This window comes from Platichthys flesus, chromosome 5 (genome assembly GCF_949316205.1).
Source record: "Platichthys flesus chromosome 5, fPlaFle2.1, whole genome shotgun sequence".
NCBI lineage: Eukaryota > Metazoa > Chordata > Actinopteri > Pleuronectiformes > Pleuronectidae > Platichthys > Platichthys flesus.
The window spans coordinates 14,223,365-14,367,543 of record NC_084949.1 but is presented as its reverse complement, the minus strand read 5'-3'; the positions used below and the strand labels follow the sequence as shown (position 1 = coordinate 14,367,543).

The 144,179-nt window shown below is 41.9% G+C and overlaps 7 protein-coding genes across 13 annotated transcripts; 2 read left to right on the top strand and 5 right to left on the bottom strand.

Annotated features, from left to right (window-relative positions):
* Window positions 1–1,292: 1,292 nt before the first annotated feature.
* dand5 (DAN domain family, member 5) lies at window positions 1,293–3,101 on the bottom strand. The gene is made up of 2 exons (XM_062387194.1): window positions 2,133–3,101; window positions 1,293–1,915 (listed from the first exon to the last, which is right to left on the bottom strand). Exons 1-2 carry the CDS (start codon window positions 2,607–2,609, stop codon window positions 1,616–1,618), a joined length of 777 nt encoding a protein of 258 aa, XP_062243178.1. The 5' UTR covers window positions 2,610–3,101; the 3' UTR covers window positions 1,293–1,615.
* Window positions 3,102–6,890: 3,789 nt separating this feature from the next.
* Window positions 6,891–13,473, bottom strand: tspan34a (tetraspanin 34a). The gene is made up of 8 exons (XM_062387195.1): window positions 13,348–13,473; window positions 11,877–11,967; window positions 10,202–10,417; window positions 9,083–9,157; window positions 8,880–8,987; window positions 8,311–8,442; window positions 8,120–8,212; window positions 6,891–7,379 (listed from the first exon to the last, which is right to left on the bottom strand). The coding sequence occupies exons 2-8, from the start codon at window positions 11,931–11,933 to the stop codon at window positions 7,323–7,325; spliced, it is 738 nt and encodes a 245-aa protein (XP_062243179.1). The 5' UTR covers window positions 11,934–11,967; window positions 13,348–13,473; the 3' UTR covers window positions 6,891–7,322.
* A 400-nt stretch (window positions 13,474–13,873) lies between these two features.
* rab3da (RAB3D, member RAS oncogene family, a) lies at window positions 13,874–23,524 on the bottom strand. The gene is made up of 5 exons (XM_062387197.1): window positions 23,371–23,524; window positions 19,243–19,476; window positions 16,091–16,209; window positions 15,430–15,554; window positions 13,874–15,222 (listed from the first exon to the last, which is right to left on the bottom strand). The coding sequence occupies exons 2-5, from the start codon at window positions 19,474–19,476 to the stop codon at window positions 15,035–15,037; spliced, it is 666 nt and encodes a 221-aa protein (XP_062243181.1). The 5' UTR covers window positions 23,371–23,524; the 3' UTR covers window positions 13,874–15,034.
* Window positions 23,525–24,928: 1,404 nt separating this feature from the next.
* On the bottom strand, window positions 24,929–34,584 carry pld6 (phospholipase D family, member 6). Its single transcript, XM_062387198.1, has 4 exons — window positions 34,445–34,584; window positions 31,165–31,337; window positions 29,673–29,902; window positions 24,929–25,761 (listed from the first exon to the last, which is right to left on the bottom strand). Exons 2-4 carry the CDS (start codon window positions 31,329–31,331, stop codon window positions 25,493–25,495), a joined length of 666 nt encoding a protein of 221 aa, XP_062243182.1. The 5' UTR covers window positions 31,332–31,337; window positions 34,445–34,584; the 3' UTR covers window positions 24,929–25,492.
* On the top strand, window positions 34,562–37,799 carry LOC133953331 (transcription elongation factor 1 homolog). The gene is made up of 4 exons (XM_062387209.1): window positions 34,562–34,657; window positions 34,946–35,084; window positions 35,190–35,260; window positions 36,605–37,799. Exons 2-4 carry the CDS (start codon window positions 34,969–34,971, stop codon window positions 36,667–36,669), a joined length of 252 nt encoding a protein of 83 aa, XP_062243193.1. The 5' UTR covers window positions 34,562–34,657; window positions 34,946–34,968; the 3' UTR covers window positions 36,670–37,799.
* A 12,282-nt stretch (window positions 37,800–50,081) lies between these two features.
* On the bottom strand, window positions 50,082–99,366 carry plppr2b (phospholipid phosphatase related 2b). 4 transcript variants are annotated; one of them, XM_062387173.1, is made up of 9 exons: window positions 99,262–99,329; window positions 97,854–97,961; window positions 89,465–89,581; window positions 72,358–72,546; window positions 56,320–56,440; window positions 55,746–55,996; window positions 54,060–54,236; window positions 53,116–53,265; window positions 50,082–52,500 (listed from the first exon to the last, which is right to left on the bottom strand). In XM_062387173.1, exons 1-9 carry the CDS (start codon window positions 99,277–99,279, stop codon window positions 52,468–52,470), a joined length of 1,164 nt encoding a protein of 387 aa, XP_062243157.1. In that variant the 5' UTR covers window positions 99,280–99,329; the 3' UTR covers window positions 50,082–52,467. The 4 variants fall into 4 exon arrangements, with proteins under 4 accessions (XP_062243157.1, XP_062243156.1, XP_062243158.1 ...); XM_062387172.1 differs by having other exon boundaries at window positions 53,132–53,265; XM_062387174.1 differs by lacking the exon at window positions 97,854–97,961 and having other exon boundaries at window positions 53,132–53,265; window positions 99,262–99,366.
* Window positions 99,367–99,372: 6 nt separating this feature from the next.
* Window positions 99,373–134,532, top strand: palm3 (paralemmin 3). Of its 4 annotated transcripts, XM_062387168.1 has the most exons (9): window positions 99,390–99,512; window positions 114,931–115,030; window positions 117,674–117,726; window positions 119,179–119,259; window positions 122,810–122,937; window positions 123,437–123,503; window positions 124,864–124,897; window positions 125,469–125,522; window positions 126,511–134,532. In XM_062387168.1, exons 3-9 carry the CDS (start codon window positions 117,682–117,684, stop codon window positions 127,422–127,424), a joined length of 1,323 nt encoding a protein of 440 aa, XP_062243152.1. In that variant the 5' UTR covers window positions 99,390–99,512; window positions 114,931–115,030; window positions 117,674–117,681; the 3' UTR covers window positions 127,425–134,532. The 4 variants fall into 4 exon arrangements, with proteins under 4 accessions (XP_062243154.1, XP_062243151.1, XP_062243152.1 ...); XM_062387170.1 differs by lacking the exon at window positions 114,931–115,030 and having other exon boundaries at window positions 99,373–99,512; window positions 124,867–124,897; XM_062387167.1 differs by lacking the exon at window positions 114,931–115,030 and having other exon boundaries at window positions 99,373–99,512.
* The last annotated feature ends 9,647 nt before the right edge of the window (window positions 134,533–144,179 follow it).

The following is a 144,179-nucleotide window of genomic DNA, read 5'->3' as shown; positions in this document are numbered from 1 at the left end:
CAAAGGGGGCTGACATCTGTCTTGCTAAGTGGCGCACTCTCTTGTGCACCTTGTTTGTTCAATCAACAACTGCTCCCTCCTCCCATCCCTCCCCCCACTGTGCCCACTTTCTTCTTTCTTTTTTTTTATCTCTCTCATTCTTTTTTATTTTCAAGAAGAAAGGGCAAAAAGATGGGAGAAGAAGAAGAAGACGAAGAAGAGGTGGTGCAAAGTTCGAAAAGACCACGACTGTTCACGCTCCACCAGGGCAGTGGGTGGATTCACATAGAGATCAAACGCACCGATGCCTAATGACGGATGCCTAAACAAGATGGTTCGGTTATTAATTGATAGGATTCTGCAGATTATGAGGAACCTTCATCTCTACTGGTGGAGCTGAACGAGCAGATAAGTGTTAGCACAGCTGGACGAGGCCGCAGCACCCTCTCCACTTTTTGCATTTTTAGAGAAAACAAGTGCCTGATTAAAAGTGGCCCTTGATTCCACATAGTTAAGACACGGGCAAATATTTGTCCCATCAATCTTGGAAAATATAGCCATCACACCAAGATGTTAATCACATGCTAATGGAATCCGAGGGACTCAATGCACCCCCCGTAGTGCAATGAACGCTTTCACTATTTCCAAAAGATCGAGTGAATGCAAATGGCTGTCTAAACAGTCATTTTGACAACATGCCAAGGCAACGTAAAGAGCCCCCTTCTTTATGCTCCTCTGGGAATGTATGTAAGGATGTGTGGGATGAGTTCACTTTACCAGGCCCAGGTGCCAGGCTATAAATGAATAATAGGTTTTATGGGCCCTAACTGAAAAAAAAAAGCACATGCACACATAATCACACATGCCCCGCTCCCTCAAGTGCATCTGTAGTGAATGATGCTCAAATTCCCACAACTACTCTGAAAAGAGATTGGGCATGAGAATAGGTGGGTCCTATACATAATTCAGGGGTCCATGCTGAAACAATTATGTTTGCTTACCGCTAAGTACCCGCGCTCAATAGCTCGTTTGCTCTCTAGTTTGGTGCTTTCAGATGTAAGTGGTATGTGCTAAAAGTCGGCGGGAACACAGCTTTTTAATAAAATATAGGAGCTGACACTCGAGCGCCTGAATACGAGAGTGGGTGGAAAAAAAAACAACAAATGCTCCTCGTGTTTTTTACTTGAGCTTTGCATGCAAACTAAATTGCACTTGTAAATCTAACAGTGTTGGCAGGAGACCAGCGAGGCAGGCAGGCGAAAAAGGGATTTGAACAAATGGGACAGTTTTAATGAAAGTGTCACACGTCACAATATTTCAGTTTAGAAGAATCTAAACACGGTTTGATGCATTTACACACGTCCAGTATGGACAGCTTCATCTGTTGCAACAGAAAACTGCATGACCAGAAGAAAGCGGTCATTTTGTCAACAATCAAGAGGTGGAAATCGCCACCAGGTTATTATACTCTGAAAATCACATTCAGACTCATATAAACAAATAAAGTACACTTACAGTTACAGATACAGAGCGATTTGACAGAGAATTTAAAGATGTCAATTCAAGTGAAAAGTTCATGTCTCCTTGTTCCTGTGAATAATCACAGCCGTCACGTCATGTGGTTTTGTACCCACAGCTACAGCTGCATGGACGCTGTGGCCTCTGCACTTCTCTCCTCGATGCCCGTCTCACACTTGCACTCCTCCACCACCATCACTCGCTTCTCCCGGACCTCTCTCCGACAGCGCAGGGGCACAGTCACTGTTTGGGCTTTGGAGGGGGCGCAGCGCGAGCAGGGGCCCCGACGGGGAACGGCCCCCGCCCCGGTGCCCACCCCGGCAAACTCACCTTCGGACGGCACAAACAGAGAGCTGCACTGACCGAAACACAGCTTGTTGTGCACAATCACTGTCTCGCATCCGTCTGCGGTCACACGCTGTGAGGAGACGGCAGAGGAGGAGAAGATTAGATGTTGATTTATCTCTTACCACGTAAAAAAACTACATTAAATCTAATGAACAATCGACAATTCCTCTATTTCTATTTTACTGTTTAAACAATCCGTCAGCTCTATTCACTTGTTAATTGGTGTCACTGTGTGTGCGCAGAAATCCATTTAGCAGATTGATCAAATTAAAATCTTTGCCTCTTACCTGAGTGAAAGGCACCGCAGTGCACGTCTGTTTCATGTCCTTCAGGTTGACCGGCAGGGACAACTTGCCTCCTTTATCCATGGCTCTTTGCCACATCTGCAGCCCCTGTTTCTTCTTCAGGTCCCTTTCGGTGGGGCCTTTAGGGTGCAGGTGGTGCAGGGGACTCACTGGAGCCTTGAAGGCCGGGCCCGGACCTGGTCTCCCCTGAGACAAGAAGGAAGGGAAGGGCAACCTCTTGCGGATCGAGGGGGCTGTCCTGGGGCTCATTCCCTTTCTGAAGAACCCTGACTGGGCCAGATCGCGCTGATCCAGCTGAACCACCCGGACTACTCCTCGGACAGGCTCCTCAGGTCCGCTGCCGGAGGATTCAAAATCCACCCGTGACCTTTTCAACATGGTCTCAAACGTGTTAGGAGGAAAAGTAAAAGCCAGAGTCGTCCAACTTGACAAAATGATGAAAGTGACAAGGGAAGTCATAGTTTGACAAACAGAGAGATGCTGACTCAAGACTAATGGATGATTAAAGAAATTAAATCTCTGCAATTAATTAAAAAACTGACGAAAACAAGAAAAAGTTAAACAAGAAGTTGTCTGGTTTTGTGGTTCAAGGTTCCAAATGGCAACCTTGCTGTCAGGACTTTGTCAGTGTGATGGAGGGAGTCTTTTATATAGGCAGCTGCCAGTTCTCGCCTGGGTCTCAATGCATGGAAGGTGTCACAATTCCCACACCAGACCAGACATCACACCAAGCTTAAAGCTCCAGGTCGTGGATGGTTGCCAGCCGGAGAGGATTTCAGTTTCAAGGTGAACGTTAAAGCCATGGTCATAAAAAACATCAAGTCTGAAGGGATCTCTGTGATCTTTGAGTTTGAAAAAAGTGGAGGTTGATTCCAGACAATCTTCTACTTAACAAGTTTAACCATTGAGATTTAATTTAGTGAAATTGTCTTTGGATGAAAAATCATAGTAAAAACAACCACGAGCCACCAGAACATTTCACTTGAGTCTTTAAGAACCTGAATCTTAGCATAAACAGAGAAATGGGAACGAAGGGAGCACCAATCAAATATATACCAAATGAGCTGAAATCATATCTGGAAGTTGCATTTGACTCTGGCCTTTGTTTTGTGGATCAAATAAATAAATGTGTCTAATCCTGTTTTTGTTTCTAAATCAGTCTTATTTCAAAGATTAAATCCTTCTTAAAATTTGAGGATTTGAACTTTTTCAGCTAGATTCTGTAACACCCTCTACACAGGTTTAACTCAGGTCTCCTTGCATGGCCGTATTATTCCTGGTCCAAGAAAATATGACGACACAACAGCGTCCTCTTTGTTTTTGCTCTGATATTAAGATTTGATTGATGACATCTTAGGCTTTACATAACCAAGACCATCAAGGATTTTTTGCCTCTGAATGAGCCTGCCCAGCATCTGAGATCAGCTGATAGTGGTGTTCTTCAGTTACCTGGTGATGTTTTGTGCTTTTGCAGTAAACTCTGCAGTGACTCACAAGCTGAGATCCGAAATTCTACATCTGCTTCTGCTTTGGGTGAATTTGAATTTATTTTATTCGCTTTAATTTGCATTTTTCAACTTTAATCTGTATTTAAGCTTATTGTTTCTCTTGTGAAGCACTTTGTGACTTGGTTATGAAATGTGCTTTTCACGGTCAATGTGGTTATTGTTATTATCATAGCGGTAGGTAGGAACTCAATTCTTCCAACAGATATTTGCTCATTTTCCTTTATTTATTCACTATGTTATTTTCAGTTATTTTGATGACTGCGGTGGTAAGTGCTGCCAAACACGTCCGTCCAGAACCTCCTGTGGATGCTCAATTGGTTGAGATCTGGTTTCAGCCACAGGACTTTTTATATCCATATAATTTAAAATGGCACTCAAACAGTTATCCTCTCTTATATTTATGTATAACCACATCAATACAAATCATTATTTCTATAATCTATTGTCTATTATTTATCTTTTGTTACATTTGTCATCCTAGGATATGGAGATTATTAGAAACTACTTTTCAGCACCGTCATAGATTCACTATTTGCAATTCAGACCAAACTTCAGCAGGAAAACCACGTCCCACTTAGGAAACACTTTCCTGGATCCCACAGTTAAAGGATGTCTGCTGTGGTTAAAAACACAGCAATAAATCCTGTCCTTCTTTAAGTAGGTGTCTCTGTGTAACCTTTGGCTGTAAAGCAATAATGGGTTTATGAAGCAGCTCGTCAGTCTCTCCCTGGACATCCCATCATAACACCATTAGACTTCACTGCGCTCCGTCACCCGTGACCTGATCAAACACTTGCTGCTGAAGGCCTGACTGTGTGATCATGTGCTGTAGCAGAAAGGCTGTTTGACTTCCTCACAGAGACATTGGTATTGAGGAACTTTGCTCTATTTGCAATTGTATACGTCTTGTTTCCCATCCACCACTAAGCAGGGTCCACAGATGAAAGTGTGAGCAGAGTAAATGACCCACGGAGGTTTAGCCTGGAGACTTTCTCACCTACACTAACCTGGGACATTCACGCAGTAGGGGGGAGCTCTGCAGTGCCATTTTCACTGAGCTTTTGAAATATGAGTGTGTTATGTCGACTGTGTGTTCAGTATTATAATGGCAAAATCCCATTCTACAGCTGCAGAATAAGCTTTGTCCACCAGGGGGCACAGTTTACAAAGCACTGTCTGCAAACACCACTGTTCTCTCATTATTTACAGTAAGGAGGCCTGTTAGAATTTAATATCTGTATTTTTGCATTTCCACTTTGTTTCTTCTACACACACATGCGGTGCAGGACAGGTACGCTGTAGTTAAGTGATTCTTTGTATTTTTAATTAATTGCAAATCCTAAGTGATTGGTATAAACTGCTGCAGCTCCTCAGTGGGGTGAAACAGAGTTTAATGTGGCAGTTGTCGAGGCTTTCAAAAGGATGATGAATCCAATTTGCCGACATGAGAAACTCAATTAAGAAACCGTTTATTCCGTCATGTCTCCTGCAATGGGCTGAAACAGGTGGGAAGCCTTTTTATCCCAGCTGGTGACTTTATTTCACTTCCTGCTTTTGCTGGCGATGTAGCCAAGACAAACTGTGTCAATAAAACCATATAAAAGGACGTTTGACTGCACATAGCGTTCCCTGACCAGTTACTCACTGGTTATGAGTAGCTGGTCAGGGAACAATATGGGCAGATTCTGGATCGTCTCAGGAAAGTGACCCATGAAGGTGGAACTTAAAAAAAAGGGACCTGTCTCATCGACTGTGTTCTGCCACAGTCGATGAGACAGCTCTAGTGAGTAACATACTAGGATGTATGAATTAATGCCACGGGTTCATTTGTGAATTATAATAAATAAACTAAACACATGCTGTATAAGTAAGGGTTTCATATTGGCGTCATACTTTCAGTGTTTATTATGGTCTGCGGTGGTTCAGGAGATAGACAGGGTCTTCCCTGGGCAAGACACTCAACCTCATATTGTGTAGGAATATTGTGAAAGAAGTGCTGCGTATAGAAGTGCTGTGAAGTTGTGTGTGTGAATAGGCGGTTGACACACACACTCGCACACATACACTATAATCAACCCTGTGTAAAATACACGGTTCACCTGTTGAATTGACATGTACTCTCACTAAAGTAAAGCATTTATGACCATAAAGATTAATCATTAGAACTTTCTGTTCCCCAGGCAGTAACTAAATAGGTGTTCACTGATAGTATTTATAAGTACGCTCCATTATATGACGCACATGCAGAACTCGATGCAAATACAACGAAATACCCCCAAAACACACAGGCCCTGAGACTCAGAGTCTGTCTGTGATCACGTGTTGAATGGTATGAATGTGTGAATGGCAAAAATAACTTGTATTGTAAAGTGCTTCGAGTGGTCATCAAGACTAGAAAAGCTCTATACCATTACAGAGCATTTACCATGTATGAGTGACTCTTTCTCCTTCCCCCTTTAAACCGGTGTTGAATTAGCTTTCTGACGGAAATAAGCTGCAACTCTGACGAATAAACACATTTACTATTTATAGCAGTTCATTGCATTCATTTGATGAAGGCAGTGGCTTCAAATTAAGATACAATTCCGCCAATTTATTTCAGGCGGATGTGCTTGTCAATGAACCAGATTCAATATGGTTAAAGCGACATGATTTAATATATCTGATATTTCGTGTAGAAATTACATCTACACACATTTACATGTTCCTGAGCGTTTTATGACCCTGAGGAAAGAAGATGTATCCTGTTGAAGATTAACTTTGACTTTTTCCTATTCACTTAACGCTCAGCATTTTCCAAAGCTGTCGGTTGTTGAATGTTTGACCATCCAGTCATTATCAGTAAAGAATATGAGCTAATATGACACTAATACATCTGGTGATAGAGACAGTGTCAGGGCCACGCTTGTTGAGGTCTTGTACATTTTCCACTGGTGTGATAACAATGTCTTATCCTGTTCTTATCTTAAGTAATAATATTAACACAAACCCTTTTCCTCCGTGTTCTCAGAAAAACTGCAGCAAACTGCACTGACGAAAAATGTTTTATGTATTTAATCGGAATTAACTTTTTGTTGAAGGATCAATTTGTCGTACATTTCATCAATTTGCAGTCCGACCGTTTATTTAAATTCTCATATTCAGTGCTTGAGTGTTTTGAATGTCTTGTTAAGGATACAATGAATTTTATGTGGATAATAAAACAACAAAGATCAACTTGTTAATAATCCTCAAAGGTCAAGATTGCGATATTTATTATCTATATATGATCAAACATAAAAAAATAAATTCATTGTTTCATTGCAATGAATATGTGGTACAGAAACAACTGACACAGCCTGTGCAGATCATTCTCCGCACTGTGCATCATTACATATCACCAGATGTATGTTTCAGCACATGCCACATCACTTGAACAGCCCTTTCTTTATATATAAATAAATCACAGTATACATGTGCTCAGTATAGATGAAGAAGACAGTAGTTCAACCGACTGCCTCTCCATCTCTGGTTCTAATGCCCTAAACGCCAATAATGCCTGCACGCCTTAGTTTATCTGACTGTGATGATTGTTTTTAAAAAAGAAGAGGAAAAACTTTATACAAACAAAACAAATTTTCTCCAACCAATTACAAAGTCAGCATCTCATCCCGAACGGGACACATCACGCCTTGCTGCCGATGTCCTTGTAGAGAACCATGGAGACCACCATCGCAGCGATCTGTAAACACAGCAGCGCTTCAGTATTTGGCAAAACACAGTGTAAAGCAGCTGAGATGCAGATTATAGACTGAAGACAAGTAGATCAAAAAATCTGTGGAATTATACACCCGTTGAAAAACACATGCACTGTCAAAACTGAGGTGGTTTAATGAAAAACACAGGTTCAGATTACAAAATCCATTAAATTAAATAAATATAAACCTACTTGATCAAATTTTCCTGTATTTGTGGCAACAGGGTGGATTAGGGTTATTAAATGACTTCACCGACTAGAGTTTTATTCCTGCCACATAAATCCATGAATTGAAAACTTGAAAGACAACTTCACAGAAGAAGAATCTGAAGACTACGAGGAAGTACAATAACTCAAGCTTCTCTGGTGAAGCATCATCAACGCTGTGGAATCAAAATTAGCTTCCTTAGGATCTTTACCTTCTATGATTCAAATATATTCACTTGAATTACATTTGATAGATTCTGCTCCATAAAAAAAAGAAATTTGTTTTCCAAAACAAGTCTTAACTCATACGTGTCCACACATATGGTGACACTTTCTGGTGTGACAGTACACTATTGGCTTTGTGGACAACGGAGGAAGGATCTTCTGGATTAGATTTGATTTAGGGTCATTAATGAGCATGTCTATTTATTCAGATAAAATAGGTGAGTGGGAATAATAGACCCTGCGGCACAGAGCTGCTGGGGAAGGATGTGAATAACGTGTGGACTTTTCTGTACCTCGATGGCGACGATTCCTAGAGCCACACCTGCGATGACCACAGCGTTATTCTCTATCAGCGCCAGCAGCTTATCATAGCAGCCTTCCACCGCCTGCAGGGAGAGAGAGCACAGGTTGGAACAGAGGCACCTCATCGCTGCTAGTAATGGTGATGTGTGAAGTCAAACCGCCGGTTAGCTTGGTCACGTACCGACATATGCGCTTGGCTTTCAGTGCATGTTTCCATGGTTGCATTGCAACATGTGACTGGGTACATATTTGCAAGTTGGTTAAAAGGGGAGCCGGAGAAGTCTGTGTAGTTGTTGAATCCGCAGCACGTGAACTGGAAGGAAACCACAGAGTTTTAACGTCACGTCACAACAAAAACAATTCAGTCGTCTCGCTCTGCGCAGCCATGATGCTACAGGGTGTGGAAATGTAAAACCAAATTAAATCTAGTGATTTATAAACCTGGATCACAGCAGTAGAACATTATTCGCTTCACAACAACGTTTGAGTTTCCCACCCTGAGTGTAATGTGGAGGAAAGTGGTCTATTCCTGAGACGTATGGTAGAAGAAGACATTCTGGTGATAATCACACCAACAATCACACAGAGGTGAGTGAGTTGACTGCAGATCCAAAGGAATTGTGTTCAAGAAATCTAAGAATTGCTTGTTGTACTCACAGAGCCACTACTTTCATCTAAAACGTTGGGTCACATGGGATCAGAGAGCCGTCTGTATCTAAAAACTCAAACTCCAAGTGAAAAACACCGTACCTCCGTCATGGTATCTTCCCAAATCGAGGTCAAAGGTCCCTCGTTTCCGTAGTTTCCTGCAATGCTTTTTTGAACTTCGTCCCCAACACTCTGGAGAAGCTCCTCAGCCTGAGAAGGACAATAAGCCATTGTGATATTTGTGATGATAAATGGGTCCACTGGAAGCTTCAGCAAAGATGGATCTTTTTCAAGGGGCCACTCACCACATCCTTGAAGACAAGCAGCACCACAGCTCCTGCGACCTCGATGATGAAGATGATCAGCACAATGATGAAGAACTACGGGGAGAGGAAATGATAAATAATCACTTTCACGGTAAAATAATTGATTGGGAGTTGCACTGTATTGCTGTAAAATCAAGTATCACTAACAGAGTCAGAAACAGGCTGTAAATGTAAAAAGACAGTCAACACCGCTGGGATCAAAGTCAAACCATGGACTGTATAGAAAAGATCAAACCCAAAGCTAAGTGATTAAAACAGCTTCTCATCAGGACGTCATTAAAAAGTGGAACATTTACTAACATCTCATCTAAACTCTTAGATTTAAAGTTTCACTTTACTTAAAAACCTAAATCAGATGACTTTAATAGATTTGACCCTGGGCTTTAGAGGGAGGTTATTTTTCCTTTTCTAACATTGTGAAATTACATGTTTTAATAGATTTTTCATAATTTTGTGCTGATCTACTTTTAAATCTGGATCTAGTGGATTTGAATGTGATTTCATAGTGGGGGGGGGGGGGGGGGGGCGACTTTTTCAGAGCTAGAAACAATGCTACATCACCCTGAGACTTAGCGGACGTAAGTTCGTTGGTTGGTTTGTTTGTCAGCAGGATCACACAGAAAAACTAATCAACGAATTTCTGCAAAACTTGCTGGAAGGACCAGACATGGGCCAAGAAATTACCTATTACATTTTGGCGTTTATCCACATCCAGGATTCTTTTTTTTTTCTTTTTACATTGTGAGATAAAGTGACTTTTTTTGACTTTTTAACCAATTTCCCAGGGAATAATTGATGGATCTTGATGAAAGGAAACAGGCATATTTAGGGGACTGATATCTATAAGCATTTGCAATTTGGAGCAGCTTGATTGAATTTAAGATGCGGTACGTGCTCCACTGAATCCATTTCCAAGAAATGTTTTCATCCTACTACAATGGTGCGACATTGTGGCACCCTTTCAAACACACATAAGTTACTGTTCGAAAAGAATAATCATTATAACAGAGCCAACTCTTCGGAAGAATGAAAGCCTTTTTTTTTCGTCTTTTACTTAAACTCAGTCTCTACTCCATAGACTGATCAAACATGGCTCACCGTCAGCAGCATGCACCTGCTCTCCTTCATGGCTCCGCAGCAGCCCAGGAAGCCAATGACCAGCAGCACAGCCCCCACGGCTATGAGCAGGTAGCTGACATTGGCCAGCTGCGATAACCCAGCTGGTGCATCAGGCACGTTGTCCAGTATACCCAGCAGAGAGCTGCTGTCCACCTTCACCCAGATTCCCACACCCATGATGGCTGCACCTGCTAACTGCATGACGGGAAGGACAAGAAAAGAGAGCAGCGATTTAACAGTATTGAGAAGATAGAGAATAGAGAGGAGTGACATTAGAAATATCAGAATATTAATGGAAGAATAGCCTGAGAGAAGAGGAAGGTCCACTCTGGAGTTGAAGAGTCATGGTCTGTTCTGACACGTTACAAGTGAACTCTCCAACAAACAAAAAGCTTTTATACGAGAGATTACAGCTAGAAAGTTAGGAAAAATACTTGAGAAGAGAGTCTGTAAATCTAAATGAAGTAAGGTTTTCATTTTTCCTATGGCAGGAGCTGCAGTGGACATCAGTTTGTCCTAGAATATGGACACTTACCCTCAGAAACATTATATTATTTTTTATTTTTGATACAGACTAAGGAAATAAATGTTAAAATGAGGGATTGCATAGTGTTATGGAATCTAATGGAAAAACTCTAACATCTTCATGAAGCTCGAAGCTCTTCTCTCCCACTCTCCCCGCCTTCTCTAGTCAAAGGGTTTATGGCAATCCAATCCAATTTTCTGCCATGAACTCGATCAGCCAATCAAGTTGACCCTGCCAAACTTTAAACCTGTTTTCCTCAGCTATCATGTCAGTGATTCTCTGTGACCCTCTTCCTCCTCCTCCCCAGTGGCCTCCACTCATCTCATCCAGGTCCTCAACATCGTCCACATCCCTTCAACCACCACAGAACCATCCAAGGTAGATTTACCACAAGCTACGAGATTGTGAAATGTCTAAACTGCGTTTAAAAGAACAAACTACCCACAATCCTCAGGTGTAATAGTGAGTCCAAATGGGGGGGGGGTCACTACAACAAGGTTAAGCGCAACAGGAAGCGTGATGAAGGTCGGGTCATTGTCAATGGTTTATGGGATAAGTAGTTCATTGCCTCTTGATTTGGTTATGAACACAGTCTCTATCCATTTACGTTTTTTTCCCCCACTTTTCAATACTATTGTCCTTGGAGAAAATGAATAAGAAATTGACTTGCAGAACAAGAGTTGTTCTAAAAGTGGGTGGTCACTGTGACACTGTGATTTAAACAGGTGTTTATCTCTGAATATATTCACTGTGTGGGTGAGGTGACTTCCTGGTGTCTCGTTGCCATGGTGAGTTTGACAGTTTTCCAGCAAAGGCTCCATTAGTGCTTTGTTGTCTTCAGGATAGAGCTGAGCTAACACTTCCCTCTGTTACCAGTCTCTATGCTAAGCTAAGCTAAGTAAAGTCTCCTTGCTCTAGTGTTATGTTGAACTTACACATATGAGAGTGATGATAAATCCTCTCATCGAGCTCTCGACACGTGTATTTTCCCAAAATGTCAAACTATTCCTTTAAGCCATCACTAAATATAGGTCACATCTGTAACATGTTCCACATTTATCTGTAATGTAAGAAGATTAGACTCTGCTCTCCGAAACAGGAAAGTCAGAATCTTTTTTTTTAACTTACGAAGATGCCGCCATTGAAGATGAACATCATCATTTTGAGAAAGCCGGAGCAACACATCTTGGCGTTTCTTTTTTTTTTTTTTCTCTTCACACTGTTGGAAAAAGATCAGAAAAGTGTGTGTTAGTGTAACTGAAAACTGATAAAGAACTATAATTAATCACACTCCCTCTTTTATTGTTAAGGACTTTTGGATGGACAACATTTCACAGAGAGGTAAAAGCAGATGCGTGCGTCTGATTCCAACAATCATGCTCCAACAAGGGTCAACCAGTATTGGCTCTGGTTAAATATTAACCACAGTAGATGGCAGGGAGGTAGAAGAGGGCTGGATCCTCTCCAAATGTTTGTCATACTGACGTAACCTGAGGTTTCGGTTGAAGAATGTTGTGCGTCTCATTTGTGTCCTCTCTTTAGTTTCAAACTAAACTTTCTATTTCAAGGATCATGAAGTATTGTTTGTTCTCTTCGTTGTCAAAGTGCAGAATCAGGTTAATCATACTGTGGAAGTCCTTATCAATGTTGCCTTATGGGTTATAACCCACATGTGTGTCAGCAGAGACTAAAAGTAATTCCCCGACTGCTCCAGAGTTCACACGCCTTTACCTGGTCTATAAAATCTATGAAATACAGGTTTAATGAGTCTGGTACTAACTCCGCTGATGAGTTTCATCATTTGTGGTAAAGCCACAGTGTCATGAGCTCAGAGCCATAAAACACACCCAAACACCAAGGTCTCTGTGTTCCGCACAGTGAGATCAGCTTTACAGTTATTGACTTTTTTTTTCTTCCTTATTGCAGCTTTGATGATAACGGAAATTAGGAAGCTACTTGGCAGCAGTCACGTTGTTTCCAGGAGGCAATAACATTTCAAGGCGTTATCACATGTTGCTTATCTGAATAAACTGGACGACTGGCTTGAGGCAGCCAAACAGGACAAATAACAATGTTTAATGCGCCTTTAAAAAGAGTCAGCGAGAACGTTCAGGGCCGAACTCAGTCCCCAGCTGCTTGTCTTCTCTGCTTTGTAGAGTGAGAGTGTTTTATTTTGTATATATACTATTAAAGAGAAGTGAGAAATGAGCAATACTTTACTTAACAATACTTTACTCAGTCTGTTAGTGGAGATTCTATAACAAGTGAGAGGTTATCTATGACAACCACTGATACAAACAATATATAATCAATGGTAACTTTAACTTCCCTTTGAAAGATAAATATCTGACTGCAAAAGGGTAAGAATATTATTAAGTAATCTATTCTCTACTTTTTTTAATCTATTTTCATATTTTTACAACACAGATTAATTTTGGAATAAAAACATCCTGAATGTTAATCTGCGGCAATTAGACTTTAATTTGTTTAGATAAAAAATAAATGAATAATAATAAAACAGATAGTCTATAGTTTTTGAACATATAGATATTTGGATGTGTACATTTTTAAAAAGTATGAGAAAACCCGAAACCCCTACCTGTACTGCAGGGACCTCTGGCCGAGGTCTGATCGATGAGGAGTGTGCTCAACGAGGCTCTCACATGCCCCTTTATCTTCCCACAGGTCTCTCCCTCTCTCTCACACGCGCACATGCACACACACACACACACACATATGGAAAAGAGAGTTCATACTCTGCACGTCACTGACTCCGCTTCCAGGGTAAGCCTTTCCCAGTGTCCAAAGTCCCTTCAAAAATCGGACCTTTTATGACCTGAAACTTTGCAACCATCTTATGGTCAGGATAAAATATTGATGTTCATTAATGATTTCTCATATCAAACCCACAACTCAGAATATGGCACTTTAGTGGAGCCGATCGGTGGAATTAAATTATCAATACATTATTAATACCTAATGAATCTTTTGCTTTCTAATAAATGGAAAAGTAAAACTAAATTTTATACTGAGAGGAAAATTCTGGGAACTTTTCCTAAAATCCATATTTTACAATGTTTAGAAAAATGAATTACTTCACACACACCAAACCCCGAACAGTGATATCGTATTCATATCTTTTAATCTCAACTTTTAGAACAACAGAATAAACCTGGCAAATGAAATATTGGACTGGCATTAACCATAACAAGTACAATAAGAAAAGTATAAATTAAAATAAAATCCCTACAAATCAGTTATAACAAGACTGACGGAATGAGACGCATAAACCTGGAATGACACAGCATCTTCCAGGTGTGTTTGACCTATAAAGATAGTGTGTTCATGTGCTGATGGAATAAATCGGTAACATTTGAACTGCTGCTGGGAAGATTTACATCACCGCCATCTCAACATGGAAAAAAAAAGTCTGACGTCATCGGCTATAACCGAAAAACATAATGTTACACTCTGCCTCAAATATAAGCTTTTGATGTGAACTTGTCAACAGTTGAACTTTCGAAACTTGCAAACTCTATGTTTATCTCTTACAAGCACCTGACACCAGATTTCTTTTAGCCAATAAAGATGTTTTTCTGATTAACGTGCATATTTCATATTATTTATATGCCACACCTGGTTATTTTTTCTTTGCTCTTTCTTATCATGTTAATATTGGAAAGAGGATTCGAGGTGTTGTTTAAACCCTTTAAACATAAATTCAACATTTCGTCCATGTTTTTTCCACATTCCTACTTCAAAGCACATGACCACATCGAAGTGAGGGTAACGACCTCTCAATTTGGCAAATGGTACTTTCCAAGGTGCACGTGAATCCACAGTGACAAACAGGATATACTGTGGGGCAGGGAGGCACAGCGATGCAATTTCACAAGATACCCACTAGGGGGTAGCATAAGACAAGTAAGTTACCCACCAAGCCATGCTGATTTGGTTCTTGCCTTTTGTTCACATCCTCACCTGCAACAGGTGCTACTCACCCATTCAACAAGAAATCACACAGGCAGGCAGAAGGCACAGCTGCTCTAGCACACACAGCGCTTTGGCATCAGTCACATTCAAATCATGAGGAAGCGCCGGCGACGCCGTCAAGTTGAGAACAAGAAATAAAGAAGGGAGCCAAGCATCCATGATAGTATTGCAGTAATGTATCATAGGGTACATTCACAATGGTAGATTTTTGGCATTTTTTTTTCTCTGTGTGTGTTTCTAAGTGTGTGTGTGAGGCCATGAAACCGCAATCAACGAATTCCCACTGTCAGCTATCAGCATGAGCAGCCCCCCTGGCTGCTCTGGGTAGTATTCTTCAGGCCGTCTCCCTGGGAGCCGCCCGCCGGACTGGCATCGCCGTTCACGCTCTCGTTCATCTTCTCACAGATGACGTCCACCAGCTTCTCGAAGACCTGCTTCACGTTGACATTGTCTTTGGCGCTCGCTTCGAAGAACTCAAAGCCTGGAGGGAGAGGGAGAAGGAGAGAGAGAGAGAGAGAGAGAGAGAGAGAGAGAGAGAGAGAGAGAGAGAGAGAGAGAGAGAGAGAGAGAGAGAGAAAACACAGTATGACTTATGAGTAATAATGCTGGTTTGTTTGTTCTTGCAGAACATGTGATAATAGAATGTGTGTGTGTGTGTGTGTGTGTGTGTTTGTGTTTGCCTGCTGACCGAGCTCTGAAGACAGTCTGTGGGCGTCCTCAGTTTGAACCTGCCTCTCTTCCTCCAGGTCCAGCTTGTTTCCCACCAGCACGACCTGAGCGTTGTCCCACGAGTACGTCTTGATCTGCGTTGCCCTGGGAAACACCAACCACACATTATTACAGCAGTCTGTGCTGCACTGACCATGTGTCTCTTCACAATATCAATTATTTATACTGAATATACATTTAAATAAATACAATGCACCAGTGTCGTACGTATTTCTGACATTGGTGCATTGAGCAGTGTTTAGAGACAGTCGTAGAAACCAACAAAGTACATTTACTAACGTTTTAAATACATTTTAAAATACATGTAATTGAGTTATTCAATTGTATTCTTCTTTCTGCTCCACTCTATTTAACATAGCGAAAACTATTTTCTATTCCACTCCATTAATCTGAAAGGTTACATTGGAAATTACAACTTTACACACAAAACATAGCTTCAACTTATTAAACATTTGTATAATGTTTTTTGTAATAACGCATACTTTTACTGTACAACTTTTGCTGATAATATTTTCATGATTTAATATCAAATTTAAGGTTGATGGTACTATTGCAACTTTGATATACACAGAAGATTTAACAGTGTAACACTATAGATTTATATATGTCGCTCTACCCACCAGTCCTGAACAGCGCAGAATGAGTCCTCGCTCGTGATGTCATACATGAGCAGAAATCCCATGGCTCCTCTGTAATAGGCTGTGGTGATGGTCCGGTAGCGCTCCTGTCCCGCTGTGTCCTGTAAACAAACACACACACACACACACTCACACAGCGTCTGACACAATCTGGATTCAGACTTTTCAGGACTCAGTTACTTTTACTCTTTACAACACAAGAACCTAAAATGAAATCGGGAATTCACAGTAGCCACATTATGAGTGGGTCAAAAGGAAAACACTTTTTTTTTTTTTATTATTGCTGGCAAATGATCTGAAATTAAAGTCCAACAAACATAGTAAAATCCTTCAAATGAATATTACAGACAAACACTTTAAATCACATTAGTGCTGAGATGAGAAAAGAAAGAGTTAACTAGGCGGCACTGAGAAAGGAGGGTGAATCATCCAATGTCTTCATGTCTCATGTCTTGTCTTGATGCTGCCACACCCTGTAAATACTCCAGGATGTGCCTCTGCTTTTTGTGAAGCCTCGAGGGACAGGAATAAGTTCTTTAATAATTATTCCTCTTTTCTCTTATTATGAAATCTGCTTAGGGATAATGATGAAACTGCATAAATAGACAAACCGGATTAAACGTCACCTGCTGACATGTAGCCTATTATATTAACCTCAGGTTGGAGATCCAGGTCTTGTCAGTAGATTATAGCGGAGATGTTACCACTGTCTCAAACCTCCGTATTAGCTGGTTTGGTGCAGGGCTTTATAAAACGAGTGGAATTTGTTTTAACGCCCTCGTGAAACCCATTCTGCTAAGCAGCCAGTATTTTACTTGGCACCTTCCTCCTGTAAAATTAAGCCACTGTATCATTGTTTAGGTGCGCACAGAAACCACACTATGCTGAATACATTAAACTAAAAGAACATCAGTGTATTACATCCCTCTAATAATAATCTGTGGGTGAGTCCTCGCCTTCCACTAACATTCAGTGATAGATCTGTCCTGGTGTCAGTCTGCGCAGTAAGCACATTCAGCCCCGGCAGCTCCGGCCCATGCATCTTTCATGAACCCTGCCGTCTGGGGACGATGTTAAACATCAGCTGTCATTAACTCCGGAGTGTGAGAAATCAGTTTACGCCACATCCCTGACAGGCAGCAGCATGTAAGAGGGCAATCTGGGGAGCGGGGTGTGGGGGGGGGGGGGATGAGGACAAACAGTGTGCGTTGTGCAACAGTGCTTTCAAAAGCACCACTCGACTCTGGCTCCAGTTAAAGCCGGGGTTTAGAAGCCGTCCACCTCAGATAAATGCCTTTAATTATCTCCAGTAGATTAGAGTACATTAAAGAGACTGCACCATTCTGCTGATGTACTGTCTGTCAGGCCCGTTTGCTCTTTACTGTACAACTATAAAGAATTGAATCTGTCATTAGGGTGGAATAAGACTCTTGAGCGGTCTATCAGAGATAATTAGGAGCATTTCAGACCTCAGTGAGTCACAGCTCGTTCTAATATGTCACCTTTGACTAACAAGCTATCGAGACTATTAATCCTGGGAAGCTAACTTAGGAGAGGTTTCACTCGTCTCAGTCAGGATTCTGGACAGATATCCAGCACAATGATTTTTGGTATGGTTTCCCTGATCTTGGTTGAATCGAATGATAGTATATGCATCAGTGTGTTTGGTTTGATAACCCTTTCATTTCAAGAAAACTTGAGTAAGTTGAAAGTCATTCGGTGGAGAACATATCTCAACCAGGGCCCAACAGTTCCCTTACATTTAACCAAGCAGTAGAAGATCCATGAATTATTCTCAGAGAAATAAAAAAAAAATTAAAAACAGGGCCTCATGCAAAATAGTGAAAAGGATGTCCCTTGATTCTGACCAAATGAAATGAGTTCTTCCTTCGGACCAACGGGACGCCAGCTTACCCACCATATTAATTTTGGTAAATTGAATACAGTGTCTATAATGGCTTCTATGTGTGCTGCAAAAATATTAGTGTATAAATAATCTAAAGCCATCAGGATTGCTGTAGGCTATTATTATATGACTTAATTATGGCTATGGTCAAACAGTATCGGCACTGTGCCACTGGTGATGAATTAAGGTGTAACACGGGCACACGTGTCAACGAGCAACAGGTTTGACTCCTGATCATTTACTGCAGGTTATTCTCCTCCACCCTTCCTGTCTCTCTCTACTGTCACACACTGGAAAAGAAAACACACAACTCCTACTATACAGACATCAGGTTTTCATAAACAGCCCTCTAAATAATTGCGCGGCAGATTAATTTGAATTAAATCGGGTCAGACAGGGACATGGTTTGTTTTTCTTGTCTGGCTTTCAGCCATCGACTTCTGCACTGATCAAACATCTTTTCTTAAGTCAAGAGGAGTCGCGGTGCGCCCTGATCCTTATCTGCCAGGCGGCCACACGTTCTTCCTGCTGTAGACAGGAGTCCAGACTGTGTGTCTAAGATGATAAGCAGCGTCAAAGCAGGGAGGTCAAGGAAAATAAAGGACTGTTTTAAGATTATTTTCATGATGTTGGATTTTGTAAAATTACATTGGCCCAACCGAAAACAAGAGTCACTGCTTTTTTCCTTTTTGCTGAATTAAAACTTCTCCATGAAAAGAAAACCAAGGTTACATGCCTCCGCCAACCAGTGCAGTTTCTACATTATGTTTTTTTTTTTCATATTGACTGAAGGTCACTGGGAACTTTGACCAGAAAAAAATCACTTCATCTTTGCGTCCAAGGGACAAATGTTTGAAAGTTGAAGAAATCCGCTCCAGGCCGTCGAGAGATATCACAAGTCAAGTGGCCAAAAATCAGCTAATCAGTGAGTGCAAGTGAACATGTGTGCCAAATCTGAAACCAAAGCCCAGCTCGGTATAATCAGGTCATCTATGAGCTCATGTGAGTTGTGCCAGATGTAATGAGCGGATAGACGTGCAAACAACCGGAAAACATAGAGGGTTACCCAGAGGCATAAAGACACACTCATCACTGATAGTCTGACCGTGTGAGACAGAGAGACCCATTTTATTAGATTTGATCCATATTAAGTCATCTACACATATGATTAACCTTCCTTCAGTGTTTGAATTCAATTCAGCACGTGCAGGTTATTTTTCCTTCTTACCCAGATCTGCAGTTTGACCCTCTTATCGTTCCTGTAGATGGTCTTGACCTTGAAATCGATGCCCACTGTGCTGACAAAGGCTGAAGTGAAGGAGTCGTCTGCGTAGCGGAACAGGAAGGAGGTCTTTCCCACGCTGCTGTTTCCGATTATCAGCAGCTTGAACATGTAGTCAAAGTTTTGGTCGGCTGCATCTTTTTGCTCCGGGCTTGCCCCATGATCTCTGGCTGACGCCATCTATCAAAGAGAGGAAAAGTCGATGAACACACTGTGAGACTCAATCATAACTTATCCGGAAAATGCCAAAGACTATTTGATTCCAGCTTCTCCATCATTTGGTGATTGTCCGTATTTCATACAATATTAAACTATTTTGGTTTTGTACTGTTGGTCAGATTATTTTCTGATCCTACATAGAGTAACTAATTAGTAAGTTCATTGACAATGACAAAATAAGTAAGACACTGATAAAAAGGAAAATAAAAGTTTCAGTTCTCAAGTGAACAAACTAGTAAAACTGTCCTACAGTTGTATGCCTCTGCCTCCCACGGCAGTTTCATTCAGACTCATATGAGGTTACCAAGACCTTTTGAGCTTCCAGCCCAGGTGACAACTGGTCAAAATTTGAAGAAATTTCCTAAAGGCAGAGATATCATGATCAAGAGGCCCAAACCTAGGCTGCAGTGGACTCAGGCCATGAAGTAGAAACGTATCCTTGTCCTATGAATCTGGATGTATTTCTGATGGTAGCTTGATTCAACAGCCTGCATCCATTGACCCAGTTCAGGCAGCTGGTGGTGTGTGGTGGTGTGGTGGTGTTGGGGATGTTTTTTTGACAAAATCTGGGCCCTTTAATATCAGTCAATCATGGTTTGAATGCTGCAGCCTCCCTGGTGTTTCTGATCATGTTCACCCTTTAAGGCTCAGAGCACCATCTTCTAATGGCTACTTGCATTTTACTGCAGTACATCACAAAGCAGAAGTCTTCTCACGCCGACTTCTGGAACAAAATGAGTTCAGTGCACTTCAGTGACCTCCCCAGTCCCCACGGCTGAATCCAGTGTTAACACCACTGGGATGTGGTACAACTAGAGTCACAGCATGAATGTGCAGCTGAAATTATGTGATGTAATCACAGCGTTCCCCCGAGGCCTACAATGATTTATCTGAGGCCGCCTGCCACAATATCAACATTAACCGCCACATATTGATTTTCTTCTTTTTACTATTTCAAATGGGTCAAATCTTATTGCAATGTGGAGCTGCAGGCAGCGTGGCGAGAAGGGATGGAAAAAAAAATGCAATTTACTCTCCTGCTGAGAACAGTACTCTATCATGCATAGGACAAGAGGACTAATCTCACAAAGGACCGGGTTACATCTACAGAGAACCAGTTTATCATAGAGCTATTAAACGCAACAAGTCTGTCGACTATTTGTTAAGCTGATGATTCATCAATGCTACTGAGAACATGCAACAAAAGACGACAAGAGTACATATAGATGAAGTATACACACATACCCAGTGGGGTTGAAAAGTCTGAGAACAGTAACAACTACTCAGAGAGCTGACCTCTGCCAAGGCCCAACAGCGCCGAGCAAACCGCAATCAAATTCTCTAGGTCCGGATTTTTAGGAAATGTTGAAAAACGCCATATCTATATGGAAATAAAAACCATGGATTCACCCCAGAGTTGAATGGGATCTCCCCTGACCAACACCTCAGCCCTCCACCGAGTTTCGTGGTAATGATAACGTAAACCTCCTTAGATGCTTTTTGCATATAGTCCCTGCGCCTGTTTGTTTTTCAAAGACATGCAGCCTAACTTAATTAGAAACTCTAAATTCCTTGTGGTGTGAATGGCTGTTTGTCTCTGTGCGTCAGCCCCTGTGATGGACTGGCGAGCTGAGGGTGCACCCCTGCCTCTCGCCCAATGCCAACTGGGACTGGGACCCACCTCCGCCCATGACAGATATGGGATGGATGGACGGTATATCATGGAAATAGCATTTTCTACAAGTAATGAGTTATTTCGTTTGAAACTGGGTTGATACTTGGATGTCTTCAGTAGAAATGCAAGGCTGAACCTGTGTGTTTGAAGACAGTGCTGTGGTTTACTGGTATTTAAAGAAAGAATGACAACGGCAGATTTACTATCACTGTTTTTCATCTTGAAAAATGTCTCTAAAACTTTTGTTGGAACAAGTGCAAACGAGCACAGAGCTTAATCCAATGCCAAAGAAATGTTAATGCATTACACAAATGAAATGATGTTGCGTCACACAACAGACGGAGAGATCAGCTCAAGTTTGTAGTGTTTCACTCATCGGGGCAGGCAGGGGATCTGCCGACATTTAGGATTCTGCTACCTACTGACAGCATTTAACCCACATAACTGCATACATACGTATCACCACTGCCTTGTGTAAATGGGAAAAAATACAGAAAATAATTATTAGCAAAACAAATTAATAATCCATAATTAACTAGATAAACAATAATTAAATCAAAAAGCCTAAAACTAGATAATATGTGTGCAGGTTTTCTACTAAAGTGGTTTTCTACTAAAGAGTCACTGAGCACATCCCGAGCTCCACAGAGGAAGTCTGCACTTTATGAATTCAACTACAGATCTTTCCATGAGAGGAACATCCCTAAAATGATGAAGCCTTTCTATAATTGATGGAGGCTCAGAGGGAGAACCTTGAGTGAATAATAGTTTTCTTGGCAGCGGTCAAACTTCGGATAAGATTTTCCTGAGTGCTACTAACCTGGTGTTCCCTCTGAGGGCGCGGCCAAAAGATGCATGGATCCACATCAAAATGTACTGGGTTCTTCCCTGACCCGTAACATATCCTTCCATCAAGTTGAAAACATAAACTCCTTGGCAGAGGTAATGAAAAGAGAGAGGAACAAGAGAGGGAACCTGGTCGCTGAATGGACCCAGGACTCAATCCCCCCACAAGAGTTTTGGCATTTTTAGCTTCTGGAATGAAAGTAGTAAGAAAGCTACGGATTTCCGCAGAAGCTCAATCTAGCAATGAAAGTACACATGTTTTTTTTCCCCCAATTGTAAATATATGGTCCCAGAGTTTCATATTTCTACAACTAATTTGCAAGTAACTGGTGCAAAAATCTGCCGAGCAGCTTTTAATGTTGCTCTATACTATTCTTTTTAAACTATTGTATCCTTCCTCCCTCTCATCTCTAGACTCTATGAACCAGACCAAGGTGTGTGTGCTCTCTCTCTCTCTCTCTCTCTCTCTCTCTCTCTCTCTCTCTCTCTCTCTCTCTCTCTCTCTCTCTCTCTCTCTCTCTCTCTCTCTCTCCACATTTGTCACATGGACTCTCGTTGTTAAACTTATGGGATCACTGTACGCTGAGCAGTGGGCAAGGGGCAATAGATTCTTCTCCCCCTCATATTCATCCATCTATGCATACCCACCTGCCATCCATCCATATCTCAACCATCTCCTCCTCCCCCCTCCTCCTCCTCCTCCTCCTCCTCTCTCTTTCTCTCTGCATCATCAAATGGCTGAGCCATCCATTTATCCACACATCACCCCCCCACACGCCCTCTTCTAGAGAGGGAGATGCTGAGCTGGGTGACTGGTGAGCATTGCACTTCCATGACCATTAAGGGGGGGGGGGGGGGGGGGGGCATGCTGCTGTACACACTCATCAAAACACTCATTCACACGCATGCGCCTGAAAATTAGAGATGAAAACACCCTCCAAATAACATGAGTGGATGGATTGACTCTTGCAGAGGAAACCCCATGTTCCCATAGACTGTATACATAAAGCATGTTGCAAATAAGACACAGCCCATGACTCAAATTATGACTAAAGAGCAGATGTTGACATCTGGTTTTACAGTTCTAAAGTAAAGGGATATTAAACTCCAGTTACTTACTAAAGACTAAGGGTGTACTTCATATGTCTGTTTACTTAGGGACACGTGTTCTGGTGACGTTGTAATAGTTGTTCAATCCAGCTGTAAAGTGACAGTTTGAACAGTTCAGCCGTATTTGCTCAGCGCACCGCCCCACCACACGACAAACCACCTAACCTGGTAAGAGTTAAACAAGCGCTCTGCTCTACAGTGAACTTGTGTCTGTGTCTTCTTACCCTGACAGTGTCTCTGTCCCTGGTCCGCGTCCCCCCCGCGGTCTGTCCCCTGGACCTCGGAGCCGATGGCTATGCGCTGCGCTCAGGACGCTCCTCTTCCCGGATCTCCAGGTCGGGCATGTGCCGGTCACTGAGAGATCCACCGTGGAGCCAGTCACTTTACACAGCGTGCGCACAGAACACATCCGGCAGGGACTTTCAAAATAAAGTCGAAGGCTTGTGAAGCCAGAATTGTTTTACTCTTGCTCGTTGTCCTTCCTCTTCTCAAGGTCCTCTTTGGTAATAAAGTAATGTCACCATTGTATATAACAGTACTGTACATGCATCACCCCGTCTTTTGCATCTAGATCCATTTGTCATTCTCAATGAAAATGTTGAAAAACACTTATCTTGCAGAGTTGAGGAGAATGAAAAAAGATCCCTGGATTTAACCCTTGATTCTAATCCGCACCAAAATTCCCTGACCCCAAAGTCTGACACTCAGTGTAATGCATCCCTCTTGCAAGGCCCAACATTTCCTTTGTGAAAGTACATTTAAATTAACTAGATCCAGATTTTTATTTGGATCTACACAAAAGGAGGACACACTCATAAATATCAATTCACTAGACATGCCAGATTTTTTTTAATCAAGATCCATGAATTATTATCTGACAAAAAAATTAAAAATCGAGGAGAAATGCTGAAAATGCTTTATACTATACACAGAATTTGCATCCTTCTACCAGGTTTTGTGAAATTCGCAGAGTTAAACAATGCGGATGGAAGCGTTATTTGCTAAATTGGAATTGTAAATTGATTTCACCGCTTGTCCCCGCAGGGCAGGTCATTCGGTTCAACCCAAGCTTATTCACCAACTGTGCTAAAATTCTTTCGAAGTAAAAATAACCACGTTTCTAATAATTTCCTCTTCATCGCTGGCTGCTTGACACAATTCCAGTAGTAAACTTCAACTGGGCTTACTGTTATTTGTTGTTGGTGCAGGATTTACGCACCATCACGCACATGCACAAACTCATGACCTCTCAGTTAAATTGATCACTTATGTACCGTGGATAAAGTATAGCAGCTGATTTGTGAAGTCTAAAATCCCCATTTAGTACACTTTACTTCCAGATTCAAACTGCAGAAATATTACAAGTCTGAAGTTAGATAAACCAGTATTTATTGACAAGCATCGGCCTGACTGGGAGTATTGCAGTCATGCACCCAGGCACATTCATCATGTCCAGACCAGATCAACTCCACAGGCAAACCACAAAGGCTGGTATTGTTAAACACTGAGAATACCAGCAAGTATTTTTGCTGTGAGGCCTCTCAGTGAATATGAAACTAAGTGAATCATGTTGGAGCAGGAGAAAAACTGCTGCTGTGGGGCATTGATGCAACAGACCTGCCAAAACTGCAGTGTGAAAGAAGTTGGTCTTTGGCATATATATCTGACACAGCAGTATAGCACATCCTGGGTTTGTACAGCCTGTGTGGTCTAGAGCTACTGTAAACAAACTGAATTGTGGACCGATTTAAAAAAAATGATTAAAACTCAACATCTGACAAGTCTGTGTATATAAAATAATAGATTATTGATCATGTATTGGCTACGAAGGAACAAGATCAATGTAGTCACCAGTGAAAATCAAACAAAATAAGCTGTTTTGGCTGTTATAACATGTTTCCAATCTGTGACACAGTATGTACAAATATAAACAAGGTTTTGAAACTTAAGAAATGTTCTAAACTAACCGTAACAGGGGATTACATTTTTTTTAAACAGGCCAAATTATATATGAGATAATATCCTCATCTTAAGTCTGTGGCAAGCGGACGATTACACCACTTCAACAGTAGTGTTTTTGTACACAGTGATGTACAATTTATAAAGAAATAAACCAGATTCTGCCTGATAGATGTCAAAATCAGGCCTATCTTCTTATATACATATTAAAGGCTTTCAACTCCTGTCATCTTCCACAGCAACATCTTCGATTGAACAAATCTTCAAGAACTTAAAGTAACGAGTCTATAACGAGACAATATAGATTCTGGAGGTAAGCTGACTGCAAGTTTTTTACATACAGACCTTCAACCTCACTTCCTCTGATTAAACACCCATCACAGCTTATTAGTCACGGGTTCTAGAGACAACGTGAGCAGGTTTTTGGTCGACTGCGTGATGCTTTCGAGCCGGATCGTTCAACGCCCATAACCTGCTGAACTCTGCGATGAAGGGTCGCACCAGCTCGGGCTCGTCCGTGATGAGGACGTTCTCCATGTTGCTCTGCACTGCTGACAGCGTCCAGTTGAGGGAGCCAGTGATGAGCAGCCGTCCGTCCACCACTACAAATTTGTGGTGCATGTACACAGGGGTCCCGTCACAGCGCACACAGATCCCTGGAGAGCAGAGGGTAGACGGAGTGAGGAAAGAGGGGAAATTCTGCAATACCTCGTACATAGAGGTAGTACCTACCAACAAGTTTTAGAGCCTAGACCTACTTTTCCTGGAGGTTCTAAGACATAGGTCAAGTGCTGCAGATATGAGGTTACTCACACTTCCCCATGATGGAAGATAAGGTGACATAACCTGGAAGAGACTTACCTTCGGAACGCCATGTTATCTCACAAACTACAGGCAGAATCTCATTTAAAAGTGCGATGGTGCTAGAGTTAAATGAATGTTAAGAGAGTTAAGAACTAGTATGTATTATCTTAACGCATATAAGACTTTTATTTTAGATTATTACATTTTAGACTTTTTTAGACCCCAACCAGAATTTCCAAATGGACAATACAGGTCCTGATGAGTTGAAATCAGAAGGATGAAAATGTAGAACAGACGTAAACTTCACACTTTACAGCACATAAACGTTAACATAAACATAAAATGTTTTTGAATAACATTCCTCAAACCACTTTAGACAGAAGAATTTGCTAGAGTGTCTGATTTGAGTTTCCAGTAGTTCTTCTATACACAACTACAGACTGATCTCAGACAGATATAAGACGTACAAGTTCTCTCTTGTAAAGTGAAGGTGCCTGTCTGTATAAAAGAAACAATAAACAATCACGAGAAGGGTGTTTCTAAGAATATATTTTCTGAGTATTTCTCTTCTAAGGCTCATGACCCCACTGGGCCCTGAGGGGCTGAGGTGGAGAGAGTGGCTGGGAGTGGGGGCAGAGAGTGAGGCTGTCCTGGGTCCACCTTGGGAGGAACCTGCCTGAATAAACAGGCGATTTTGTTGCTTGAATGTTTTGAAGACAGTTTGTTTGTGTCTTGACTGCAGCAAAAAATTAAAAGTCAGATCAGTGTGTTCTGCAGAGCATAGATGAGCTTGCACACTGTGAGGGGTCCTCGTCTTATATAGCAATCAACACGAGCGGGGGGGCCCTGTTGCTTTTTTGGACTGTCGGTGTTGCTACCCCCTTGATAGTGCCCCCGCTGCTCCAAGTTGATTTGGCTGTTGGTGTTCAGCCAGATTCTCTGCTGCATCTCGATTTCTCTCGCTGTTTTTTGTAACCATTAACATGAAAGAAAGAAAAGGTCCAGATCAGAGAGTTTCTGACCACTCTTTAAAAAGAGGTGATGTGACATCAGCTCTCCTCCTCTGGGCATGTGTGTGTGTGTGCGTCATTGATAGAACGTGACTTCTTTGAAGTGAAGTCTGTAATGTGACAGATCACTGTTGCGTCTGTGTTCACTAAAATAGGGGAAAGAACAAGCTGGGCAATAAAAGTGTAGAGAGCAAGAGCACAGGAAGAATCTGGTGGCCTCTCATCCGATCCCAAGCTCCTTCTGAACTCAGCTCTTCATGTGTAGTGAGTGACCTGCTGTGAGCTCTACTGGCCGAGCGACGACAAGCGAGGAGCATGCAGCTGCCTGCCTGTGGTCAACCTGCAGCGGGACACCGTGATGATGGCAGTGAGGATGAGATAAAGGAAAACACAGCTGCAGTTATTATGGGATTTGAAAATGATGATAGTGTTGGTGATGACCGTGATGATCATGATGGTTGGCCATCGTGTTGAGAGCACAGGCATCTTCCTTTTCCTCCAATTACTGCCCTGATCAATGAGCCTCGGCCTCAGGCAGAGCTGCAGGTGGGCAACCGACCTTTATCTATCTCTAACTTAATACTGAAGAGCATTATCCAGTGGAGGCTTTCTTTTTCCAAAGAAAAACCCCTCACACCTGAGCAAAGCAGAGCACTAATGGCGTATGCCAGCTTGCAATGAAAGACAGCAAGCTCGGATATGATGAGGATAAGAGACGCTTGGCAAGCACGCTATAGGACCTGCAATCACTCTAATGGGCTCCACCTAACACAGAGTTTTAAAGTTAAGATGTTTTTAGCATGACAGTGGTTGGCATTTTGGTGGTAGGGTGCCCCCTCCTCAACCAAGGGAAATAGCTTGAAGCTGCTGGTCCAGTATGATTCTCTTCTCCATGAACACATGAGAAACCAGGTGGGCTGGGCCGCCTACCTGAGCCTTGCATCTCAGAATGAGTCAATTTCTGCCCAAACCTGCGAGACAGTTTCAGTCTCAGTCATTTTTGACTCCGTCATTGACTTTACTGTCACTACAGTCATCAAATGCTTTCATGTTTCAGTGCAATGATATACTTGGAAATGCAGTCAATGCATTAGGTCTGGATGTTAAACTGATCTGGGCTCAGGCATATGATGAAGCAGAAACAAAGTCTGCTCATTAATCAAGGCTGAAGGCAGGACTGGCCCCAATGCAGCTGCTTGGGATGTGGTCAGCCAGGCAGTAAAACACGGTGCATCATTCTGCTTGTATCCTGTGTGTCACCAGGTGCTTCATCCTGTGTGTTGTGTTCCTTCCTTGCCATGGAAATGTTTTCAAACATTTGCTGCACATTCCAGTGTCAGCATCCTCTCAGGTGAAGTACAGTCACACTGACAAACTGTTTAGCTTTAGGCCTTTTGTTGTTGTGTTGACTCAAGTAAGGCAGCTACTAGCCAACTGTAGGCTAACGATAAGAGCTGCCAGAGTCATGCAGAGAGTTAAGCTCAATTCATGCTTCTGTGTGGAAGCTACGCCATAGGTACGCACGTGGCCAACGCACAGGGCCGAGCATTCCTAGTTGTGCGTAGGTGTGCATGACTCGCGCTGCAATTACACCGCCGAATCGCTAGTGGCGGTAGAGATTCTATGCTGTTGTTGAGTGTCTTCCGATTTTCCGGTCTGACTATTTACAAATTCTCTGGCGACTCCGTTTACTTCAGAACAATGGCGAGTGTAACTAAGTGGATTGTTTTGGAGTTAAAGCTGATAGATGCAAATATTTTTTCTTAAAGAACTGCAACGAAGCAAAGTAAGACGTTGTCCATGTTCGTTCCTTCAACTCAATTCAAAAATGCCGTCAGGTCAGGTGTGATGCTACCAAGCGGACCAATCACAGCTCTTGCGGTCTGTGGCGCCAGGATACTGCGTAGCTCCGATGTAGAAGCATGAATTGGGCTTTAAGAGTCTCATGTAGTGATGTTTATGTTGCCTGTAAACAGAGAGTGAAGGGAACAACTGAAAACAAAACTCAGGAATGAACAAACTGTTGACCAACCAGCCCAATCACTTTCAGCTGCCTCATTACAAAATGTTTTTGCAGAACAAAGACTAAATACCCAAACACAAAAGATTCTGTAGGAAAAGAGGAGGGCGACTGTCCCTTGAATCAAAGAGGCACTCAACTTGCAACACACACACACGCACACACGCACGCACAACGAAACACTTTGCCTAATGAAATTGGTTGTCTGGTTGCCAAGTTCTTACTTACTTAATTCTTACTTAACGATATGCTCCGACAGTAATATATTAAATGCAGAGGGGGCCGAGAGAGAAAGTGAGACAGTGTGAGTCAGACATATGACACAAAATCTTTCCGAGCTTTCAGAGAATGATTACTTTGACTCACAGGAGAGCTTGTAGTGGCAACCTCCCTTCACCCAGACAGTTCCTATCCTCTTTCTTTTCACTCTGACAGACTTAATGACAGTGACATCCGGCAGTGTTGAGAAACACAGAGTGAGCACCTTTTATTGAGAACCTCCTGAGTCATCCTGCCCGGATTTCAGGTGGTATTGTCTATGATAATTCCATTTCGGTTGGTGTGTCGTTTAAAAAAAACACTATATGAGCTAAATATGACTCTCTGGGTCTATATTTGTGAAATTTCTTGACAGAAAGATGCTTTGTCACACCGAAGGCTTGAGTCACATTGCATGACTTCATATACCTCGCAAAGATAAAAACAAATAAATCATCAGATCTGTTTCCCTTACCGGCCTCGCGGAGGACCCCTATCTGGGATCCAGGGATGGCAGCGTAGTCCTTGTCAGTGAGGACTCGGATGGTTACGCCCTTGATCTGCAGCGCTAACAAAACCCTGCATAGATCCATGTTAGAAAAGCAAAAAATGCACACGTCCAAAGAAGACTTGGCAGAGAGGATGCGGCAGAGAAGACGGGAGAAAGAGGTCTCAACGCCATGAGGCAATGGGCACAAACAGGAACTAGAGGAGCAGAAAACAGACAGAAAACAGATTTGGGTTATGTCTTTCATGTGTTGAACTTATTATTCCTCCTGCATTCATTTTTTACTTTGCCAAGGATGTTATGTTTATCTGTGAGCAGATGAATTCAAAATCTACTGAACCAATTTTATCGACACTTGTTGAAAGGGTGAATCACGGGCCAAGGTTGAACCCATCAAATTTTGGCGCAGGTTCAATAAACAAAGAACCACTAAGAGTTTTGTCACTTTCCTTAATGTAGTAAGATAGGTTGTTAGCCTCCAACAAAACTTGATGGAGGTTATGAGGCCTGGGCCATTTAATTCCGATGTGTATTAAGGGGCAGATCTAGGGATTTATTTTGCTTGCTTTACCATTGCAAAACAATTCTACATATTCTGTATTTCTTCATTTCTTTTGAAATCCTATCAAAAAGAACTGCACAATAAAGCATTTTAATTTGGCCTATTCGGAGATATGTACTCTACCAACAGTCATTCAAGTTATGAATAACATGTGTAACAAAGCCTCCAAGGCCGTGGCTGAGGGGGTAGATCATCTGATACTGAACCCTGAATAACCCCTCATGGCAGTGGTCTAGTGGCAGAAACTTGGACTATGGGCAGAGAAGGTCTCTGGTTCATCTCTGGTTCGACTCCACGGAGAGACAACAAAAGACGAACCTGGATTGATCTGTCCAAAAATCCGAGAGTCTCCCTACCCTATCTAGTGCCCCTGAGCAAGGCACCTTACTCCCCCAACATCTGCTCCCCGAGCGCCGTACATGGTCGCTCACTGCTCTGTGTGTGCTGCACCAGATGGGTCAAAAGCAGAGGTTACATTTCCCTACCTGCATGAGTGTGCCTTTGCATGTGTGTGCATGTGTTTGGGACTAATAAATACATCATCTTAATCATAGCAAAAGTGCTGCACATAGATGCACTATATGAATGTGTGTGGGAATGGGAGAATGGAAATACACTGCACTGTAAAGCGCTTTGAGTGGCCATCAAGACTAGAAAGGCGCAATAAGAAGATGATCTCGTTACTGCTTTAATTCTATCACAGTTTGGTTGTAGGATAAATTTCATCTGGTGAAATTACTTCAGTGCAGTGCAGTATATTCATGCTGAGTAAGCAGTGGGGATTAATAATAACAAATGCACTGATTAAATCCACTTATAAGTGAATTTTGCATTAGTGGCCGTACAACAAGAAAATGTACAGTGATACTGAGAAAATATAACATAGCTTCTGTTTACTCTGAGGGAACGAAGATGTGCTGCACACAGGCCATCTCTGAGGGGAAGAAGAGGACCTCATGGAGGGTTCGTCCCGGCTTGAGGCGCCGGCGGAGCCAAGCAAACAGCTCCAAGCTCAGAGAGAGGGCCACCACCCCGAGGCCAACTGCCTTCACTGTCCACATCATCGATATCTATCACATGAGAAATGAGTGCTGAAGAACCAAATTTAGAACAATGTGAACTTACTTATCTTTATGTGTGAACAGGAAATGCTTTTGATTGATTTTGTCTCACATGATTAAGTCCAATTTCACGGCAGTCTCATGCAAAATTATGATCTTTTTGGCTGAGTGGTCTCTAGTGCTCAATGAAATCTGTTAATTAATTTAGTCGTCAATTTGGGAGCTTACATGCAAGTCTGTCTCACAAAAAATAACTAAATGTAAAAAACAATTAGCAGATCACTGTAATGTACCTGTACAGCATCTGTAATGAAATTCCAGTCCACGAATACAATAATTCTACTTGTCTGAAGTTTGTAATGATCAGTATTTGATAAAAAAATTATGATAATACTTTATTAATATAGAACATTTCAAAACAGCTCCCACACAGTGCTTGTACGATCAAAGTTAACAAATGGTATTATGCAAAGTCCAATAGAGTTTTGCTTGAATTCAACACCATGACTCTGCTCCTGAGTGAAGGTTGTGGTTATTAACCTATGTATATTTTTGCATCTCTATCTGTGGAGCTAAAACAATGTCCAAACAGTTTTAAATAAAGGACAAATATGTGTTGTTCAAGAGTCACAGGGAAGAAGAGGGGATTTGACAATCACACCGTGTTTCTTTATTTGGTTACTTATTGTTTCTTAGTTTATATTCCTCTCTTTTTGCTATAAATAAGAATGCATATTTGTTTATATAAAATGTTGGGTATGTATATGTATGATATATATCCTAATATGACTGCATTTTCATTTCATATATTGTTCATACATAATATATAATATAGAGCAACGTACATACGTATAGATACGTAGGAAGTTGGTTAAGTATAAGATAATTGGGTCGATGACTTAAAAGGATTTTCAACAGGCCAATTTTAAAATACAAAAAAAAAAGAATATCTATCATAATTATTCAAACATTAGGAATATCGTGTACACTTAAAATCATATTCAAATTTCGAATTATTTGATTTTAGTGTTTTTCTCATCTAGATAACTTGGCCGTGGCCTTAAAAAATGTCATGCAGTGCGACTGTAATATCTCTTAAGATTAATGAATTTCCTTAATGTGTCTCCATTTATTTTTTTACAAATTCTCAATAATATAGAGTCATTAGTAACAAAGTAGTTGTATTTCTTTTGAGTTTTTGTAAATAATGATCTCATATTTTTGTTCTATAATGTCACCGTTCCCTTATTAATGTAGTTAACAGACTTATTTTTCAGGTAAGGTTCATAAAATTGATAAATTTAAAAAAATACCATTCATTTAAGCATACTGTGTCAGTGATTCATATTTCAGCCACAGAAATGCTATATTTTACTTTAAATTTAATACAGATCTTGGTATTATTGGTCGCACCACATGATGAGTGGTCGCTCCAAATGATATGAAAACCTCCTATTGTTTAAAAAGATCAATAAACAATAAATTCCATCAAATACTTGACTTAAACCAGATTTTATTAAAATTTCATAGAATTTTCATGAACACAAACATTTCATGAACATTTTTTTTATAAAAATCTCATCATGAACTTTTAAGTGCAGCACACATTGTTGTGAACAAACATTTGCATGTTCTGGCTGCTCTGGTCCTACATCAACCAGAACTGGTGGAATGTTCTCCATATGGTGGTGTAAGGTCTAACACAGCGTTTGCCATATTTTACTTTCAATGTAAGCTCTTGATGCAGCCCTCCATTTCTCTCTGTTTCATTTTCTCTCTATCTCTGTCAGCTCATTTGCATAAGGAATCTCTCCCTGCTGTTTATTCTCCCGTAGCTGAAAAAGATATGTAATGTCACGCCATATTTTGGACTAATGATAGATGAAAATGAAAACGATAAATTACTAACAAATTAATAATAACCGAGATAAAATTACAATTTTTTTTACATGAACTGTTGTTTCTGAAATATAAGAAAAAAATACTATAATGGCATAGAAATATTTTTCAAATAATACTAAAATAAAGTACTTTATGTATATAAATCACCTAAAAGCCCCCAAACTCCCAATCTAGGACATAAATCTATCATGTAAAACTTTCTGAAGTGGTCGCACCACATTTGGTCGCACCACATAATATTTTTCTAGTTCAGTCAAAATTTACAGCCACAGAATTGGCCACCTAAAGAAAACAAACTAGGTCAGCACAAAAGGTCAGTGTGAAAGTTATAATCAAAGTATGTATTTTCAGAAATAACTTAAAATTCATAGTTTTTTTGAGGTCATACCACATGATATGCAAATATGGCAACTACATACCAGCTGTGAAAAATGTTATTATTTTCCAAATTTGAGAGAGGGTTATAAAACCTGTTGCTGCTTCCATGGTTCCTTGGCAAAATGGTTAATGATGCAACTTCCTCTCTTTGAATGGATTTCAACATCAAAGTCCTAAATGGGTCATTTCTTGATGGTCGCACCACATGATATTGAAATAACTAATGTTTTTTTGGAAATTTAAAGTGTGTACATATACGCTAGAGGTGTTACATATATATGGTATTTCTTTATTTAGTTAAACCTTTTTTTAACAGAAGAAAATGCAGTCGGACAGAAAATATAGGCGTCACGTCAATGACCCAAATATTAATGATTTATGGAGCAGAGGTGAGGTTAAATGAGTTTGCACTTCTTCTCACTCCTTTTCGAATATGTACCCTAAATCTTAATTGATTTTTTTCCCTCATCACTGTTTGTGATGAATGAAAGAATATAAGAGGGAGTTCCATAACACTGTGCACATATATGCTGCACACTGCAATCCAGAGGTATAACTAAGTGAAAGCCTGATAAAATAAATCTAATAAAGTAGTGGGTCAACAACAAACGCTAATGTGAGACTTCAGGGGAGTGGACATTGATGAAGTGCTGTTTGCGTGTTGCTCTGTGAGTTTCCACAACGAGCCCTGGAGACAAGAGACACACCACGACACAGAAGCTCGTTCAGAATCCCTCCGCCTGTGGACGCGTGTTCACAGATGAGGTCTGAACGGGTCGAGGGCGGAAGGAGCGAACAGAAACATGAGAGTTGGAGAAGAAGCTCGAGCCGCTCACCTGCTTCTGTCGCCACCACGCGGGAAGAGGCTGCGTGTGTCAGACGTGCTGACGTCACTGCCCGCCGACCTTACTGACATGTGACGCAACCAATGGCTGACCGCGAGCCGGCTCGCTCTCCTCCAATCATATAAGACGACTGGCTGCCGGTGCCGGGGCCTCGCAGGAAACCATCTTTCTCATTACAGCAACGTGTGTTTTCGTCGATCAAAGGTAAACAAGAAAGTTATGGTCGACAACAGTGACGATGCATTTAATGAACCGCCTCAGTTGCGTTATAACTAAAGTGGTTCTCTTCGTGGAGTGTATGTGACTTGTGTTTATTATCGTGAGGCTTTAAGATCAACAACAAACAAGCTAATGTTAGCATGCTAACTTACCAAGATAGTGGCGGAGCGGACTGGAGTGGGTTTCTCCTCCAGGATCCTCTCGTGTCTTCTCCCGCTTCCTCCCAGTCAAGCTGAGTGACTTCTCTGCTTGTGTGCGTGTCTTTATTCGCAGACTTGAGATTCAGTTCGGGTGCAATGGGTCGTCGCAAGTCCAAAAGAAAGCCTCCTACTAAGAAGAAGCTGACCGGGGATCTGGATAATCAATTCACTTGTCCCTTCTGCAACCACGAGAAGTCGTGCGATGTCAAATTGTAACTAGCGGAATATCAACACACACAATTCAAGTCTCTGCTCTCCACTGGTGGATTTCTGAGATCAGTGTTGCCTACTCCTTCTTTCCTCTTCTTTGTCAACAGGGAGAGAAGCAGAAACACTGGGATCATCTCCTGCACGGTGTGTTTGGAGGAGTTCCAGACGCCCATCACCTGTATCCTTTCACTTCACCATCTCTGTTTGTCATACAGCAGTAAATAACGCTGCACTCATTTTAACAAACGGTAAATGGTCTGTATTCATATAGCACTTCTCTAGTCCTGATGACCACTCAATGGCCTTTACAATACAGTTTGGTCATTCCCTTTCACACACACAGATTTAAACAGTGTATCCATGTGCAGCAGTTTCTCTATCACCCACACAAAGTCCACACAGTCCGGAGCAATTTGCAACGCTTTGTCATGCGAAATGGGAAGACTGGGAGTCAGCCACCAACCCTCTGGTTAGTGGACGAGCCGCTCTACCTCCTGAGCCCCAGCCGCCGAACTAATCAACCTTTTGAATGAAATCCTTGAATACAGACAAACAACAAATTGAAAGGCCAGAGTTCACCTACAATCATCTTTATCCCAGCAGATGCACTAATTTGATCAATACAGGCACAGTGTTTTATTACTATATTTAATACAATTTCACTCTGACTGAATTCAAATCAAAACGTGGCTCTTCAGCACTGTTGTCTATCTGTGATCGCTCTGATCAACGTTGATTTATTGCCAACATCCGAAAGATGAAACCACTCCCCTGGACAGAGTGCTGATTGATTTCCTGAAATTGAAAGGTAATATTAGCGTGCTCTCAGCATTTGGTATCAGATGTGAATGGACCTCTCACCACAGATGCCCGGGTCGATGAATTACCAACACCTCTGCGGTTGAAGGTTTGACCAGTTTGAGTCTGCTGGTGTCCTACCAGGATTTGTACTCTGCTTTGGGAAAGTCTGCACTACTAGAGAACATTCACAACTGATCCCAATTATCCTCTTTGAACAGCGACCGGGGTAAATGTTTCTCCTCTGTACATACAGGTGTCCGTACACAGACTCCCTTCTCTGTGTTTGCAGTGTCAGGATAAACTAGTAAGTGATCCCAGAGTTATGATTATACTGTTAAACTATTCCTATAGCTGCAGATCCCTTGAGACTATTTCCTCATTATTATGCAGGACTTTTTGGAAATATAACTGCTTTACCTCTAACAAGAATGGTCATTTATAAAATTAACCAGGTATTCAACTTTCATCAGTAGTAGCTCTTTCAGTTAAAATGTGTTTTGAAATGTATTACTGAGGCTAGCCAAACAGAAGCTAGCTTGTAAAAGGGACTTTGAAAATGGTGATCACTGGATTGTACTTGGAGATTACTGCTCACCCTCAGTGTCACAGCAAATGGCAGCTTTACTTGGAAACTCTTCTCTCTGCTGTACATCCTGCCTTCATTTGAATTCTTATCCTGCAGCAACAGAACCGTGTTTATCCTTAACCCACTGCTCCTCAGATCTGTCAGAGGCCGTTGACGTGTACAGTGATTGGATAGATGCCTGTGAAGCAGCCAATCAGTAGCCCGAGTGGAGCTGCAAGCCAAGACAAGGTTGCGGCGGCTGGGTCTGTGCCCTGTAGGATCAAGCTCGTCTGAGGATATTTCAGTATGGTCACTTGAAATGTACAGCAGTCTTAATTACAGTATGAGGACTTCAGCACAAACAAGCTTTGAATTGTTCCTGCTGAGTGAGGTTCAGAGTAATGGTTCAGCCCACAAGTGTTGTCTTTACTCTTGAGATTTAGTTCTTTATTTGCAGTGTGTCATTATTGAGCACGGCTTTTGTTTGATTTTATTCTTTAGAATTATCTAAAAGACCCTTTAGATCGTTTGTAGACAACCCTTTATAAAACATTTTATGTTGAAGATTGTGAAAAAATTAGCTTTAGTTGCTTTTGTTTGCTGTGTAAATGTAATTTTATACAAGTCACCGCTCGGTGCGAGAGTTAGATTAACACAGTCAATTACACAAATCGTCCATCATTCACTGTTTTTAAAGCAATCATCTTTAACCAGGTGAAATGTGCCAACGGTCACACGGCTCAATGCACCAGTTGATCTTCAGTATTATGTCATTGGCAGATCTGTAATCCTTGTTGATCGCCTTCAGGGAGCATTGATGTTACGGGTTCAGTCATAAACAATCACAAAGATCTCCTCATCCTCATGCAGACGGCCGTGTCACAGCATTAGGTCATTCCACTGGAGAGCGGGACGGAAATGTGAAGGATGTAAGCTTAGCTGCTGAATTCATAAACTTTAAGTTCTTAATCCATTCAGAATTTCATGTGGTATTATGTTTTGCTTACACGTAGAAAGAAATTTAAAAACTTCAACCACGTACAAATCATCTTTTGTTATAGAGCAATTATGTAAAAAAAAAAAAGAAACAAAAAAAACAAATAATCTTATCCCATAATCAAGCTGTGATAGTTTATTTTCATATGCAAAGGCCAAAAAGGAGGAAGCTGTTTTTTCATTATTTTTTTTTTTTTTTTATGTAATGAAAACATTCAAAGGTGTGACGTTGGAAATAAATGAGCAATAATACTTGATACTAGTAAAAGTTGATTGTTTATTTTATTATATTATGTGTTAAATACCATGTTTGAGTAGATGTTCCCAAATAAACCTTGCACCATCATGAGCAAAAGATGGCTCCCTTTGTATTTTTGAGATCACGATGTCTGTCCTTGATTTGGTTTGTAAATGTAATAGTTTTTTTCTGTCTTTTAAACGAGGGAGCAGGAAGCAAAAGGTGATGATTATATCCTATGTGACAAATGTCCTGTGTAGCACTGAGCACCACCAGCTGATGACAAACGGAGGGGCAACCTCAGGGTAAAGATATTACAGTTGGGATTTAGATGACCTGTCAAAGATGCAGCGATTGAATGAAGAAGAGAAGGCAGAACATTGATATTCACAGATGATTTAACTTTAAATTCAAAGTTCTGGAACAACAGGTGTGTGGAACAAGATGAAAGAACAGATTACAAACTTGCTTTTATTCAATTCCATCTTAATGACAATGCAACGATTACAGCTACTATTTATACTGTTTATATTTATCACTATACAGAAGAGATAGTGATAATACACTACACTCTTTTTGTTAAAACCCCAGTACAATGGGATACCTCCAGCTGGTGACTTTATATAGAGAACCACTAAACTCCCTTTGAATAATTACAGCACTTTAAACTCAAAGGTGTCAAAAGGTCCTGACACTACAGTGAAACGTCTCTGGGTGCAGCTTCTTATCTGCTCTCCTGGCATCTGTGACTGTGGCACATACTTAGGACTCCAGTGTCCATTTGTCCCCGCAGACTGAGTGCAGGATGTAGCAGATCACAAATGAAAGAAGACACAGTGTGGCGAGGCTGTGCACCAGGCAGCGCTGAGTGATAATAGATGAGATGTGGAGTGCTGCCTGGGCTCTCCACCCAGGAAGAGTGGGTCCGTGCATGCGCGCACCGCACCGCGCATTGTGTTTGATGATGGACCCCAGCTGGAGAGGTATTGACGAAGCCTTATGAAACACGCTGGAGGATGATTACAATGGAGAATGATTATCACTTCGTCTGTCTCTGCCCGTCCCCTCCCACTGCCTCCCCCTCTCTTCTATTTCTCGCTGATTCTTTCTCCTCTTCCCATTCAGCACGCGAGGTCAAGTGTCACTCCGTCTCCGTTGTCAAGGCTGCCAATCACCCACACAGTGAGTGCGAGGCAACGGTTGCCAGGGAAACAGAGCAATTTGGTTGCTAGGCACCTGGAGCTGTGCTCACAATAGTCATTTTGTTGCTTAGAAGAGCGCACACACACACACACATGCATACACAAATACACACAAAGCCAGAGAAATGGCTTTGCCCGATCAACAAGTTTACACAGCCTTCGAGTGAAACTCATATAAATTACAATTATACAGCGTGCTAATAAATATGAGATTTGCTTACTCAGTTCATGGAAGAACTGAGATCATGGAATAATAAATGATAGGAGAGTAATTTATCATGGGCACATTCGCAAACAGATGCTAATATACTGCTGATTGTGCAGTGAAATGTTGATTTTCTAATTTATAATACTTAGCAATAATGCTAATGTGCCAAAAATGTAACTCAGGATGTTTTATTCTAGCTCGTTCGCTGCCTGATTAATCAGCATGCCCTGACGTCCAAGAATTCTTCAAACCCACACCTAAACTTGATCAATAAAAGACATAAACATCCATCACTCTGACTAAAAATAGTTACCCATAAAATCAATCAGCCCCTTATTTCCCCACCGGCACATGGACCCAGTAAACCCAGCTTTATACATACACGGGTCTGCTTGTTTTCATAAGCTCCATCAATCCCCCGACTCTCGACTGGCATGTAGATCATTTTAACTCTCATGCAATATATATAAACAGACATATATATATATATATATGAACATATACTGTGTGTGTGTGTGTGTGTGTATGCGCTTCTGACTCTCCATCACTGCAGCCAGTCAGTTGAGCCGAATGTTGAAATGTCAGCCACGGGTGCAAGCCTTGACTTGTCCTCATGTGTTACTGTCTCCTGTTGCTGCAGCTACAGGCACCGAACTCTCACATATTTTTAGCATGAGCCAGGGAGTCAAAAATAGGAGTGCACGGGTAGTTTGTAGTGGAAAAAGAGATGATGGTTATGCACGGTATTAACATACTGTAGCAGAGGAAGAACTGCAACAATTTAGCCATTTCTGCCACAGATTTTGCAAACTATAAAATGTCCGTTGGCTGCCGAGTGTGAGAGATTGTGAAAGAAGTGATAAGATTATGGGCTCACTTGTGTGTGTACGAGTGACAGACAAGCGTACGCAATCAAGAAGGTTTGAAATGAACGTCTGAGTCGGGAGACTTTTGTGTTAAGCTCCCTGAACTAATTCCTGAGAGGGTTTAGCTTAGTGGCTTGGTGCAAATCTTCCCCACCAGCGCCTCTGCAGGAGACGCTGAACATGGCCGGGCGACGTGGAAACTAATTTCCTCCACAGGTGTGAGGAGTGACATGGTGGATAAACCTACGATGATAAAACCTTTTTTAGGGACTTGATTTGATTTGGGCTCCTGGCTAGCCCTGAATGCCTTCAACTAAAGAAATAAAACCTCTCTGATTGAACAAAATAAGCATTTTCCCATAAAACACCACCTCTGGTTGCTTAATTAAAATTCACCCTGTGTGTGTGTGTGTGTGTGTGTGTGTGTGTGTGTGTGTGCGTGTGTCACCTCCTCAGCTTTTGCTATACATCTATCTGTGTCTGCCATTGTCGTCTACTGAATAGTGCTCTGCTTTTGGTCCAGTGTAGATGACAAAGCTTCCACTCGACTACGCGTATTCTCAAGCAATAACATCCACATCTGTATTATCAACCCAAGAATACCCGTGGTCGAGACCGGAGCAAAGAGGCCCACCTCCTCCCCTCCATCCCACTGCTCTCGGCACTGGGGCTCATTCGCCCCCCTTTTCTTCCTCTGCGCGCATCCGTTCGGCTCCGGCACAATGGGATTGCAGCGTGGAAGAGGAGGAGGTCTGTGTGGAGGCAAATCTTAAAGAACAGCACCTGGGACAAGAAGCACAAAAGAGATCATATTTATCCTTCAATGGCAATTGAGCGGCGTGGCTCGGAGGTTGTGATGCACATTTCACACGCGCTTCAAGTCACATCTTGAGCTCATTGTTGGACTAATAACCCGATTGTAAGCTTTTACGCCACAGCCACACACACACAGACAGACAGACACACACAGGCAGCCTGTATACCTGAGCTGCACCAAGTAAACAGATAACACTGCCAACAGCCAGTCCCATCGCTCCCCCCAGTATCAAGCAACCATTTAGCCGAGAGCTGAGGGAGGAGGGCCGGCTCACCAATTATCAAATAGGTGTCAGTGTGTGTTCTACTGCACGGAGGGGAGAGCCCCATTACCAAACAGATGTTCAGCCCTCACCTCCATCCCTTCCTCCTCGACTCCCATCTTCTTCCGAATGCATTTTCCACCTCCCTTTCCCCATCTATCTCCTTCCTCCCTCTCCCCTTCCTCACTGAGTGAAGACTCCCTGGTCAGTCCTTCCCCCATCTCCTCTCCCTCTACACACAAACACTCTCTCTCTCTCCCTCTTTATCTCTTCCTTGGTCTGTGCCATGGAGAATTAGCCCAACTCTTCACCCTCCACACTTGCCAATTAGAGACAAGTAGTTGTCAATCAGGAGCAGAGGAGGACGAGAGAACGAGAGCGAGGAATATTCATTGGGGAAGTGGTGGTGGTGGTGGTGGTGGTGGTGGGGGCTTTAGTGGGTGGGGGTGGGTTTGCATCAGCACCACAGACATGTACAAGCATGACTTGACTGTCTGCCTTCTTCTCGTAACCTTTCCTCTCTGATGATTGTAATCCCCACCCTGGTTGTTTCCCACTCTCTCCCCTGTGTTTACAGCCTCTTCCCTGCGCTCCTTCCTACTTTGTCATCCTCCGATCAGCATTTTTATCCAACCAGACACACACACACATAAACCCCCCCACCCTCGCTTAGCAAACCTGCTCACCCTGAAACACTACACTCCCAGAAACGTTCCCAGTTGCCCCTGATGGTCCCCATTGACTCACTAACGCCCCAAACGTGCTTAGTCGACTTCACCACCCGTTGTCGTTGTAACGCAAATCTGAAGCCGAGGACCTTCACGGCAAACGATATCCTGACACTGGTCTTTCCTCATTACCTTCACTCCTCCAATCCTCCTCTCCTCATCTCTCTCCCCTCACCTCGGCCTCCTCCCCGACTGTCCACGTCTGGGGCCGCTGATGATGACAACTCAAGTGGACGTGTCTTCTGTTCTCACCAAGAGCTGTGAAGAGATGTACGTAGGTGTCAGAGATCTGGTGTAAAAATACACCCGGCTGCTGCCCCCCCTTCACCACACAGGACCGGTGTGTGTCTGCTCGGTGTCACTGGGATGCCTCTGTCTAATTTGAAGACATGCTTCAGTGTGGTTCTGCCTCTGTATGTGGAAGCTGAGCTATGATAGCATGACACTCACATATGGGTGTGCCTGCGGCTGCAGACTTGACTGTGTGGAACAACCAGCCTTCTCCTTTTTTTTTTTTCTTCTGGTCACCACAGTTTGACTTTTCCCCAACTGGTCCACATCTGCACATTTATGATCAAACCTTCGTTCCCGATACTTTTCTTTAGATTGGATAAAAAGTTTATCTCGTGCCACAGGACATCTGGTTTGCATTTATAAGAAAATCCATTTCCTGAATTGACTTGATTGAAAGTGAGCTGGCTCCAGCTGGAGGGCCTAATGAAGGAAAATGGGTCTGCGTTCCGTGGTTCTGCCTGACGCACGCGGTCTTATCAATCCTCAGACCTAATGTCAGATAGGAGGAAGTGGCAAAAGACAAGACACTGAGATGGAGACAGGAGAGCGAGCGGACGCTGGGGCCGCCTCTTGCACATTACCGCCTAATTGCTTGGAACTAAAGATGCTGTTATGAGGATGCTTATGCTTGTGCCTGCCACAGCAAATCTTCCCAGTCTTCCTGGCCACACTGTGGAGCCTAATAATCACTACCCAGGCACGAAAAATCAACAAGATAGTGGTGACATCAAATTCTGCCTAAAGTTGCAGGATAAAGAAAAGCCCCTCCTGCCTTTTGGAGCCAAACTTTTAGTGACAAACTTAACACAGCCACTTTGTCTTTTTCTGAATGTTTGCTGCATTTAAATGCATTTAGGCTCGTTGGCCTACTATAGTCCAGATAACAGCAGACAGGCACTGTAAAATTGCAGATAGCCACCACCTGTCCTCTACGTGACAGGCTTGGATATGAAGCTTTTCTTTGTTTGTAAATACATCCGCTGCCACTGACAAGGACTCAGTTCAGAGGGGATCGAGCCTTTAACCCTTTGCAGGGAGCAGGGAGCAGGGAGCAGGAAGGAGGAAGGAGGAAGGAGGAAGGAGGAAGGAGGAAGGAGGAAGGTTGGGTCTTTATTGTACAAAGGAGGCGGACGGACACGCTGTGGGTTCGACGTGAACGCTGCGTGCAGGTGCAATTCTCCACCCAGGGGTTAAACAGGCACTTATTGGTGCTGATGCTGACGGGACCAACCTGTTCAGTTATCAGATCACAAAGCCCAGAGATGGATCGGGCGTCCATCCCGGGCCATGCGCGCTGCTCCACAAATAATAACCCGGATCTCTCTGATTGAAATCTTTTTTTTTTTTTTAAATCCTTCACTTTAGGGATAGTCAACAAATATGTGTGAATATGAGGAGAGTGTCAAGTGACGGGAGCAGGAGCGGCGCCGCGCACTGAACTGTGTCCACGTCGCTTTTCGTGGTGAAATATATATATATATATAAAAAAAGATTCAACTTACCGCTTGTGCACCTTGATTTTGATTGTGTGTCCTCCTGCAGGAAGCCGCTCCACACGCCGCACATTGTATCCATGCTGAAGTGTGAGAACAGACTACGCTGTGCAGGGAAACGCCCCCCCCCCCCCCCCCCAGCCTCCCCTCCTCTCTCTTCCTTTCTCTACCGTGCGCTTCTCCTCCTGTTCGTGGGGGAATCACATAACCACTCCTTGTTTTTCCACTCTCACCCGGGGAGGGATGGAGCGATGGAGCCGATGCAGCATCAGCATCAGCATCAGCAGCAGCAGCAGCCCATGCAACTCAGCTGCAACCTCTCACCTCTCCTCCTCCTCTTCTGCCTTTCTCCTCCTCTCCTCCTCCTCTTCCTCCTCCTCTTCCCCTTCTCGTTTTGTCCATGCCTCCTCCCAGGCCTGCCGTCAAAGAGCAAGCCCTAATAGTGCAGCGTTATCCAATCGAGGGTCCGGGGACCATTGAGGGGACCAATGGTTGATGGAGCTCTGCTAACATGGAAATAGATCTTTTTTAGTAAGATAAGATACATTTATTGTCCCACACAAATGCACACATGCACACATGCACACACACACAACATGCAAGGGGGGAAATTTGTTTTATGCTATGACTCATCTGGTGTACACAGGAGGACACACAGGAGGGGTATAGAGCTGCACAACCCGGGTTCTAAAGTAAAACAAAAACATTCATTAACTGAATAGAGGACGGTCAATAGATGTGACCGTCCTAGGTAGATTTAACACAATGATGTTTTAAGCTCCCGTAGAAGCCACAAGTCTTTATGTCTCTTATGTCTTCAGAGAGAAAATTTGGTGGAGCTTGCTGTTACCATGGAAATGTTTACCACAAACGCAAAAAATTATGTCGGCTAAACAATCGGAGGATAAATAAGATATAATAAGAAAGGATTCTCGAGACCGTCAGTGGACAAAATGAATGAAAACCAGAGCTGGCGGGCGCCGTTTTGCTTTATTGGGCTCAACAGCTTCCAGAGGTCAAAACCCCATTCATTTTCTAAATAGAGATTTTGATCCTGAGCCATAGAATCGTTCCCGCCCACTGTAGATTTACCACAAGCTAGAAGCTGCAACTTAGTCTCATATCAACTGCATAATAAGAAAAAACTGCTCTATTGGCGATGTCAAGGAGAATTACTACACTGCTCTTAATCTTTAGGTGCAATGGCCACGTCTCCGATTGGTGGAGCTCACTGTTACCATGGAAATGTTTACCACAGCAGTGAAAATCCTGTTGACAGATCAGATGGTTCAGAGTCACTGTCTGTCTCACATGCTGCGGTCCAAAGGGGTGAAAATAACTGCAACAAGGTTCAATTCGACAAGAAGCACTGGACAGGGATACTTTGCAAAGGTTTATGGGATGTGTAGTTCAATCACTCTAAAAATAATCCACACAGTAGTTTACCTTTGCCTTTGGTCTATTTTCTACTTGTTTTGCCCTGAATCTAATGTTTTATGGTCACAATAAATCCCTTAGCTGGTTTGCCTGGTTCCAGACTTTTTTAATGAGGACGTTTGGAAATGTCAAAGGATAAAATGAAAGGGAAATTTACTTCCGGAACCAGAGACCAAGTGGGCGGTCACTGTGATGCTCTATGCACGTGTGAGAGTGGATGACTCACTGATATCCCTGCACCCACAGAGCCGACAGAGCGTTTTGTGCCGTTGGTTACAGCTGAATCTTGAGGAATAAAGTGTCTACGTTGCGTTGTAGTAGAGACGTTAATTAGTCCTTTTATTTTCCAGTGTGTGTGGTCACAATAGAACATGTTAAAAACACTCTGCATTAATTACACCTTTTCTCCGGGGTGGACAGACCAGTAAAATCCAAAGCAAGTTTGTGCAACAGCCATGCAAGTAATGACCAAAGCTTGCTACCTACCTTTGCCAAGCTTGCACTGCTATAACATATTTGCCTCAATGGTCATTGTGGTACATTGGGCGGTTCATTCACCATAAGAGTTATTCAGAAAACAAGAAAAAACGCTGACAGTAACTGACGCTACAAATATGACACAACAGTACAGAATACAACAACACAGTTACGTTCTAAACTCACCATTAGATTGTGTTGCGTTGTATAAACAATGATTTTTTTTTTTTTTCATTTTGATATATCTATTGGGATCAATAAATGGGAATAAATAAAGACTGTTGAGACACAAACACAGAAATAGAAGAACACCATGTTTGATAAAGCCACTGCTGTGTTAGTCATTAGCGCTGAAATCCTAATAGAAGATGAGGCCCAGATTGTGTGTTTTGAGTGGTGTTCCCTGCAGGGTTTCAACAAAGGTGCGTGTGTTTGTGTGTGTGTGTGAATGGGTTTGTGTATGTGTGTGTGTGTGAGTGTGTGTGTGTCTGTGTGTGTCAGTGTGTGTGTGTGTGTGTGTGTGTGTGTGTGTGTGTGTGAATGTGTGTTCCGACTCCTAATCCAGTCTCCTGGGACCTCTGTATCCGGTTGATGGTCTTCCTTAGCGGACATGCTGGATGGGATTGGTGGTTAGGCCTTTTATAATCCTCTCCTCATCTGGTCCCTGAAAAGGAGCTGCCCCTCTAAACCCAAAATGTGTGTGTGTGTGTGTGTGTGTGTGTGTTATTGTCTCGATGCTCAGTAATGATCCACACAGGAGCTAAACTGGCTTTTGTCAACATTCTTTGCTCCACAGCAACTTATCTTCATTTTTCCCTCATTTAGTCTCTCCTGTCTTTTCCGCGCTGTCTTTATTTCGCTGCAGCACATCAGGAGCAGAGCGGCAGGCTCCGGCTTTGTGTGGCACTTAGAGACAGACACACAGCAAACATGTAAATTGGATGTTTGAGAGCCCACAAGGCTGATGCTGTAAGGCACTGGAGCCTTCAAGGCCATAAAAAAACTGATAGCATATTTCATGAAATAAATGAGCAGCCATACAGTCTCTCTCTCTCCTTCTCTCTCTCACACACACACACACACACATACGCAGTGTTAATGGCTTCATAATTGTCAGAGGCAGACCATTGAGCATAATCAGGAGACTGCAGCAAGGCAAAGACCAATATTTGTAATTTACTGTGACAGATAGTACATTTTTATTACCCAGGGGTTGCTGGTTTGTTTTGGGATGCAATAAACTATGCTCATCCGCGTACTTTTTATCTCTCTCAGTTCACACACTCACTCCGTCTCGCTCTCGCCCTCTCTCACTCTCTCTCTCCCCCTCTCACACACACTTGCTTTTCACACATACACACACACACACACACACACACGGTGGTTCAGCCCCAGACAGTGTGTGACTTGTGGGTCAGGAGCATTACGCTCAAACAGACAGACACTGAGTCGGCGAGCAAAGTTCAGCTCATCACAGGAAGACATAGGCAGACACACACACACACACAGTCATAGCCCTGTATCATATATTCACACATCACCCTCTGACATAATTAAAACGTCTCTGAACTGAACTCTTAGGTTTCAAAATCTGGCATCCACAAGTGTTTTCTTTACTTTTCCATCCTGACAAATGCTTTTTTCTCAGAGAAAATGCTCAAACGAGCACCCCATCGATTTAGCACTGTGCTCTTATAACATTGTCGGACTTATCATGGATAATGAAAGGAAAAGGCAGAAATCAATGCAGCAGAACCGGAGATAACGTCTTTCTTTTTATTCCCCACATTCCTCATGCCTGTCAAAACCTGGCGCCTTCACAACCCACAATGCAACGCAACGCTGCAGTCAGAGATTTGTGTGTGCTATTAGAGGATGATATATCCTCTTGCATCAAGCGCAGATGGTTGGACACACAGGTTGGATAACTCCTCGTTCTAACTCTGCACCTACTGGTCTTTCAAACTTGTAGACTCAAATAACCAAAGTGACAACACTTGAGGTTATCGATCGGATTGAATATGTAGAAGCAAAGCTCAAGTTTCTAATGAGTCCCTGTTTAATATGTTGCTCCTAAGATTCCACACGTGAATATCCAGAAATTGAAGGCGGGGGACAAGCTTTTTATGCCCCCAGATGCTAATTCATCAACAAACAATGGGTCCAGAGATGTGTTCTTCCTAATGCGTATATATGTCTTACACTTGTCAGCATGTTTATGGGGGATATGTCGTGTCGCTCACATTCACTTGGCTCTGGTAGAAAGTGACGTAAGCATCGAGTCAGCCGCCGACCAAAGCAAACACAAATCACTTCCCTCTCAGGCTAATGGCTTTAAATACTTCGGCATTTAAAAAAAACATGACATCACCACAAGAGGCAGCACCATTCATAATTAAAAACTAATTTGTACTGTGTGCCTAGAACATATGAATCATCAGAATGAGCTCCTTATTGGTTTTGACTGGAGTGAGCCCGGCCTGTTGACTTTAGTGACACCATATATCATGAAATATCTGCTTGTGTCGCCCTGAAAGAGAATCACTCACTGGTTTTAACCCTCACCAACCATTAGAACAACACGGTTTTCTATTTATTCAATTTTATTTTTTCACTCTGAGGAAGAACTTTAAAAGTGTCAGTGATTCACACTCTAATTGGAGTGGAAGGATGCTCATGGTGCTCAGTAGTCAGTTTGTAGGGTTGGGAACGGGGGGGAAGCTGGCAATCAGGGTGGAGAAACAGTGTGTGTATGTGCGTGTGTGTGTCTGTGGTTGTGTGGACCAATTTGTGTATGTGTGTGTGTCAGTGTTAACAACAGAGACAAATAGGAACAGAGAGAGCGGGAGAGGGAGAGAGACAGAGAGAGAGAGACAGAGGGAGAGAGAGGGAGAGAGAGGGAGAGAGAGAGCAGGTGCATCACTAATGGCTTTTTAAAAAGGTTACAGCGTAGAGCTCTTCTTTTCTAATGGGGCTCCGGCTGTGCTTGAGAAGCAATTTCCGGAAAAGATAATGTTGTCGAGAGTGCTGAGAGTTCTGTGTGCTTGTGTGTGGTTGTTTGTGTGTGTGTGTGTGTGTGTGGTTGGGTGTGTGAGTGTGTGTGTGTCTCGTCATTAACAAGACTGACAAACACAAACTCAAAGGAACACAAAGAGAGAGAGTGGGGGGAGACATGGGGTAATTGGGAGAGAAAAGAAAGAGGAACGGCCTGTGTCTGCATTTCAAAGTAATTGTGCCATTACATTACATTTATTAGCTTGATGACTAATGCCTAATGTGGGCCAGCCGGGGTCTCAAGTGGAAAAGAGGAAAACATTTAAAAAAGCTCTTTTCTGTTTAAGCATATTTTTACATTCCTAATGTGCCATTTGATTTCACAAACATTTCAACTGGATTGTGAAAGCTTCCCTCTCTCCAAGCTTTATCCTGGGCGAGGCGTGGTGAACACTGCCCCCCTGTGGTCACAGCTGCTTACAACAACAACTCCTTTTTTTCTTAAACACAGTGTCCAAAATAATTTGTCGTATTGAAAGTTGTGATGTTCATTTTTACTTCCGTCTTTGAATTAAATGCGGGCACCTCACAATAAATTGAGTCAGAGCTATTTATACACAACTATTAGTATGTAACGTACGGTGACTGCGACATTGTGACAAACCTCCAATACCCAAGATGCAACATGGAATGCAAATCTGTTACAGTAAAACACAACACTGTGGATTGGCCTTTTTATTGAATACTATTTTAACATGTATTCTAACAGTGGGAGAAGTGCGCAGGTTTGAATAATATAATGAATGATGCCTAACGTATATTCAGTTGTTTGGGTAAGTGGCTCACCGGCAGTTGATATTAGACACACATGAACAAATAGGTCAAAATGTTTTTTTCTGTGAAATGCAGCTATTGCTCTTAGTTGAGTGACATTCAGGATGTATTTATTATCATCAGCACACAAATATACACAAAACAGGTCTGGGATTGTCACTCAGTAGAGCTCAGACCTGCGCCCTGATGAAACCACACCAGATCCAGATTTCTATTTGGATCTGCACCACATTACACACACCCATAGAGCAGCTGCCTTAATATGTCTAATATGCTTCATTAAGATCCATAACCTATTCTCTGGGACAATGGAAAAAATGTTGAAAAACGCAATGATAAAAAAAAAGGAAAAATAAACCTTGATTCAAAATTGTGTCATGGTGGTTTTGGGGATTTTTCTCACAAACGGACATAAGGACAGACATGACAACAAAAGAAATGTTGCAGGTATAAGGGGCGGGATGGTGCCCACTCAGAACTCTATTGTACAATGTGTTGCCGGATCATGTCAGACATCAAGCAGGTTTCTATTGGATCTGAAGGAGGACACCCAGAGATGAAGGGAAAAGCCGGCTTTCATAGAGAGAAAGAAGACTTCATGTAACACACGTACTCACACACATTTCTCTTATGGGAGAAAATTACGGTTATTGTGCTTTTTAATACACATTACAAATGAGAACAATAAATCCTATCTCACATCTCACAGCCATCACAGTCCAACCCTCACAGAGGTGTGGGACGTCTTCAAACGAAGCAAACAAAAAGTGCAATTCAGGCAGCAGCGTGTGGTAATTGCCGTTTATTTAGTTAAATAAATACAAAACAAAGACATATTAACGTGGGTGTTCTCTATCCCTTCGGTAGTTTACAAAAAAAGAAGATGTAGTGTTACTGTGGCTAATCTCAAAGCTATAATGAGCACCTTCTGCTATAACAGGCATAGTTGGGACGCCTCAACAGGGGGTCCTTTGAAGGCCTGCACTTACGCACTAACACGTGTGGAATTATAGCAGCTACTTTTAACTGTTTCACTTAAGAAAACCAAATTAACAGTTACGCTGCCGTACAATGTAGAATCATCATACACACACCAGTAAGCATACACACTCACACATACTCACACATGCTTAATATAACTCTATGTCTTCTGTATATAAGCCACTGCAGACTCTCCCACTGGCAGCCTGTCTTTCCTGTTGAACTGAGCCGAACCAAAGCAAGTTGTCAGCCACCACCACACACACATCAGGATTTCACACACTTCTCCACTGCGCTACATTCCTGCTTCAGATCAGGCTACTGCTCGTGCTCCTGCAGGACAGTCTCAGGTTGCGTCTCACTGTTCTCACACTTGAAACATAATGACAATGTGGTGTATACCGTGTTGAGAAACCTATTCACTGTACAAAACTATACAAAAGTCAAGAGATCGTAGCTTGGTGTCACACACATGGTCTGCGCCATTTGATTCATTGTCGGTGTGAGGAAATAATGGCAGATAGGAAAAATAACAAAAAAACAATCTTATAACACATTTGTTTTGTTAACATGTTGTGTGGATGTATTTAGATATAAGTTATTTGAAATTAAAAAACGAAGACCAAGCATGAGAGGGTGTAAGGGACATAGCGGATGGTGGATTATATTGGACACTGACAAAGAATTCGTATAAAACTTTATAATAAAACTTTTCCAAATATTTCACAGCATGGATGTAGAACATACACGTCATAACACACACACACACAAACACACACAAGAAAACACACACGCACTCGCGCACACAGACACCTGAATATTAAGTAGTTAAAATGTTTGGAAGGTTGGTGTAAATCCAGTTCCTTTCTCTACAGGGATGAGTCAACTGACGCGCCAACACAAACATGGTTTCAGTGTAGACTGTATATAAAGATGGACGATATGACAGCTGCCCTTAATTTAAGCCTAAGTGTCTTGATCTCCACCTGGTGGTTGGCTGCAGTATGTGTCATTCATTTGAACTCCAGGTAAACTGTGTGTTCTGCTTTTGGAAATGTATTTAAGATTTGTAATTGTATAACCATAATTCTATCTAAAAATATTTTGTATTATTGTATAGGTCTATTTACTGTTTTTTATTGTTCACTTGATGTCTGCACAGAAACAGGCCCTACATTACACTGAGTCCTTGAATCCTGCCTCCCCTCTAAAAAGTAAACTTCAGATATCATTTTTTCAAACATGGTTCCTGTCATTGTCGGGAGTTCTTCATTCGGCTCGGATCTATGGAGCCGTTCGTATCCAGGATTTTCCAGTTTCCTTTCTGGATAGCGGGAGGACATGGAGACGCGGCGTCCATCTTTACGTGCAGTCTACGTGAATCACAAACACAGCTCTTGTGTGTGTAAATCTCCCGTCTATCACTTCACACAATGTACAGCAGGAGATCGAACCGATATCCTCCCCTAAACAGGTAAATAAACAACACTTATGACTGAACGCTAAACTGGTTCATCTGTGCTATAATTTACAAAAGCGCTTTCCTCTTCGACAGCATCTCTTGTGAGTCCTTTGTGACAGAAAAAATCTTCTGTATCGTAATTCTCGGTAGTGCCTGCTTTTTGATTGGATGATAGGTCTTTTTTATTTTTCATTTGATTGTCCTGAGTGTCAGAATGTGGTCTTTTGAGGATGATCCGGTAGTGACTGGAATATTCTTCCGTCCCCAAACCCTCAGTTTTTTTTTTATTGGTGTGTTTTCTCAAGTCATCACCAGCCAACAGTCTTTAAAGTTACTGTCGAGTATTTGTGGAAAGAAAGGACAAGGGAGTGTGACACAGTATTGCTTCAACACCTCTGGCTTTGGCAAGTCTCATGAGGGGTCTTTTACACCCAGAGGCCATCTCAGAGGATAAACTGGACAGAAGGACAGGTCTCTGTCTCATATTGGTCTTCAAAACGACAGGTTCTCCTCCAGGCTCGCCGTGTGAAAGTGTGCGCTGTCCTCCTCCCTGTGATTGGTCGGCCTTTCACACCTGCGTTGATTTGATTCGACGGAGAGGATGTCGTCCTTTGGGGTGGGCGGGGCAGGGCGGGGGACTTTCGGAGGGCAGGTCTAGACTGCGCTGGTGAGGCAACGCCGTGAGGGGAGGAGCACATCGGGAGGGGTGGGGGATGGGATTGGCTGATGGTCATGTGATCTCAGAATACGGTAGCCCTGGAGCCTAACAGGAGGGAAAGGAGAAACGGATGTCAGTTGATGTAGAGAGCGAGGGAGTAGAAAACAACAGGGAGGTAAAACCTGAAGGAACAGGGAAGATAAACTTGACTAAAACAGCAAAAGACAAGAATGGAGAATGACCACGTCTAGAAAAGAGAAAGGATGCACACAACAGAGGAATCAGACAGGAAGAAGCATGTAAAGAAACACAGAGATGTAATGAAACAATAGAGGTTATAAGGGAAGAGATAAGTATCATAACTCTCTCCTAACATAGTTAAATACTATATGGCACTGAGTGGGGATCAAACCTCCACCCAAGGCCCAACAGTCCCCTTAAGTCCAATCAAGCTGCACTGAACTTCACACACTCATGGATAAGATTAGAAAGAAAGAAAAACACAATGTTAAAGAAAGCCCCCGATCGTGATCTGCACTAAAATGCAATTTCTGTTTAAAGTTGCTTACAAACAAACGAAGGACAAAAGTCTTTGGTGGAGGGAATAAGTATTTGTGTTGACAAACGATCCCAATTTAAAGAAATACATACACTATACGTTTATTGCATTCTGTTGCTCTGTTTTATTATTTTATCAACGATCTGTCACCCACCCCTTACCTGGAGGCCACTTAACTTTTCGAGTGGACTCTCCACGCGGGGCAGGCTGAGCAGAGGGAGCCCGACACAGGGCTCTTGGGGGCGCTGCGGAGGTGGAGGAGTCGGCGTTCCTATCTGGGTTTGCTGGAAATTGTTGATCACACATGACACCTGATGGAGAGCAAAGAACAGAGGGATATTAAAAAGGAGGGGAGAGGTTCACTGCAGAGATGGATGAATGTGTGTGTGTCATGCTTTGAGTGTGAACGGACACAGATTCTGAAGAGGGCACTTACAGTTTGAGAGGCAGAGACCGAAATTAAGTTTTAGTGTTAAGATGAGCCACAGTATATGTATCTAGAAGATCTTTGGCCAAAAGCTTTTTAGACCTCTTCAACAAAATACCCAGGTAATAGTTTATATATATATATATATAGATTATTGTTATAGATTATTGTTATAGATTATTGTTTTCTTGTGTTAAAAGCCTCTTCATCTCATTGGTCAACTGTGGTTGTTTTAAATGGTGTTGTTGTTTTGAATTAAGAGAGAACAGTGTGTTAAAAAACTGACAAAGAAGCTACAGGTAAAACAAAATAAAGGCTGATATAAAATGCTGTATTCCTCAATCAATCAGGTATATGTTAAGCGCTGCAAGCAAGGGGGTAAGTTATTTTGTTCCTGGAACTTTATTCATACCCTGTACTCTGCAGTGGAAACACAAAGATTTCCTGCAAAGGTTCCTAGTTGCTGGAGAAGTTCCAGCAGTTGGAAAACGGCTTAAATGGGATTATAGGAATGTGCCTTCAGGTCAACTCAGTCACAGTTATAGTGTAAAAGTGTGTGTTTGTGTGTCTTCTATCACAACGGCAGTCAGTCTCTCCTGCTGCAGTACATCCAGCTACCACTATCTCCTCCTTCACATGTGTAGGATCCCTGAAATGTCATCTATCCCTCCTTCTCACCAGGAAGGCAGCAATGGCCCCTCCGGTAACAAACCCGGCCACGACATCGTTCCAGTGGTTTCTGTGTTCAGTAACCCTCACCACCCCCACTAGCACGGCAAGAGACAGCAGCACCAGGCAGAGGGTGGGCTTGGTCAGACGGGTGCCTTTGGTCCGGAACACCAGGGTCACGTACATCTGGAAGACACAAACACATCCGGAATATGAAACGCTGTGTTGTTTGTTCAGCGTGAGCTGCCTGCACCAGGGGTTGAATCCACAAGTAATGGGATGAACAGCTTGAATGAGCCACCAGAGGCCGCCCTCTACACTGGTTTAGAGCTGCTCTGATGAGCCACAAAATCATTAAACACTGCTGTGATTGGTTGACTGCTAAAAATACAGAAAATGTACGCTGCAATGAAAAAACATTATTGAGGTTTTGTGGATCAGTGTGAATCTTAACATCTGCTGCTGATGATCCAACACACAAATAAACAGTGTGAAAAGAAATCAGTATGAACATACAACTTTAATGTGGTTCTTCAAGGTATGATTTAAAATCCTGCCAATTTACTATAATTCTACTATAATTCGAATATATTAACTTTATTTAATTTACTCTTCTGTCACTGTTTGTATTTAAGGTGTAAATGTCTTACAAAACACTGTTTAAAGTCAGTCAAAGGATCATTACCTAGACCTATAGTATAATTGAGTTATTAAATGATGACAGATCTTTACTGTCTCTAGCAGTCAGGATTTTCTAGACTTGATGTTACTTGTTTGGCTGCTGGAGAAACTCACAGACAAATTGCATTCGCTGCGAATACTCAGCCCATTTTTTGCAACTCGTGTCAGTGTGTGAGATAAACCCACAAGGGAGAGACGAGAGGAAAACCATGCATGCACGTCCATGGGAGAAACTATAGCTCGGAAATCGATGGGGAAAGCTGAGGGGGGGGGGATAAAAGTGGGAAATACGAAGAGAAGAAGGTGTAGAGCCTGTTCAAGTGTTTCGATGTGTTAAGCTTGTTTACTACAAATGTTTGAGATTGTGAAGAGGAGTTAATAAAAAAAAGAAAAAGGGAACCTCAATATACACTTTATATTTAATTTGTCTATTATTAAGTTATTTACTCACTACGCTAAATTTTCCCTGTCATACATTTAATTCTTAACATTACATCTATTGATTATTATTCAAGCTCATATAATCTATAATCCTTGAAGTTTTTCTTAATTAATGTTTAAATTCAGTATCATGTTTCTCTACATGTATAACATGTATAATTGCTTTAATTGCAGATTGCTTATTTGTCAGCTTCCCAACATCTTGACATTAACAGACCAATCCGAAATCAGTCAGAACATTGTAACTTAACCCTTTTTATGAAATGTTTGCATAGTATTCACGTTGTAGTTCATTTCTATGATTAATTAGCATTTGTTAGTAGAAGTTGATCATTAGTACAAACTTATAAACCCCTTTATTAAGAGTTCCTCAATATAAACTACATACAAATTTACGTTATTAAATCTCCCTTTAATAAAGTATGAGTAAAATAAAAGCATGTTTAATGGTGCACTTTCCAGTTATCTCTTGACAAATACAACAGTCAGTCATCAACATACACAATGTCATCTTTTCCCCTCAATTACTCTGTCGTGTCTCCCTTCTCCCACCTCCCCTACAAGTTTCCCTACCACTGTGTAGATGGCTGAGTAGAAGCTGAGAGCTGCGTCTTTGGAGGGGAAGGATTTGCGGGCGGACGCCACCAAGTACGGGTTTCCCGTGCAGGCTCGGCGCTCGGCGATGTACTGCAGCGGAGACTGGCACCCCAGAGCCGTGTAGTTAGGCCTGCAGGCAGACAGGAAATGAGGGGTCTGGTTTCCTGTCACCACTTGACCGGCGTTGGCAAAGATGGTGGTGGTGAAGAGGCCGAAGGAGTAGACACCTGTGAGACCAGAAGAGCGAGAGGGAATGGAATGGTCCGACTGACTGTTGTCTGTGTGGGAGGGAGAGGTCAGACAGATGCATCCTCTGCTATTATGTTTCCTTAACTTATGTCCATCACTAACTTGGATAAATACAGACTGGAGAAGATGGAAAGGATCACATCAGCAGGACAGGACTGACAAAAGACATTTAACCACAGTTTCCAAACTAAGGACGAGATCTGTTGCCGCTCAGTGCACACACTCAGCAGGGGAGTGTGGTGTAAGTCTTACTGAGCCTCGGTACAGTCAGAAAAGAGGTGAAGTTATGACAATGACTGACCTAGAAAACGTACAATCCTGCGGAGGAGAGGGTTGAAATAACAGCAGTCGGCGGTCACTATGGTTTTCTCCTGAGCTCCCTCTGTCTTCACAAAGAAACTGGTCACTTCCCCGATCAGGATCTGGGACACAGGAAGAAAGAAGAAACACAAACACGTCAAAGAGATACCTAAAACGGTGCGGTTAAGGACTGACTGGACTACATTACTGTATATTAGTATGTGTTTCTTATATTTAAACCTTCACATATAAATGCAGGAGAGCATTGTTTGTTTTCAGAACATCTAAATAATATAGACTGTTTGGTTTTCCTTGGTCCTTTTTACTGGTAAGATAACAAAGACCATAAAAACAAAAAGATGAGACCAGGTGGCTATTAACCTGGTGAAAATAAGCCAGATTTTTGGATAAAACCTTGGGGGTGATAGAAAAAGGCTTTTGTAAGGATAGCGTGAGGGCTTGTCGTTTTTTCCTCTATTCTGCTATCCATCCATCCATCCATTAGGCCAACCATATCACCACTTATTCTTCAAAGGTCTCGGGGGGCGGAGCAAACTGTATAAACTGATTATACAGTTCTCCAGTGTATCACAGGGCTGACATACGGAGACAAACAACCATTCACACCTACTCCAAGTAACCAAACCTCAGTCTGCACGTCTTGAGATTGTGGGAGGAAGCCGGAGTACCCGGAGAAAACCCACACAGTCACAGGGAGAACATGTAAACTCCACAGACCCTGGCCAACATCGGGATTCGAACCAAGAGGCTTCGTCTTTTGTCTGACTTGAGCTTTATTACTTTTCACATCTTACCAATAAACACAACAATCTCCAACCAGCTTTAAACAGAGGGTGAACGAAATACAAGAAACAGATACATCCACAACACGCACATAACGAAAGAAAACCAAAAAGTTTAGCCAATGTCCACTGTACCGCAGCCACACAAATAGTTAATTAATTCAAATTGTGTCCATATTATAGTGTCTGTGTTTTCATTTCTGTTCACAGTTAACTGCCACCGGCAACATGTTGAAACACAGACAGTAGGAAAAATATAAAACCTGTGTTCATTCAGTCCCCTGAATGACAGATATCCTTCTACCTGGTTTATCAGGCTATATATGTTGTCAAAAGCTGCCACAATTCCCAGTTCTGAAACCCACTTTACCTTCTGCAGCTTTCCACTTTCTCATTAGGATCTGTGTGCCAGCTATCTTTACCCAGATAGCTAAAGGTTTGACCGCATGGACGATAGATTTAGGGCTCCACAAAGAATGGCTTTGGCTCTCCGTTTAAATACCTTGAGGCAAAAGTGGTAACCGCTGCACCACCGTGCCGCCAAGCTTCACTGAATAATCTGTCTACAAACGGTGCACAGCAGAGTAACTTACGAGTGCTCTTCCCTCAGCTTTCCAACAATAACGTTGTCCTTTCCTTTAAATTTCCCTAACTGATTATGCGCAATCAACAAACCCCAACATGAACGCCTTTACTGAAGCTCTGTGACACCACGAATATACGTAATTCGATTAATCTTGTCGTTCAGGTTAACATCTGCAAAAGTCAACATTGGGATTGCCAGATAATCTAAATTAAGTGTGTAAACCCACCCCGATCAGACCTTAATAAAACCTTCATTATAGTGTGAATACTACGCCCTTAACACATTTTGAGCGCATGCTAAAAGAGCATGCAGCCCCGGGCCGCTGGCTGCTGTCATGGAAGCAGTTGTAAGAGTTTAGTAGTCACATCAGCAGGACGTTGATCCCTTTTGACAGGGGAATAAATGGGCTAAACACAACATAACACATTCCTGGACACCATAACACCCTGCATACTACACCTGTCACAACAGGAGACCCCCGCTGACAGAAAAATGGATAGATTTGGGTTACAGACTCATACAATATACATGGCCCGGAGGCAGGAGCGTGGGACGATGCTAATGCACCGAAGCTCAGTGTGCTCAATGTGACAGATGAAGGTCCAGGTTTATACAAGAAGGGATGCTGTAACTTATGTCTTTGACATAACCTGAATGCTAGAAGGCTAGGCAGCACGGAGGTCATGTGTATTATTATATGGAAGTAAGACATCATTGGTGCTTGATGGCAACGGAATGCCCAACTTAAGGTTTCAGCATCAATTCACAGTAACACATAGTTGAGTATTAAGGACACAAACAAATGTGAAAACAGTCTGTACAGAACACTGTGTATCCCAGATGGGGAGGCAGCAGGTTGCAGTGAGAGGAGATAAGAAATCCCAGAGGACACCTAATACCTCTTTTCCAGCAACATTTGCAGATGTAAGCAGGTTTTTTAACATGAGCGATTGATCCCTTTCCCAAAGCCAGTAGCCAGTAGAGGAGTTTGCCTCTTTGTTTTATCCCACCGGCGCGTTATGTTGGAAGCCACAAAAGTACAAAAAATGAGACACTCTCTCCCACCTTGCGGTCTTGCCAAATTTGAATGTTTCTTGAAGATCTTTGGCCAAAAGCTTTGAGACCTCATCAACAATTTTCATAGCTGGAACCAATCCCGTGACATAGATGACCAACAATAGGGGATGGTGCATGATAAGCATGGACGCTAATAAACCTTTTCTTCAGAAAAAGTCAGCTCTGCTCTCATCTTAGACCTTTCTCAATATTATCCTCATCACACACTCAACAAACACACGCACACACAATGAGACTATGAATTATTGATTTCTGAAGGGAGGTATATGAGGAGGGTCAGTAAATTCCTAGAGCTGGTGGAAGTTTGGTGCTTTGCTGCAGGCACTTTGGCAGAGCTGGTGGGTGCCAGAGTTAAACAGCTGGATTATAACAAATTTCATCCTCTAAACTGACTCACATCACCCACTGCCCATGATTAAAATAACTCTGCACTCCCACCAAATGTACAATCAGAAGCCTGAAGAATCATACACGAATGGGAATCAGGTTTGTATGTAAATTAATGTTATAGTAGATGCCAGCAACAGTGTTCATTATGCTGGATTGTTCGGCTTGGAATTGTGTGTTGGCATTTATACTAAAATTTGTATTCGACAGTCAGTCAATTAAATAGACTAAATCTCTTGCACTTCTCATACCCTAATGCAGGGGTGGGGACATTCAGGCCTCCAGGCTGTAGGCTACCTGCGAGACAGTTTGATCCGTCCCACAAGGCAATTCATAAATACTAAATAAATCAACTCGGGAATACTGAAATAAGTGTTGCAGTGTGCACGGACAGGATGAAATATAAGTACTTCAAACACATTATGGATAATGTCATTTCCATTGTTTGTTTTTTTCAACACAAGCCCATAGACTGTATATAAAGATGGATGACACATCTCCACATCCTCCCGTTGAAGCGCAAATATCATGGGTGCCGAGATCTTGGGCTTTTGATGTCATCTAGAGTCTGAGTCTGCGCAGTGGTGTTCATAATGTGGAGGTGTGATACACACGCTTAGACAAAAGAGGGTCAGTCTCAGCTGACTATTACGATGTATCACCTTGTTTTCATAACATCAGATAAATAATTAAAACCAAGCTTGTGCGTGATGAGAACTATACAATATAAGATGATATGAGAAAACTATGATGATACGAGATGAGACAATAGTCTAAGATACAATACAAAGACGATAAGTTACGGTACACAACGATATGGTACAGACACTATGGCATGAGACGATACAAGATACATTATTTATCCTTCAATGTGGGAATATGACAGCCGGCCACCAGGGGGTGATCAAGATTATTTGGTGGGACTTTTGGGCGGCTTTATAGCTGTCTTCCATTATAAACAGGTTATTACAATAGAGGTCATCACGCAGGTTTCTTCAGGCAACATACAGGGATAGATGACAGTAGTCTGACAACATCCTCGCTTCTGTTGTTCATAGAACAGGATCCCCTTTTTTTTTTTTTTATGAGCCAACTTAGTCCTTGAAGGCAACATCAATCCAAAGGAATCATCTTCAGGGAAACTGAGGGGCACATGGGAACAGAGAGATTGTTTGTAATGTGCATATCTACACATTTGATATAAATACAAATACAGAAGCTGCTGGGGCTGAGGATGACTTGTGAAACTTGTGAAACGTGCGTTTGAGAGTTTACATTTGAATGAAGTTCTCATTTCTGGTGTGACATATAATGTAATCGGACACTCACTTGGCTTCTTACTTTTCCTCTGCCATTTTTGCTCCCTGCTACCCAGTGTGGTTGAAATTAGGTCTACATCCCCATGAGGAAAGCGGTCGCAATGTCCACTCACTCAATTACTCTTTTCATCCTCTCCCAAGCTAATGTGTTCACATTGACGTTCGTGGTGATGGGCTCCCGCCGAGTTGTTACATGCTACATTTCTCCCCCGGCCATGCATTCAAAAGTATCCGCTGTCAATACTAATCCCCTTTCATACTGATCTCGCTCAAAGGTTACTTCCTACTGCTTTAGTTCACAATAAAAGGTCTGTGATAGAAAGAAATGTCAAATGTGTTGATAGGACAAGGCTTTGATTAGAAGTTACCTCGGTTCTCTACAGGGGTTTGTATTTCAAGTTTCAGTATAGTTGATAATCGATATTAATGCAAATAATAGAAAAACACTACAATCTCTTGATCTTTTCCTAAGACAGCCTGAGGATATATATATATATATACATTACGTAACAAAAGGTGCTATAACTATGCTTTCCTAACTTCAAAATAGAGTTCAAAGGATTCAAGATTTAAATTCAAATTTCCAGCAGAGGGCAATTTCAGCATATAATTATAGAAATCTATGAGAAAGGAAACTAATTCTCACTCGATTTAAAACAACAACAATAAACTATTTATGGTCTGAATCTCAACTTTTAGGTCAATACGAAGAAAAAGCTGATATATGGGTGCAGGTCACAGGTTTAGGTTTACGAGTAGTGTCCTAGAGCTCTCAGTCAGACGCCTCCCCTTCCAGTCCTACAATTATGGCTACTTCTGGTTTTAAAACAATCAAAACGACACTGGACGAAATGCTGTTCGCAAACCAATGGGTGACGTCACGGTGAGTCTCTATACTCTACTGAAAATCCACTGGAACCAGGTGGAGATCAGACTCATCCGCTGGTTATTTTTCACCAGATGTTAATTGTGTTTTAGAGGCAGATGTTGCATTTTTTAGGAGAGTCAGAGGGATGCAGACAGATCTGAGCTCAGTCAGAGATGGTATGAATGAGATGCAGACAGACATTCATGAAGTACCTGAGGCTACGGGGAACAAGAAGAAAGACAAAATGACAAAATAAAGAGATAAGGCAGATGATTGACTGACACAAACTTTCATCTGCTGCCTCTGAGAGCAGGAGATCAGATGGCCTACTTTTGTTGAGAAAATCTGTGAAAAAGCATGTGAGTGAACTGTGGAAACTGTTAGTTAGACTTCTCCGTCTGTAGGGGAGGAGCTGTGGAGTTTTTAAGGGGCAACCTTTCAACTCTTGACAGCTTTATGGACAAGATGAAAGGGTGTCTGCTGGAATAGTGTTTGCGAGACTGATGCTGCAACTCCAGAAGTTGAGTGGGTCATAATTGGCTTCCTTCGAGCTTCTACCTGGTGTGACATGGTGACAGTTCTTTTGCTTTTGTGAGCGTGACTCCAAACACAGTGTGAGTGTGCTTGTGTATATTAGCTTGCCAAAAGCTGGAGGGAGAAAAAAGTATAGAAAGAAAAGGTTCAAAGGTGATCATAATGCACAAGAGGACACACAGTCAGTTGAAAGGACCAGATTTTCCAATAAGAGACAACAGCGCTGTCAACAGGCATCTCATCATGAGTTCTGAGTGTGCAGACAGAGAGGCAGCGTAAACTGTATCCTGGATGCTCAGTCAACCATCACTTTCAGTTTTACAGCTCCTTCAAAGAGAAATACATTTGTGGCTTCGAATAGGACACCAAATCACACCCGTGGAAACATATTCAAGTTCACCTCGCGAACAGGGATGTATATATGGAAACTAGACTTACCGCTCTGCAGTTGCCTCGGCCAATCAGTGCTTTTGAAGTATACATGCATTTTTTCACCATGACCTTTGAGCCCTCAAATCTAATCAAATAATATTTGAGTCCCTTTTGAAAACTGGTCAGAATTTGAAGAGATTCCCTAGAGGTAGACTTGAGATATCATGATCAAGAGCCTTAAAACAGGTTTTGTGACCTTGACATTTGACCACCCAATTCTAATCAGTTAATCTGTGCTTCTAAATGAACATTCAAAATTTTAAAGGATTCTCTTGAGGCATTCTTAACATTTGCATGCACCTTTGACCCCCAAAATCTTCCTTGAGACCAATAGAGTTAGAATTTATTTTGAAGAAACGATCTCAAGGCGCTCCTTAGAGCTTGCATTCACAAGACCAAATTCTAACCAGGTCATCTTCTGAGGTCATTGTAATATGAAATTCAAAACGGCTGGTCGTGATATATCGCGTTAAAAGAACAAGATGTCACGTGAACTTGACTCTTGAACTTCAATCAACAAATTCTAATCAGTTCATCTATGACTCTCAGTGAAAATTTGTACACAATTTGAGAGGATTTCCTAGAAATGTTCCTGAAATGTTTTCACAAGATGACAAACGTGTTTTGTAAAGTCCCAGTGACTTTGAACTTTGAACACCAAATTTTGACCAATGCTTTCATGAGTCCAATTTAACATTTTGACCACATTTTTATAGGATTTCATGCAAGCGTTCCTGATACATCGCGTTCCCAAGGCAAAAATGTGCTTTGTGAGGTCATAGGCATTTTTACGTTTTGACCACCAGAATCTAATCAGTTTATGTTTGACTTAAACATTTGTACCAAATTCAGGGACGGACAGACAACCTCAGAGACATAATGCCTCTAGCTATGTGCTGTCACCATACAGCGTGGAGGCATAAAAAGCATGGAAAACCCAGACATCCACATTGAAGAGGATAACAGAGCATGTACTATAAATAACAGGAAGAGATGCAGCATGAACAACCAGTTTGACGTCACAACGTATAGAAAGCAATTTAAGCTAAAGGGGGACTGTAGAAATTGACGCTCATGCAGCTGTGTATTTATTGTGGATGTTTTTAACCCCTCGATCTAACAAACTCATTCCCACCATCAACCGGTGAACAGCTGGCCAAGAGTGTAAACGTGTGATGCAGGTTTCTGTGGATTTCCTACGCGGCGGCTTCTGAAAATACAGAGAGCAGCTCTTTGTTGTGAAAAGAAACACGAAAACCTTCACGAGGATTACATAGAGTCTACATTAAGCTTGTACAAATATCACATGACATCTGTTGACATTGCATCCCAGCGCTCTTCTTACACACACACACACACACACACACACAAACACAAACACACACACACACACACACACACACACACACACACACACACACACACACAAACACACACAAACACACACACACACACACATTGGGAGGCAGTCTTCTCACACACAAGCAATGGTAACCATGACAATTTAGCTGCTTCAGCTTCATCATCACCCACACTCTCCATCTCCTCTCTGTCTCACCCTGATTTTGGTCTGTGCTGCGTTAATAGGTGGGCAGCTTTTTCAAGTCTTTGTGGAGAGGACAGGCAATTCAAAAAAAAAAAATTCTGATATAAAATGAATGTTCCTTTGTTGCCTCCTTTTTGTCCTTCATCCTCATTCAAATTCTATTTACTAGCAATTACGGTTTTAACCATCATTTGACCCTGTTCTTCTCTTCTTCCAGGTTCCCACTTTCATTTTTTTTCTTTGCATTTTCCTTCTTCCTTTCCTTTTCTGCTTATTCCCCAGCTCCCTATCCACCTCCTCCTAAAATCCACATCTTCCTGTAAGTTGTGTTTTTGTTTGATTTGCTCCCGCTTAAGAAGAAACACAGGGATCAATGGATCAGTGAGGGACGAGACCTTGCAGCTAATCTACCAGAGTTGGGCTGTGAGTGCATGGCAGGATTACGGTTCTCATCATATGGGATAGTGAGTGTCTTACAGGCTATCGCAGTGGGAACGGATAGCTGGTCAGGCATATCGACATGGGGCCACATGACCTGCTGTCTTCATCCCACTGTGATTTGCAGTGACAGGATAAAGCTGTGATTATCCCTTATTATCCCTGCCCTTTTTCCACGGCTCCGTCTCATGAGCACGACTGCTGACGCACTGATCTGTCTGACCCTCTCCATCTCTCTCTCTCTTTGACATACAAAGGGGCGGAGCCATTCCCTTTAAATGTGCAAAAAAGGCAGATAAAGGCCTCTCAATAAAAACAGTTAAACAAGATCTAGTTTAATGAATTTGTGACGCAGCATCGGATCATGGGAGTTGTTGTCTTCGCCACAATTTCTTGTCCGGCAGTCGCGGGTTTACTGTGAGAGTGTCTGTGACAGAACGCCTAGCAATCGACAAAGTTTCTTTTAATTTAGCACCGAAAATAAATTTTACCGAACCAATTGGTGGCTTTGTCCTCTCTCCTACATCCTTCCTGAAATTGAAATCGACAAGTGAACTTATCTCAACTCAGTCCACGGTTCCAGACAAAGACAGAAAGTTGGAAAAGTTTCAATGGGACGCCCAAATCTTTTCTCTCGCTCGCTTCTTCTTCCCAATCCTACTTTGTCTGTCATATGTGACTCCAATATTCATGAAGGCTTGTCCCGGGGCTTAACAGCGGGCCAACTTCTGGCCAATTTGCATATGGGCAATGGACTGATGTGTGTGTGTGTGTGTGTGAGGATCCGTGCTTGTGTGTTTGATATAATTCAAGCCTGATGACAATTACAATCAACTCCAAAATGTCAGATGGAAAAAGATGATTGTACGACTGAAGGGTAAAGATGCTTACTGGTCTTTGTGCGCTGAGTGTGCGAGACGTTTCTTCACCGTGGCATGTGATTTGTGAAAACTCTGATTACAATAACAATAGAAAGTAAATATAGAATAGAGAACAGGAAAATCCTTGATATTCTGAACAACATAATTTGCTAAAAAATTTGCATACGAATGGAGCAGTCAGGGAGCATGATGGGAGCCTTCTAAATACAAGGGGAGCTGTGGCAGGGTCTCCCACCCTCCCACCATTCGAATCCTGCGTCAACCACGTATACCTTCCCCGGGAGTAAGAGAAGGAAACCAATATCCTGGTGTTTATGACAGAGAGTGAAAGGGGGGTAAAAGTGTTGCTGGCCTCCTGTGGATTTGACATTTCCATTTTATTACTGACATCTAATCAAGAAGATTGGATTTTTTGATGCGGCTGAATTTTAACACAGCAGGGGAGGTGGGCTTGTGGTTTGAGAGGAGTGTGTGTCTTTAGAGCCGGATCCAAAGCACTGATTCATTTATGAAAGCTAGAAATGGATTTAATAAAATAATAATACCAATCAAATTATCCCACACAGTGGTAAACTTAACATTTTAATTTATACATGTGAACTATAGCAAGAGGGATGCATCTTTGAGGGAACAGATATAACACCCAGAGTGCAGGTAGCTAGGTAATTGGTTGTGTCACATCAATCAGTTTTATGTAAAACCTGAATGAAAAGCAATCGTCATGTCACTTTACCATAAATGTATTGAACTGCAAAACCAGCACGCATTACAGCAGCACGCTTCAAACGCTGTCTATTTCATTAGTGGCCTTTAAACTGTTATTGAATGGGGTAATAATAATATATTTTGTGTATTTCTAAGAGCTTTATATGTGAGTGAAAAGAAGTGTAGGTGTAGGTAAATGTTAGCCTGGATGCCAGACGAACTTAGCCCCGCCCACAACATTTTTGGTCGGGCAGTTCGGTCTGGAGTCGCTCCATTGAGGAAAAATTATGCCCGACCGGGCCAATCAGATTGTTAGGGCGGGCTTTATACGACGATTGACAGATGATCAACGGTAACGTAATCAACCTCGTCATCACAGTGCCCTTGGGTTGAATTCGTTTTCAACAAACATGCCTGCCGCTGGCGAGCTGAGATGTGTAGATGCTGCCATTGAGTCTGTTTTAGACGACATCGACAGCGCATTCATTTTGAAAGAGGACGGACACTGAAGCGACGCTGAACCGCCGGGCAGCGCTAATAATATCACCCGTTGATCCAGTAGATCGCTGCACGGCTTTGTGCCGGTCACACTGGAGGCTGAAGCACCGCGCTGCGCCAAGGCTGCCTCGCGGTGCTTCAGCCTCCGGTGTGACCGGCACAAAGTTTTAACATGGGAGTGGATGGGAGCCAGCTGTTATTTAAGGCTTGGCACTGCGCTGAAGCGTCCGGTGTGAACCCGGCGTTAGTAAATAACTCACAATGAGTTGCTTAGCATACGTCACATACTACGTTGCTCTGATTGGTTGTAGGTCTATCCAATTGAGCGAAGAGGAATTTTACTTCCTGGTCAGTTGAAACACGCCCCATAATCACAGCCCAATGGAGCGGTCTCAGACTAGAATTGTGAGTCTGACAACGTCAGGCTAGGTAAATGTATAAAACAGCAGCAGTGATGAGTACATATTGTTGCTGTTTTGGCTGAAGCTATTGTGAGTGAGGAATCTGCTATTTCTGCCTCTTCTTCTGGATTCATGGGAAAGATTGGCACAAAGCATCATTTCACTTCTCATCAAAGGCTGTATGCTTCCTTAACTTTATGTTTTAAGCTGCTTTCAGACATCCGGACAGAGAATGTGGGGAAAAGGAGGTTTTTTTTCTACCAGTTCCCTCATAAAATCCCTGAGTGAGAAAAAAAGCAGGGACATTTCTGGAAAATTCACAGCGAAGACACAGGCATGTTGATGTGTCTCACTCACAACGTACACACAACTGGAAGGAATATAAACACCTCATGATGAAAGAGGGGTACCATACATGTAGAGTGTGACAAAGATGTCAGCTTGGAAAGACAATGAGATTCAAGAGCTTTTGACCATAAGGGCAAACAAGAACATGTGGTTTCTGTAGCTGAATGTACACGTCATGTCCCGCCTCCTGCAAGCTCTACCCGAGCACCACCCCAGTCCTGATAGTTCCAGACATATTCATGTTGTTGTGAACACATCTGACCAGGACGATCTCCTGCTGAGTTCTTCAATTGTATAAAGCAAACTCCAGTAAAGCATCTCTTCCATTTTCTCATAACGCCTTCTATATTTGGTCACGAATATATTGAATAAAGATAAACCTTTAAAGAAATATCTGTTCCAACAACAGAGCCCTGTTTCCTGTCCTTCTGACCTTTGACCTTTAGAAGAGAATCACTGACATCAGCCTCATATGTGCATCTGCTTCAACTCTAACGCTCTTCTGTTATCGGTCTTTATCTCTTTACTCCGAGGTTTAACTGCACAAAATATAAACATTTCCAACCACTAACTGGCTTTAAGCAAATCCTCCATCAGTTTCTCAAGATATGATGGCAACAACTGCACAGTGTAGTATATTGTGCATCAAGAGCTCTGTCTTGATAAACTCTGACTTGACTGGATTATATGGTCTGTCTCCATGGTTCAGCCCGATCCTCATCTTTCTGTCATACGGAGCTGTATTATGCATGAAGGCTCTTCCCAAGGTTTAACAGACAGCAGCAAACAAACTTGGAACAGCGAGTGGCAACCTAACAGCATCGGACAGGCTCTCTGTCTCCTCTGCCTCAAGCTTCATCCCTAAGTCTTCTTCTTGAGGTTTGTTTTTTCTTCCCTTGTTCCCTCTCTGGTACCTCTGTCTCTTGTGTTTTGCTCCTCTTTCTCTCATTGTGTCGTGCTTGAACTCTCTCAGTCTCTCTTCCCCTTCACTTTGCTTTCGTGGACTGTTTAAGAGGCTTATATTTAGCAGCATTACGCTCTCCAGGGCAGAAGTATTTGGCGGTGGTGAAAGGTGGAGAATATACTCAAAGTATCATTGATTCACGACGAGAGTTGGTTTGGCAGAGGGTGAGTCTCCAAGTCCTGTATAATGGTGCAAACTCTGACACGTGAATTTTAAGCCTAGAATTAACAATTGGCCACAGTTTAACTGTATGGACTGATGGGAGGTTGTAGTGTGCAATCAGCATGAACATATGGTCTCCATTACACCACACACACACACCCAAACTGCACTTTACTCTGCTCCCTCGGCTAGCATGGAAATGTCCCCTGCCATGCGTCTGGTTCATGTACTGTAAACAGACTATGCATCGTGTGAGTTCACGTGTGAATATGTGTGCTTGTGTGTGCTAAGCAGTTAAGTTAAGGTTTGTGGAGAGTCATAGAGACAGCCTGTAGGCACTTTGACTAGTACTCAGCACATACACACATACATATTGACTCCCACTTGTAGACACAGAACCTGTTTTCAGGGGTGTTAAAGGAAAGATGTGCGCCATCATCCACCCACACACTTACCTTCACTGATGGACTGAAACTTGCAGCATTTTTGCCAAGTACCATACAAGTGCCTCCATTTCATTCACCCGCTCACTTCCGCTCGCTTTACCATGCACACACCCGCATGCACGCACACACACGCACACACACAAGCGCGCGCACACACACACACGCACATAGAATCCTACATCTCCTGTTCTTTTCCATGGCACATTAGAATAATAAGCTGTAGCAGAATCTAACTTCTCATCTTTTATTTTATTTTCATACTGTCAACAATCAATCATGTCTGTTGGACCCAAAATAAATTGAGGAATTGATGTGCAAAACACTTTATACTTAGTAAAATATATTGGTAAATCTTTTAAACACCATTACTTAGCTACTGCCAGAGCTTTTAACTGTTTTCCGCTGCTTTCTTCAGGGGATTAATCTTGTTAATGTTTCATCAAATGACCATCAAATGACCTGACAACCAGAATTAAGTCATGTAATGATAAATAATCCAAGCGGAGACTCTTCTTCTTCTTTGCTTTTGACAACAGACTGCTGCATTTCTCCAAACATTACTGCCACTTGTATATGTTCGGAATAGTGTGAAACCATCGGCAGTGTGCATATCACATCGCCCACATGAACAAAACAGCTCCATGTCACAGTAGGTCAAAACCTCCACATGGCGTCTTAAAGGGGGATTCTTTCATCTTCAGCATGTTGTCAGTAAGAGGTCCTTTAAAAGATATTTCACATTTCAGCAAAGATGACACAGCATCCACCGAGGTGTTGTGGCAATGTCTCACTTTGTCTGTGTACAGCTGGATAAAACAATACTTAACAAAGTAAGTAAATGTATATCTATAAAAAGACTTCAAAAGTGCACAATCTTCAGGCAAGGGAAAAGATGTACTTGAAGGCTTCTTGTTTCCGTTTCTAGCTTGACCGATCACGTTTGAGCTATTTGCCAACAGGTAAAGAAGTATTGTGGAGAGCAAAAGACAGATTGACCGAAATACATTGGCTTTTTTGCATTTATATGCAAATAGCTGTTAAGAGATTTGCCAAAATGTTGCCTGGACCTTAAACAGGTTCGCTGTTTGAGTTTTGTTTGGAAAAAATTCTAACTCTTGATCAAAGAAACTAGTTGAACTGTAAACAACAATAAGACGACTGTTTGTTGGTGCATGCTTAAATTATTGTTCTGTTGATTTTATATTTATGAAACTCTGAGCTTCAAATTTTTAATGGACTTATTTCCCTTTGTGGTAAACGTCTCTCAGAGACTTAGAATCAAAGCTCTAAACCTGTGTGATGTGCTCTTTATTTTGCACGCTTACAGTTTAAACAGAGGCAGCAGCATCAGCAGCTGCCATGAGTGGCAGGTGGGGGGCAGGACAGCAGTCTCTCAAGCCTCAATTATACTCTCTTACTGACACGAGCACAGACAGCTGTGGACACCACAGATGTGGAGCAGACTTGTTTCTAGAGAGCCTGGAGTCTGCTTGGAGGAGGGCATGCGCAGTCGGAGCCCTTGTTGTGTTGCGGCACGTAGGGTTGACCCACACAAGGGGATAGCTCAGCCTTTGCTCCAATAATTTTGGCCCTTGTGGGTTAATCCTGTCTGTCACTGTTTCAATGGAGTTTGGGGGTCCCAGGCAAAAGGGACCAAACCTCTCAAGTTATGTAGCTTCTGGCAGAAAGTGGCATGGGGCCTCATTATAGGGGGTTGCAACCCATTACAGTGTCCTGTACATAGCTAGCTAGAGAATATAAGGGTGTTCTCAGCCTGGGGTCAGAGGCAATTGCATGCGTTTTGGAGCTGTTCCGACACCTCTGAGTACAAAACTACACCTCTGGATCCCCATCTTACATGTTTTAAGTTGAGCGAGAAACTGCAGTTATATAGCCGCCTGTCTGTAACCACCGTTATACAATGAGGCAGCATGAGGCAGAGAGAGGGTCTGGGGGAAAAATTGAAAGAAACCTGCAGAGTTTCTTTTAAGTTTAAAAATCTGTTTGAACTGTCACACACACACACGCGCACATGCACACAGACACACAGAGACACAGTGAGTCGATATGTGCTGTAGCAGCAAACTTCTGTGCTGTCAGTCTAAGAAGTCAATTTTTTCTTCGTGACAAAAAGTCTGAGGCAGATTTGAGAGACACACGTGAGATGAATATCTGCGTTTTTATTGTATCTGAACAGAGGCTCGTGGGATAGAGGGCTATCTCAGAGCGAGAGAGAGCACAGATGCTCTGACTTAAAAAACAAAAAGCCGCTCTGCACCCCAGGCAAAATCATTCCACTTCACTCCCTCAACTATGCACAGATCACCCTGGTGCCTGCAGCCTCCATCCATACACACTAATGTATACAGAGTGCACCTGTGCATCTGTCATATGTGGTTAAAAAATTAAAAGTAAATGTAACTAGTAAAAATCATTCCCATTGACACAAACGTCTCAGAATAACAAAACGTTGAATACTTGAAAATACTGTAGTCCGTGGTATCAGTGATGCTCATCTAAACAGGAGCAATATAGATCTATAATTGCATCAAAGTCAAAAATCTGTTGACAGATGAGGGAATAGAATCGTCCCTCTTATAAAGCAGCAAATAACCCAGGACTGCCCGTGACTCTCTTTATGAGGACTGTTAGAGCTTATGCAGTGTAGACATTCTGGCTAGGCGAGGACATTTCGGCAAGTTCTCAACTTCAGCAGGCTGTTTGAGGGTTAGCACTTGGTTTCAGGGTAAGGTCAAAGGGCTACGTTTAGGGGCAAAGGGAATGCCACACATCAATGAGGGTCCTCACAAACATAGAGGATAGTGTGTGTCTGTGTGTTTGCGGCTCGGTGGCATCCATGTAGTAATGCCACTTAACTGTGGGACATGAAAGAGACAGGCCCTTGAGGACAAGACAGGCTGTCATGGAGACAGAGCTTTGATGGAGATTGGAAGCCATGTTTCATTTATAATTATATCCCACTGTACTGAGAAGAAAGTGGCTGCCGCAGTGGAATTCATTAGATTCTACAATTACTGATTTAGCTCTATCGTGGAAATCCTATATACAATGAATGACAAAAATAAATCTGATTAATAGTGATGTTTGAATCTCTGCATCAACGTGTGTTCTGCCAAGAAAACATGACCTACAAATTATGTGTAATTATTAAAGATGCATCAATATGCATCTGTAATTCTGGGATGACGTTAATGAAACTGTCGCTCCTTGTTCGCAAAAATAGGGAATCCGCTCGGAGCTGCTGTCGTCCCCTGTGTTACTGCCGTGCAGTGTTGAAACGAGGACGCTGTAGCTCCCTCGGACTGTAGAGGACAAATATAGTACTGGTTGCCATGGTTATGACAGCGAACGCATCCACAAAAACAGAGCGGTGAGACCACGAGGATGCACACCTACACACCTCTCCTCTCTTTCAATCCACAAGCACCACGTGTAGATGAGGAGGAGGTAACCAAGTGTGTGGGTGTGTGTGTGTGTGTAGATGTTTGAGGTTGACCGTGTTTGCATTCATGTCGGTGATTGTCATGTCATCTGAGATGTGTGTGTGTGTAAGTGATAAGCACCTGTGGAAGTAAATTTTTTCTTTCTTTCTTTTTTCTTTTACAAGTGAAACAGAGACTCACCGTCACCGTGGGGATGGCAGTGACCAGGGAGTAGACCAGGACGGGTGGCGCCTTGCTGTTGTCCTCTGGTCCCGGGAACGGCTTGGAGTAGGCTTTGTCGAAACAGAAGAAGCCCTGGACGTGCACGGGGAACGTGTCCGTGTACTCGAAGTAGTACGCCAACAGAACGGTCCCTGCCATGATGACCAGCTGGAAATAAAACATATTGGTTCCAGCTTTAGTAAGGGATCCACAGGAGAGTATAGGAGTTGAGAAAAGAAAAGATAGCCTGAAGGAAACAAGTGGAAAATATTGTCAGGGATTAAAAAAAAAAAAGAAAAAAAAAAGGAGACGATATTTTTCCTTCACAGAGCGAAATGATGGATCCCTTCGTAATGTGTAAAATGAATCAAGTGTGCGTGGAGAGAGAGTGAGGGAAGCGGATAAGAGGGAGAGGGAGGGAGGACAGGAAGGAGGGAGGTGCGATAGAGATGGAGGGAGACAAATGGGAGGAATGACAGATAGAGAGGGGTGAAAAAGAGAGCAATGACAGAGATACAGCCTGAGAGAGAAATAGTGAGAGAGAGAGAGAGAAAGAGAGAGAGATCCCTTCAGCAGTGCCAGAATGCAGAGTGGGAGGGTAAAGAAACAAACCGATCAAAGAAAATAATGCTGTGTGGAGGAAGAGAGGAAGAACTGAACAAGGACGAGAGAGAGAGAGAGCGATGGGGGAGAACACAAGCATTCATCCAACATCAAGACTTGTGCATCTGTGACTATGCATAACTCAAGTCAGTACTATGTTCTGCTATTTAAATTACCGGCTGTATGCAAAGGATAAACTATGACCTTCATCATTATTTAAAAACTTAATAATAAAGACACATCAGAAATTCATCATAGATTGTGTGTGTGAGAGAGAGAGAGAGAGAGAGCGAGAGAGAGAGATGGAGAGATGATAAACATAGAAAACATCCATAAGAGCATGTTATTCTACACAGATGAGACAGATGCACAAGTCCTAATTATTCATTTATACTCCACTAAACCGCACGCTGATTTAAGATTTACAACTGCAGCTGAAAACTGGATGTTTTACTGTTTCTAACTAATTTGCATGCTTTTATAATTTTCATAAAATAAAATATATATAAATAATATATAATTGAAAAAATAAAATTTGCTAACCGTGCAGTTTGTTATGTGACTAAAATTCTCCCAGTATTTTATTATATTTCCAAAGGTGAAAAATTCTCAACAATCAGTGGCCAAGCGACCCCCCCAAAAAAACGTAAAAAATAAAACGAAGGAGGATAGAAAAAGACTGTCCATCAGGTTCAAAGCAAACAACATGAGTGCTCCCGAAATTGAAGCTAACATATTTCAATCACCCCCTAGTGGCTCGCTGCAGTATAGGTCATAAACCCCAGCTCTCCATGGTGGTCGATGGGACATAACCCCCCCCCAAAAAAAGGTACACATGAAAAAAGCAAATTCTCTGAGATCGGTTCTGTTTTTATGGGTAGTTCTTATCAAACTGATGTATGTTCATGTCTTCTTTTCACTGATAATTGAAGGTTGTATTAGTTATTTGATGCTATAAAAACAAGCTGAGCCGTTTTGATTGACAGCTGGGACTGATTTGTGATTGGTTGTCACTGATTCGTGATTGGTTGAGGGCATGTATCAGCAGGACCTTTATACACCCTCACTTGGCTTCATTATTGTACAGTGGAATGAAGTGGAAACATGCTCTCCATCTTTAAATACAGTCCGTGGTTCAGAGGAATGGTTCGGCATTTTGGGAAATAAATGTATTTACTTTATTATCTTTCTGATGTTCGCCATTACACGTGGCATCTATTGCAAATCTGTCCATCCTGGGCAAGGGATCCCTCACATGTGTCTCTCTGCGGTTTCTGTGTTCGTCTGACCCTGTTAAAAGGTGTAATTTAGTAGGATGTCACACCTTGTTAAAGCCCTGTGAGACAAATGTGATTTGTGAATATGGGCTATACAAATTTGATTGATTGATTGAAATTGACCAAAAGTTAAAGAGTTAGAGAGAGTCCACTTTGACCATAAGACTCTTATAGCATACGACTGGAAACAGTGGAGGAAGTTAACCTGTTAACTCTGTCAAAAGTGGGGTGGTTAAAAACCCATTCAAATTTCAAGGGACTTCGAATATTTGATTTTTACTTATCATGGCTGAGGTATGTGATCAACAAGTGCCATGCTAGTTTCCAAATAATCTCCTTCTGAAGGAAGAACTTTTTTTATAAAAGCAAAACTAGCAGCTCGGTGGCTTTTATTCAGAGGCAAACAAGTGAGCAGAACATGCAAAGTGTGCCAACAATGCAGAATTAATGTAGGAATAGTTTCCAATAATATACTAATAAGTGATTAATCTTCGCTGAGAATTGACCTAACAAATTGACAAATTGAACAAACTACAATTACAGTTTCAGAATTTAGTCATTGATTAATCTTAAGGAAATAACAAACTTAACACAAAATAAACCTTTACTGTGCTGTCATTGTGAAATATTGTGAAATATATTTATATATATATATATATATATATATGTATATTTGTACAATTACATAATTCACAGCACTGAACAGTCTGACAGATGGCTAAACAAGTGACAAACCACTGAAGAAAACCTCCTCCGACATGTTTATTGTCCTCAGCAAAGTAACAGAGGACCTACTTTGTCTAATGCAATAGGGAGGAGAGAGTGAGACATGTTACACATGACACTTTATTAAAAACTGAAGAGTGACGATGAACAAGGGAGGGGGGGCTGCGACCTAATTCAAACTCCTCGCATTACATGCTCTGCTCTGCCGTCAGTTCTGCCGTGCAATAAGTTTCCCTCTCCAGTAAATTCTTTCACAGTTTTTGAAATTACATGAATGACTCCCCATATCAATTTCAGAATTAACTCATCGGTGTGTAGGTTTCCATGATAAGGCACAGGCGTTATCACGATCTGTTTGTGTGAATAGTCTTTGCACTGAGGGTCCCCACATGAGGAGAGCATTGTACTGGAGGGACAACGTATTCAGTGACAACACACATCCCCTGAGGCTCTTAAAGGCTAAATCTCAAGGGACACAAAACACACACACAGTACATACACACAAAGTAACCATACGTTCGGAAATCATACCAACACCTGCGGCTTGTAGTTTATATATAGTCCAAGAATATCAAGCCGCTTGTTCGTCCTCTTTGTTTCCATCTACACAAGCTCTGCGTTTCAGCGAGTGGGCGTCCGAGTGTGTTTGAGCATGTCTGTGAGCATGTGGGTGCATTCCCATGTCTGAGGAGGAACTCTGACACGGGCACTCTGTGGTGAGCGTTTCTCTCCATCATTCGTTTCTCTCTCCTCTCGCTGAGCCACAGCAGGCTTGAGGGAGGGTGCGAGGGAGGGAGGTGTAGAAAGGTGGGAGGCAGAGAGCGACGGAGACCCACGAGCGCCCATCCAAGTTTTAACAAACATTTGAGGACAACTGCAGAAAGAGCTCCTACAGGGAGATTGTGCACGTCCTCTTGCTTCTAAACTACTAGAGCATTAGAGACGGCTTGTGCTTGTTGACTGTACCGTCAGTCTGAGAGGTCCAACAAGCACGTCTGCAGAATAATACATGAGCAGACACAGTTATAACTCAGAACACTTCCTGTTCATTATGGGACAAGATTTTTTTCGCTTCGACTAAAATAAAAAAGTTCAGCTTGTCATTAATAAAAAACAATCTTCCAGTCTAGTAAAGGCTTACTGTGCGCTCTGCAGCCAAAGCCAGTTTCTTAAAATATTCATAAAGGTCAATGCAACTTCAAGTTAATTTTTTCTAATTAATACAGGAGTCACCTTCACATATGAAAAATTATTCACAAAGCGTTACATGCACATGCAATATGAAGCTGCTGAGACCGCACCGAGTTCCCTTAGAACTCGACATCATTCTGTCAAGAGTCTTTTCTTATACTCATGGTTGTCACATGGCGGTTTCCTTAAAGTGTCTGTGACTCACAAAGTGCACATACCCTGTAATTCAAACTAAACTATTTTTCAACAGGTATGCAAATTAGTTCTCCTTTTTGTTTCCACAAGCTCCTGCTTTTGTACCTTTTGATTCAAATAAATGACATGTAAAATTATTCTGCAATTTATAGAATATCCATATTAAACTTCTGAATAGTGCTCATAGGAGCACATACTTCAATCAGTGCCAAACAACCCGTTTAAATTTAAGAAAGAGGAACTAAATTGTTCTTCCTGACCCATAAAACATCCTTCCACTTAGTTTCATGGTAATTCGTCCATAAAACATATTTTGTTTTTGTGTCTTTTTTCTCTTTTTTGTTGTTGTTGTGATTTCACAGGCTTCATACTTTTAATTTTGGGACTACTAGAACAGGCTTCAATTCTTTAGTTTACGTTTGTTTCGTGGCAAGGGATGCAGACAGGGCCTTTCAGGATCTTCAGGAGCAGTGCTTCTGTCGGGGAGATTGACCCACAGTCATTTTAACTGTTGCTATATCTAAAACTGTTTTTAAAGGGTGTATTGTGTTATGGTCTAAAGCACTTTGTGATTCTGTATCTGTAAAAGGTCCCATATAAATAAACACTTACTTCACTCACTATATTTCACTAACCTCTACAATACGAATGCTGGAAGCAGTTCTTATTTGATGAAGTGTCTGATGTCAGGTGGTAGTGAGGATGATGCTATTAGCTGGTTTTAGCCAAAACAAGTGGCACAAACAAACCATCACCTTTGGTAGAGCCATGCATAACTTGCATGACACTATTGTCTATCAAACCAAAGTCAGCTCAAATTTTCACTGGTCCAAGCTTGAGTTGAATCGTTATCATCTGATTTGTGACGTGTGGGTCCAGGAGTGGACTATTCAACCACCACTGTTAAAAGTCAGAGAGACCTTTATTTGCTTTTTATATACAGTACATGTGTGCTGGGACTCCATGTGATCCTTGAAGATAGGATGACTTGAAAATAAAATAAATTAAGGGATTTAAAGCCTGTATATGTAAAAGTAAATATCACAGCTTTAGTAGGTGGTTTTCCGTTTTAAATCAATCACATATTTTTCAACGAAAGGCATGACAAATGAGAGATTATGAATCCTGATCTGAGTTAGCTACTAAAATCATAAATTCAGATCAAGGATGAAGCCAGACTATTTGAAATAAGGCAGGTTTAAGATGCTGAGCCCTCTCTGGCTGACTCACTAAACTAATAAGACTTATCGGGCCATGTAATTAAGGCTTAATGCTCATACCTCTGCACTTCAAAGGGAGGGAAAGCGAGAAAATCAAGGAGACTAATATGACACTGTTGTGACAGACAGAGAGGAAAATCTCCCGGCCCTGAAAGCCTTTAAACCAGAAATGAAGAAAATAAAATGTGAAATATAATGTGTCATGTTAATTAAGGCGGTTGCAATAGATGTGGACATCCCTGCTGTCTCCGGGGTCCAAACTGTAAACTTGCCCGTAAGTGGTGCGCTTGTCTGCCCTTGGCCTGTGTGAAGTGGCCAGATGGCACAAAAGTCAACCGATAAAGTCAAACATGTTTACAGAGGGTGAGAATGTGTGGACGCAGGCTGGTGTGCGACGGCGCCCTGCTGGGAGAGAACGAATGTCACGCTGCTCGGGTTGACCTGGAGACACGTCGCTTCGCTTTGCTCTCAAAATGTCAGATGTGTTGTTGAATGAGCACCACCTTTAGTATGAATGAGTCCCAGTGAGCTAAGAGAAAGGAGAAGTTCTACACATGTGCCCAGTTAGAGAGGATGGTTTGTTTTCTGCAGTGAGTGTGGTATATCGCTACACACAGGCACTTTATAAAAAAAGAAGATTTGAATTTCTAACATTAAAAAAATTGAGCAAAATGTGAAGAGTTAAGTAACCAAGAATGCACTTTTTTACATTTTCATATGAGCTATTTATGTGAAATTGTCAAATACATTTTATGTCAACACCATGATAAAGGACGATACAGTGGTGCAGTGGTAAGCACCACAAGAAGTTTCCCGGTTCAAAGCCCAGTTTCACAGTAGGGGGTCTTTCTGTGTGGAGTTTGTATGTTGTCCCTGTGTCTGCGTGACTTTTCTCCAGCTTCCTCCCACAGTTCAAAGATCGGATTAGGTTCATTGGAAACTATCCATTGACTGTACGTGTCACTGTGAGTGTGATTGGTTGCTTGTCTCTGTTGGCCCTGTGATGGCAGCATGTCCAGGGTGTTACTTGCCACTTGCACAATGTTAGCCAAGATTGGCTCCAGCTCCCCACAACCCTCAAAAGGATAAGCGGTATATATATAATGGATGAATGGATAGAGAGCAGTAAAAATGGAAAGCACCAAAGTGTAAACTTACAAAAGGCCTTTTCCCTCACCTCCCATCATGCCTCTTAATAAAATAAATGTCTGTTTATGATCTTACCAGTTAAGTTTAGATGCTACACTGAAAACCAACAATGCCTTCTCTTTCTTACAGGAAGACAAACAGTCCAGTTACCAGATCAACAGGGCACATAAAGACCTTTGTTTTCTTTCTTCAGTGGCCACTTTATTAGGAACACTCATATAGTCTAATGTAATCTAATGTAACATTTCAGTCAACTTTTTGTTGCCTAAGGGTGGTTATGTACTGTTCTGCATTATATTCAGAGTTCTTTCTATTCTTCTGCCGCCCTTGTCTATATGAGCAGGAAGGTTAAAATGATGACACAGCTTATTAGACTGTGGTCCAGCAGAACATCACCTTTAACTGTGAGCTCAAGATCCAACATGCAATTGAATGTCAACAGTATCTTAACATTATGAGTAAACTGTTGTTTCTAATGAAGTGACCACATAGTGTATACTATAATCAACCCAACCACATCTGTTTTAGAGTGCTTCATTATCAACTATAAATTAACTGTCAAAAATGTCCTCACTACGTAATGCTTTATAAACACCTCAACCTAAAAACCTGGTATCCTCGAGCACAGTGCGCTCTACATTAATGTTATTTTAATCTCACAGGGCCTCACAGAGTAGCTTTATCGTCTTCCTGTTCAGCCCCGAGAGTTCAGCCCTTTAAATTGGCATGAGATGAGGCCGTGAGACCTCTCCTCTGATCTTGTGTGATTTGGGTTCCTGATGAGCTCACGTAATCACTGCATCACATGATCAGAGCCGGCGAATCTTTCAGAGCAGCTCTCAGTGCTTTTCAGCACAAGGGTGAGGAAGGCCAAGGTCTGGTTTTAGATCACAAAAACACATGCACACACAGGCATGATAACAGAAAGTACACATCAGCCTCCTCATACACATACATCACATTGAAATGTCTGAAGGAATAAAAAGCCAATATTCTCACTGAAGCGTATCATATAATCAACAGGCATGATCAGCAAAACAAGGGGCTTGACTGCCGCCTGGTGTCGATGGATTGTATTACAACACACTATGTGCAAGACAGATGAGCCGACGGATAGAAAGCTGTGGATGAGCCAGAAGTGGCATAGAGCCTTGAAGAGAGGACTGGGAGAAGCAGTGGAGGTAGATTGCAAGAAGATAAACAAATGGATGAAACCGTTAATGAGGCATTAGTATATCACAGAATGCGGCAGGGCAAATCCAAGCGTGCCGCTGGGAAATCAAATCAGAGAGAGGCAGCAGAGAGACGAGGGAACAACAGGGGAGAGGAGGTGAAGGAGAGTAAATGAGGATATATGAGAGGCTGAGAGGGGGAGAGGTGGAGAGAAGGGTAAAATACAAAGCGGCGAACAAGTATACATTTCTCTTTTGGGAACCTCAAGTACCCCTCCTTCTCCCCCTCCTCCTCTTCTTCTTCTTCCAGCGCTTTTTTTTTCTGATTACTGGGTGTTCTTCATCCCTCTGCCTTGTTTATCTTAAATTCACCTGTTCTTTTCTACCCTTGTTGTCTGTCAAAAAAGAAATCCTCCCCCTCTCCTGATCCTGTATTTCCTTTCATCTCTCAGCCATCATACTCGCTCACCTTCTCACCCTCCAGATCTACATTATCTGACTGCCCTCACTCGTCCCACCTCCCCCTTTCCTTTCACTACACATGCATTGCTTTCTGTACATCCGTAGCGCATTTAAACGTTCGCAGCAACACACACACACACACACCAAAGAACAAACGCATAATTCCACAAAATCCCCAAGTCCTCAAGCGTACATGCCCCCGCATCTTACAAACAAGGACGGAATAAAAGGAGAAGCAGGCGCACGTGCACGCACACACACACAAACATGTACGCTGAACAAAACCCTGCAGTGCATTTAAAGGTTTTAGTTTAAAGCTCTCTACCAACATAAACAACTAGCATGTATACATTTTTCATGATACACTTTTTTACAATATGTATTTCTTTTTGTAAGAAATAAAGTGGATTTCCACCGATGCATGCAAGATTAAAGATAACAAACATCCACTATCATGAATATATAATAGAATGCAAAACTCTGAAAATGATTCTGCTGCCCAGATCACACAGATGGGGGAGGGAGCCGGGCTCGGAGATATCTGAGGAGGATTGGAATGATGTTTAGCTGGAAGGTGACAATTTAACTGGAAGATTATATCAAGATCTGCGTGAGCCAAAATTGAAATTTATACATCAGGGCTCTCGGGGATTGGTTGTGTGGTAAATCAGCGGCAGGCCGTTTTCATGTGTTTTGGGTGATGTCCACAAATTCTTTAATATCAGCAAAAGATTGCCAAAGAAATAGGAAAAAATGGTGGAATAGAAATTGAATCATCTTTTGTCATAGTAGATCTGTCCAAATCCTGGACATACCCGTGGCTCAGGATGAATATCTTTACAAAACCCTCTTGGCTGCGAGCCATCAGACCATCACACAGAAAAGCTACAGACAAATCTGCTATCTAAGACAAATGGATTGCAGTTGACAAGAAAATACACTATATGGAGAAACAGATACTTCCTGAAAGCTTAACATCTGAAAAAATACTGGGAAATGGACTGCATAGTCTAGCACATCCATTATCCATCCATTATATCTACCGATTATCCTCTGAGGATGGCGGTGGGGGAGCTGGAGCCAATCCATGCAATAGTCAGATCCCAGTGGACATTGGGTGATATGCGCAGTGTACATCCTGGACAGGTCGCCAGTGTATCACAGGGCCAGCATGTAGAAACAAACAATTCATATTAACGTTCACATCTACAGTCAATTAAAAGTCTCCAATTAATCTAACTCTTATCCGCATGTCTTTGCACTGTGTGAGGAAAACCCACCTAAAAACAAGGAGAACGTGGAAACTCCAGACAGAGAGACTCCGAGAGAATCAGGATTCACTTCAGGATTCTTCTTTCTGTGACATGGGATAAAACCCCTTATCATCTAATTGTAAAACTGAGATTTGTAGCACAAACTTCTTATTTTCTTTCACTCCAATAAAAAAAAAGAACATTTCAAAAGAAATAAAGATGATTGGATCTTTTTAATGGGTTTGCAGCAGCGGCACAGAAATTATTTCGCTAACAAGTTTTGACTTCAACTTAATCAGTCCCTCTGCCAATTTCAGAAACTGTTAATTAATATCTTGATTTCTGTTCTGGTGAAATCAAAACATTTCCCTGACCACATTCACAGCAGCATGACCAGCAGAGAGGATGCATCTGCCTTCTCAATCCTATAATTGCATGTAGCCGAGGAAGAAGCAAGAGAGAGGGGACATGATTACATCTTACATAAGAAATAATATTTTAGAGCCTTACTTCAGCATGGATCTTATATTTCTATTTTGGATGAGGCACTGTGGCCTCAGCATTGAATCCTAGAGTATGCAATATTCGCAGATGACATGATTATAGAGTATAGTGCGATATACAGGGACTCTCATCTAGCCCTCTCTCCCTAAAGTGATAACAGGTGGGAAGCAGCCAGCTAACAAGTGTTTCAAACATCCAGCCAGAGAGCTGAGAACTCCCACAGCAGCAGAGAGACAGGCAGGCAGGTGCTATTCATGGAGTCTGAGAGATAATGAGGGAACAACTAGTGAGAGGATAATATGAGAGTGAGCTGCTAATGTGTGTGTGTGTGAGAGAGAGAGATGGCTTTTTGAAGGATACATTTTAGCTATAGGGCTAAGAATATAATAAGATTAGGATTAAGATATAAATAGGGGTTGTTAATCTTGAAAAGCAGGCTACACTTTGAAAATATGTAACCGATACATCCCATTCCCTCCATCGGCCCTCCCATCAAAGCTACACCCCAAAACACGTACACCTGCACTGACTGACAACTGCAGGAAGCCGACTTTACCATGCGTCACACGCTAACTTCTGACTACTGTTTCTGCTTCAGCGATGTATGCCTCTCGGCCATGCGTAATGAGATCAAGGGCATGAGGGGGGTTTCAACAAAAAGGATAAAAAACTGTTTCAGAAGCAAGTTACAGACACAACCCTTAGGATTAAGGTTAGGATAGAAAATGGCAGTTTTATGAGGGTTATGCGTTGGTTTTAGGTTTCAGGTTATAGGGATATGAGGTGTGTGTGTGTGTGTGTGACAGGTAAATGGCCTCTGTAAATGACAGCTTCTGTATTGCACTTTTCAAGTCTTTGTGACCATTCAAATGGATTTATATTATGACTCACATTCACACATAATTCAATATTATACTCACATATATATGCAGCACTATCACACTCATGCACCAATTTGTGTGTGTGTGCATGTTGGATGGGTCCTGAAAGTATTTCTTTTTTTCAGGGCTTATAAAAAAGTGAAACAGAATAAAAAATAATCACTTGTATATTAGGAGTTGTATGATAGGTCAAGCTGATTTTATACTAACAGAATAATTAATATCCTAGAAGTAAAGCTGAAGCTACCTTGAAAACGTTCACTACAGGAGAAACCCAGAGTACAGTTCGGTGGAATCTTGGTCTTGGCCCAAGTACAACTGTTTGGCTCAAAACATATTTAGAAAAAGGGTAAACGCACAAAAATTGCGTAGCCTGGAGGTAGAGGATACACTGAGGCAGTGTCAAACCTAGCAGGGAATATGGATGAAGTAAGCGCATGAAGGGAGGAAGATGCTTTGTTGTCGGGAACTGTGGGCCTGATGCGTTAAGGATACTGTTCATTATTGAAGAGAACTATGGCATGCTGCTTTCAAGGCGAAATCAAAGGCGGTGAAAGATTCCAGAGGCCGCCTTACACACTCACATTCTCTCTCACACACACAAACACACACACACACATCAGCAAAACATCAACAAGCAGGGTAATTTGAAGTCAATGCACTCTGACAAGCCCTGTAATCAGCACTCAGACATATGAAACTAAACAGAAAGCTTTTCTGGAACCATTAGCATCAACCCTCCTGAAGGTTTCTATCATTTTGCAAAATATGAACTAATAAGGTAACAGCCTTGTCTGTTCAGTGGCAACGTTCTTCCAAAGGTAGAGAAAGACTATCTGCATCACACACTAACAGGTACCGGGTTGAAACTGGGGGTACAAAGTGTGGGATTATTATTCTGAGTACTTAGTTTAAGTCAAAACCTTTTGGTCACCTTTTCTTAGAGTGCACACGGAAGAGCTTCATAACTGGTTTTAGCAACGTAGGAGACCTCAGATGTAACAACCAATGTTGTAATCGTGAGAATCCAATCGCCTTGCAGAACCAGACACTTGGCGTTTAATCAAACGATTTCCGAGCAGCGATCCCAGACTCCCTGGAAACTCACAGAAACTTGCCCGATCAAACTTGACTTCAGAGTAGAACAAAGATGAAGGTGGTTGCGCTTGTTTGTTTCAAGGTTCACACAAACAACAGGACATATTAAACAAAACTCACACTGTTGCCAGAGTTCCACAAAATTGTCCTCCTTTGTTGCTCCGTCTTACCTGCGGGCAACAAGTCTTATTTACTCAGGAGGCCGCCATGTTTCGGCTCCAAACACAATTACGCTACATCCAGTTGGTACATCCGTCTTCCCGGCTTGCTCTAATTGGCTATTGCATGTTTCTGCTCACTCGCCCAATTGCTGTCCCTCTCATACTACAAACTATGTAACAATTACATATGTTTAATATCTATGATTCAAAATCTGGGAGACTATGTCATTGTCTATGTAAATCCCTACAGGATAATTTGGACAGATAGTCTGTTCAGATCTGCATCAATTCAGTAAACGCCCCCGCGATTGCTGGGAGAGCTGAATCAGACCTGACCTGTTTTTCTTTAGTCTGCGGCAGGCATAACTTTAAGAGAATAGATGATTAGCATTGTGGTAAAATGTTGTCAGACTCTTGACATACATCCAAACTGGTGAAGCAGAACCAGAGATCAGTGTTTTCATTTCCATCCATTGCTCTTGCCAAAACCTGGCCCCCGCATCACCCACAGTGAAACACAACTGGCAACAGTTTGTCCAGATTTCGCAGATCAGTCAAATGTTTATTTTGTTATGCTTGTAGCAGCAGCCTAACCTCAAGCAGACATGAAGAGCAGAGGTCAAGTAAACCACAACATCATATTCCTTTTATTTCAAACTTGTCGTCTTTCAGATACACTGAAAAATTGGATGTAAAATTGTTAAGACAGTGCATAAAACAGTGAAATCGTCCTGTAGTTGCTCAAACAATTGTGCGTATGTTTTAAAGATATATTCAAACATTGTCAGACTCATCAGAAATCCTAACCCTGTCGGCTAATATGAGGATTTGGAGAAAAAATCCTTGGAGGTTGGCTCACCTTACACATAGAAGTGTCAGAGGTGTAACTTATGTTTACAAACTGTTCTGAGGAGTAACTGAATGAGAAAAGGGGTGAGGCGAATATGAGGGGGTTAAAAAATTGAGCAACACCAAGATGTTTTTGTCGTTTGTTCTGGTATATTTATTAGCGTATATACATTTATCTATCTTTGCAATCAGTTTTTTAAATAAAGGTATAATTTCCTCTTTAATGTGGTTAATTCTGATGTTGTCCATTCTTGACTACAATCGTTCTGCCTCAATGAGCAACATATATTTATCACCAGCTTTAAAGCATGAATGAACAGTTGTGTAATCTTCCTTTTGTACAATGAAAATGAGCAATGAATATACAATATACTGTTTGAATAATTCTCCTTGGCTCAATAAAACCTATTTAAAACCCAGAACGTAGTTGGCGTAGGATTACATTTGACGCAAATTAGACAATAACCTACATATTTGCTTCTTCTTATCTTTGAGACAAATAAGCAGCAGCACGGAGCAGAGACAAATTAGGGCCTCTGCAGGGAAGCAACGAAATGAGAGATGTGTGCAGACATGAAACAACACCTTAGAGTATCACTGGACGCAGCACTGGCCACAGCCCTGACATATTATGTGGTCTGATGCTCAGCAGTCTTTACTTTATAGTAGTTGCCAGGCCACAGGAGGACTCAGCCAACGATGCGTGAGGAAGGAGCAAAGAAGAGGAGGCGACTCGGAGCTGGCAGTTGAGGCTGAACAGCAGAGCCTGGGTGCACATTATAGAGGCTGGGCGCCGTGATATAGTCACAACAGTACTCACACTATGGTTAAAGCTGATACCATGCTCCTATTCATGGGTACTATTACTACTCGAATTTTCTCAGCGATAGCCACTCAAAGAGTCCACTTGTAGTCGCTCGAGCTACTTTGTAACTCAGCTCCAGCACAGATTTTCATAGTAGGACAGCCTCGCCTAGATCACAGCGACTGACATCTTTCCTCCCACCGACCAGTGTCTGTAGCCAGTCAGGAATAAGTTGTCTCAAAATGACTTTTTAAAGGGGCTCCTTTGAAGCACGCCTCTGTGAGGCCCCAGACCAGTCTCTTGTGTGGCTCAAACCATAAACAGCGGGAGCATGGAGCGAAAACAAGAGAGAGGAGCATAAGAAAGAGGTTGACAGAGAGAGAGAGAGAGAGAGAGAGAGAGAGAGAGAGAGAGAGAGAGATAATGTAAGCGAGTGTGATTGTGCATCTTTATAGAGTAAAGAGAGAGAGACTGTTTTTGCTGCTTTTCATTAAGACTGCTCTTATCCCGCACTGCTTAAGATTAAATTGTATGAAATCCCTCTCTCATTTTAATCTTCTGGTAAGATGAAAACGCTGACGAGAAAAAGACAGAGGGAAGAAACATGGAAAGTGTGAACAGAGAGAAGCAGAGATACACTCGTCAAAGTTAGAGATGCTAGATGAGTCTAGAAAGGAAAAAGAAAGGCGAAAAGAGGGGAAAAGAGTCCATCTCCGTGCAGATAAAGGAAGAGGAAACAGAGAGTGGCAGAAAGAGAGAGACGGATGTTTAGATCGGGAGGAGAAAAAGAACGAAACAAAGACGGAACCGTCACTGAGATCACAAGATAGAAAGAGGAATAAGACTGGATGTTTGAAGTGGAAAAGAAATGGCTAATGAGATGCTAATGTAACAACAAAGGAGGTAGTGCCCTCCGGGAGGAGCTATTCTACAGCAAGCTGCTTCAGTATGAACACAGCAGAGGGGGCAGAGGCATTTAAAAATGCCCTTTATTAAGCTATACCAAAAAGCACACAGATGCATTCAGGTGGGTATGTAGTAATTAAATCCAAACCATGATTCTCATTATTACGTCACTGGTTGTGCTGGATAAAATGAAAACAATAGGCTCAATATAGGCCCCGGCAGAAAGGGGTGATTAAGTTGACAGAATGAGAAGACTCACCCTCCCCGGGCTCATATCGTGTGCACGTTACTCTTCAGTCTGTGACACGAGGGGAGCATGAGGACACGGTCTGCTCAGGGCAACCGTCTGATTGTGAGACTGTGAGAAGGATTGTCAAAGTGGAAGAGGTGAATGAAAACAAGAGGAGGGATTTAAAGGAAGAATAAGAAACATCGGAGAATGGAGGTCCTCGATACAGATATATTTTGAGTGGGAGGAGGAGACGAAGCTTTTCAACTAAAGGGGGAATAACGGAGAGATTCGCGTTAGAAAAGATATAATTACACCAGGGAATAAGCGCTGGAGAGGAGTGATGTGGAGGATCTGTACGAAAGGACCGACTGGGCAGTACTCAAGAGACCGTCAAAGAGAATACTGGAAGAGGGGAGGGGCACCACTGACTGATACAAGCCTGGAGATATAATAGACGCACTATATGAAAAAATTAGAAAGCGGGAAAATCATTATAACAACTCCTCCAGAGGATGTTGCAAATGAGCAGGTACCAAAGCACAATGAAAGGAAATAAAATCAAAAGCCTTAAGAACGTGCATGGCACCTGCAGGGATCGTGGAGATATTTGTGGTATGAGGAGATGCAGTGGTAACCGAGGTGTGTTGATGAGTATTGTTATGTGGAACCTATGTTGCATTCATTTGTTGGATGCGGCACAAAGAGCAGATGAACACGCCGTAGTATGATCTCAAGAGCATGCTGTGAAATGAGCGAGTGAGTACAAAGAAAGAGAAGGAGAGCAACGCTGCAGCGACTCCTTGAGGAGGCTCAGTCGATGAGGTTAGGGGCTCCTGCAGGTGACCTAAATAAAGATGTAGTCTGCTAAAGACAGTTTACGCTAAACTTTTTTGTGTTGGAACAAACTTTTTTTACAAGATCTGTGTTGTTCTAAGTTTGCCTCAGCCGGTTTGGACAAAAAGGAAAACTTCGACAGTAAGCCTCAGCTCTCTTGTTGCCTGTGGGCTTTTTCTTCTGTTGAAACACCTGAACTTCTGATTTTCTACAGCTGTTCTCAGACAGGAAGTCTTGAAAATGTCTGGAAAGCTGCGCCGGTACAGAGAGTTTGCCCTTCAGATTGGAGGACGGCAACAGGAGATTGAAATATTCAGACGAGGCGTGGCATCTGGGGGGAGCATGCAGAACGGAGGACATGACGAATGCATTTGCCTGTGAGATCCTGTGTTTGGACCGTATCAGAAAAAATATTGTTGTCTGTTGAAGTTGACATTTTTCGTTGGCATCGTCTATCGGTACTCCACCTCTATTTCATCCTGAGATTTGTGTTTTTTTTTTATTTTTTTTCCTTTCTCAATCCGTCATGTGCACAAGGGCGATTAGGGGGGCTTGAAGGATAATTATGGAGAATGTCGGCAGCAGCTGACTCAGACATTTGCATTCTCACACACTGCTGTTTGTGTCACCATCTATAACGGTAATATTCCCACCCATTTGCAACAACACATTTTTAACCATACTCAACAGCAAAGACTATTTTAATGCTGAAAAAAATTAAGCCAATTCAACTTGTTCTGCCATCGTTGCTGTAGCTCAGGCAACCTGCAGGCTTGGGCTTAGAAGTGGCATGGCCTAATTGGTTTTCCGTTCTTAATTAGGCCAATTAATTAGGAAATCTGGCAGAGGCCATGAGCGCTCCATCAGGTCATTTAGGGATTACAGGGAAGAGAGAAGTCATGGGAAGACTAGAAGTGTGGAGAAGAAAGGAATCAAGGGGGTAATGAGCAAAAGCTCACTTGGGATGAGCTTTTCTTGTGACAATACCTATAGCGTTGGATCCCTTCACCCTCCCGCTGAATCTCATCACTAAGAGATTCACAGACTGAGGGTAATTACACAAATGTGATAATTTGATCAAATCAATAAAAAAATGTCTGGGAGTCAGCGAATTGAAAACAGATCCAGCTAATTCATGCAGTTTCCCCAACTGACATCCTTCGTTGTTAATCTGCCCTGAGAAACGTGTGAAATGATGGGACAACGTGATGACAAAGAGGAGGGAGAACATTCACAGGCAGAAGACCGGAAAATGCGCTTTCATGCGTCCATCAGTTTGCTCTGTGTGACTCCAGCCTCACACAGCTAGCCCTTCAACGCTATCCACGATATCAGCACAAGAAGCCAATTCTGACTCTGGATTCCTTGTGAAGTCAGGATAAATCCGTCAGATATAATGACTGATGTTGCCTTTAGCTCTATAAGGTCATAGCTAAGAAAAGAAAGGCTGAACATTCTTCCCATAGGCATCCATTGTTCAGGCCAAATCAGGCTCAAATAATCAGATGTGAGTCGAGTCAGTTGATCTGTATATTTGTCCCTTTTATGAATAATGTCTAAACACTCACCTCCACTAAGAGGAAGCAGGGCACGATGTAGGTGCTGGTCTTCTGCAGGCCTTGGTCTTCATCAGGGATGTTCCTCATCATCGCCCTCCTCTGTGCTGATAGCTGGCTGTCAATCATCTGTGGGGTCAAAGGTCATTGTACAGCTTCAGTCCATTAGAGGAGTCCGTCTCCTCCACTATAGGGAAAATATCGCACATTTTAATCCACTAATATCGGATAGTTGTCGATTAGATTAGTTTATTATTAGATTAGCCTGCTGATTCAGATAATCTATACAAAATACAATCAACTAATACGCTGATTTCTGTAATTTAATCTATAATTAATGTATATTAATGATAAGTTACCAAGCAGTGTACATATATTTAGACTCATCTTTACCAACTTCTTAATGATCCTAACATACAGATAAACTTTAGGTTTCCAGGTTTTCTACTCATAACAGAGTAAGATATCTATAACGTGGTTTTGCTTATTCTATTTTAGAGAACAACTATTATTGAGACTGCAACAATAGTGGTTGTTTTTTACAAATAATGTGTTTTAGTTGACTGAATATGAACTGCACCTCAGCCACTTTGTTGTAGCAATACTGTAGCAATAAATTGTAGTAATAAATAATTAAAAAAAACATTGGCAGTGTACATTTAAAACCACAATTTATGATCACCTTCAATCGGGCTGAGTCTCTGTGTCTGAGAGAGAAAACAACTCTGCTATCAATAGATCTGCTTGAGGATGTGTTGCTGCAGAATTTCACCAACGTGGTGCCACTTGTGTGAAATGAAACCTTGCCAGTGAACAATAGAGACACAGTGTCCCATTAGGATCTTCAGTCACTGTGAGTGCACTTTATAACTGGGGTTCATAATGTGCCATCCGTCCACTAAAAAAGCAGGAACCCTGAACAGAGCTGATGGGCCCCATGCTTCATGTTGTCAGATCTACCAATAATCTCTGTAGTGTCTGAGCACAAAGAGGGAGTGATGTCATTATCTATCATCAGAAAAACAACTGCACCTTTGATACAGATATACATATCCAATACATACATCAGCTTATTCAATCATATGTCCATAAAGATGTTTTCTGCATGATACTAAAAATGCACATACACACTACAGTGTCGATGTACACACACACACACACACACACACACACACACACACACACACACACACATGGAGGCAATCAAAAAATTGGGGGGGAAATGAGGTTGAAAGGAGGAGAAGTAGAGTGGAAACAGAGGAGCGATGATCAAAAACAAAAGCCTGACAGAAAGAGATAAGAGGGAGGCAAAGTCATGATGCAGACGATCAGAGACTCGTCAGAAGTAAATAGGGTGGTGGTGAAAGGCAGCAGACTCAGCAGTGGGAAAAAATAGTGATTGGGGGAATAACAGGTAAAAGTTGAAGGGGAAAAACAACTCCAGTCCCAAAAGTGGGAAACGGAAGAAACAGGGGCGGAGATGGTGAGGAGAGGTAGAGCAGGAACGACAGCTTATGAGATTCTATAGGATCGATGACAAATATAAATCAACTTTTTTAATTTTAGAGGTGCCTTAAAGGGCATTCAAATATATGAAGCCTCTTTAAACCAAACACCAAATGCAAACTTTAAAAACTTGATGTTATCTATCACAAAGAGGAGGCCCTCAGCAATCTGCAGTATAATTTTATTCATTCAAATAGCAATTGGATTTCCTCTCAGATACTGAGCACATTCCCTCATCTCCTTGACAACAATTATCTCCTATTAAATGGTGTTGCAGCATGGCAGTGTGCGCACTAGTAGCTAAAACATTTAAGTAATAAAACTCTCAGAAACCCGACTTCACTCAAATCATCTCTCATCTGAAACAGTTCAATCAAAGACAAAATTTTGCTCATTCACGCATGTTATCGAGGATTCCCAGACCTCTAAACCAGAAACAAGCTGGGACTCAAATAACTGATATCTATCTCGCAATTTCGGAAATCTGTCTGTGGCTCGATCTTATCATCTTCACACTTGCCGCGCCTACTGTTAAGAGCCCTAGGAAGTGCAGTGTTGTATTTGATGTAATTATTTTGACATGTTCTAGATTAAAAAGTTGGACAATCTTGCAACCAGCACTCTCTAGCAGCAGCTGCTCGAAACTCATCAAAGGAAGTGGCCGTGAATCGGAACAACAGCAACAATGACTGATTTTCCAGTTGGGGGTTGTGTTTACTGCATTGAGCCTCACTGAACTTTGAATGAACAGGTGAACAGCCCTTTGTGCAGCAGTGGTGGTGCAGCTTCAAGGGTCTATGGACTGAGCCGCAGCAGTAGGTCTTAACTTGCTGCGGCTCAATGACTGCAGGTCACTTTTACAGTTTCACAAAGAAAATTGTTTATCAATTGATGCAGTCACATTGTCCATGAACTTAAGACTTCAATTACTTGGCAGTGAAGTTCCTCTTGGCAGTCTCTGTTCCACCTCATAGATTTATCATCATGCTCCTCTATTAATAGCTTTGCATGAGATTGGTTCACAGCCACGATTGGTCAAAATGTTTAATAATTTCCTTCCTCCTCAAGAAATATTGCCTCAATATTTGCACAAGTTTCACACTTCTATCTCTGGACTGTGCAATGTTAAGCTTATTGTGGCTCATACTCAAAGTTTTAACCCCTCTTTCTTCACTACCACCAGCCTACCTCATGGGAAACACTATCCCACTATAATGTAATCTCACCACCTCAATGAAATATCAACTTGCAAAGAGTAAATGTATAAAAAAAAAAAATAAGGCTAAAGAGGCTGCACAAGCGGAACTGCATGATAGAATGATTGTATTTATACATAAATACACACAGAAGAAAGGTTGGCTGTTGCATTTACAGTGTTTGTCCTCTTTCATGCTCCCATCTTCAAAAGCAGTGAGAAGCAATCGGGCATAAGGCTGGCGTGACTGATCGTCTCTTATGTTGCTGTCCATGTCGTTCACTATGATGTGCATCCTTAAGGCTCGCACTAGCACAGCAAACAAAAGACCCACTCACTATCTTGTTGGTGCAGACACACACACACACACACACACACACACACACACACACACACACACACACACACACACACACACACACACACACACACACACACACACACACACACACACACACACACACACACACACACACACACACACACACACAGCCACACAGCCTTACTGATGTGTGATGAATTCCTGATGATTATTGCAATATTCATTACATGTCAACTCCAATGACAGTCCAACAAGTGGTGCTATGTGTGTGTGTGCGTGTGTGTCTGTTTGTGTGTGTATGTGTGTCTGAGACAGAGGCAGGGGGTTGAATCCCTGCTGTGCTGCACCTCAGGTTCGACAATGTGGGTCATAGAGATGCACAATCACACTCGCTTACATTATCTCTCTCTCTCTCTCTCTCTCTCTCTCTCTCACACACACACACACACACACACACACATACACGTTCAGGATCAATCTGTTTCCCAACAACCAGAAGAAAAAGCAGGCCAATTGATATTAAAAAGCGCTCACCTTAAATCTTTTGTACGTTACGAGCAGTGACCACTGCCTCCTCCAAGTCTCCGTCTCTAGGAGGATCTGCACCTGCAGCCCTCTCCCATTCTGTGGTTCTGTTGTGGTCTCAGCTGCGCTTCTTTCAGTTTTTTCCCCTCCTCCCGTCTATTTCAAAGCAAAACCCACCTCTCACTTCCGCCGCTCCGCCACTGAGAAGTCCTCGGCACTGAGTGTGAACAGAGAGAGATAGAGAGCTTGCCCACAGCCAGGCACCCAGCCTCCAGCCAGCCTAGTCTATATCTGTCTGCACTCTGCCGCTAGGTCGCTACACTAAATATGATGAGCTTTAGCAGCACTTCAGGGCTAATTAGTCAAGTGAGGGGATCCACTGGGTTGGTGAAGGAGGCTGCTCAGCGTAGTTGCCGGTGGATACGAGGAGAGGAAGAGAGAGAAAAGGAGTGTGTGTGTGTGTGTGTGTGTGTGTGTGTGTGTGTGTGTGTGTGTGTGTGTGTGTGTGTTTGTGTGTGTGTGTGAGTGGATGTATGCCTGCGTGTGAAAGAAAAAAGAAGGAAAGGCACAGAGAAGGAGGAAAAAACTGAGAGTGGGAAGAGGGAATAAGAGAATGAAACAGCAGGAGCGGAGACTGAAGGCAGAAAAGAGCCAGAGAGAGAGAGAGTGTGAGAGAGAGAGACAGAGAGAGAGAGAGAGAGAGAGAGAGAGCGAGAGAGAGATAGAGAGAGAGAGAGTAGGAGGGATTGTGTGTGTGAGGCAGTGGGTAATATGGTCGACACTGTGCACTTCCGTACCCAAGTACACCAATTTGATACATGCACACTATGGGCATTTTTGTGTGTGAGTTCACTGGTGTGTGTGTTTGTGTGTGTGTGTGTGTGTGTGTGTCTGTGTCTGTGTTTGTGTTTGTGAGTTTCTGTACTAAGCTTGGACAGTCAACGTGTGCTGAGGTTAGCAGAAACGACAACTTGGGACAGTGGACAGTGGCTTAATGAAGCACTGTCAAGGTGGATGCATCCTGCATGTGGACCTATGTGGGTCAGACGCCCTCAGGTGCGAGCTCACCAGCAGCTGTGTGTGTCTGTGTGTACTTGCGTAACAGCATTGGCTGGCTTTTAACAGATGATCTGCCTCCCTCAGGGCTAAACAGGGACAGCCTCTGTATGTTTCTCTGCACATACATGTGAATGTTGATGCACGCCGCTACATGTCCAGACAACCTGCATAGGCACAGGTGGACTGCTGGACAAATTCCCCTCAGGCGCTACATCACAGGTCTGTATGTAGAGTTTAGCCAGCAGTTATTTGCCTTTGCTGTTGCCCTGTGTGTGAACCTCACTCAAATGCAAAGAACATATTAGGAGGAGACACATTATGCTTTTTCTGTTTGCTTTTTCAATTTCTTTAGTGTATTGTAGTTTTTTGTGAATGGAAAAGGTCTGCAAAGTTAAAAAGCCTAAAGTCTGCAGTGAAGGGAGCTCTTCTCGCAAAGAAAAAACCCTTAAGCTCCTAAAACAGTTATCCAACCAATACTTCCCAGGGTTTCTTAATAGCATGCGACATCCCAATGCCCCACTTTTGCATAATAAATGTTAGCGGATAATCTTGCATGGGCCCTAACAAAGCCAGGTAAGGTGAAAATGAAGTCTTAAAAAGACAGGAGCTACAACCTAGTGTTTCAGACAGAGGCTGAAAAGAAAGGCTGCAGCAATCGACAGATAGAATACAGTGATGTGTTTTCTGAACATGAGAGCATGTAAATATTTTAAAGCAATAACCCAAATTAAAATAAGGCACCTGAATATGAGCCTAATATGTCTCTGAACATATCAAACATTAGATGAGAAGATCACTCTTATATGCTGTTTAGCTTAGCTAAGCACAAAACTCAAGGCCAACTCTGTCTAAAGGTAACGGAATTTGCCCGCCAACAACTTAAAGCTCAATGATTCCCATGCGATAATGTTTCACTGGTTAAGGTCACCTCCCAAAGTCTCTGAATCCCCTACATGATAACTTATTGTTTTACTTTGGCTTAAACAAATGACATATAATACGGTTCAGAGGAGCCGGTAGTTGGATTTTGTTGCATTTGGACGAAGTCTGTTTCCTGCCATTCCAAGCTTCATGTTTACCTTATCTGCTGTATCAACTCTCTCATCTAACTCTTGGCAAGAAAGAAAAGCAATTTCAACTATTCCTTCAACATTTAAGGAAAGCAAATATTATCTTCTATTGTATTAAAGCCGAAGACATGTAGGATCTTGAAGTCCAGTTTGAGTGGAAAAAATGATGAAGGATATAGCCAGAGTGTAAGAGAAATTTAATCTCAGTAGAATAAAGAGGACAAAGAGAGGGCTATGGCATACCTAGTGCCATGTTGAAAAACCACTCTTTTACTAACAGAAGACTTTTAAATTAGATGTATAAGAAACAGCATGATAAAAGCTCTTGCTGCACTCAAACAAATCTCTCACAATGGTGAGGGATGACGGACCACTCACAGTTAAGTGTCTTTTTTTTTCTGAGCGCAATGGATCAAATCACGTGGTGTCACAGATGTCATAGTTCCCATGGTAACTCTCTCTGCATTGGTAAAGTAAAATGACAGGCAGGGAAGGACAAATATATGCGCAGAAATACACACACACACCTTTTAAAGCGCACATACAATTGGCATTACAGAAGTGCTACTTGAAATGACCTTGTTCACAAAGCGTTGAATTCCCAACCCTAAGTGACGCTGCTCTATAACAAGCTCTGACACACCTGAGAGACTCAAACTGCAAACCTCCTGTTATTAAATGACATGAAGGCACTCTGATCAAAAGATTAAGAAATGGATTTAAACCATTTGACATTGGCGTGTCAGTTTGAGGCAAAAAAATAATTATCATCATTATCATTGGCACTTTAATTAACTTAAAAGGTCCATAAAAGCCATTTCTTAGTATATGACCATTGTTAACGAATAATTATAAAAAAAAAAGGTTTTCACATGATACAAGGTTTTGATGGAACCTGGTAGCAACAAGGACATGGAACCACGTGCAGTATAGTTCAGTGACTATATTAATATCTGTCCTTTGCAGCCTCCCAGAGGACATCTATGTTATCCACCCTATCACTTTAACTCATAGTCTGCCAGTGTGTGGTTCTCTGTAGCAGCTTGTCTGTGACAGGTGATGTCTTTAGATACCGGCCTGGTCATGGCTGTGTTTAATATGATGTATGGGATGAAACAACACAGGTAGAAAGTCAAGGGCGAAACAAGCAGGGTAAGACACTGCAGGACTCTAAATAGATGAAGTACAAAGGGATGGGCATATGGCCTACAAACAGTCACACACAAGCACTGCCGTGCTCACACGCACACGCACGCACGCACACACATGCGCACACGCACACGCACACGCACACGCACACGCACACACACACACACACACACACACACACACACACACACACACACACACACACACACACACACACACACACACACACACACACAATAGAGATGCAGGCCTCTTTCGTATACAGAACTATACAGATACTGTTAAGTATTCACATGAAGTACTTTCACTCTCACTTATTTGGCTCCAGTGCAGCTATAAGGCTAGACAGGCTTTCCTTCAGCTGGCCAATAGAACCACATGGCTTTTTGTCTGCAAGTATCTTCCCATTTTTACTCCTAAAGCGGTTTTAAAATAATCTGTATCTCATGTGATAAAATACCACGAAACACACATAATAGAAACCATTCATAAATCTCCCTTTTACATGTGTTTTGTGTGCGCGGTAACACAAAAACACAGACAAATGGAGCTCTTTCTACAGTATGCTACACAAGCACATACAAGCATGCGCGCAGTCAAACAAAGAGCAGCGTTTAGAAGGTGCTGGCACTCGTACGCATGAACACACAGGCACAAAATCACAAGCACTCAGTATTGTTAAAGAAATGTTGCCATGCTAACAAATACCTCTGCTCCAAAAATGCACACACACAAAAGACAGAGAGACCATTTTTCCCATCCAAAGCCATGTGATACAAGCCTGTCTGCTCGCACTATCTGGCTGTTCATCTGGAGACTCTGTCTTGTCTTGGGGAATGAGAAGTAGGCCGAGGCGGTGGATGTGCTCATTTCATACACTATCACTGTGGATCACAGCCAAGGACTTTCTTGCTTCAAATTGCCATGCTAGGGAATTTGAGCCATAAAGAATTAATCAGACTTTTAGCAAAATGGGATTATAAAGAAGCTACAGCACAGGTCAGCTGCACTGTAATTTATGAGGCTAAAATACTGACCATCTCTAAAGATGTTGTTACACTAGTAATTCAGGGGTTATTACCCTAGATTTGGGCACATTTAAAAAGCAATTAACTTTGCTAAAAGGAGTACATTGAAGTAAAAATGAAATATGAGTAGGCTATAATAAAACATTCATAAAAATAACCTAGTTTAATTTCATGGCCCTACAGAGTGGTTGAATGGTCTGTCCTTGTTGTGTATCATGAGTTGAACTTTTTATCATTCCCTCTCCAAGGTCAAATAGGCATTACTTGATATGAAGTAATATAAGAAAATGTAATCTGGTTAAATTTACCAAACCCATTAATTGATGCTAATTCACTGTTGTAAATCACAATTGAATGGACCAACAAAATACCAGCAAACATGAACTGTAACTTAACTTTTGGTGAAAGGCAAATCCTGAAATCCTACATCCTGGCATACCAAAATAAATGTACAGTGTACTGTGTTGTGTATTGAAGTTATTCAGATCTTTCTAATTCAATAAAGACCATACATAAAAGCCCATGTACCCATTTAACTCTCACCTACCCAGTAGCTTGAAAGGTGGCACGTAAATAGCTCCTTTGAAGAGGACAACAGCAGCTGCCACTTTGGATTCAAAGTAATAACGAGGAATTCCCATTGTGAACCTATTTCCTAATGAAAAAAAAAGAGAAAATCAGAAGACAGCCAAAATAAATATTCAAACCACTTCTGAACCAACCCCCTTCTCCTCGGCTCATTAGTGGATTTCTGATCCCTCATATTTTCATCTGACATTCACACAGTGGTAAACATGGATACGCTTTAAAAAGGTGCTACATGTATGTTGTATGTGCTGCTTGAACCTGGATGCCATGAGCATGATGTTGAGGGGCTCTACCCGGGAACATTACAGATTGACCCGCCAGGCCAGCCGCAGCGGTGCTAGCTGCTAGTTAGCATGCTAACTAGCATTGCGTTTCACAGCTGGAGACAGCTCTTGGCAAGAAAAGGAAGTTGGATTTTGAACTCGTAACTTTTCTGCTAGATTGGTACAAAAAACGCTGGCTGGAAAACCTGTTAAAGGAGCCGCAATCAACAACTAATATTTCCAGACTCACTTAGGGGAGAATGTTACAAATTATGAGTTACCCCTTATAAATAGACATTTCTTCATGTCTTATTTGTGTTATTATCTTTGTTTGCAGATGTCCCCATTTCAATCAAAATCCCATCTGATTACATCTGTACAAATACAAAACCATGTGGCGATGATTGGTGTGTGGGACTAATTAATAAGATAATCAAGCTGTTTTCCAAAAAATAAAGCTAATGCATCATTTTTTATTATGACAACTTAATTTCCATCTCCATGCGTTATTTCTCATCGAGTTATCTGGTGGAAAATGATGAGGGTTTAAAAATGTTTGACACTTCAATGATGAGTTCCAGACAAAGTTTTAGTTTAGTGTGTTAATTGATGAGTTTGATCTTTAGATAGATATTAAGAGTGCTTCTCTGTGTGTGTACAGTGTGTGTGTTTGAATCGGCAGATGGCGGGTCACTCTGGCGGTGTGATGATGACAGGATGTGAACCTGTGGCGGTGGAGGGGAGCTGTGTGTGTGAATGTGAATGTGTGTGTGTGTGTGTGTGTGTGTGTGTGTGTGTGTGTGTGTGTGTGTGCGTGTGTGTGTGTGTCTCCTCTGCTGGAACAACAGGAAACATGAGGCTGCTGCTGCTGCTGCTGCTGTGTGGAGGGCTGGCCTCACGCTAATGACTGGAGTCAGGTAACCACGGACGGACCTACCGACTCTTTCCCTCCTCTCACACGGGGTCAGACGCGGAGGGAGGCAACAAGCAGCTCCCCGGCACCAACTCCTGACTCTTTTTTAAATTAAAATAAACAACAACAATGAGGCGACTTTCTCTCCGTGAAACCGCGTAGACCTTTTTGGAAAGTTCGCTGAAACTCACCGACGCGTCGGTACCCATGTGACGGGGCTCCGCGGCTCGCTCCCTCCGGCAGAGGAGACTCAGGTGTTCGGCGACACGAGGAAGAAGTTCTCGTCGTTCTTTCAAACTCTCCTCCGCCCCGTGTTCACCGTGAAGCTACGTGGAGGAACTATCCAGCCTGTTCTCGGTGCTTCGTCAGTGTGTCTCCTCCGCTTGGTTTTGTTTTTTCACCCCCGCCGGACTTGGAATATCAAGTGGCCGAGTTTGAGCAGGTACGTGCATGTTTTTTTTGTTTTTTTTTGCTAATGTCGCGCAAACTCTTCTCTGTTTGAGCTTTAGCAAAGTTTGTGGGCTACGTGGTCGGTTGACACCTTTTGAAAACGGGCCAAGTGGTGGAAGTGAGCCCAGCCACAGAGCAGGAGAGCCCCGGCAGCCCCTGACTTTGTCTGACCTCAGCATTACAAACAATTTGTAAAAAAGAAGTAATACTCTCCTGTTCTAAAGTCACTTGTTATTTCCTGACACTTCAGTTATTCCTAAACCCCGACCTAACCACACTAGAACTACATTTTGCATGTGGAAACAGACTTGAGTTGTTAAAGGTGAGTGACCAGCTTATCATAGTTATGGTAGTATTTAACTAAAGATGAAGCATAATGTTTATATACGGAAACCTGTGCATCTTTCAAAACCCTGTGCTAAATTCAAAACCCTGCACGGCTTTTGCAGCAGTTTCACTTTATGATGCATAGTGGGGCCATGTTCTGACACCTCTGGCCACCAACACACCCCCTACACACACACACACACACACACACACACACACAGCATACAGTCAAGATGGAGTTCTTCACATCAGATAAACCACATGTTTGACGGCTGACTCATACGGTGATGCGAATCACCTACTTTGTGGCAAACTGCAATGCTGTCTCATCGCTTTTAACCTCAACTAGGTTTCTAAGAGCCAGTCTCTAACTTGAGACACATCAAACAAATGCTGCTTGGCATGCAGCTGAGCGTGCTTATTTACAAGCAGAGGCCCCAGCAGGATCTCCTGACATGGCTCTTCTTCTGTCAGGCTGAGGAATCCAGGGCCCGGGGGCCAAATCCGAGGGGTGCTGCTCACCTTCGGGCTAAATCTACCTCTCCGGAAAGAGTAACTTCTTTGAAAGTCTGTTAACAATTATGCTTATGCCTGCAGTTTCAAAGAGATCACAGCACGGGATGCAGTGGACTATTAATGTCACACTGGCTGAAGAAGTCAGCTGTTAACAGAGGAAAACTGCTGCTTCATGACACAGTGCAAATTAATCCTGATTTAATTATTGCCCCCCCGACAACGCCTTCTTTCCATTGACAGTGGTATTGACATATCTGGATACGATGTAACCCACTGCTTGCTGAGGTTATAGTTATCCTGTGCCATCACAATATTTCCTGTTTAACTAAAGTGCTTTGTGACCAGAGAATAAGACAGATTCTAGGAAACCAGATAGCGATACCTCTGTCTAATATGCTAGCCTATTTGTTGCTATTCAGCTGAAAAGTTTTAGCTTTGATGCACATGAAATACAAAATAATGCCCAGGTGCATGTACAAGACACTCACAAAGCAGTCTGGTTTTGATATGAATCCAGGAATTTCTACCTGAATGTTCAAAAAGTAAGAAAGAAGGGTAGAGTGGGCGAGATAGCTGTTTAAGACAGATAAAAGGGCAGGAGAAACTGTGTGGTCGTCAGCACAACCAATCAGCCAGGGATTCATCTTTTCAAATCCTGTGGAAGAGAACAGGAGAGACTCCGTCTCTGACAGAGGCAGGGGGAGATTTAAAAAAAAAAGAAAGATAAAGGGAAGCTGAGAAAACAGTAGCTGGGAGTGATGAAATCGACAATTTCTTTGTTGGCAAACTGGATGATGGATGAATTTGCAGCAGGAGGGAAATTTCTTACTGCCACATCGCCCCAAGCATATCTCTCTCTGTATGTCTGCCCATACTCAGTTGCAATGATTTAAAGTTTTCAAGTACGTCTTGCCCTTCCACACTGTAACATTGTCATTAGAATCAAACCTCTGGTATTGTCAGTTTGGTTCCATGTTTCAACCAAGCTGTTTACATGGTTCTCAGTTTACCGTAGATGCTGGTTAAGGAAAGTTCCTCCATGTTATGTCACAATGTCAGAAGTCCATCTTTATGTCACGTTGCCACTAGTCTGACGATCTGTGTACCGACTGCTCAAACGCATCATGCTTCAGGCTGTTATTATTATGGCTAAGCAGAAGATTAGTCTCAGACAGCGGAGCAAGTACAAAGATAGTGTGTCAGGGTACAACAGATCATGAGGAGACTTGCTAGGCAGCAAGAAATAATGGAAGTGATGTTCAATAAAGTTTTCCCAGAGGAACAACTTTGGCAAAAATGCTGAAGAAATTCCAGTAGTTATATTTTACGCATACATGTATAAGTTACTCCAGGATTTTTTATCTTAAATGTTACCTTGCACATTCTTTTAATACTTTGCCTGTTCACATGTTTCATATTTCAGAAAAACAGGAATTGCGATGAGAAAATTTGAATCAGAGGCCAAAATGTCAAAAATTTGTCACAAGCTCGGGTCAAGTTTGGAAAATGTATGAATTAAGCACTTCCCAAAATGCGACATATCATATTTCTGTTTATTAGACAGCTACGTTCTTCCAAACTTAACATTGGTTAGTAATGCTGGTCATCTATTAAAGATATGTAGTCTCCTATCCCAAGCTGAAATCACCCTGATGACATCACTCTTACATCACCAGCGTTATTTTCACAGTCATCTCCTCAACTAACAAATTGCACACATTTAGCTGTTTTTCTCTACTCATGGTAAATAAACTCATACGTGTTGGCTTGCCCCTTTTAATCAGATTTTCCCCTCAGAGTAACATGCAGTAGTTCACAGTACATGCTAGCTTATAATGCTATCAAGTAGGTAATAAGTAGTTAATGGAAGATAAGGTCCCTACAACCAGTCAGCTAGTTGATAGAAAAGCTGCACTTTCAGTCTTTAAGTTTTTCTTTGGCAAACTGCAGTTCACATATTCAGATGGTACTTTACAGCTGCTTGTGTACCTATGTGTGTTATTCGTTTAATTTCTAATCATCTGTTGACTTAAAGCCTTAGAAATACTAGATGACAGGTGGTGAGAAATGGGGGAGGATAAAAAATAATTTCCCTTCTTCAGTTTACACAACACATGTCCTTCTTTTGACACCAGCAACAATGTATTAGTCAAGCAGACGAGGGTTAGCCAGTTATGTGTTGTGGTTTGAGGGGAGATCCTCAAGAAAGAATGGAGCCGTCTCTTGACAGGAGGATTTTTTGTCTTCTGAGCGTCTCAGCATTTACCAAAATATATCTCGGTTAAGGTTGTGTAACGCTAAAATTGTATCGGTTCTGATTTCAACTCTGCTTATCGATTCCTCCTATCAATTCCCCATGTTGATTCCAAAATTGTAAAAGATAAAAACATCAAATGCAACTTCGCCGCTAGATTCCACTAAATCGTACACAGTGAACTTTTTAATATCTTATCACTGCCAATTCACAACTAAGTGGTTTGAAGTTTGCCTGATTTACAAATCCAATTTTGTTTGTTTGATTTTGGTGGCTCTGGTTTTGTTCTGCCACACATTCCTTTTTGAAGATGGTTTAGAAACTTGTTTTTCATGTCTATTCTTACCTTGAAGTGTGCTGTGAATACTGGTATTATCTCCAGCCTTCCTTTGTTTGATTTCCACTTATTAATGAAATGCAGTATTCATTAAAAATCTAACGTTAAGACATGGTCTTCTAGTCGTAAACCAGGCAACAATCCACAAACCCCAAACATGTCATGCATACTGTAACCTGTGAATAGCAAAATGCCCTGTGTGCTCCTGCAGATGTGAAGTTCTGGTTCATGTTATTTGCCTGCCCAGGTCAAGAGACAGTATCTTTTGTAAATATGTTTATAACCTTGGTTGACCACATGTTGCCATGGAGAGAAGAGGTATTCCTCGGTACCAGCTTGTTGAACCTATTTCAGCCACAGTGGTTGTTGAGTTGTTACTGAAACCCTGCAGTGTTGGGTCCTGGGAACGATCTTTGACCTTTAACTTTGGTACAAAATGGCTCTGGAGCCAGACATTGATGAAAAATGAATGTAAGATAAATGGCATAGGCTTCAACTAGTTCATTTTAAGCTTATAAAACATCCCAGACACTTGCATGCAACATCAGATATACGCAAAAAAACTGAAGTCTGGGTGTGTTACCTAGGGGAGCGATAGTGCCTCCCCAGTAACATTGAGCTTATTGCAGAGGTTAAATCAAATCAGCACAGAGCTCGAGATAGGGTCAACTTCTGTTAATGCTTTACCCCAACCTGTGAATGGGATTTATTAACAATTTCCAAATCAATCCTACTCCGTTACAATTGACATATTATATTTATTTCTTATTGTTTCTTAATTATATAAAGCCATTTTAATGAAGATGCTGTATAATTTCTGTTATTTATTTGATTGTTGCCTGGAATTAGGTTTGTTTGTCCACTGTGATGATGACGCAAGAGGAAAGTTAAACATTACGTTGCCTGACTAGACATTCACAAGGTGACTCAACACCCTTTCAGAATAAATATATGCAAACTCCGTGGTCTGACCTTGAAAGGTTTTATTATAAGTTAGTGACTTAGGTGTTATGTGTTTAAGTGAGTGATTTAAGGATAAATAATAATAGTTCACAGTTGTTTATGGATCTGCAAATGTTTTACAATAATCTTTGCACTGTTGTACTGTGTTGTACTCATGTGGGTTTTTTGATTTGGCTGCAGTGTGTGTTATATGAGATGATGTATGTAATCGTGACTGAGCTGCGAGGCCCCATGGCACACAGGACTACAGGCTTTTGACTCTGTGACAATAGTGAAAATGAACCGAGACTGGATTACACAAGCCCTGCATTCCTCTCCAAACCTGTTTGAGAGACACAGACAACCACATACATACACTAATCCTGCACACACAGACAGAAAAATGACTGAAGCAGGCCAATACATGTCTTACACAGGCTTGTTCAAAGGGCAAAACGAGCATTTACCAACAAGAATATGGTCTACATGTGTACACAAACTCATTAGTAGAAAGTCCTGGAACAGTTATTTGAAAGGAAGAGTACATTTTCCTGTGGTTTATCAGTGCTGCTCCAGCACTATTGTGTTCCGAGCCAGTCTGTGTTAACAACCTGGCAAAGGGCAGGCATTTTTAAATTGATCGGTATTTAAGCCTGGTCCAATTCACACGCTTTGTTTATTGTAACCCATTGCACTGTGGGAAAGTCACTTGTCAAAACCTGCTTTCCATTAAAACAGCTGAGCTTCTCTCTAATGCACAGCATGGTGAGTGATTAAACCGCAAAGCAGCACGAACGAATAAACTGCAGCGTGACAGCGTGACTCAGTGAGCGGAGGAGGCAGAGACAGTTTGGGTCAAAGAGGGAGACATTGCCTTTATTTCACTGACATTACGCAGGTGTATTGTGGATGGTATTACAGACGTCCGTCTTCCCAGCAATAGATATTTTTTAGCTTGAAAGATTACCTGAATTATAAACTTATTCCCAAAATCGTAAACTTTATTTTCTATCGATTTGAATAATAAATATCACACCGAGGTCAAGTCATTATTCTGGTTACCTCTGAAGGATTGAGACATCTCTCATATCTAAAGCTAACTGATTTTACAGGTACTTGTTTTTTAAGGCCACATTCTATGTGTAGTGCAAAACTCAAAAGAAAGGACCAAGGTATCAGATGTTCAGTAATTAATGATAGCGAATCGCACTGACAGGGTTGTAACCGCCGATTCTGTTTTACTGTCACACTTGGATTTTTATGAAACCTGTGACATGTGTCTGCAGGTAAGAGTGTGGCAGAATGAAGAATATTGTACAGTGTTTCATTGTGAGCTTGCTGTGTGTTGCAGAGCTCGGTTTCTGTGGAGGTGCAGCCAGAATGTTTATCTTGTGTCACAGTGTCGTGTCAGGACTTGTAAGAACAGGTGTTTTAAACTCAGATCCCCTCTTCACCTCCCCGAGTTCACTCTGTCAAATCTCTGGTTCCTTGCAAGATTTTCTATTCACATGAGGTTTCTGTTTCTTATATTGTTCATTTCTATCATTCGCTCCTTAATATATTCTCATTTCCAAAGTTTGCTCCCTGCTCTTCATGACCTCATCTGTGAGGCTGGTGAGGCAGGTAATGAGGACTTGACTCAGTCCACATTATTGCACTGGACATCGTTTCAACCAAGACTCCTTTTTTAAAGTCGATGGAATGAACCTGTTTCATGCTTTCGCAAACAACTGTTGAAATGACACATACGTTTACTGTCTGTTGTTTGCTCAATGCAACTTTTCCCTCAGGTACACAGGCTGTATTTTCCAAGAAGCCTAAAGTAGTCTGTAATCTGGACAACCTCTGCATTCCAACGAGGGTTAAAAAACAGTTTTTACCCTTTTTACATTGAACCCTATTGTATATCTCTAATGCATAATTTTTTCTGGAGATAAATCTGTAGATGGAGAAATTCATGAATGTCATAACATTGAAACCAAAAAAAAAACTAACTCTACAAAAACTGAAGGCAGTAAACCAGCAAGCCAGTGCGTTCATGCTGGTATGTGTGGGACTGCACATTATCCAAGTGTATGTAAGTCACCTTAGAGTCTGTCATTTGGACGACGATGTAAGGCGCTTGCATCCAGCCTTAGTGAGGGGAAAAAGAAAAATTCTAAGGGAGTTTCAAATTCTAAGGGAGTGCAGCAGTGCCTATCCAGTGGGCATTTGAGAGCTGCAAGAAGTTTGGTAGAGACAGTCGACAGGCTAAAGCATTTAATGACAGAATCACGGAATTTATCGCTCTGATGACCAACCTTTTTCCATAGAAGATGAAGGATTTCGCCGGCTAACGGCACATTTCGAGCCCAGCGACACTGTTCCAAGTCCTCTTTAAGATGTGTCCCTGCCTGCCCTATATGAGGTGTTCTCCGCACACATTCATTGTCGTATACTTGATTTGACGGCTCGGTGGCTAGATGGTTTCGGCAGGAAAAATCCATATCCTGCAGGTCCAGTTAGATTTGGCAACACCAAATTTTAATGGTGGTAAAAACAAATGCATTTTAAACCTACAGGTCACAGAATTCTTGGGTGGCACAATAATCTATAACCATTTTAGTAAAGATGTCAGGCAGTAATTTTTTCCATCATCCTATGATCACCTGTGATCTGATTTTGGGCTGCCGGAGTCTGAGAACAGCAGGGCACAGTGAAAGGAGTTAAGAAGTTGGAGGTGTGCGGTCAGTCCCCTGCGGCTCTTCATCTAAAAGCTCACTGTGGCTGCTGCTTCTTATCCCTTTACTCTCTGCAATATTTCAAACTGATCTACATTCAAAAAGTGTCAGCGAAGACAGTTGATTTGTAGATGTATAAAAAAAAAAAAAATCACAGCTGGTGCCATAGACAACGAGCTTATAATACAGCAAATATATAAATATTGCAATGTTGTCGGTGAACCATTGTCTCAATCCCCACTGTTTACCTCATTCGGTAATAGAAGGTAACATGAACATTTTAATCAAAGTCATAATTTAAGTTACTGAATTGAATTCTATAAGAAATCTTGTGCTTACCATGATAACAGCAAGTGTTTTGATAGGTCCTAGATGTGTCAGACATTTCTTAAGCTGCTACTTCATTAGAAATAAGCAGAAACTTAACTGCTTGATCTTTTTACTGTGCATCCAAACAATCTTCAGTTGTGGTAAATACAGCTATGATATGAATTCATGCTGTGCACAATGTACGTAGTTTATCACAAAACAGCACGTCACTACTCTTTTATTTTAACTTGACTATTTACAAGCACATTTATAGAACAATATTTCTTGTAAAATTGTATCTACTTTCATTTAAACAATGTACAAATTAATATAATTTAGATAGAATATGGAACATTATAATGGTAATTGTTTTTTCTTATGTCACAAAGTAGTAGTATGTGATACCCTGTATCCTAGACCCTCAGTTTAGATAAGATTCACACACTAAAGGAGTGGAACGACTTCCGTCATCACAAAGCTGTTTGTTTTAACCGATGCCTCCAAACTGAACAATTCTAGAAATTACATACATTTAAACAAATGCAACAAAGTGGCTCCTCCACAGCCTGATTATACAGATAATCCTGCATATTAATCGTACTCGATAAAACAGGATGACTCATCTGAGCTGCATATTCTACAGCTTCACCACGCATATGCATGTTCCAGATGTCCATGTTATTCTCCGCAGCCCCTCTGCTGATTTGATGAATGGATGACAAGGTTTGTAGAGAGGCATCAACATGCTGTCAGTTTTGATCTGATGCTGAGCCTAAACGTTGTGGAGCTGATTTTTCTCAGCCAAAATCCTTCCAGACTTAATATTTGAAATGAACAAATGAGATAGTTGACGTGGCTATTGAATGGAAGCTTCACCATATTGGGAACCACTCACAAGCCAATGTCAAGCACTGGCAACCGTTTAGCTCTATGTCAAGCCAGTTTGTTTGGTTAAAGAGATAATGACTGTGCACACTGTTCTGACAGCACGGACCGTCAGTATACAACACACCTGTTAGTTAAAGGTAATCATGCTACGGTTTTTGTTGCGATTTCTGTCCAAGACAAATTTGGCTAAGCCGGCTCTTTACTGTGACTCGTTTAAAAGAATACATATGATGAGTCCAAGGATATATTTTTGTGTATACTTAAATCCAACTTAAAGCAGGACATGGCGGCCAACAGAAAATATTGTCGCCCTCCCGTCTTTGTCCAAGGGCCGAAAAACATTTGAACTGGTAAAAAATGTATTTTTTAAAACATAGCCCTGCCCCAATAACCCAGAAGTTAATCAAAACAGATAACTGCAGCCTAAATAAATACTTACCAACATTGGCTGATTATTTATTTTTGGTACTTTCACACCGAATCTGTTTGGATTGTTTCAGGCAAACTGATGTATTTGGACATTCGGTTTTATTTCAGCTGGTGTGAAGGTGTTCGTTAAACTGGTCAAAATATCATCCTCCCAGTGGAAAACATAGAAAACATGTTTGAATGGGATATTCAAATCTCCATAAAATACTAAATAGGTCAATTTCTAACAGTGAATAGACACTTTTTTTACTTCAGAATCCCATTCCATAGAGATGGAATATCTCTTTTGCCAGGAAGTCTTTGTCAAGATGGGCAGCATGAGCCCACTTGTTCAAATGGTCAGATGTGGCTCAGGTGGGAGCAAGAAAGTAAATACAGGAAGAAGGTCCTGTCTTTTGGACATGGCCATATAGAGAAACATTTCTTTGCAATTTAATATGGTGATGCTGCTACGGCTACTACCCAAGATACACTTTGCATGCCATGCTACATCCTAAAAATCACACCCAGCTACAGGAGCTGTTCAAGCTCAAACTTGCAAAGTACAGCTTGTCAGTGGGTTGGATCAAGGTAACATCAGATTCTCGACGAAACAAACTGCTTCAGAGTTTGATTGGAACTATTTTTTGGCTTTGGTCCTCACCAAAGTGCAATTACTGCATTCACACCTGCCAAAACAAATCATGTCATAAAGTCCAATAGTCTAAAAGAGTGCCAGGATTAAAAAAAGTGTGGATGTGAAAACAGTTTAACTTTACCATATGATGATCCTGTGGCCAGCGGCAGGAGAGGGCTGAGTCCTGCCTACATCCTCCTGAATAGAGTCTCTTTTGTGAGTGTGCTGTTTGCATGTATGTGGTCATATGTACATGTTTTTATTACGACTCTATGGGACATTTGAACATCAACTTTATCAAGCCAAGCAGTCTTCATATGGAGCAAAGCATATTATGTTTAGGGTTAGGCCAGTAGAAGAGTTTAGGTAACATGACAAAGCACCACTGATCCCCCTCAATCTTTTTATATGGCTGAATAATGAGAGCAAATTAATTGGCTCCTTTTAGGTGCCATTGTTTCATCATAGTCTCTAGGCTCTCACAACACGATTAAGTGAAATTGTCAGTGCATTAAAGTTGCTTTGGTCTAACCACTGAACACCAGCACCAGTTGGAAGATTCCTTTTGATATTCCCTTGCAGTGATGCCTTTGATGCTGCAAGTGCTCCGTTTGTGATCATTTGTGCGAGGTTACTACCCTGCAAAGTTAAAACGCTGGTAAATACGGGATTGTTTGGTTGATGACATCTATGATGCTTTGAAGTGTTTACATTATTTGAGCCTCTGTGTTACTTGATAGGTTAGGCAGCAAAAGCACTGTCACGCCTGTGAAGTGCAGCCGTGATAAATGACTTGGAGTAAATCTCTGATGTGTGTTGTTGACTTTGATAATTCCCAACACGCTCCAAAGTCTGTTACACTGTGGGATCTGTGACATAAGACACACACACACACACACACACACACACACATGCACGTGCGCACACACACACGCGCACACACACAGCAGTGAAATGCAGTGTTTTCATTCCCTCATCTTGGACTGTCAATCAGAGGAACTTGTCTGTGTTCTGTTGCAGACGCATCGTCCAAGTTACACAAATTCCACCCATACCACCCTAACACACTTCAACACACACGTACAGTAGACACACACACACTCCCACTCTGAACGATTTATTCCTATCTAAATAACCAGGATATCAATCTCCTAAATAGTAATATCTGCAGCAGAGTCTGTAAAGGAACTTTAAATCAATAGCTGATGAAAAAGCGCTTAACAACATTTCACTCTTTCCATCCCTCAAGCTAAGAGTGATTCCCTCTTTTATTGCCTCATCTCCAATGAAAGTTCTATCTGTGAATTTCTCTTTCAGTTAGTTCAGTTCTGTTTTAGTGAAGCTGTTGCTGTTGCAGTGGCCTGTGACGACAGCGGAGGATGCAAGTTCAGAGATCAGGGTTGTTGCGATTGCATGTTCTGTCTGTAATCGCCTGGAGGACGGCGATGTTTGTGCTCTTCCTGTTCCCACAAGCACGGAAGGATATTTTCAACTGACAGTGGCCTTGGACTGCTCTGTCTGTGTCTGCTAAAAAAAAAAAGTGATTCTGTCCAAATTGAAAATTAGAAACCATTTGAGCAAGTCAATGTAATTTGTATTGCATATTTCCAAACCTTCTGCTTCCTCTGTCCTGTATTACTCCGGTCAATCGTTGGGTTAACATGCCAACGTGCTCAGTTTAGAATCCGTTAGTAGGGTATGAATAGAATAGAGGCAGGGTAATGAGATGTGTAGAAGCAGCGCTGTAAAGAAGTTTGTAGCATACAGTCAATAATAACGGTATTAGATATTAATAAAACTGGTAATGTTTGTACTCAAATGTTCTCACACTATGTAATTGAGGGCAAACAATATGACGCATAACTCCTGTCCCCGCTTTCCACTTGTCTTTCTTTACAACAATCATCCCCCTTCTCTCCAAGAAGTGGAGCAGAAACTTCAAAGTGCAGAGAAGCAGGGGGGCCAGCGGCCTAACAGCGGTGTTATTGCATCATCACATAAAAACAAAATGTCACTGGGTGGCCTTATAATGACTCCCCACCCCACCCCCTAAAGACCTGAAGCTGTTTTAGCATTACAGTGTACATTGTGTGTTCAGTGGCTGGTATTTACAGAGTCGGCAAGTTCAGACTGTAACAGCATCTTAGTCGTTAGTCGAATTGATGCTACCAGAGAACAACTTGTTTTCAGTCCTTGACCCATGACTACTCTTTTTACAGGATGAACACTCATCTGTTAAAGTTGATTTTCCATCAGAGAGACTTAGTCAATAATTTAGAGAGGCCTGTCCTGAAACCTGCCCTGTGATACAGGTTGTTAGTGTCTCATGACCGAAGGTTCACCGTTTTCATGCTCCACTGCAACCAGCGTCTATTTTTGTGAGGTCAAAGTCAACAGACATGTGCTCTTACCTCTCTGCTAAAATGCCCTCTCATATCCATGCTGGAGTGGAGAGCTATATTTGAATTAGCTTGTCAGCAACCTCATGTTATACTGCCTAAGAAAACACAATGAAGTGATGCACCGATATCAGAAAATACTAACTGGCTATATCAGGGTGCAATGTTTTTTTTTACAAACAATGGCATAATCTAGATGTGCTCCATTGATTATCCAACTCCTAAATTGTAATGCTGCCTGCCCACAGAAAATGGGTAAGTCTAGTATTGTCGAGAGAGAAGTCCTGCAGCTACAAAATCACTGGGAAGAAAACCACAAACCTGAAGGGACTCCTTAAGATGCACCGCACAATAATTAAGGTAACTTAGACCTAACATTAAGATGTTTAATAAAATTACTTTAAAGCAATGATGAGCAAACTACCTAAGGCAGTGGTGTAACACTATTTAATAGCCTCCTTTACTGCTACATGTCTTGAAGCAGGAGATTTAAGCACACTGAATGTCAGTAGCCCAAAGAACACACCATACATTAGTCCCCATACATATTTCAGGTCTTGCGGATTTTGAAATGTCTGAACAGTTAGATTTCATCTCTTATTGTAAAATGTGTCCTTTGGGTAGTAGTTAGCTGTAGTCATCTAATATTAATCTTGCTTGCTCCGCAGAGAGGTTCCAAATATTTTCTTTACTAATGTATTGTATTGTAGTGTGCAGATTATTGTAAACACTTACTGTACAACCCAATCTAGAACAACACTTCCACCAAAGCTTACTTAAATAAGTCTTGACAAAAGTAAACATTGACTCCAGGGGTGTTGCACAAGTTTATTTTTGGTGGTGAAGTTATCATCGTTGACTCGTATTTGAGACAGAAAGTTTTAGTTTGCATTGGATTTGCTCATGTTTTTGTATCTTTCCTGACTTAATTGTTTAAATCAATTGCCTGGAATCTGAAGTCTCATTCAGATGGTTTGTTGCATGTCCCACTCAAAACACACATGCCTTTTGAACTATACTAAACCTTCCATTGCAACCTTTTTACAGCCATTGAATGAGCAAAAAGCTATTTGGATATACCCTAAACCTAATTGCATCATGTGTTTAGACCATGAAAATATAATCCTTTAGACTAAATCTAAAAATAGCGCCACTCCGCATTCCATAATGGGAGATACTGTGCATTGAAAACATGCTTTGAATTTCTAAAACCAGTGCTTTGCATTGACAGATAATCTAATATCTGATGGAGCTTCAGCATACCACTGACATAAACTATAAGCCGGCTCGTACAAGACACCAGGAGGCATTTGCAGTTTTTAAGTGCTACCTATTACATATAGTCGTGTTAGTCTTCAGAAAAGGAAATGCTAAATCTTTTTTCTCTTTTCTTAAACATGAATTGTGATTTGGATTTAGCTAAACCCCAAAATATTTTGTGGAGAAAGTCGACATGTAATTTTATCATTTATTGTTTTTTTTGTTTGTTTTTTGCTGGTAAGAATAGTAACACTGCCTAAAATTGCCTCATTCAATCTGATCATTTTCTCAGCTGTGATACTAAATGATTGTTAAACGTTCATTCCAGACCCCCTAATGTTTTTCCATCTGTTCCTGCAGTGCTAATGTCACTACACTTCATGGCTCCCCACAAGGCAAATATACATTGTTATATAAACATGCACACACACACTGAAGGCAAATATACATTCTTTTGCAGAAGGGCAGGAGGAATGTTTGCAAAGAAACCCTGCTGACAGGTTGGAGTGAGACTGAATGACTTAGAGGCAGCTGTAGCTTCTAAGATCTCATAATTAACAGAAGGAAAGCAAGATTACAATTGCTTTCCCTTCCATCTGTGGTTTATAAAACCAAATAATCCTGAGTTGAGGTAATTTAAGTCATTTTTATGCATGAATCCGCAGAGATGTCCCCGTACAGGGATTTCGAGGGAAAGCTTTACTGACCAGACTAGTGACAGAATGTTCAAGAAAATAATTTGCTGATTCGTCAATAATGTGACCCAATTGTGGCAGCTCTCAATTAATCAGTTGTTAAGACTGGAACATGTCTGAAATTACTCCTCACTGTTTCCTGGTGCACAAAGTGATGTCTTATTTTTTGATGACAGATTAATGTCCAATGTCTTTATTTAGAGAAAGGGCAGCTGATCTTTAATACAGTAAGAATGTTAAATGCTCATATATTTATCTACCTCAAAGGCAGATACAAATTTAAACATATTTGGGAGCACATGCATCAGACCATTTAGATCAACATCAAAATGTCAGATTGCGCTTGATTAAATTGGCGGCTGATTAATCGGTATATCACTCGTAAATGATTTATTTTAATTATTTATGGCTGATTCCATGTAGAGGACTCCGTTTCAGGGTCCTGGTGTTGTGCCTGCTGGTTCACTGTCTTAAATTATTCCGTTATTCGGATATTAACCTGATTATCATAGTCTGAATAAGATAATGTCATATAAACAGCATTGTCTGATTAGAAAGCTCTGAATAAGGTCATTCGCTGAATAAGCAAAAGTCTGATCAAGACATGTTTAGTGTTCTGAAGTATGATGACATGTTCACATCTTATTCTCACTACAATGTCCTGTTATAGTTTTCTCAACATAAACTCAGTAGTTGGAAAATTGCTTTCCATATAAACGTCATCACTTCAGTTTACTTGAATGGAACAGAACCATTATTATTATCTACTTATGTGTGTAAACAGCCTTTATTTATTCATAACAGTGCTAATATAGAACATACTTCTTCTACCTCTTCTCCTCTACAGTTGTCTTTGACTTCAGCTGCTAAAGTCCATTGTGTGACTAATACAGTTTTCAGACATGACCTGCGGGTAACATCCGGAAAATTGGCAACAGAGTTTACCGGCAGCCTACCTTTCACTTGCACAACGCAGCAGCGGGTGGATATTTGCAGATGCGTTCACGACAGCAACAAATGCTCCACATTATTCAGGCAAGAGGTGGAGCAGCAGGCAGAGGCAGGAAGTGACGTATTGACACAGCTGCAGAGATAACAAGATTTTTTTGACAATATACGCAACCAGTGTAAGCTCTTGTCACCACAAACTCTATTGACACCTTCCTCTGTGAACTCTGCGTGTGTGTGTGTCACTGCTTTTGCTCCAGGAGATTGTTGTTTAATATTTTTTATTTTTTTCTCACATTGAATTCTCCTGGAATTCTTACATTATACTAGAGGCCCAGGCGGACTCCGGAAAGAATGTGTGTTCCCTTCTCGGGAGAAAATATGGAGGAACTGTGGACTTCGGTGCATGCCTGAAAGCAGCTTAATTTGGAACAGGGTATGGAGACGGAGAGAAACTGGGAGATATGGGAGAGAGTTGGTGTGTGGGAGGTCAGAAAGCTCACAACTCAACTGGAAAATATTTGTGCAGGACAGAAAATGAACACCTTGAATCCCAAAGATGTAACTGAGGCTTCAGCACTTTGAGTCATCTGTGCTGGCATGAGTCAGACATTACCGGTGAACGAGAAGCCTGTTATTAAATACTGTAGCAGCCAATCTGTGTCAATGGCCTTGTGCCATATTGGTGTTTTACTATGACTGGTTTGTCTGAGAGGTAATGGATGTAGTGTGAATTGACAGGCAGTGAACAAATGCTGTTTTTTCTTCAGTCCCACAGCACATCTGTGAGATGCTGTGCTTTCTGGATACCAGGAGAGGATAGTGGGAGTGAGAAAATTCACAGTTAAGGTGAAAATATTCATTAAAAAGGTAAACAAATTATGCATAAACAAATAAAACATGATTTATTAAATAACTCATTTGTTTTATTATGTGGACAGTGGTTATTGTTTTTTCTGTGTCTGCATTTCTGAACACACGTAATGTATTATATATGTATCTGCTTTAGAAGACATGTTCTTCATGTATTCTGGCTTCCTCCCACAATCCAAAACAAAGACATGCAGATTGGGGTTAGGTCAAGTGGGTACATGTCTCTGTAGCTGCTTAGTCATGCACTGAACTCTGTATGATCTCCTGATATTATCTGAAGGAGCTGAATGTGAGAACGCACATGTCTGAGTGAGACTCCACATATTCTCCCAAGTTTCTCCTGCCGGCCCTGAGTAAAATCCTGAATAATGTTTGAATGAGTTCATGTGAGAAAACAGCAGAAGATTATCTGGAGGATTGAGTGCAAGCAGGCGTGTTGATGACATTTTTCAAACACATGACATGTGGAAAACTAAGAGAACTTGGATTGATTGATTGATTTCCTGACTTTTCTATCTGCGTAGTTTCTTCCACTGACATCCCTTTTTAGATGAAACAATCGACTAGTGCAAAATCCCTTTTTATTTTAGCAGGCTGCATGCTCAGGGTCTTCTGGGAAACAGTTGATTTAATCTATAATTTCTCTGTTATTCCAGTTCTTGAACAATCATTTATTTTGTCTGTGTTGTGCAAGATGTTTTTTTACTTCTATGCCACCGGTTGTCCCATTTTGTGAGCCTTATTCCCAAACCAGTCGCCACATTTCCCGTCACCTCATTCGCCCCTCGTCTTTTTCTTCTCCGCTTTCCAGCCATCTTGACTTTCTCTTGTCTCTTAACTTTTTTGACTTTGTCAGCTTTCCCTTCTCTAACCTCCTGTATCATGTCTAATTATCGAAGTCAGTGCTTGTCTTCGGGGAGCTCCTCAATACCTCCTCATCAAAGCCTCTGTTTGTGTCTGCTTGTTTATCTCTGGCTGCTATTCTAGGCTCTCTCCTGGAGCCCTGATGATACACAAGCCTCCGCTCACTATGGGGGCTTATATACTGTAAGCTGTCACTGCACCTCCAATCATTCAAAACACACAAGAAAAACTGATCTTGAAGGAGCATTGTCTTTCAACCTCTACGTATCTTCTCGTATGTCTCTTTCCCCATCTGAAATGTTTCCTCTGCCCTTTTCTTGTTTCATCCTCCTGTTTTCCCCTACAACTTACTTTTCTGATTCTGATGTGGGCCCTTTTCACCCGTGACCCCCCCCCCCCCCCCATCTACAGAGCATCGGTGGAACCCCTTAGGTGTTGTATAGGGGTTACGTTTCCCACTATGATAACTTACATCCCCTCAAGCTGAAGAGATGTACTATATTGGAGAAGCAGCAATAGCATCAGCTCTCGTGAGTTGCCTCCTGGGGAGAAATGAGAAGCAGCGTTTGTGTAGTTGAGGTGGGGGCGGGAGGGGTTTCAGGAAAAATGAGTAATGCAGCTGAGGGTTGATTCGTTGAAGCTTGTTTGGTCGGCGTGCAAATGAGAAAAGGAAACGTTGATTTTTCATTTTCGTTAATGGTGCATTTGGATTTCGATGTTAATAGCAAGGTCACTGTTTGATATATTGATATTCCTATTGTCGCTGAGGTTTCGCAGGTTATGCATCTAGAAAGTGTTTTGCATTTTTTGTGTATGTGTCTGCATTGGTAAGCACTCGTTTTGTGCTTCAAAGCTCTGTTATGGCAATTAGTGACAATTTTTGTGACAGAGTGGTATCTGTTGTTTGTGTGTGTGTTTTGAATCCAATATGCACCAGTTGGGATTGTTAGAAGATTATTATTGCTGTTGCATAAAATCATCATATTTTCCAATAACAGTGTTTTGGCTTTAATTCTTTTTAAAATATAAAGTATTTATTTATAAAACCCTCCTAATGCAGAATGTCGATGCAGGCTTTAGATTAATTTACTTTGAGGAGTTGATTTTGAGTTAGTGCGGAGAGTTGTGGCTTATGAGAGCTTGTTGCTATGCATGTCTCCAGGCTCTGCTCACTCGTGTACCTCTGAGTTTAAGGGAGCTCAGATTTTGTCCCATTTAGTGTCTGTTTCAGCTTTGTCAAGACAGAAACACAAGCCTGGGGTGTGGGGGGACATGTTTCTGCTGGGGATTTTGGGGAGGAGTATGGGTCATGACTGCACACCAGATGAAGGTCTGCACTACTATATACAGAACCAGTTTAATTACATCTTTCACAAAATCACAAAGTCTGGAACCATGCCTCTGATTTTAGTTTTTGCCACTCAAGATCTGATGTAAGTAGTGGAGGGGACTGGAGTTAGGGGACTATTTTGAGCCTCCTCTTCTCACAATTTTTGGACCACAGACGATTTTTGAAGTTGCCAAGACCAAAAACACAAGAAAAAAACAGGCCATCCAGCTGAAAAGACAAATATTTCAACAGAAGAAGAAAATGCTAAATAGGTTTTCGAGTGATTTTTTTTTTTTACAGATGTTTCATCTGAAATCTTGGCCTGGATTCATTCTCTCAGACCAGTGAGCACAGTCAAATTCTGTCAAATACATGATTCATTTGACTTGTCTCATATTTATTTAATCTCTGATCTCAAACTTTATCCCTGTCTCGTGGTGTTACAGGTTGCACGATGGATGAGACGGAGAAGTACCAACAGAGACTGGAGGCCATTGCTGTGAGTATTGGGAACAACACACACACACATTTATCTTTCTCTCGATGGACCAGGCGAGTGATTATGTGTTGTGCGTGCACTGAGTTGAATCGATCATATTAACATTGAAAGCAGAGATGCTTGGCTTGTTCACGGTCAGCAGCTGCCCCCTCTGAAAGATGATGGTATCTGCCTGAATGCGGAAGTTATTCTTTCCCAAAGCACTTCTCTGAAAAATGACATTCATGTACCCTTAAGATACAAATGATTTATCTGACACAACCTCCACTGGCTGAATGTAAATGTACTGTGTATTAAGTAATTAACTGCAGCAGGGATTAATTGCTACTTAATGATTTGAATAATCAATTTCCATGATTCCTTGTACCGTAATCAGAACAAATGCATCATTTAACTAAAATGATACCCGGTGGAGTGCATGTTTGTTCCACGTTTGTTTGTTTGGACATACTTCTGAATCTATTGAAGATGCATACAGTGTAAACTTTTTATTCCCAACTGAACCCATATTATCTCAGCTTGACATTGGTGATAGCAACACAGGTTTGTAATCCTTAACAGTGGCTGAAAAATACCCTGCCGCCCACTTTTTTTTTGTCTGTAATCCTGTTGACAAAAAAAATACTAAATAACATCAACTTTTAAAGTTGTATTTCAGCCAGGAAACAGCACCGGGCTTTCAGGGTGATGGTTCACCATAGGTCTTGTGTAGGCAGATGGCTCTTCAGATGATCATTTATTGGCAAGCTGCTCAAAACGCTATGGAAACAAGGATATAAATTAGACATCTTGGTTTTGAAGAGTTTTATTTCAACAGATCCTAACTTTTATTTTAGTGGCTTTTCATTTCTATATTTTGAGGATGTAAATGGTTTCGTAGGATCTTCTGGATTTGTTGGCACAAAAAGAACAATTCTCAACATGCTTAAGTTATCATCAATTATAGTCAGGTTTACAAATGAGATACCACCAGCGAAATGACGACTCGTCTCCGTTCCCCTACTTGTCTGTATAGAGAGAGCTGGTAATGGGACTAAGCTGTGCTCCCTGTAACTCTTAAATAATTGATCAACTGTTAACTGTGGTGAGCCAGGGTGTCCCTTGTCATATGAAAACAACTCCAGGTTGCCATGCGGACTGGAGCCCTGAGCATTATGGGATATATAGTATACCTGATGTCTAAGGTGATGTGTCCTTGTGCCAGATGGCTGACCAGGTGTCCCGGTTTTTACTTTTCCTCAGTGATGTTTTATTCACTGCTGTTTCTTCCCTTTTCCTGTTTATTCCATTTCATCAGCTTGTTTTATGTGAGTTTAACCATTAAACCAGTCCCCCTTTCTCCCGTTCTTTCTGTTTAAATAAAGTCATGCTTTTCCTGCTCTCCCTCTTCGTTCATTTAGTGTTTGATATTTTTGTCATTTTTCTCCTTCCCTCCCACCCCTCCTCTTTTAGGAGAAGCGTCGGCAGCAAGAGGAGCAGGACAAAACCAGGAGAGAGTTGGAGGATGAGAAGATCAGACTACAGCAGCTCAAGGTGTGACACACACATTTGGGATAATCTAAACCGTCTCTTTCACTTACTCGCGCCCTCTCTCTCACACACAAACACACACACACACACACACACACAGACAGAGACGCAAAGCTTTAATTTCACTCAGCTATATCCCCTGCAGACTCATTCCAACTTGTTAGCAAGCAGATTGGCTCCAAATTTATTTCCTTTCCGCAGACACAAACACGCACACACGCAACCTTCCACACTTCCTGTTTCTGCCAGTTTCTCGCAAGGTTAGACGAGAGCCTCCCTTTGCTGAAATCGGTTTTAATGTGAGTATTTACACACTCTTAAAGTCACGGAGCTGCTCTATTGTTTTCACATCATTTCCAGACTGCCGTTCCCACTTCCTACTGCGCTGTGTTGCACTGCCCTGAGGCACATTCCTCAAATGGTGTGAAATGTGTGCATCATGTGTTTACGACCACACAGGAATGCATGTGTGCACTGAAGAGAATGTTTTACACGTCACACCCATCATATATTTGCTCTCCATTAATATAAATAGCATTTTTTCTATGAGGTCACAGTTCACGATTCAACAGGCCTGAAAGATTCATTTGGAATCATAACTCCTGCACTTGCTCTCTCGCAGGAGGTGATATCATAGTAGCTTTACATGCATTCATTAGCTGTGATATTGATGTTCACCCCAGTGTGTAGGTGTAAGGATGGGATAGGAGGGAGCAGCAGCTTACACACTGCTCCTGCCCTGCAGGAAGGTTTGGAGGGGGCTGTGCCTCGCTAGCCAAAGGCACAGGGAGGGGAACAGAGTGGGGCTTGTTCTGTGCCACATGAGAAAACACAGAGATGGTTTTGTGACGTTTACACTTAAGTAAGTAGCTTCTGGCTAACTGTTGCCAGATTTTGGAAACATCGGACCAGAGACTAGAGGGCAGTTTGGGTTTTTAATGTTTTCAACTTGCAAGCTTGCAAACAGCACGTGGCTATACAGTAAGAGAAAGTCAGAAATTGGTGCTTATATCCTGATAGATTAGAAAAACGATAACCCTGTCAGTCTCAATTGATTTGATTTTCTACAAATTACAGTATTTCTGCTCTTCAGCATCCGATTCAGCCTTTTTAGAACAGGCAAGCGGCTCAAGGGCACTGTATAGATGCACATGGGCTCAAACAAGCAACTGAACCAAGGTCAGCTGGTTGCAACGGAAGTCACCCTGCGGCCTCTGTTATTGGTACTCAAGTATAACACAACTGCTCTGTCATATGTTAGCATGAAAAAGGTTGTTTCCCTCTGGGACAAAGGAAACTGAGCACATTCAGTGGATTGTTCAATATTGACATTGATTTGTCTATAAAGTAGTTGTGTAACAAATAACAATGGAAATATATATATGTGGGGAAATAGTTTGACTGGCAACTTCAGCTCAAATTAAAGTAAATATCTTTTCCACTTTTTTGGTGCTTGGATGTGTTTTTTCTTATCTTTGAATAAAAAGTCTTGCTTCAAAGTTGACAAAGTTTGCATAATATATTCTTGACAGTGTCCTGATACAGAGCTAAGAACACACTTTTCTAATTTTCTAAATGGATCAAATTAAAAGTAAATATTATGCTATAACCATATTAATATGTTTATGTTTTAAAGTTGTGTCCCCAGTGATACCACAAATTATTGAAATTAACTAATATCTATCCTACAAAGCAATACAAATTCTACAGAGGTTTTTGCAGTTTGAGCTCATATCTGCTGTGTATTAACTCAGTATCAACCTTAAAGGAGTCGTGTGTTGTTGTTGTGTGTGTTGTAACAGTCTCTTTTGAAAACGATGTTCAGTCAACTCGACCAACTACTGAGAATTGCGCTCCTGTTTTTGTAAAACTTGAAAGCTCCTGGTTTGGTGTTGTGTCAGGAGGGAATGGTAAGTAGCCCCAGGCGGCTTTCATTCACTGGGTCATGTCTATTTCCTGGAGAGCAGTGGTGGAACAAAAATAGAGATGAAGTGAATAAAGCATCCGCACATGCTATAAAATTCAGACCAGCTCTTTCTCTTGGATGACTGAGAGGAAGATGTTTCTGTCTCTCACCTTTTTTAAATCTCCTGCTCTCCTCAAATAACCACATTGAACTTTATGATCCCCACATCAGTTTCTCACTCTGTCCTCTTCAGTGCTCAATACATCTAACTTCTCTACTCTTTTCATCCTCACTTTTTGATTTGGCCTTTTCCAAAATCCCCCACCCTCACTACTTTACTAATGTCTGCAGGTATGATATGTGGTTTGTAGTGATAGTAAATATTGAAGGACAAAAACTACGTAGAAACACATTTTAAAAGTATATATAGATAAATAAAAGGAATAGTATAGTTTGCGATGAAAATGCCTGTATCTGTTAATCTATATTTTTTATTTCTTAATTTAAGCATTCATTTATTCGTACATTTCTACATTTATTTATTTCTTTATTCTACATTTATTTATTTATATGTTTTGACATTTATTTATTTATGTATTATTACATTTCTATGTTTATTTCCATATTTCTGAGGCATATATTAATTAGGAAGATGGGCTTAAAACAGTCTTGAGCTGGATTGTTTATTGAGGCGTGATCATTGGATCTACTATTCTAACTAGAGTTGACCAGTAAACTAAAAGTAAATTGAAGACTCGCTCAATAAAACAATGCACTGAATAGTTTTTCATTTACATCATACGAAGAAAGTAAATAGTGTGATGTGACCGTTTGCCTTTGAAAACAGAACAAATTCTCTGCACTATTTTTCTTGGCAGGTGTTTTTTAAGCATCTTGGATTTAGTCCTTCGCCGTGTCTTGTGACTCTTCATGTGATCGTATGTTTCCATAATGTTGTGATCAGGACTGGCTGAATTTCAACTAGAGCCTAAATAATGAGGTGAAAGGCTGATCTTATATTGCCAATATTAGACTTTAATAAATTTGCAGCAATGATCAAATCCTTTTGTCATATTTTCAGCATACTGCCTCCATTAAAATCAGATCCAAGGCTACGTGAAGTTTGAAATCATATAATACTATTTTCTGATACATATGTATATACTCCATATTTTGATAAAGCAAATCAAGTTGAGGTTGAATGTACAGACCTTTATTCCATTGTGGGAGTGGGATATAAGGACAATATTGTGTCTACTGAAAGATCAATGAATAAACAGATAAAATAACCATATTGGTAATAACAGTTCTCTCAGTTTTTGGCTAATCCAGCAAATGAAGTTAACGTTTAATATTGCACCTTTGCTTGGTGTTGCAGTGCTGCTCACAAAGGCCTAGTAATAGAGGGATGGATATTACAGTATGAGTGATATTGTATGGTAAAATCTATGACGGTTAATAAACCGATACAATCCAAAACTGTATTTCAGCCAATTTCATTACAATTTATTTGGGGAACACAAGGTAATCCTATTATCACAATACACAACTAATGAATGTTGCCTCACTCTCTTCTCTCTCCTGCTTCCTCTTCCTCACTCTCTTCTCTCTCCTGCTTCCTCTCCCTAACCTTCTCTCTCACTGCAGAGGAAGTCACTCAGGGACCAGTGGCTGATGGAAGGACCTCCCTTGTCCCCAGCGTCCCCGGAGCCCCAGAGCCCTCGCTCCCCTCGGTGGGGCTCCCCCAGCCATGAGTCTGAAAATCACATTACCACGTATGGGCACGTATATATAATTCATAGGTGCAACATTCCTGTTTCTTTATTTTATTGTCATTTTAGCTGCTTTACTTCATGAATGCTTTGGCAAAGTTGAGTTTTAATTGTACCGCTGCTGAACTCGGATGCAGAGAGTGAGAAGCAGATAAGCCTGCACCCTTGACAGGCAGAGTGAGACTTTTCTTTATTGCAGTGGACAATGTTGTCCAGTCCCTGTAGACGACGCTCCAAGATCCTAATCTTATTATTGCAAAGGTCCACAGCTCTGCCTCGGTTTCCCACAGGGCTCCTCGTGCTCTCTGTGCGTGGCTGGTGGGGAAATTTGAACGGGCTGTTTCGGAAAAGGAATTGCCGACAGTGTTGTTTCTTAGATTGGGATGATAAAACAAGGCTATAGCCCTAAATCCGGACATTTAACAGCACTGTAAACTTGAAGTCAATTGTTAGTTTAGATTTGATGCGTTTGTGTGTGTGTGTGTCTGTGTGTGTGTGTCAGGGTGCAGTCAAAGAGTCTGCGGTTGGATGAGGAGATAGAGGAGCAGATGGAGGATGCGAGCCAAGTGGTGAGGAACTTGCGCACAGACACACGCCTGCCCACTCACTCTATGGACAGAAAGGTGGTGGAAATATGTGTTAAACAAGCTCTCTCCGTCATCTTCCATTAGGTAGACAACGTCCCACAACTTCTGTCGGTGGCTTTTTGCCATGAATAATACATTTCTTTTCCTAATGTACCTTTGATGTAGCACCTCTCGTTCAGAAGATGCACTGCATGAATGTCCACAGCCCTGTTACGTGAACATTTTAGCTCTTGAACCTCTCTAGAAGGACTAGAAATGTTTTATTCAAGTCAAGCTCACCAGCCTCACTCTGCTGAAGGTGTTCAACATGAAACAAGAGTTGTCCATCCTGCTCTGCTGTGTGGTCCAGGGTCGTTTTGTTAAGGGTATTTTCATTAAGTAACGACAAAATACAACAACAAAACATATAAACACTGTATTTGAAGTGTCATATGTACGACCAGATAGGCGGGGTATAAGAAAATAATCTGTAGGGTGACAAAGAAAAAATACAAGGATATTTTAATTAGGTGAAATTATAATAATACCTTAATAAATAAATCAAAAAAAAATTGACAAAAGTTCATCCAGATTTGAAAAAGGGCTCAACTCGAGGGTGCAATGAAGATAATATTTGATGGGAAAAATCAAACATAACACTATTAACCTTTGAATTCAAATCACCTGTAAACATAAAGAGAGGATTCCATTTTGAATGCTAGTACAGGTTTTAACCAGGCAAGCTGGGGAGACTTTGAATTCATTACCTCATATTACAGGATAAGGTTATAAATGATTTTAAAAATAATAATGATTATGATTATCTGGTGTTTCATGGATCAATTTATGAAGAAAATTATCTGCAGATGAATCGATATTGAAATAATCTTATTTGCAGCCATAATTTTATGCTATTTCTCAATGCCAATAAAACTGAAGAACCTTTAGCTATTGAAGGAACCACATAAAAAATGCAAGAACCAATTCCAAACCTTCTGCAATTGGTGATGAACCACAGAGCCTGTATCGTTTGGGTGGGTTGTTTTTCCTAATGACCGAGCAGAAAGTCTTAATCTGTTTTCAGCTAAACTTAACCCAGTCATCCAACGTGTTCATCTGGGTTGTTTAAGGTGTCAGACGGAAACTTGTTTAGACACCATCAGGAAGAAGATTTCAGAAATCATGTACAGCATTCTGGATTTTATCTGTCTCTTCAAAGCTTGTGTGATTTTCCAGTAATTGCATTTCATTTGTGGTTTTCTTCTTTCTTCCCTTAAAAACGCACCAGCGGTTCAGCCGGCATAAAAACTAAACAGCTTCACCTTTGAACAAATTTAATTATTCTCCTTTCCTCTTTACCCAGCAGGAGGCAGTGACGGTGGATGAGGCTGCAGCAGGTAACAGATCAATCTGTTATTATAGATATTTATAAGAATTTCAGTGGGCCTTTTTGATTCTTTCAACACTGCAGGGGTCTGCTGTGAGTATGTTCAGGGAACATGATAAGCTCCAACACCCACAGCATCCAATCAGCCAGACTTTTCTTAAACACTCACACTGCATTCTATCCAAAAATACATTCTGACCTCCTAACACTTCATCGTGTTAAAATCATCGTGTGGCGTGTGCAGAAATCCTACATTTCCGGTGTAGACAGTGATTCACATGCAGAACTTGTTAGTCAACAGCTGCACTTCTGATGCTATTCTTACTTATTACAGAACTACATGTTAATTAGATTAATGAATAATGTTTCCCGTTTAGTTTCATTTGCTGTGAAAATAAGTTGAAAAGGATCATTTTGTTGTTTTCTGATGTTGCATCAGTATTATTCGATCCCAAACGCTCTCAGGAGTCAATAAAGCCATACAATAATATCTCAATTATAGATACTGGTGCATTTTAGTCAGAACTATCTCCACCGTGTTTTAGTTTCTTCTTAAAACAATGAAATTATGTCTTCCTCAGAAATGGTGCGTGGTGTTGTTGTGAAGAACGGAGACAATAATGCAACAGCATTTGGTGGGTATCGAGTTGGCACAAAACACGCACATTGTTGCGCACAGTTCAAATGTTTGTTATGTCAACCAATCTTCATCAATATATCTATATACTTAACATCTTACCCTTAAAAAGCATGCAACCCCCTATAGATTTTCCATATACAATGTATGTACTGAACTTGATACATTTGCATGATAGAGGAAGGAGTGGCAAGGGCATGCCTACACTTCACAAAAAGTTCCTACATGCTGTGATGACTAATTACGCATGTTGAATAAGGCTTTGCATATATATTTATGCTAATCAAACTCAAGTGCATAACTTGCATCTTTAGAGGGCAGCAGGTACATGGACCTGTCAGTGACCATGCTGCTCAAGCTGTTGACCTGGACAAGAGTCTTCTGAAAATAAAACTGACCCCCTCCATCTGTATTTAAATGATCCAGGGGATTTAATGAGCTCATTGAGACTGTCAAATTCAAATGTATGACAGTTTTCAGTCTCCTGTTTAACCGCATCTCTTTCACTTGTTGATCCAATGATTGACTGTTGAAATTGTTTTAATATTTCACGTATCGGTTTCATCAAAATTGTGTTGAGGATGGTTTTGCTTTATTTTCTGATTGTTTAACGAAGGCCAGTAATCACATTCTCGTCTGTAGCAAATAGAAATAGTCTCCATGTATTACTACACAGTTTCCGGCCTCTAGTTAAAACAATGTTATCTTCATAGCTTCTGCATCTCAGCAGAGACAAACAACTTTCCCACGTAATTCAGCAGAACAGAATATTTTTGTTTGCAGCATTACATTACAAAACATGTCCGTTTTGAGCGCTGGCATATTGGTCGCAAAACAATCTATTTGCAATCAAGTAATGGCGTATGTACACCAACCACAATGACAGTTTATAATCAGTATGAATCAGAGTGTAGCCTAAATCTGTACATTTTCTAATATTTCCTATTATCCTGGGAAAGTTTAATCTGATGTTCTTTTCCTTCCAGAAACAAGTGAAGATGAAGTGAACAAAAGCCCCCGACTGGATGAAGCTGCAGTTGTCTTAACCAACGGTGGAGGAGATTTCAGTTTTGACACTAATCAGAACAGCAACGGACCGGTCGCTGCTGCAGAGGGTGTCGTGAGTATGAAGTCAGAGCCTGAGTTGAGCCTCTGTGTTTCTGAATCGGAGCCTGGTCATGTTCAAAACGTAAATATTAACGAGGAGGACGAAGATGAAGAAGGAATTCTGGTGATAAGAGCAGAATGTGTGATCATCACTGATGAAGGGGAGGATGCACCAGAGGATGTAAGACCCCAGGAAGATGAGCAGGAAACCCCTCTGCCAGATCAAGAAGGGGAGTGTGTGGAGGAGGTAACAGCTCCAGAAACCTTCCCACAACCAGACAAAAGTCAGACATCTGATCCCACTGCAGAGCCAGACACTGGAGACAGAGATGTGGACGGTGACATCAAGACAAATGAAAACATAAACGGACCTGAATCTGAAGACCCAACATCTGTGCAACTGCAGTCCCCAACCACATACATAGAGGGCGCTACTGTGGCTTTAGTGCCGGTCTACTCTGAAATGCATCCCTCTGCCGTCACATCCAGGGTTGAGGTTGAAGTTGCAGCATTGTCACCAGAGGGAGCCCAAGATCCTGCCACTGCCTGCGGCCAGTTTCAGGAGGTGCCCCTGGCGGATCCCCAGGTGAACCAGAGGACAGATGTGGGGCAGGGGAAGCAGGAGCAGGAGCCCCTTCTCTCCCAGGTGGCAGCCCCTCACACTCAGGCAGATCCAGCGGCAGTAGCTAACATCCCAGCCAACTCAGAGACACACAGCCCAACCAGGGCGAGTCAGGGAGAGGAGATCGTAGCACCCAAACGCAAAACCTGCCAGTGCTGCTCCGTCATGTAGACAACCTCCCTGCACATTAACTTCCTCTCCCCCTCTTCAGTCTGCAGGTCTCCCATCTCTGATGTTCAACTCCTTACACACTCCTTCCCCTGTCTCTTTGTTACAATGCACCCACCCTTCTCATCCCTTCCCTCCACCACCCGCAGCCAACATTCCATGTATTTGTCTCGACACTTCCTCATCCTTACGCTCAAGCCTTCATACTCCAAGAGGAAGTTGGCTCTCTGCGACATGAAGTGAGGAGGCGGAGGGAATGACCTGGACTTGTCAGTGTTTAAGTGCCTTGAGGAGCTCTACATTTGAAAGTCTCTTCACACAAGTGTATTTTCATTTCCTCGGTTTGGAGACGAGCCAGCCAAGCAGCGCAGCATCCCCAAACCCCTGATTTAGATGCAGATAAGCAAAGACTAAAAAATTATTAATTTTAATTGTGTCTGCATGGGAAGTGCATCTGGTATTCTTCCTAAGCTGCATATGAGATTTAACTGGAATAGTCCGAAGATCTAGAGAGGTTCAGAGAGGATGTTCTTCTAATTTAATGACTTTAAAGCTGATTTATTTTATTGTTTTTTTGACCTTTGTATTAGAGACATTTTAATCAAAGTATAGAGCTTGAATATTTTTATTTACTTTGTAATACAGGTTTTGACAATATAGAGACTAATAGTACGGCATTTATCAGCAGCAGGTTGCAACACTGAATATTTGTTGGCCACTGTCAGTTGTAAAAGAGAGATTGTTTTAAAATACCTGAGAGTATGAAAGCTTTGGAACAGGGGGTAAGGAGCTCCTGACACAGCTCTCTGCACGGACGTGTACACCGTATACAGACAGCTTGTGAAGTTGAGAGTGTCTGATTCATGAATGATTTAATGATTAAACTGACACATGTCATACAAAGCTGGGTGTTTGTCTAACATTTCTACTATTTGTCCCCAAAATCACATTTCATCATCCTCTCTCTTTCTTAGTCCAGGTGAATGAGATCTTCACTGAAGCTCGATCTCAGTTTTTAACTTCAGGTTAAAATTTTAATTCATTTTTATTGTGGTAAAATTGAATAGTTCTTCACCTGCATGTTAAATTCATAAGTCAGCATTTGAATCAAAGTCCTTGGAGCAGAGTCAAGCTGAAGATCCTGGTTACTTGTTATGTTTTCACCCCTGTCTGTTTGAGTGTATGGTTTGTTGTGTTTAACAGGATTACACAAAAACGATTTTCACAAATCCTGGTAATATGATGGCACATGGGCCCAGAAAGAACCCATACAATTTTGGCATGGATCCAGGAGTATATAATACATTGCCCCTGATTAAAAAATGTAGCATATAAGAGGAATTGATACAGTTGCATCTCAATTTAGGGTCCACATCCTTTGGAAGTTGCATTTCTAGATGATTGCATAACCGTGGTGTGACATCGAAGGTTTCAACAGGTGGATCCTTCTCAAGCCCACCTATCCCAGAATTCATTGTGCTTCCCTGACTAACTGTTTTTCTAAAAACAGCAGCAAGTGACATGACCAAAACGTCCACTGCTCACAATTTAAAATTAATCTGTGTGTTAATGGCCACATCTTTCAAAGGAGGCGGCCCCTGAATCGGGATACAGCAAACAAGTGATCAATCTGATACAACTCGTTGAATTTAAGGGGACTGTGGGGCCTTGGCGGAGGTATGCGTTCAACTGAGTGACATTTCTTGAGGACTCCACCGATATCCTATCTACACCATGTAAGACACCACATGATAACCTGAAGTTTTAGTGAATAAAACAATCCAATCCCAGGGTTCCAAACGATAACATAATGCATGTGTACTCTTTACTAACTGCTTACAACAAGCTGTGCAAAAAGATGAGACTGGTATTCCCTGCCCATGTCTAAAAAATCCCCCATTTATACAAGAATATGGCACTTGTCAAAACTGCCGGGGGTCCCAGCAGTGTCTCGGCCACATCCTTCAGTAGTTCTGTGGTGAACAGCAGGGTCCTGACAAGGACCCTGACCAGAGTATGAATCATTTGGGGGGGGGGCAGTTTGTCCTGTAACTGTAAAATACGTTCCACAGAGATCAGGTCTTCTCCAACTGTGAAGGGATTTCAGAGAACATTGCAAAGAGGCAGTACAAGACAGGAAGTGGAAGGATAGTCATCAAACTGCCCTAAAGAAGACAATGACAACTAAGGGTCATATGCAGCTGGATATTGAAGTAAGTCGTGCGATCCATCTCATAGAAACCTGTCAGTGGGTTTACAGATAATCGTGAAACATCAGAAAAGATGAGCTCAATATCCAGGTTGAGTGGCTTTTATTCTCCAGAGTAGCTTTTCAGAATAACGTTTAATTTCTGTGTAATTTACATTTCCAACAAACTAATTAAAGGGGGGAGGAAACCTTTTTTTAGGGATTAAAGTGGTTTAATTCCCTCTATAGCTCTTTAATCAACCGAGCAATATCTGAACCGATTACTGACAATATCCATACATATGTTTATATATAAAGGTTTCTCAAGTGTGTTTATTAAGAATGAATCTAAAAGCAGATTGTAGGTTCTGTTGCACCAGGGAAACTTCTGTTATTGCTCTTGGCAAAAGGTGGAGATTAACATTAAATCTCAGATTCACAGGTTGCTCTCAAGTGTTTAATCGCCTGCTGTTAACAATGTGTCACAGTCACAGTGAGGTCAGGAAGAACAACATCCAAAATAAACACTAAGTGAACTCATTATCCAAATAATTAGTTCAATGCACATTTAGTGTGTGTGTGTCCAAAGGCTCATGGTTATCGAGCTTTTGGATCATCTGGATTTGTAACACAAGCCAAGGAATCAGACTCGGATTCAGAGAACCCTCACGAGACCAGGGTCTGGATTTCATTGATCAATCACAAAGCATCAGTCCAGCTAAGGCAACTAAAGGACAGGAGGCAGGGCAAGGCAGATTTCTAGATTCTAGAAACGCAAAAAAAGGTCCCACACAAGGGAAGAAACACAATAAAAATCGCTGGAGTCGCTGCAGATGAACGTAATAACTAACAATGGAATGGACAGACTATATAAAGGGGTCGACTACAGCATAGGCTTTAATGTTCAGAATGTAAGATTTAGGTGAAAGGGATCTAATGGCAGAAATTGGATATAAAATAATCATAGTGATGTTTACACTAGTGTGTTTCATCCAAACTGTACGAATTGTTGTTTTCTTTACCCCCAGATTATATTTAACTAGTCTTTTATTTACATGAGGAGTGGGTTCTCCCTTCGGAGGACACCATGTTTCCTACAGTCGTCCAAACTAAACACCTTCTGAGTTTTTATGACCAATTGAAGGCTTCCACGGGTTCTCTTTCATGTTTGGAAGGGGAGGGGGAGGTGAGGGGAGAAGTGTTGAAATCTGTGTTGTCCCAGCAGAGGGTCACTGTTCTGGTTGCAAAAATAAGTCAATAAAAGTCTTAGGGAAGTTATCGTGCTTGTCACTTATGGTCTCCTTTTCCAGGTTTAAAGGGCACATGGTATGCCCATTTTACCACAGTTGATATGGTTCCTTGGGGTCTTAATGAAATGTCTGTAACATATTTTTTACCAAAAGGATCATTTAAGACAGCACCCTTTTACCCTGTCTAAAAAACAGTCCTACTCAGATTGAACTGTTTTGAGTTAATTTAGAGTAAAATAGTTGATAAAGCCAGGTATACATTTGACTGTGGATATAATGTTATTGACAGCTCGAGCCGTTCTATTGGTTCATGTTGCAGGTGAACCAATAGATAGGTGGGCGTGAGTTGGCCAGGGGTTCCTATACTACGCTCAGCCATACCCCCCTTTGAACCATGATGACATCAAAACTGCCCTTAACAGGAAAGTACCAGTGTTCCATTAAAAACTGGGGGGAATTGGTGTTTGTTTCATTCTGACAATATGTGACTAACCACCAGCCTTGACCATTGAACACCATTGTAAACAAGGAGTAGTACAAACACATAAAACTTTTAATTTCACAATAACACCCCCCCCCCCCCCCAAAGCCCCCGGATGGGTTGATACGGAAGGTTTCTATAAAAAACAGAAATCCTCTTTGACACCAGCGTTCCACTGAAGCATGACACAAACAACCCAGCAGCAAGACAGCACACGACACAGGGACATGTTGGCTGTATTAGTCGCAGTTCTCTGCTTGATGTCTGTGGGCCACTCCGCTCCTCTGATGTGCAAAGACTTGATCCGGCCTTCGGATCAACTGGATCCACATCATCTGGAGGGAAGATGGGTCTTAGTCGCTGGCAGTCTGGCCAATAACCTATCTCAGAATATAATGCAAGCAAGAGACAGCCTTACAGTTGACTTCAACACTACCTCTTACACAGAAACGAGCAGTTTAGGTGACCGATGCTTTCGAGCCCACTACAACGTCTCGATGAAGGACCACATCGTCAGCTTCAAGCAGAAGACCTTAAGCTTTACCGCCAACTTGCTCCACACGTCCTGTCTAGACTGCGTGCTGTTGACCGGCGAGTTCGTATCGCCGTTTTATTATTCAAAGGACTTGTACCTGTTCAGCAAGAGGAGGGAGGTGACGCAGAAGGAGATGGAGGAGTTCGGGGCTCAGGCGGAGTGTCTGAACATGGGTCCGGCTATCGTGATGGATCCGACCATGAAGCTTTGCCCCATGACGCCAGAGTAAAGGTATCAGCTCGAGAGACTGAGGAGCATGATATCTGCGTCCATGGCGGATAATTAATGTCATGTAAATATACAAAGAGATTTATAAGATATATCATATATAGCATCAGTGTTTTGAGTGTTGTTGGAAATTGAGATTAAACTGCTCAAAAAATGTATTTGAATTCATATTAAAGTCAAGAGATCATTTCTATTGTAATAATACGACTGATGTATTCTATGATTTGCCAGCTGTAAATACTTTGTCCAAAAAATGTTATATCTCTATAACAATGCTTGTAGTATGTAGTATTATCACATAGTCATGTATCTTTTAGTGATTAAAGCATTAAATATGTTGGACACATTCGGTTTTCAAATGTCTTGTGACTGTCTCATTGACAATTATCCAAGTTTGTTTTATAAATGTTTTGTTTTTTACTCAGATGTTCCAATAACACTAAAAATCTCTTATTAGTATGCTTTGAATGATGTGCACATCTGTTTTTAATATGGTTTTGGGGGTGATGACAGAAAATCAACAGAAACAGAAACAGACAGATGACAAACATGAAAATGGAAAACGTACATAAAACAAAGGAATGAAATATTAAAGTAAAATAAAAAGACAAATATCTATGTTCGATGCTGCAAACAGAAGCAATGATACACAACATAAATCCATTATTCTTTGGTGTGGTGCTGGGCAAGCCTTGCAAATGGCTGAACATTCTTAGAGTTGGTCATTCCATTATATGACTAACCCTACTTGGAACGAGGGGGCGAGGGTGATTTCCATTCCTTAAAAATGAGTCTTTTGTCCACAATCATCCCTAACACCAGGATTGTTGCATCGTTATTATGTGAACAGCTTAAGTCTGTTATTAAATCAGACTTTGGTAATGTTACTGTTTGTCTTGTGACAGTCACAGAACTGACCGGTGGAGAAGGGACTCTGGCCTCTGTGTTGAAAAACAGGACATTTCTGATCCAACTACTTATTATATATATACAAACTGAGAATGATGTTTTGCAGGAACAACAGCTGTTCATATATTTTACATATTCATATATATGTTTGTTTATGTGTTCCTAAGCTGTTATTCATCAAAGTTCTTCATTTTCAGAAAAGTTTCTTTGGCAGCACATTATAAATAAAGAAACATTCATTTAAAATCAGAAAAGAAAGACAGCAATGATTTAATTCAGTTTGAAGTATTTACATCATTCATAGGCCACAATACTGATAATACTAATAATAAATCCCTCACTATCCCTGGTGCTCTGCTGGTGGTTGGCAACTAAACATCAGAGTTTGGTCAAATGTTTAAAAATCCATAGTTTTAACAGCCAGTTCCTTTTAATATTTCAAAACCCCAAATTTGTCTTTTTTCTTAGTCAGACCCAGATCTCTATTAGTTACAATACAACTTCAGAAAATGAACGTTTGCAACTTTCATTCACAGACACATCCACTCTGAATAAGTACAGTCTATTAAACATTCCATCACAAATACCCAGAGCTTGAATACAGAAGCATTACAGGGAACAAAGTCCTGCAGCTGGTGTTTTTTCTCACAGCAACAAGAATTGTAAACACTTGTGAAGGACAGATGGAAAGGGGACTCTGCTCTTTGGTCTTTACAGATTTGTGAAACTTTCTGGGACAGCTATATAAAAGCAGCCAAATCTCATCCTCGAACACATTCTCCCCAGGGCACCTTCAAACTCTCCAATATGTGTTTGGTTGTGTTTGCCGTCGCTCTCCTCTGCTCGGTGTCCGTGAGCCGCTCATCCCCTGTGGCCTGTGAAGACCTGGTCCGGCCATTGGACCGACAGGACCTTGGTCACTTGGAGGGGCAGTGGGCTTTAGTTGCCGGCAGTCTGAGCCATCTGCCAAACCTGGAGCGGTTCAAACAGAGAGACAGTGCTGCTGTGAACTTCTCCAGGAACCACAGTGACAGCAACATTTCCTACACTCGCGGCATCCGTGTAGAGAACGGGTGCATGTATGCTACTTTCAACATCTCCTTCCAAGGCAGCAGCTTCACCTTCGATGGGACAGCTCAGAGCAACCTCTCTGCACACTTCGTCCGGACGTCCTGCCGGGACTGCACGCTGATGCGCATGGACCTGCCTCTGGAGAAGTGGACGCACTTGTATCTGTTCAGCAGGAGGAGGGAGGTCGGGCAGCAGGAGATGGAGGAGTTCAGAGCTCAGGTGCAGTGTCTGAACATGCCTCCACCTGTGGTCATGGATCCTGAGAAGGAGCTTTGTCCAGGAGAGACGTCAGCAGCTCAGACGGAAAACTGAAAGAGAGCGAGGGGCCTGGAAAGACAATTCAACCTGAATTAAACACAAAAAGAGATTGTGTGTTTAAAATCATTACACTTGTATTTCCTGCTTTTCAACTGATCTATAACTACAAATAAAAACACTTTTTGAAAAGAGTTTGATTCTCAGTTGATTTGATCATTTGGGAATAAAACACAAACTAATAGTTCACACGTGGTTTAACGAATACATACTTTTTGAATAACAATAACTAGAGCATATATTAGTCAAACTCACTGAAAATCACATACACTCAAAAAGGAAATTGACTATGTGCATTTTCAGTGATTTGATTAAATAAATGACGTGTTCAATGTATATTTTAGTATATGTTTAACTTTTAAAACGTTTTATTCAGTAAACTTTAAAAGTGACTAATTACATTGAACTGAGCTAATAAAATTATGTTGAACCTTAATGTGAAATTGAGACACATAAATTCAACATCTTAGGCCCCGGTTTTTGAATTCAGATTCTCAATCTTGTATGAAACTGCACCTAATGGGAGCTACAAACTTTTAGGTTATTGGTGTCACTGCTGTCCCTGAACCTCTCTGAACAATATATTATCACAGTGTGCAACCACAAGATGCTTCCACCTCTTTACACTGGTCAACGTCTGTTATAATTTTTTTGAAAAGTTACATAGGTCTTTGAACACAACATTTTCACCTAATATATTCTTTATTTTTATATTAAACTGCCTCCCTTCAAATTTGGACTGTTGTACTTTCACACCGTTGCTTGTTGAAGTTGATCGCAGAACGCAGTAAACAAAGAGAAGATGGGATTTGGTCTCTTTATTTTATAATTCTTTTCTCTTGCTATAATACCATGACACATTTTTCCATCTGCCAGTTACATATCCTGAGTCAATATTAAGTGCGACTAATCAGTGGGCATCTCATAAAGAGAGCCAAAAGCTGTTAATAATAAACTGTCAACAAAAACAGTCCTTCATTTCACAATCAGAGAATCCACAGGAGGAAACTTTGCTCTTTGTATTTGCAGTGTTGTGAAATTGGAGGTCCTAAAGTGACTATAAAACCAGACCAATGTTTTATACAAATCGACTATTTGATAATCCAGAGACATGTTTGCTCTTTGTGTGCTAGCTGTCTTCTGCTTGGTGACTGGGAGCCGCTCAGCTCCCCCGGCCTGTGACGGACTGGTCCGGCCCTTGGATCCATTGGATCGCGATCATTTGGCGGGAAGATGGGTCATGGTCGCGGGCGTTCTGAGTGACCCCGCCCACATGGAGCACTTCAAGACTAGAGACAGCGCCGTCATCACCTTCGCCAATTCCAGCGATCCCTCCAAACTCTCCTTCACGTGCGCCTTCAACTTCGGCGGCAACTGTCGATACCTGCACTGCAACATCTCGCTGGTAGGCAGCAGCTTCGCCCTCAACGATGCCAACGTCAACGTGACCTTCCTCTCCACGTCCTGTCCCGACTGCCTGGCGATGCACTTTGACAACCGGGCGAGCAAGGTGCAGCGGTTGTACCTGTTCAGCAGGAGGAGGGAGGTGGAGCCGAGGGAGATGGAGGAGCTCAAGGACCAGTCGCGGTGTCTGCACTTGACTCCACTTGTCGTCATGGATCCCGCCAAAGAGCTCTGTCTGAAGGGGACGAGTGGACAGAGGGACACAGGGACTCAGCCTCTCTCATAATGCGTGGTCAATGTCAGAGGAGGACGTGTGGCTAAACTGTGCTGGTCTTTGTTACTAAGTGTGACCTCACTTTTGTCTTGAATAAAAGTTTGTCGTCCTGAAGTAACATTAAAATGGCTGACTGGTATATTGTCACATAAACACATGAAAAATGTCCTATTCAACAAGAAATCATTGTAATATCTTTAAATTAAGATCTATCAACTATTAATCGAAAGCTTCATATTTTTATTTGTGCAACCTGCCTTGTTGACTGGATTTCACTAGATTAGCTGATTTTCATTTGCTCCCTCTATCATTTGGCAGATTCAGCAGTTCGGTTTATCTTTTCAATTTGGCACATCAGTAAGTGAAACAACTTCAAATACAAAGCAGAAAAAATAAAAATATATGTATACATATGGTAGATAGATAGATAGATAGATAGATAGATAGATAGATAGATAGATAGATAGATAGATAGATGGATACTTTATTAATCCCGAGGGAAATTCAGATCATCCAGTAGCTTGTACACTAAACACATCACTGACATATATACACTGCTCAAAAAAATTAAAGGAAAACTTTTTTATCAGAGTATGGCATGAATTCAATTGGACTTTTTTGATAATTATCTGGTCAGGGGGTTGTTAATCAGTTTCAGCTGCATTAGTGTTGATGGAATTAACAACAGGTGCACTAGAGGGGCAACAATGAGATGACCCCCAAAACAGGAGTGGTTTTGCATGTGTAGGCCATTTCAAGTTTCTCCCTCTTGATCACTTCGACTGGTTTTCTATTAGTGTTGGCTTTAGCTAGAGTCATTATCTCTACTGGGAGCATGAGGCGATTTCTTAACCCTACAGAAGTTGCACAGATTGTCCAACTCCTCCAGGATGGCACATCCATGCGTGCCGTTGCAAGAAGATTTGATGTGTCTCCCAGCATAATCTCCAGAACATGGAGGAGATTCCAGGAGACAGGCAGTTACTCTAGGAGAGCTGGACAGGGCCGTAGAAGGTCCTCAACCCATCAGCAGGACCGATATCTGCTGCTTTGTGCAAGGAGGAATCGGTTGAGCACTGCCCGAGCTCTACAGAATGACCTCCAGCAGGCCACTGGTGTGGAAACAGACTTCATGAGGGTGGCCTCAGGGCGCGACGTCCTGTAGTGTGCCCTGTGCTCACTGCCCAGCACCGTGGAGCTCGATTGGCATTTGCTATAGAACACCAGAATTGGCATGTCCGCCAATGGCGCCCTGTGCTTTTCACAGATGAGAGCAGGTTCACCCTGAGCACCTGTGATAGACGTGAAAGGGTCTGGAGAAGCCAAGGAGAACGCTATGCTGCCTGCAACATCGTTCAGCATGACCGGTTTGGTGGTGGGTCAGTGATGGTCTGGGGAGGCATATCCATGGAGGGACGCAAAGACCTCTACAGGCTAGAGAACGGCAGTCTTACTGCCATTAGGTATCGGGATGAAATCCTTGAACCCATGGTCAGACCCTACGCTGGTGCAGTAGGTCCTGGGTTCCTCTTGATGCACGATAATGCCCGGCCTCATGTGGCAAGGGTATGCAGGCAGTACCTGGAGGATGAAGAAATTGATGCAATTGAATGGCCCTCACGACTGCTGACCTAAACCCGATAGAACACCTCTGGGACATTATGTTTTGGTCCATCAGACACCGCCAAGTTGCTCCTCACACTTTACAGGAGCTCACTGATGCCCTTAGACAGATCTGGGAGGACATCCCACAATACACCATCCGTTGTCTCATTAGGAGCATGCCGCGACGTTGTCAAGCATGCATACAAGCACGTGGGGGCCACACAAGATATTGAGAAGCATTTTGAGTTGCAGAAATTTAATTTTGGCAAAATGGACAAGCCTGCCACATCACTTTTTCACTATGATTTTCGGGGTGTCTATAAAATGTAGCCCTCTGTAGGCTGAAAACTTTTATTTCCATCAAAGATGTGGCATCCTTTTGTTCCTAAGACATTAAACTGTCCATATCAGTATAAATATCCATCATACTTTTTTTTCACGATGAGATCTGATGTGTTTTCAAAGTGTTCCTTTAATTTTTTTGAGCAGTGTACATAAATCACATACATCACATATATCACATACGGAGAGCATATATACAGATACAGGTATGGAATGCTGTGATTGTGTCCAGTATTAAAGTGATTTTGTGCTGGAGTGGATAGTACAACAAAATATAAACTGTATTTTTATTGGAAAAACAGCAGAAATATATATATATAAATATATAGGAATATCAATCAATCAATCAATCAATCAATCAAATTTGACCTGTATAGCCCATATTCACAAGTTACAATTCTTCTCATGGGCTTTAACAGGGTGTGACACCCTCTGTCCTTAACCCTCAACAAGAGTAAGGAAACACTACGAAAAAACCCTTTAACAGGGTAAAAATACATAGACACCTCAGAGAGAGCCACATGTGAGGGATCCCACTCCCAGGACAGGGAGTTTTGTGAAGTGGGTGGTGCTCATTGTCCAAGATAGACCGCAACCTACTCAGGGTCCTGCTCTCTGCCACTGTTGTGAGTTGTTGTCTCAGTTCAGAGCCAACGACAGCTCCCGCCTTCCTCACCAGCCTATCCAGTCGCCCTGCATCCATCTTCTTTATACGGCCTCCCCAGCAAACAACCGCATAAAAAAGGACGCTGGCAACAACAGACTGGTAGAACATGCGCAGATGTTGAAGGACCTCAACCTCCTCAGGAAGTAGAGCCGGCTCTGACCCTTCTTGTAGATTGCGTCCACATTTGCTGACCAGTCCAGTTTATCGTCCATATGGACTCCTAAATATTTGAAGGTGTTGACCACCTCCACAACGACCCCCTCGATGGAGACTGGAGGCAGAGGAGGCTGAGACCTCCTAAAGTCTACCACCATCTCCTTGGTGTTAGTGGTGTTCAGCTGCAGGTTGTTGAGTGTACACCACTGCACAAAGTTATCCACCTGGCTTCTGTACTCCCCCTCCTGGCCATCTCTGATACATCCCACAATAGCAGAGTCGTCAGAGAACTTCTGGATGTGGCATGACTCCGAGTTGTAGTTAAAGTCAGATGAGTACAGGGTGAACAGGACTGGTGAGAGCACAGTCCCCTGTGGAGTGCCGGTGCTGCACAACACAGTCTCAGAGACACAGTCTTTCAGCCTGATGAACTGTGGTCTCTCTGTCAGGTAGTCAGTGATCCAGGATACCAGGTGGACGTTCACACCCATCTGCAGGAGCTTGTCACTCAGTCAAAGGGGCTGGATGGTGTTGAAAGCACTGGAGAAATCAAAGAACATGATTCTCACAGCACATTTCCCCTTGTCTAGATAGGAGTGTGCCCTGTGCATGAGGTAGATGATGGCATCCTCCACGCCCACCTTCTCCTGGTAGGCAAACTGCAGCGGGTCGAGTGCATGGCGAACCTGGGGTCTGAGGATGTGAAGAAGCAGTCGTTCCATAGTCTTTGAGATATGTGATGTCAATGCGACTGGCCGGAAGTCATTCAGCACACTGGGGTGTGGCTTCTTTGGAACAGGGATGAGGCAGGATGTTTTCCACAGTGCAGGGTCCTTCCCCAGTTGGAGGCTCAGATTGAAAATATGCTGCAGTGGCTCACCCAGTTCCACAGCACATGTCTTGAGAAGTCTTGGACAGACCCCATCAGGGCCGTCTGCTTTCCTAGGGCGCAGTCTCCACAGTTCTCCTGTGACCTGCTCCGCAGTGATGGTGGGGGGGGGGTAGCTCTGGGTGATTGCCTGAGGGAGGGGTGCAGCTGTGTCGAATGGCAGAGGGCTGGAAGCTGGAGAGAGTGGGGCCACACTGGCTGTAGTCCGAGCAGGGGGGAGAGGGGGATCTCGGGGACATGAGGGTGAGGGGGTAGAGGCATGCAGTGAGCAGGTAACAGCAGCTGATGGGGCTGACGGGGAGGGGGGGGGGGGGGTGAGGACTGGGTGTACAACAGTCATTTCCCCCTGTAGCCGGATTGTCAAACCTATTGTAGAATTGGTTTAACTGGTTTGCTCTCACCACATCCCCCTCAACCGTGCCGCTGCTCTTGTTGCAGCCTGTGATGGTTTTCATGCCATCCCACACCTCTCTCATGTTGTTCTCCTGCAGCTTCTGCTCCACCTTCCTTCTGTATGAATCCTTTGCCTCTTTCAGCATGGTCTTCAGCTCTCCCTGTACGCGCATCCGCTCTGCCTGTTGCCCATCTTTGAATGACCTCTTTTTCATGTGTGATGGAAATCTGGAGATACAAGAGGCTGGAAACAACAAAGTTATCTACGTGTATTTAATAAGGGGCTTTCTGCAGAAAGGATCAACACAGGGAGACCACAAGGATCTCAGAGTGAGGATGAAGAACAGTCAAAAACACAGATCTTATATAGGAGGATTTAGGGCTGTCCTTCTGAACCAATCCAGGAAGGATACATGGGTGGGGGAAGGAGAGGAATCTAAACATTAGCAACTGATTCACATGTGTTTCCTTAGGTGATAAGAAGACATCCACTCCTTCCTTTGATGGGTAATTAAGTAACAAATGGTCTCAACGTATTTCAACACTAACAGTCCCGACCATAAAACAGCTCAAGTCATAAAAGTCTCTTGTCAAGGCTTCAAATGCTTACTATCTAAATACAAAATAGTTTGTCAACCTTGCTTAGTTAATTTTTCTACTACACATGTTTTACATTGCTGGTGATCCAGGGCTTGTTATTAGGGAAGCACCGCACCGTTTTAGTGGGAGCGTCAATGTCCATACAGAAGTTCAGGTAGTCGGTAGTGTGACCCCATCAATGTCCTCCCCAAAAGAGTCTTGCAGCACGCTCCAGTCCGTTGTTCCAAAGCAGTCCCAGAGGGCGTCATCTGCCTCAGGAGACCACTTCCTGAAGGACCTTGTGGTGGTTTGTTGTCTTCGCACTGTTGGTGTGTATTCGGGTTGAAGGAAAACCAGGTTGTTATCTGATATTTATTTTTATAACTCGAGAATAGCTCCGAGTGGTGAAATACACATGGGTGTTTTTAGACCTGTGCAATTTAAACCATATAACCTTGATTTACCTAGTGTCTCATGACGGCATTACAGCACAGAGCATCTTTAAACCATTATTTTGTAAATCTTTGTTTTGCCATAATGGATTTATGAATACAGCATGTCTTAAGTCTGCTGTTAATACTGATAATAACACATGTTGCGGTACAGGGTAGATTTACTCACTGAGCAGAAGCAAAAACACAGACACAGACGCTTAGTAGATTTTGTTTATACTGTGAACTCAAACACAAAATGACTAAAACAAGTGAAGCAAAAGCAAATAGAGTCTCAACCTCTTACTTCAAACCCACAGAATAAACAGGTGGAAACGGGACGTCCTGCTCTCCGGTGTTTTCTGTTCAGAGTACGAGTAGTTCAGGTTTAGTCATCCAACATGCTGCAAGTGGCCCTGTCACTGAAATCACTCCGTGGACACGTGCAAAATATTTCTTTAGGTAACAGAGAAGAAGTATATGATCAAAGTGATAAAGTTGCAGTTTGCTTTCTCACATAACAATAATAATAATATAAATTGGACCAAAATAAATCATGCAGTGACATAACCAGCAACTTTCCTCTCCTGATGCACTCGCAATACATCTTTACACAAATCCATTCTCATAAATATTTTCCCCGTTTTTCATTTTCGGGGGTTTTAAATAAGTATCTGCAAACATCTTTAATGAACCCTCATATTTTCATTTGATACGAGGAGGAAGAGAAAGTCTTTGCATGTTTGTTGCCTGGATTATGGGCCTTTTTATTATTCCTACTTTTATCACTATTTAAATTGTCTCTTATCTTGATTATACACTTGACTATAAATATCTACTGTGTGCACTGTTGCTGTGTAGAGCTACTTTGTGCTAAGGCAAGGTTGGAGATAAGTTTTGAAATAAGTGATGTTTTTTTTATTTCTCAGTAAGTAACCTACAACATTAACTCAGGAAGGGAAACAACAAATAACGTGATTTTCTTTCATTGCACTATAATGGAATTCAGTTAGATTAGAAGTATTGGACCTGTCCTGTGTTGCAATAGTGGACTTTCTTTCTTTCACCCAGTCAACACTATAAAACTGGACCCGTCAGAGGAGACGTTACAACTGAGCAAATGCATCGGAAGGTAAAAACCTCATATTAACAATTAGATGCAGCAAAAACCATCCAGAGACATGTTTGCTGTATGTGCCGTCGCTGCCATGTGCCTGATGTCTGTGGGCCATTCAGCTCCCATGGTCTGTGAACAACTGGTCCACCCGTTGGATCAGCCAGACCCTCATCGTTTCGAGGGCAAATGGGCTTTAGTTGCCGGATGTCTGACCGATTCGCCGGCCATGGAGGCGCTGAGACTAAGAGACAGCGTCACTATGTACTTCACCAACTCCAGCAACGCTTCCAGCCTTTCCTACACCCAAGTCAATCGCATTGAGGACCTGTGCCAGCACCGGCACTACAACATCTCGGTACATGAAAGCTCCTTCAGCTTTGACACTCAACGCTTTGAGCTCACAGGGGCTTTCCTCCACACGTCCTGTCCAGACTGCCTGGTAATGAGGTGGAACGTGAAGTCCAGAAGGAGGAGTTCCATGGACTTGTACCTGCTGAGCAGAAGAAGGGAGGTGGAGCAGAAGGAGATGGAGGAGTTCAGGAATCAGCTGAGGTGTTATGGGCTGCCTGCACCGGTTGTGATGGATCCCACCAGGGAGCTTTGTCCAGAACAGCCTGAGAGCTGACCGACAGCTGCAGCTCAGACTTAGGTGACAACAGTTGGACAATAGACATGAGGCACATCTGTATGTAATGTTCAATCAAATGTAAAAAGGTCACCAGCTGCCTTGTACATGCTGTAAATGTTTAGATTCCTTACATTCATCTAAATATAAGTCCAGTTGGCTTGTCTCTCTAGCTTTTTGATTCCTTCTTTTTTTTTCAGGTGTTTGTTTGTCTCTATATGATCAATCCCAGCTTCTCTAAATCAGTGATCACGACACAGGGCTACGTCTCAACACTTCTCTAGTCTTCCCGGTGATCCTACAAATCCCAGACACCACCAGCAAAACAAAGCAGGCAGCAGAGTGAGAGGAAACTGAAGCAGGGTAGAGAGGGCCTTCCTGCAATTTCATTTTAACTAAGGTTAATAGTAGCATCCTGACTTATTGGCCAATACACAAGAAATCAATATTGCCCATCAAATCAGCGCCCTGATGCTGCCAACATGGCATGGTGGAATTTCTTTGTGCAGAATGTCTATTTATGTTCTGTTTCTGTGTTGTGGTTTTAAAAGACATGTATCTCTGATGCAATGCAGCCGACAGTTTGAGCAATCTGTGTTTTTCTCTCTCTCTCTACTATGCGGCCACCTGCAAAACTGAAAATAAAAGCTGAATCCAACAGAAATAAAAACATTATCATGTCTAATCTTGACACACTCAGATGTGTTGTCAGTGCAGCCATGCAAACTTTAGTACGATGGCGTTTTGGGGCCATATTGAAGAAGAAGAATTGTTATATAACAAGAACACAAACGTAATAGATTGATTACATGACTCTACTTTTGTATACAAGAAGTATTAAAAGTAAAAGTAATTGCAGGGACTATCCAATTTCCTAAAGCACCTGAGCATCCACCCAATTTTAGTGTGGATATGGACATCGTGTTTTTTCACTGTCTTTAACATTGCAAGTGATTTTCAGCATTTTCAGCGTTTTCCCAGAGAAACATTCATGGATCTTGATAGAAACAATATGGCATATTTAGAGCACTTATCTTTATGAATGTGTGTGACTGGCTGCAGCCTGATTGAGTTCTAGAGGAAGGTTGTAGGTGTGTGCTCTAGGAGATCCCCTCCACCTGAGTCTCAGCCTCTTCAATCCAGTTTAGCGTTTGTTCACCAGTGATGCTGCTTCTGCAGACTCATGTTACCTGTCCGCTCTGATTGGATAAGTGAGCCAATCTCGTTATAACAGAATGCTCTGTAAACATACAGTGATTGAGGAAGAGCAGATATTTGCTGATGTACCTGAGAATAAAT

Coding starts and splice junctions, on each gene's coding strand:
- dand5 (XM_062387194.1), bottom strand. CDS start 2,609: ATGACTTCCCTTGTCACTTTCATCATTTTGTCAAGTTGGACGACTCTG. Junction 1,916..2,132: donor CTGCGGTGCCTTTCACTCAG/GTAAGAGGCAAA, acceptor GTCTCCTCACAG/CGTGTGACCGCAGACGGATG.
- tspan34a (XM_062387195.1), bottom strand. CDS start 11,933: ATGTGTTGCTCCGGCTTTCTCAAAATGATGATGTTCATCTTCAATGGC. Junction 8,988..9,082: donor TGCTTGTCTTCAAGGATGTG/GTGAGTGGCCCC, acceptor TGTCCTTCTCAG/GCTGAGGAGCTTCTCCAGAG. Junction 7,380..8,119: donor TAGGAATCGTCGCCATCGAG/GTACAGAAAAGT, acceptor CTGTGTTTACAG/ATCGCTGCGATGGTGGTCTC.
- rab3da (XM_062387197.1), bottom strand. CDS start 19,476: ATGGCGTCAGCCAGAGATCATGGGGCAAGCCCGGAGCAAAAAGATGCA. Junction 16,210..19,242: donor GGGTCAAACTGCAGATCTGG/GTAAGAAGGAAA, acceptor GTTTGTTTACAG/GACACAGCGGGACAGGAGCG. Junction 15,555..16,090: donor TTCTGCGCTGTTCAGGACTG/GTGGGTAGAGCG, acceptor GGTGTTTCCCAG/GGCAACGCAGATCAAGACGT.
- pld6 (XM_062387198.1), bottom strand. CDS start 31,331: ATGATGTGGACAGTGAAGGCAGTTGGCCTCGGGGTGGTGGCCCTCTCT. Junction 29,903..31,164: donor CACATCTTCGTTCCCTCAGA/GTAAACAGAAGC, acceptor CTGCTCCTCTAG/TTCCTGTTTGTGCCCATTGC. Junction 25,762..29,672: donor AGGGGTCCTCCGCGAGGCCG/GTAAGGGAAACA, acceptor TCTGCTCTCCAG/GGATCTGTGTGCGCTGTGAC.
- LOC133953331 (XM_062387209.1), top strand. CDS start 34,969: ATGGGTCGTCGCAAGTCCAAAAGAAAGCCTCCTACTAAGAAGAAGCTG. Junction 35,085..35,189: donor AAGTCGTGCGATGTCAAATT/GTAACTAGCGGA, acceptor CTTTGTCAACAG/GGAGAGAAGCAGAAACACTG. Junction 35,261..36,604: donor GTTCCAGACGCCCATCACCT/GTATCCTTTCAC, acceptor ACTGCTCCTCAG/ATCTGTCAGAGGCCGTTGAC.
- plppr2b (XM_062387172.1), bottom strand. Junction 89,582..97,853: donor GCCACCTTTCAAGCTACTGG/GTAGGTGAGAGT, acceptor TTGACCCCACAG/ATGATTGACAGCCAGCTATC. Junction 72,547..89,464: donor CCTGCTTCCTCTTAGTGGAG/GTGAGTGTTTAG, acceptor TTTTATTTCCAG/CTGGTCATCATGGCAGGGAC.
- palm3 (XM_062387167.1), top strand. CDS start 117,682: ATGGATGAGACGGAGAAGTACCAACAGAGACTGGAGGCCATTGCT. Junction 119,260..122,809: donor TCAGACTACAGCAGCTCAAG/GTGTGACACACA, acceptor CTCTCACTGCAG/AGGAAGTCACTCAGGGACCA. Junction 125,523..126,510: donor CAATAATGCAACAGCATTTG/GTGGGTATCGAG, acceptor TTTTCCTTCCAG/AAACAAGTGAAGATGAAGTG.